Source organism: Vidua macroura, chromosome 2 (genome assembly GCF_024509145.1).
Source record: "Vidua macroura isolate BioBank_ID:100142 chromosome 2, ASM2450914v1, whole genome shotgun sequence".
Classification (NCBI taxonomy): Eukaryota; Metazoa; Chordata; class Aves; order Passeriformes; family Viduidae; genus Vidua; species Vidua macroura.
The window spans coordinates 29,498,990-29,601,742 of NC_071572.1; the positions used below are offsets into that span (position 1 = coordinate 29,498,990).

Here is a 102,753-nt window from a genome sequence, read left to right on the forward strand (position 1 = left end):
CTTTGTTTTCCATGGAAAATTCTCCTCTTTTACATTAATAGAGTAACTAAATTCCCTACTAAATACAGTGTATTTATTGGTTAATTCTTCTTGGGACTAGCTTTTCTTGACTTTGTTCAATGTTTTGTAAAATTAAAGATTAGTCTTATGATATTTAGATCAGGTGTCAAATCTATTTCAAATCTCATAAAGATATCCTTTCCTGATACAAAATCTCACCGTGGACTGAACATAAGAAGACAAAATTAGTCCTTTTCAAGACAGAATTATCAAAGATCAATGCCTATCAAAGAGCTTTACTTGGAGGAATAAAGAAAGAGGCCAAATTTCAAGATAACGCAGTCAGTGAGACTGGAGTGCTTGAAGCTGCTGGAATTTTTTTAAGTCATTCACAAATGCTATATCTACCCTTGACAGGTCATTTCATTCTATTTAGCACTTTTTATTCTCTGTGGTTTATAAGCTCTTAAGCAAATGTAAGAGGGAGGAAAAGCTAACGTGTCTGATAATACACTATATCAGGCTGACAACCTAACTGAATTTCCCCTGTGGTGCTAGCAAAATGCTGTTCCAAAAAGTAATAATACATACAAAAAAAAAAAAAAAAAAAAAAAAAAAGAGAGAGAAAAAGGGGGAAAAGGATCATAGAGATCATGCCGTCACATTTAATTTCAGAGAACAAAACCTGAAGCTGATTTCTCTTTAGATCAGTTGTATACCAGTTGGAACATGGGTGCCTAGCACTGCAACAGAGTAATATGATCTGAGCTTTAAATAGCTGCCAAATAACCATGTGGTGGCTGGCAGCATTAAACGTGTTGCAACGAGAATGATCTGTTTCAAAGTAAAGCCACATAACAGAGGATTAGTCAATCTGATGTGGTATAGAAGAGGAGGGGGGAACGTTTTTCATTATCCTTCTGGGTTTCTTTCTGGTTTAAACGTCTTCCAACTCAAAGATGCAGTAATTTAAGCTCTTTCTCTTAACTGGTTTAAAACCTGAACCATGTCCAGGTCATTTCAGATAACATCTCCTAAGGTACCTGGGTACAAGGTGGGGAGTAACAGTGTGACAAATGTGAAGTAACACCACTGAGACTGTTCCCTTGATTTAACCTAGTACAGAGTGGCTGCCTCTCAGTGTGAAAGGCACCTTCCCTGCACAGAGCCGCTCTCCACCTCCCACCCCCCCACCCCACTACCATCCCCCCACCTCCCTAGTTTGGACCAAATGCATTCTTGCCAGATTTTAGGAACAGATAAGGAACAGATCTACGGCAAGTAACATGGGGTGATTTGTACTGCAAGCCTTTTCCTTATCCTCACAGCAAAATGTCGAGCCTTGCAGCACTCCATGAGACCCTTCTGGGCTCTGGGACACAGGAGAAAATCAGGTCCAGTTTGGAGATGTCTACTACAGGATTTGCTGCCAGCCTTCCATTCCTTCTTACCTTCAAGTCAAATGGCTCCCCTGACCACTACTGCAAATATGTCTCCTGAGTAGATAAGGTACATAAAGACCGGAAAGACAGACCAGTTTTGGTCTTAAACTGGTAATGTGAGTGTGAGACACAGAGGGAAAAGCGGTGCTGTAAGTACTTGCGATTCTTCATCCCTTCTGTCACTTTTGATTATAGACGACTGACTTCTGTTTTCAATTTCTGTGTCTCCCCCAACTTCAGCTGCATCAGTTCAGACTTACTGTAAGTTAACAGCAGAATTTCATGTGAACATACTTTATCTAGCCTTCACTGCCTGGGAATCACACTGCCAAAAGGACAAATAAGAACAGGAGAGCCAGAGGAGAGCCAGCTGCTGCATCAGAAGGTAAATAGCTCATTTAAGATGTCCAATATGACTTCTTAAAAGATAATAAGCACAACATACTTCACAGCCAGGATTTTGCAGGAATGAAGACAGCTATAGACACTACCTACAACTGTTTTAGTAGCAGTTTACTAGCACACTACAGAGTACAGTCTCAGCAGCAGCAGATAGGCACCCTGCAGAGAAATAAAGCAGACCTTTTTTTGCATTTCCTCAGAGGAGAACACTGTTTTACCTCATTAATGTAAATGCCAATAAACAGCCACAAATTTCATGAAGGTCAGCTCCGGCAAAACCCACAGCAGCCATCCAAATGAGTAAAAAGAATAAATGGGGGAAATCCTTTTCTGACTGGTCTTGTCCGCAGCTGCCTTTGCCACATCGCATTGGTGCATCCTCCAGGGATCAAGAACAGCTGCACAGAGGTCTGGCAGATGGCATAAACAGAGGGACACTCACCTGTCTTTTTCTCCCTCCTTTCTCATCTCCTTCTCCTTATTTTCACACTGCCTCCTTTGTGGGCAGTCATAATCCTTCCCATGTTTGCACTGGACAAATGGATGATTTACAGATTGAAAGTAATCAGAAAATGCTTCTTATTTACTCTTCTTCCTCACTCTTCCAAACACATTTCTTAAAAAATAAATCTCTTTTCTTCCAATATGATCACAGGCTATTAAGCCAGCTAGGAAATTATTAAGGAAAAAAAAAAAAAAAAAAAAAAAAAACAAACTCCCAAACTCCTTTGGATTTGTGAAGAACACAGTTCTTTGACCAATTTCACAGAATATTTTGATTAGCGTACTTAATCCTCTTTACAATATTTTGTTCAGCTCTCATGAAAATCCCTGCATCCCTGCCAAGGATTTTCTAGACAAAAGCATATCTGGAAGAATGCCATAAAACAAGTCTCCTTAGCTGGCCTATCTTCCCCAAGTTCTTACAAACCCATTCCCCTGCACATAACTCTTTAATGAAATCAGAAGAACAAGAGTTAAACTGTACTTTTAGGCAATATCCATCCATAAATGCCTCCCCACCACCCATAACACCATTCCTTGGTCTGCAGCAACTACTTATTACATATCATGTGCTTACCTACATACATTTTTTGGAGGGAGCAAACAAACCCCAGCATTGCAGAAGGAACCTGACTTTCAGTTCTGCCACTAAGAGGGAATCCAATTAAAGCAAATTGATAGAGCAACAGACTGCTGCCAAAGTATCAGTTTGAGTGAAAAATTTAAGAGGACTCAAGAATTTTCTACTGGTATTGGAAAGGCTTCCAGACATTTCCAAGGGAATCCTCAAAAACACCTTGGATCTTGACAGCCACAGTCTGACCCAAAGGGTTGCCTCCAAGAGAGGATGTCTTGCACACAAAAGTGTAACTAATTTAGCTGCATGATGGAGAGAGTTCTGAAGATGCACATGGGCTGAATTAAGGGTGCCACGGGAGCCTTTGGCTCAGTCCTTGCAGAGTTTATTAGTTGCTGCTGCACACATGGTTGGGTTTGCTGGAAGAGGTCCAGCTCTGAGGCACCTCTCAATTCCTCCAGCTTCCAAAAGCTGCAAGAAAGTGGCTCAAGCATATTGCCCCCCCATTAAGCTCTTGTGGAGGAGAAGCAGACAGGGCTTGGGACAAGGTACCTAGTCAATAACTCTTGATTATTGAGTTTACCTTCACAATTACCTGTGAGTATCCTAGACTGTAAAGAGGGCAAATACCAACAGAATGTATTATTTGAGAAACAGTATGCGATTGTGTAATTATGGGCAGGAATATAATACCATATGCACAACGAGCAGGGTTAATTTCAGCATTTCCTGACTAACTAATGGCATTATGGTGCAACCCTAATGTTCTCCGGATGGTTATAATTTATGTGGGGTTCATATATATATATATATATATATATATATATATATATATATATATGCTTATGAATACTTGGTTAAAATTCACCCATCATACTCTCTGACACAGTAATTAAAAACACCATGTTATTTGCCAATAAAAATATTTTTGCGAATTGGTAATTATTCTAAACCTCACAGTCCCAGCTTCCCTACCTCCTACTCCTGTTGTCTTCCTGTTCTATAATGTATAACACTAATCTTGATGAGGGAAAAATAAATAAGTAGCAGGAAAGGCTGGAAAGCTGCCAATCACAAAACCTCCCAAAATGGAATAACATCCAATCTGGCTCACCACATCTTCTCTGTGGGCATTCCTTTCCTGCCTTTTAGCAAAGCTTTCAGTATTCATAACAGCTGTGGAATTAAGCATTATGAACAAGAACAAGCCAACATGCAGCCTTTACTTTTCCCCATCAGCCCCAAACTATTCTGCATTGAGTTACAAAGTGAAAACCAGCACACTCTCAGATGGATTTAATTTCTATTTGGGCCCAATGCCAGACAAAGTTTCCCCATTGTTAAAACTCAACCCCATCTTTTCCATACCATGCATACAGTCTCATCTTTACCCCATCTTCCACACAGATGTGCACGCACACACACACAGAACCAGTCATTCCTACAATGCAGTACCAAATTCATCTCCCTGGCTGTCTTAGCTAGGCTCATTGCTTTCCCTAGCAAGCCTAGTAGGCAAGTAGGATCTGGTCTATAATGCAGATATTTAACATGTGGGAAAATGAAGGCTGCACAAGACACACATTTCCATGTCCTAAATACTGTCTTGATAATAAACCTTTTTTAATAAAAAATTAATTTTACACAACCATGAAAATATTTTTTAGAGGAGCCAGTTGTTCCACTGAAAAATAAAAGGGTTAAAACTTAATTAAAATATTAATGCCATAATTCAAAATACAATTTTGGCATAACTTCAGATAGTGATTCTACTATGGCATTTTGGCTTACAGAATCATCTAACACATGGATATCAGAATACAGAAGTATACAGCTTTCAAATGCATACAGAAAAGAGAAATGGGTAATAGAACAGTTAAGCTTTTACACATTAGTGGCAATTTTCTTCTCTCGTCCTCTTCCTATGGATGCTGCATGAGCAACTGCACTCTATTTTTATAAAGTGCAGACATGTTTGCTGCTATTAAAGCTAAGGCAAGTAGTGGAAAACAGGAGAGGAGCTAGATGGAATTACTGTGTTTGAATGTTTGCCTTCTCCTCTACCTTGTGCCATTCTCTACAAACAGAAGAACAGTGTAAATGCTAAAAGATAAATGAATAAAATGTTGATTTGAGACAATTCATGTTCATATTTTACTTGCAAAAAAAAATTGTCTTTTTCTGTTTGTTAACCTACAAAAATGCTACTAATAGTACAATGTGAAGAACCACATGTGTACTTTCTAAAGAATTAAAAACAACTAGATGGGACTAAAGGTCATTTCTTCCTGTACCGAGTTTTGTGTCCCTTACCCTTAAACAAGTAATAGAAGAACTTCTAGAAGTCTGCCTGCACATTTAAGATTCCCATAATGGTAATAATGTACAAAATTGTGTTCCAGTTTACTCTTGCCACAAAGTTTCGCAAGTATTGCTGTATTCCCTTCAGCAGCGTCTGACTAGTCTGAGTGTAAATAAATGGCACGCCCTACCAACAAGAACAGCATTCCTGCTAATAAAGCAAAAAATACTCCTATAGGAGCCAACATAAACGACCAGCCATAACGTACATAAACAGCAAAGTCTGGGCAATCCATTCTTTTCATGCTGGTGTAGTTTTCCAGATCAGCCATGGCCTGGACCCAGATGACATACATCACGACTACCAGCGAAAACAAGACACCTGGAAAAGAAACACCAGATTTTAACAACAGAGTGTGAGACAGATGCTGGGGGCATTTACTGTAAAAATCCATCAGTGCTTGAGATCCTGTCTGCATGGCACAGTCAGCCACCACTGGATAATTTTTGCCTTTAGCTTCCTCTAACTACCTCCATCTTGCTCTTGATTTGTGCTGAAAGGCATGCTCCCATGACAAAGGTGCTCTTTGTCATGGGACAAAGGTGCTATCTGGTTCTGGTAGGCAGACTTTTTTATGACGAAATTCATGCAGGTATTTACTGTTTTGAATTCGGGGTCAAGGTGGGGGAAGGAGGGGGAATGGAATGGGACAATCTGGGAAAAAAAATGTACTTTTGCTTCCCAAACTCTGGCATTGTTTTTAACAGTCTTATGGATGAGATATAGAAAGAAAGGAATGGGAAATCTTTCTATTATCTTCACCTCTCTGCATTTGCTTCTTTATTCTTATGAAAAGAGCTGTGTTTGGAACACAAAACTTCAGAGTATTCTACTCATTTTGCATGAAAATTCAAATATATTTAATTCAAAATCATCCACCTTTAGAAAACAAGCTCTTCGTAGAGGAACAAAACCCGACAATAATTAAATAATAACTATGAAACAGGTTATTAGTAATAACCTCAGATTGGATACAACAGTTTCCTGAAATTAATCCACCACATAATTCACAGCCTTTTCCCAACCACTCCTCTGAAAGGCCTTTGAATTGTTTATACATGATAGTAATAGGAGCACATGTCCTTACAAACTTTGATAATCTCCTTGTTACTATACACCAGAAGGAGACACAAGAAGTGCTTCCAAAGTATCAGTTGCATTCCTAATATTTCATTTCACGTTAGAGGAATGTGGACACTTGAGAAATGCAAGCCTGCAGAACAGATGCTCCAGAAGAAGATTTGCTGGAGGACCGAGGGCACGAGTCTAAATTTTTTGCATGCTTCAGCCTGTACCCATTTGCTCCCTGAGCTCCAGTTGTCACAGCAGAGTTACAGCAGCAGGACCATCTACTCCAACAATCAAATATTTGAGTGACACCACCCCGTCATGTTTTTATCCCAGAATGTTTACGTGCGTCATTAAAACACAATTCAGTGCACAGTCCTGGGAACGCTTCACTGCCAAACTTGAGGTTACAGGTTGTAAGTCAAAGATACTTGTGGTTTCTTCTCCATCCAGCTAAATACTTGCAATGCAACCTTGAACAAATGTGTTATTTGTGGCAAAACCCACAAGTGCACTTTGGAAGCACCCATGGCCAGGCATTTGCTTCCATATCCACATGTCTTGATAACCTTTGATGGTTACCTTTCCCCATCCCCAACCTGAGATGCTGCCTCACAACCTCTTTTCCCCACCCTTTCTGCCCATTTACCAGGGAGAAGCTGTTGTCTCACTCACTCCCTTGATGCCGGCATGTTAGATGCACCAGCTTAACCTGGTGATCTGGTGATCTTCCTGCTACTGCTTTATGGACAAAATATAGTATATTTACATACATCCTGAACATCTGACAGGTGAGAGCTCATGGCTCAATCTTTATAAACATTATCTTTTGAAGAGCAACAAAAAAACAGCTGAGGCATAATCAAAACATTCCCAAAGGATCTGCAATTTCTAGGAGGCTGAAATAATAGTAGAAAGACTAAATAAAGAAGGAGGCAGACATTTCATGTCTATGAAATACACTTCCAGGATTACATTTTTTGCTAAGGTTCAAATTCCTAACAAAGTTTGAAAAAACCCAACACTCAACTCTAAGAGGCATAAATTCAATCTTGAAAGTATTTTACCTAAGCAAAACTCAATTTTGATGGAATACAGTACTGTGCTTGTATTAAACATAAAACCACTGAAACAATCAGAGAGAAGGATTGCCTTAGGGCCAGACAAGAAGAATAAGAAATTAGATTGAAAACTCCTCAAATATAATTCAAATTGAGCAGAAGATTCCTATAATAGAACATCTAATGATAACAGGTAATGTGGGCAACATAGGAAAATTAGAACAAAACAGAGCTAGTAACTTTTGATTTAAAAAGTAGGAAAATTCAGGGGCAAATTCATAAATGGAGTTATTAGATATCTGGATTTTGTTCAAGGTTTCAAAATCTGAACAAAAATATTATAGACTAAGATTTGGAAAGATACATTAATAATCTGGAAAAATCCACAAGGACATTGGAATTTACCTCTTCAACTGGCTGTGTCTATGCATTTCAAACTAGTCCTCTATTTAATCTCTACATTGGGGAAAACGTAGTCCAAAACAATAATAATTACAAAAAGTAGTGATGTATATTCCCTTACTATAGCAGCAGGTAAGTATAACCAGGCCTTGCACATCTGGAAAGCCCTCTGGCATACTGGGTAGAAGCAAAGTTATGTAGAGCAGTTAGTCAAAAACATCTGTCATTAAAACAAAACTGCATCAAAGGTGCTTTAATCTAGAAATGGGCACCCCTTGCTTTTCAGGCACTCTGAAGCAACACCTAGGTGGTTAAACTAGAAACACCATGTAGGTGCAAAATAGAAAGCCAGGGCTGCCAGTGGTAGAACAGCTTCAGGGAATCTATCATCCATCGGGTGTGATTTCACAGCAAGCTGTTACACCTGTGAGTGACGAATTGTCGGGTATGGAAATTTTCAGAAGAAATATAAGTCAAGCAGAGATAAATGTCCTTCCTTAAAAGGGAACAAAAAGAAAGGAAGAGTATGTAAACCCTCTTTGTTAATTAAGGCACTAAAGGAGTATTTAAGGGTTCTCATTACCTGCTAATGGAGACTAATTAATAGGTGTATTACTTAGCATGTTCAATAAATATCTTGAACAATAGAATCAGGCTAAGTAAAAACTGACCATGTCCTGTTGCCACCATCAGTATTTCATTCATTAGCACTCCTTTTGTCTAATTTTCACAGAGTTATGACTTCACAGGAGTTAAGCACTTAGACAGTTTACTGAATGTATATTTATCCTGAGAAATCTGCTCCTGCAGTCTTGCTCTGACAATCTATTGTGAATGTCATGAACTCTCAAAGGCAAGCTCCAAGACAAAATTACTGAGATTGAAAAAAAAAAAATCCACAATTTCTTGAAGCAAATATTTTTAAGAACAGTGTGTGCTATGATATATTTCTACGTTTTTGGCATTTAGACCTGTTTCATAGAGTGCAGGCATCCTTTTGCCTTTGCCTTTTAGCAGATAAAAAATAGAACAGCAGTTGCATGAATCAGTAATGATGAGGGAAATTATTCCTAGAACATGAAATATGTCTGAGAGAGATTAAGACAAATAAATACTTCCCTCCTACTCCTTTTTCTTTCTTTTTTTCCATTTTCCTTTTTTTTTTATAAACACACATGTTTGAAACACAGCTCTGTGCAGTGTGATAAGACACGGACTTCTCTGAGGTCACTCTTTTCTGTCTTTCACATTCATTCTTTTGAATTTCTTTCAAACAAATACTTGTGCATATTGTAGAGGAGAAAGAATACAGAACCTTTAGAAATGTCTGTGAATTCAAGAAGCAGTTTGCTGGCCTTTAGTACTGATTCTTCCCACGTAGAAATGCCTTTCACTTGTCAATGGTGAATGGCTGTTTATGGCATGAATCTTTTACTATGCAGACATGAAGACAACAGGTGCTAGAAAGAATGATGTGAGCTTTTTACTTATGCCTGGAAGTTTAGAACTCTTTATCTCACTTGTGAAAAACTTCTCTGTGTGTGTATATTTTTTTATTAAATGCATTTTTCTGTTCTTGTCCTTATTTCAGATTCTACCACCTACCTTGGCCTCTTGTGACCTTTACTTAAAAATAATGTCTGGCATTCTCTGCTGAAGAACATGCAGAGGATCCCATGCAAAAGTTATGGGAGTAGGTACATGTCTCTGAAAACAGATTTTTTTCCTCATCTAGGATCTCAAATTAAAGTACCATCTTTTTTCACTCTTATGGCAGGAAGCAGCAGTCATACTTCTAATCTTGTTTCTTCACCAGGGTGTGATTCTGTAATGCTCTGTGCACAGCCTGGTATATTGCTTATTGGCATCAGTACAAGAGGAAGTTTTCACCACCACCAGAGAGAAAGAGGCACAAAGTAATTATGGACTTTATTGAAGGCTAAAAGATCATTTTATGGCAGCTTTCCCTTCTTTTCCTATGACCTTCAAAGCAACTATAAGGATTCTTACAGTTTTCAGTATCATAGCTGCACTTGGACCATCCTCTGATGTTGCAGACACGGAGATGAGGCTGCAAAGGCAGGACTCAAGTCACTGACTGTGGTATCATTGATCTGATACTTACTTTTCCCCACAGGTATTGCAGGTGTAGTTCCACCTGTGGCCTCAGGTGGTTAATAAGATTACAAAGTTTTGCTACTCCCAATTAAGGAAAAATGGGTCAGGAAAATGATAGATGGTGTTAATTGTAGTTATAATGGCCACAGAATGGCAAAGGTTAATATCCTAGGAGGAATACAGAAGGTAAGACCCAGAACTTAGAAGAACACGCTTCAATCTGTGCAGAGAACTGGTAGGCAAGATCCCAAGAGACGCTGCCTTGAAGGGCAAAGGTGAAGGGGCCCAGAAGAATCTGATGTTGCTCATTGACAATTTCCTTAAAGTAAAAGAATGGTCCCTTTATGTGTACAAGAATTCAAGCAGGTCTGGCAAAAATTAAAATTAACCTCATACAGAGCTGCATTAGCAAGAACACCGTCATTAGATTTGAAAATACTATTATCACCCTTTATTCAACACTTGTGATATCATATGTGGTAAGCTATGTCCAGTTTGGGGTCCCCATGTGAAAACTGAGATAAACTGATAAACTGAGGTGATGACCACCAAAACATTTAGGAGAATGGAGAACAAGTGGAGGCTAAGCTGGGGATTCTAGAGAAGAATCCAGCCTTCATTTTTCTAAATAGAGTTATAGAAAAGATGGGGATAGATTTTCAGAGACCTACAGACTTGACAGGATGAGATGAAATAGTCACAAACTGCATCAAGGGCAGGTAAAAACAAGGAAAAAAGAAAACGTTTCTCACAATGAAGTTGGTAAAACTGGGACAAGCACCCAAAGATGCTGTGGAACATCAGCTATTAGAGGTTTTAAAAACTTGATTGGATAAGGCTCTGAGCTGCCTGATGTAACTTTGAAGACAATCCTGCTCTAAATGGGATGTCAGACTTGATTGCCACAAGAGGTCCTTTTCAACGTGAATTTATTTGTGTCACTCGGGATCTCTGTTTAGGCTTCTTGAATGGATCCCTCCAAAAGGCAAGTCTATCCACCTTATCACAGAGAAGGTGAGGTGTCCATCTGAGTGTTTCTTACTGTTAACAGTAGAAATGTATGCAGTTGGTTCATACAAAACAGCTTTCAGATGGCTGAACAGTTGGCAAGAATCTCATTCCCAATACCTCCAGCTACTTCCTGAACTCTAAGACATCACAGCAGATCATGCTACAAACTGCGCTCTTCAGTTGAGGGAAAGCTTTTATCTGCTGCTAATTTGTAAGTTAAGGTTGCAGAAGGATAAAGATATGTCCAATAACAGGTATTAAAATTATTTCATCTAACTTATTTTTAAGACATGTCATTAGGAAAATGACTTTTTGTTCTTCCTAAGAAGAACTTCTAACTTCCAAAGAACAGTCATCCTGTCTAACTTCCTTCTCAAAAGACTATTCTCTACAGTATAACACATACTTTATTTTGTGGTAAGATAGCATCCAGGCCCCTTCAAAACAATGTATATAAGTCCCTTTTTTCTTCAAAGCAACCTGCTGGTTTCTGTCTTAAAAGAACTCTAACTTCATTAAATCTAAGTCACATTAATCTAAGTCATATTACACCTTCTGATTTTCCCATTAGGTCTGTGTTTAAGTAGATGCACACCCTGGCTGCATCCTGATCACATGTTTGAGAAGTTATAAATACACACCACTTCTCATCACTCTCCCCTTCCATGCCCTGCTTCGATTTAGCAGGCAGTTAAATGAACAGGCTCTAGTCCTGAAGGAGATAGGCACAGGAAGGGATCAGGGCAGCAGGGACACAGTAGAGCATATCACCCTCTTCTGCATCAGATTCTATCTTATCTTGCTCTCTCTTGAGCAAGCTGAATGGGTCCTATTTTCTCCTGCCACCACTATTTTTTTTTTTTTTTTGACAAATTATAGCAGAATTTCACTAAAGATCTTTGCTTTTCAACAACAGAAATGGTAATAGTAAAAATAACATAGCTTTTTTTTAAAGCCCTGATTGAGAACAGTCCTGAAGTTGAAACATGCTACATACAGAGAGAGTAAAAAAATCAGGATTTCCTTTGAAGAACATTTGCTCTATAGGCACAAAGGGTGAAAGGGGCAAAGACACAGACCCAAGGTCACACACTGGGATAATAAAGCTCACTTAACTTCACATACCTAAAGAAATAGTCTCTCTAGATTCTCTTAGTAAAGGAAAAAGAGGTGTAGGGTTCCTCCATAGCACATTCATCTGATCCAATTAGGCCCCTCTTTCAGTATGAAATGAATCCCCAGCTGGGGGAACTTCTTACATACCTACTGTTTTTACTGCCAATGAATGTTATTGCCTCTTGCAGGCCTCCTAGGGAAGCCAAAGGAGGCTAGCACAGGCTTGGGGATCTAACTTTCCCCACCTAAATGAGGGCAGATGAACTGACCCAGAGTGGAGAACACAAGCATTGCTTTGCACCTCTGCTAGTCAGTTCCACATCTTTCAAGTGCCCTTTTCCTCTCAAACAGCTTCTGCTACTTTCTAGTGACAGCTGAGGTTTTTCATGCGTTACAAATGCAGAAAAAGAGCAAAACTCGCATGGGCTCTTGTCCTGCAAATTAGTGACAAAAAGCATTGAAATATCTTAGAATCTCCATCAGCCTATGAATATTTTTCGTATGTCTTTTAAAAGTGTGGAGGAGTAATTCTCAAGAGATAAAATGTAAGTATGCAGGATTTTCTTCAACTGAAATATTATAAAATACTTCCCACACTTCACTGAGAGTCCTTTGGAAGGGAATAATGATCACTAGCTGCATATAAAGAGCTTAGAGGTGCTGCGGGTAAGCAAGGTCAGGGGGTCAGTATGAGAAGCAAAAAGAGAGCCCAGGCCTTGTGGTCCTGACATGGGTGGCTCTGCCCTGTAACACAATATGTTCTCACAGGGCTGCCTCTCACCTGGCTTTTAACCAAGGAGAACAGAGATGGAACACATACTATCATTTACATCCTATATAACTATATCTTACACACCAGTGTGAAATCTTCACAGACTTTTCAAGGTTAAGCAAACAGCGTGCCAGTGAGCTGTCTGTATCAGCTGAATCCTGGGAGGGTGCATCCTCCACTGTACATGTGGCTTATGAGGAAGGAGGGAATTCAGTTATTTGTTATCTTTCATTTGCAGAGGTTTAGAGCTCCTACTTACTCATACATGACTACTATTTTGTTTAGTCCTATGACATCCAAAGCATTTTCCTGTATTGGTCATGTATATGTGTTCTATCTCCCAGCTTCTACAGAGTCTACTGTAATTATCTTTTGCATCACTGATAAAGGACAAAACCCTCTCCTTAGCTAAAGCCCTTGAGAATCCTATAAGCCAACATTCTTAAATATGCATTCTTTTTCTGTTAAAAAAAAAGTAGATTGAAATTGCAGTGTAATTCCATTATTTGTCCTGGATGTGGGGTTTTTTTTAACCTTAACCCAAAAATAGCTTCATGACTAAATAACTGTGCAAAGAACCTGTGTCCAAGACAGGCACTCCACAAGCAAAAGGATAGAAGCATATGCTTTCTCTTTCTTTTAACCATGATTGATATCATTTTTGGTTAAGGAAAATGGAAGAAATAACTCATCTTTTCTGCTCTATAATTGACTGAGCAAACAGTATACCCACCAGCAATGATGAAAAAGCCTCCTCCTGCTTTGTATAGAATGTGACTGGCAAAAGGAGCTGCACAGATGATGAGGAAACTAGCTGCCACAACAGTAAGAACTCCCAGGAGCATAAGAACTGTCCAGAAACCTCGATAAACTAGAGAAAAGGAAAAAGGAAGAAAAAGAATACAATGCTTTTTAGAACTTACCCAAGTTGGCTAGCAAAGATTTTCCTTTCCCCTTCTTTTATCATTTGCCTCATTAACAAATGAAACATTAATTCTATTTTGCATATACATTAGATATCATATGGATCAAAATAGGTCTGATTATCAGTCCTTAACTGATGATCATGGAAAACAGCATGCAAGTTATTGTGAATGAAATCCATCTGCTGAATATTTAGCAATACCTTGAATGATAGCAACCTGACCAAACTGATGCTCTTTAGAAAATGGTACAGCAAAGCTATAGCAGTGATTCCTTGGGATAAATGATTGGACTGACAGGATAGAATTATTTTACCAAAATTGTGTGGAAGAAGCAGAGCTGCAACATCTTAGTGCCCAGACTATATCACCAATAACAATCTGTAAGTTCCTTACAATTTACAGCTGGATAATGCTCCTTATATATAGTCATATTCAGCAGAAAGAAGCTTAAGCTAGGAACAGGGAGAAACTAAGAAAATGCAAACTGTATTTCTGAAAAACATCTAAGTGTCTTAAACCAGCCTATTTCTGCTCTAAAGCTCTTTGTATTTTATTAAATTTAAAATGTGATGTTTCAGAAGCCCGTTAGGCAGTGCCAAGCAGTGCTGAATTAATGGATGCAGCTGGTGATAAATGAGCTGAGAGTTTTGTGACATACTCTGGCCAAAAGAGTCTTTCTAACAATTAGTTTTTAGCTGGTTAATTGCACATCCATTTAACAAAGTCATCATTTTACAAATGCTACAAGAGTGACATAAATTTCTCCCATGAATTTAAAAATTGGTACATTAACACAACCCATTAGTAAAATTATGAGTTGTAAAGATCTCCATCGCCAGATCTGAAAATCTTGAAGCACTGACAATTCAGTCAGTGAAAAACATTTCCACCCAACTGAGGGAAAGCATATAAGCCAGCTGGCAAGTCAGGAAAAGTGTATCACAAAAGAAACTGCCACTTATCATCTGACAGCACCTACTTACTGTTATGGAAAAACACAACCAAGCAACTATTATACTGGTTCACATCCTGAAAGATTCAAATTCATACAGCTTGTTAGAGACAGCTATTCAGTAATAATTCAGGTTTGCTCTCATCTGAAATCTGAAGGTGCACTAGGCATTAGCAGCTCATGTTTCCCACTAATGTATTCCAAAAGTCTATGGTTTTTAACTTGACCAGCTTAACACAAGTTAAAGTATACATCATCAGCCTTGTAAATGTATTAGCTAGATCACACTCACCACATTACATTAGCCACACTTTTTAAATAACACCCTTTTTAATCCAGGCAAACATTCAGAGACATAATTTTCCGCCACACTGATCAGCAGATTTGGGCATAAAAAGGATGAATGTGTCTGAGAGTACCTGGCAGAAGGGTTAAAATTGTGGTTTGGTTCATATCCAAGTCTTCACTTCGCATAAACAAAAAGTTATTGGAATAGTAGGTAAGAAATAAGGCTATGGCTCAGCAAAGCAGTTAATGTGTGTTTTGCTTTAAGTACTATACCTCTTATGGGATTTAGGCACCTATTTAAAGTTAAACACATAGTTAAATGATTCACTTAATGCAAATGGACAATGAATGGAGACCTAGAAAGGTAAATCTCTCAAGTCTTGAGTTTCTGAAGCAATTTCATATTATTTTACTCAAGGGGCTACTTTGATAAGCTTCATTGCAGTCTCCAAGTCCATGGGACATTACTTCCTCATTTAAAGCCTAATACCACTAAATCAATCTATAACCACCCAACTCTTTTACATGGGTGGCCCAAGGTACTTCAAAGTCATACTACATAATAGGACATGTTGGCCAAAATGAACCTTGAAAAAGCTTTCTTGTATATTATTATGGTCAGTCACCTAATTCATGTAGCAGTGTTTCTATTTTCTGAATGGAGGAGGACACGAGATTCTCCAGCATTGCAAAACCAACATCCATTTTCATTATCCACTCTTCATACAGAAAGCTTTAAAGTCCATTTTTCATGAGATTTCATGAGAAAAGCTTGATTTGATGCTCAAATATTCTTAGAAATAGAGTACAAAAGAAGTACAAATGTAACTGATGGAAATTTGTTTCAACCTCTCTGTAACTATAGAAAAGAAAAGCTGTTTCTCTGCTCCAACACTGTAACTATTTTATGCATTATGTGGGAAATAGATTTCACCTAGCTATCCCCCTGACAGAAGCTTCCATTCTATTTCTCCAAAACAGTTATTTACTCTAAAGAATCATAGATAAAGTCTGATTATCCTAATGCTTGTTTAGTAAGCTAATTCAGTCATTAAACATCAATTAAAGAATAGATTGTAGTTGATAGGTACAAAATCTGCTCACAAATCGGTGACTTTTCAAGCAAAATACTACCCCCACTAATCTGCAAGGCAGAAAGTCATTTGGTTCATTTGTGGCACAGGTCTGAGGAAACACCCAATAAGCACTTAGACTTTTACTTTTGTAAGAGAATTTAAAAGCCATAATTTTCCTGCAAATATGGCTTCAGTTATTTTATAATCTGATCATTTTTGTTTAGATCACATTTCCCATCATCTCTGCCTAGATGGGCAAGATCAATTTCTACAGGCTAGTCATTCAAAATTACAGCTCAGCTGTCATTTAGCTTAGCTGTCATCTATAGATGAACACAAAAGAGCTGGTTAAAATTAAATCTTCCTAAGAATGAAATTACTCTTCAAGTCAAAGACTTTGCTGCTCTGAGGCTGAGACACACAATGATATATAAAATGCAACAGAAGATGCTGCTTTAAAGACGATACTTTTCCTTACATCCCATGAAAAGGGCTGACACTGTGATCCAAACAGTCTGTTTCTAGAAATAAGGTTCAGTGAACCCATACAAAGTGTGTCTATACAAAGTGTTCACAGAAGTTTGCACAATTTCAGGTCTCACTGAGGTATTTTATAGGATAGCCCATGTTCTGGTCCAGATGAAAAGGAGTACCCTTGTCTCTTCCAGATACTTCACATATATCTTAGAGTTATCCACCTCAAATACATGCATTATTGCAAGTTTTTCCTACAACAGAAGAAATAAAGTACAAGCACTATTGCAGAGTGCAAAATAAACATATCTGCAGTTTTTAAAATCTTAGATACCATTGCTCTATGTTGCAAGAGTGCTAAACAGGTTTTGTAACTCATCTTGGTAAGCTACCCCTTTGTTGAGTACAACATTTGCCTAGGAAATGACAGGCAGACCTAAAAATAAAAAAAGACTTAGTGGAAAACAGGAGTACACACAGCTGCACCATCAGGCCTGTATAGGAACATTATATTCCTCCAAAATTGCATGACCTGTAGTTTTCCCTCACTACTTGCTTTTCTTTCTAAAGATCCTAATTTAGGTCCTTCCAGAGACTTGCATTATTTGAAAACTAGAAGTATCTGGGTCTGTGCAAGGTCACAAGTTTTGGAGAAATGGGTGAAAATTACCAAAAGCCTTATTTTCTATTATAGTAGATCCCAGCACTGATTACAAACTGAACTTACAGATTCATATTTTAAGATGTTACTGATACATGATATGAAAGAGAAGCAATAATACATTTGAAAATTTACAGAGCTGCGTCACCTACAACACACACTTGTGTAGCAGTCATGGACACATCTGGAGCTCTATAACAGTTAGTCAGGAACAGCCTAGCTAATGTCACAAAGCAACACCCTTCTACTGTTAGAGATGTTAACATCAGCATCATGAAAGCATTCCAAGCATTCCATTTCACTGCCCTTGCTGACTCAAAGTGTTTTTAAAACCCAGCCATCAGTCCGTACAAGTACTGTGGTCTACCATAAAAACCCAGGCTACTTAATCTTAAATTTAATATCAATATGAATTATTAAGCACTATAAGGATGAAAAGCCTTTTGAAACATGTGTTAGTACAATGCCACATAAAAATTTTCAGGGGTAGGAAAATGATTTGGAAAAGTTTCCTTGAACTATCATGGACAGGTTCACAATCAAAAGGGAACATTTCCTGTGATCTGACAGCAGATTGTATTTTAGAATGTGCGGTTTTTTTACATCCCTATTTAATGTAAGAGATATTGAAATGCTTTTAACAAGAGTTTTGCTACACACAGTGCCAATACAGTGAAAGGCAAAGTGCCTGAACTGCTCTCAACCAGGAGCATCTTCTCTGCAGATAAACAAATGTAAGTGAAATACCTATCTCAGCAGCAGCACAGGAGACACACCTAGCCACACAGTAAACCTTGCAAGAAGTTTCTCAGCTTCATTTAGCCTTTACTATCCCTTAGTAATATTTTTTTTTTCAAAAATAACTTTAACAGTAAAACAAATACAATATTCACAAGACGGATACACTTCTTTTTAAAATGCTTCTTATTTTATAGCTGCTAGGGGGACTTCAGAGATCACACTTATAAATGTACTGTATTACAATCTCTCATGGGCAATTATATGACTATTACATAAGCGCATTTTTCTCCCCTAGAAATAGACTACTGCTAACATTTCACATGTACAACTTCGATTTTCAGATTTCATGGCTGATATTTTCCAGATTACTTTAGGTTAATTTCAACCCATTAACAAACCTGCCAATAAATTTGATCTCACCATTTTAGATTTAACAGTTGCTGAATCAGATTTTTACTTCAGTTCTATAAACATTGTGTATTGTCCATTAGGCATTACTTCAAATCCTGGCAATGTGCCCATGCAATAGAAATACCACAGTACTGGACAAAATAAGATACTAATAGTTAGGAAAAAATACTGGCAGCTACAAATCAGAGTATTAAACTAATGTGCCAGTGCTGCCCTATTAAAATACTTCCACTACAGCTTCAAAACGTGTTGGGGTGATTTACAACAGTTAGGGCACTATTGTTATTTCCAAATTAAGTTGAAAAAAATCCCCTCAAAAATAAAAACAAATGAATTAGTGACTAAGTGTTAGATTTTTCACTTCTTACAAAAAATCTCACTATAGCCAATGGGACTATTTCCATGAGTAAGAACTTCGCACATTTTTCAAAAACAGGCTTAGTATTGTCCTATAGTAAAAGAACTTTAGGAAAGTGTGATAGCCCTTTGAACATCAGTGTTAAGTAACCTAATGAATGCATGGATCTAGCTAGCAGTGAATTAATATTAAAAATATTATAGTATTATATTTTCAGAATAGCCTGATGGGGCAACTAATCTGTTTATGATTATGCAATAATATATCTATTTTAAAATATATAGGTTGCTGCTGTGGTATTTCTATTGCATGGTCTAATTTAAATTTTTTTATTCCTAGGTTGTAGTTTATTGCACTTATATATGTGAATCATCATAAAAATGAATCTGCTAGCAACACAATGAGGCGCTAAGTCGACTTAAGAGCTGCACACTATAAAAGTCGTCACTCTAAACCTCTGTACCATCACAGAAAGTCACTACAGTCAGGCTTCATCCGAGTTCATTTAGAACCTGTTTCAGGTTAAGATAAATGATATGGCCTATGAATTTCTTAAAGTACATTAACCATAAATGATGGATCACACAGCTTTTGATGATACCTTACACTACAGCTAGGGGAAGTCCTCCCCACTCTGTTAAGATTATTTAACAAAACCAATGAATGCACAGAAACATTATAACCGTGATTAAAAGATATAGCAAACTTCAATTTCGAAGCAGTGCTACCTAACCCTGTGAAGCTGGTCATGCATCTAGTAATGATTAAAAGGTATCAGATACACTAAAGCATGCATTCAAACCTCCAATATAAGCACCCCATAAGCTTTTCTGTCTTAACATTTCCATCTAAGGCTGTAGTCCTTGACACCAAGAGCTCATAGTCTAGGTTTGTACATCAGAATGGACCCAGCCTTTGGTCTAAAGCTTTGTAAGGCAGACTGAAACACTAAAGCTCCCCTTCTCAATGCTTTAAGATTTTTCGGAACTAAACACAAACACAAACCCAACATACAAAAGATGTAAATAAACTAAGAGAGGATAGGTGAGCCTGTTTTGAATTCTAGCCTAGAAAAGCTCTGAGCCAAATTCCTACTAAAACCAAAGGAATTATGTCAACAGAGAACTTGGTCCAGACACTGCACTCAAAAGGCACCACAGATTTCATGTTCCTCAAGCTTATCTTTGCCTGAGCTTTTCTAGCTGGATGGTGACACGGCACTCCAACAAACCACACTTGTAGCTCCACACAAGTGACTGCACAAGGGGCTAAAATTAAATGCAAATTCTTCTGCTAAGATCCAAATGTCTCTTAAGCCAAATAGTATGCAAAAAATCACATGCCTTTACTTGTTCAGCAACTAACAGTGCTCTGAACAGAAAGAGATTTTTAGAAAATGTGTTGTATACATTTGATTTTTCTAAGGAAGTTTAAAGCTCTTTATTCAGTTGTTTCTTTTTCTATGAAAGAGCAAATGAACGTGACAGAAAAATTCTTGTTATCTTGTTATTTTGTTAAAATAGAACTTGATTGACTCACTAAAAATACAATGATAAACCTGGGGAGGAGAGTTGGGCTTTTTATCATCCCCAAAAGAGAATATGTCGAGAAAGCTATGTGCCATAAAAATGGTAATATTTTATCAAGAAACAGTAGCAGAACCAACAAAGGGGACAATAACCTCAAATTTTTGGTAGTGCCCTTTTATTCTATGCTTTGCTGATGCAAAGTATTAGATGCAGACAACTGGATATACAAATCATAAATGAAATCTTGTTCTTCCTGAAAACAAACTGGAGCCTTTTGCCACTGGCTTTATAGAGAACCACTTCCTGCACTGGGAGTCAAGAAGAGGATAACCTTCTAGCACTTCTTAATTTAGCAACTGCAGTTGAAGCAAGGTTTTTAAAACCTGTTTGCCAAATATCACAGGCAGGATTGTCAAATTAGACTAAAGGAGAAACAAGTTTTGAACTAACAGAAGAGATGATGACATAACCTTCTTCATAAAAAGTTGTGAAAGACTCTTGAACAATCATAACTGTTCTAATAAATAACTCAGCTTGGATGCTGAAAATGAAATGTAGGCATAAAAACCCCCAAACCATCTTCAGTTTTAATGAGCTCGAAAGCAATCCAACTGTATCTATTTATATAGCAGGAATGGCTCTGAATATACTCTACCTGGGCCAGCATCTATAGTACAGTTCTGCCTACTTTTAATCTCCTAATATGAAATATAGATAGGAAAATTATATTTGAGCAGTGGTCCTTTTGGCAAACATTAACTAAAATTAATTAAACTTTTGATGATATTCCTTCTCCTTTTCTTTTTCTTTGTTTGTCCACTTCTGTGTAATCATGCAATATAATTTGAGGAACCTTTGTGAAAGTATGAGTGAACAGTGGAATACAAACTCTGTCTAGGCTATTAGGAGCTGATGACTCTGTCACTTTCAAATGGAAAGATAAACTGTTCTAGATGTGCTGTGAAGTTACAGATTAGGTCTCTGAATGGTGAGGTCTGAATTCTTCCTGGACAAACAGTTCATAATTTCTAAAGATTAACAGAACCATTATAATTCTAGTTTATTTTTTTTCATGTCTACAGCATAAAAATTGGATTCTAAAGACACTTCAAGGTTAGCAAAAGCATAATTACAGCTTCAGGACAGGAAGGGATCACTTAAGTCCCTTAGACAGCAAGTTCAGAGACATGTAGCATGCACACATCACAGGTTGTTTAAAAAGTCATGTGAAATAGGTATCAGAAGTTATTTACTTTACATATGTTTGCTTAAAGCTCTATGATTAAATTTTCCTGATAGTTTTAAGTCATTCCTCATTGTTGTAAAGACAGGGCTTTCTAGGCACTATTCAAACATAAAGTTTTCTATTAATGTTTATCTTTCACAAGTATCTAAACATATACTTATATGTATCTCTGTTACAGTACAAGAGTTTCTCAGTGAAGTATATCTGAGTCAGTTAAATAAACTCAGATAGCATCAAGGCTCTGCTCCTCCTTCCTCATAAAGTAAAAATGCAGTAGATTTCCATATATGTTTATTCATTTAACAAAAACAAAAACCAAAAAAATATCAAAACAAAACAAACAAAAAATTCCAACCGAAACCAGTTTTATTGAAATACATGACAAGAAGTACTCGTTTAATGCATTCAGCCTAAGGAAGATAATTACTATGTTGGAGGAAAAAAAAGCACTAAAAAGGAAATGTCTTTTTTTTTTCCCAGAAATTACATCCATTCTGCCATCATCCTTAAAGCTAATCATTATTTATGTGTTTTGTTAAACAGTGGCTTAAATATGCATGTTGTAAAATTATGAGAAGTATGAAATACCAAAATTCTGTTAATTAAACTGTGTAGAGCGATAAGGCTGTTTTATTTTGAAGCATTCAAATTGTTTTCTTGAAACCATGGGCATTGTATTCATTTGCACCAAACAATACTTACTGATTGCAGAGTCATAGGAGGTGGAGTTGTGTTCATCTCGGAGAAGAGGAAATGGGGACAGGTAAGCATGCGTACAATTCTTAGAAGGCGACTGGTTGGCTAAAAATGAAAGAAAGCTAAAGATTAATATTTTACTGCCTTAACAATAATGTGTGTCTGTTCTTCAAATGAGCAAACTGAGCTTCATAGGTCAAGATTTCAGGTCCTTTCCTAGGCAACAGCTTACAGAATTTGGTTTTGGTAAGAGATACAAGCCTTGTTATCCAAACAAGAATATTCCTTAAAGAGCAATACAGATTTGTACTCTGGCACAATAAACGAGCCCTGCTGAAAGCACACTGCGATTTATATGTGATGCATATAAATGCATGCATATGTACCTTTCTCATTTGGGGGTTAACTATGTTCTTCTCATTATTACATGTGCAGAAAAAAAACAACCAAACAAACAAAATCCAAGCAATTACTTTTTCTTTTGTGAAAGAACAATGAAAATATCAAGCATCTTCAGAAAGTTTACAATGGCCACAAGTAAGAGTCTAGTCTATAGAATGAATATCCTCCAGAAAAGGGTAATTTCACCCTTTATACTAAATACTTCTAAAAATATCAACATCTTCCTGGCAAAAGACAAAAGCTGACTGTAACTTAAACACCATCTAAGTTTCAGATTCCTGACCACATAATTTTCCAGATAAATAATGAGGGGAAATTAACTACAGTAAATATTACATTTTCCACCCAAGACAAAGCAATATATTTAGCAAAATATGGGCTATTCAAGTCAAACTTGTATGATGGCACCTGCTTTTCACAAGGATTATGAAAATCTCGAAATAAGGTGAGGGAGCTCCCTACCTCAGAGGGAGTGTCAAAGACTGAAGAAGAAGTTTTGCTTGACTTCTAATTGGGAGATTTTGGTTGTAAAATACTATCTGATCTTGTAATTCTATCTATCTTAGAATCCTGGATGTAGTGAAAGAAAGCAACAGGTCATCTGTGAATATAAAAAAGAAACTTTTCTGGAGATTATGTGTCCTACACCATTTTCACTGTGGAGTTCCCATTCCCTTCTTAACCCACTTGTAGTCAGTTAAGAACAGATGGAGAAACTCCCCAAGCAAAAATTCATGGACCAGGCTAACCACTAAGCTCTTTTTTCCCTACTTAACAGAATTAAAGCAACTGTTTAACAGTAAGTGGTAAAAGACTTTGTAGCTAAGAATGGACTCAGGTTAACAGGGCATCCATAACAATCACAGTGTAATCTGATCGCTAAACTTGGATCATTTTGTCCTGGGGTCTCCTATAGATTACAAAAGCACGTGTCAAGAATTTATTTTAGGGTAGCTGAAGAACCTGATCCCCAAAGAAGCCATATGAAATCTAATGATTCATAAGACAGAAGGAAAAACAAAAAACACACCAAACCCAAAAAATTTTGAAAACAAACTACTGTAGATAATGTAAAAGGAAAAAATTACTTACTATACCAAAAATTCCACATGCTGCCATTATTATCTCCTACATTTCCACTAAACCAGCACCTCCAGAAGAAACCTTCATGATGGAAAGTGGCCTTCTCTCCCTACAGAGGAAGGAAAAAAAAAAGCCATTACCATACAATTTTTTAACTGTTGAAAGAATTAAGTTCAATTAGATGTTTAGTAGAAAACACCACCATCATAATGACACACAACCTGTATGAATTTAGGTCAGCTATAGCATTTATAAACAGTCATTCTTCTTTTGAAAGAATATCATATTGCAAAAGCAGTATCACAAAATAGAAATTCATTTTAGAGCTGATTACAAATGATTATAAGAGGTTTTGAAGCAAGCTTGTAAGTCTCCAGAAGGTCAAAATGAGTATATTCAAAAGTATATACAGAATTAAATTCTTAGAAAATAAACAAAATTTGTATTTTCAAAAGTTTATATAGAAGTAAATTCTTAGAAAATAAACACATTCAAGAATTCTATGTATATAATTCTCATTATAAATAAAAAGTTCATACTAACCCAAGCACCTTCAGGTGCTTGTGAACAAGTTCCTATTTCTGTAGCAAGAAGCCAATAATCAGTTCCAAATGCCACCAAAAAAAGCAAAACCCCCAGAGCTGCAAAGAAGCCTCCAAAAAATATCCCCACACTCAGTTTCATTATTGAAGTTCTTAGAAAAAAAAAAAAAAAAAAAAAAAACCTTAATAACTTAAAAGGTTAGCAATAAAATAAATTTAAAATAAATTATTGTGAAAGTAACTAAAATACTGTTTGGAGAATACAGCTCATATGTAAAGAAGCTTCTCTTCACTTTCTGCCTGTGCCCTTCTTCCCAATGCCCTGTGAGTCGACTTGTGTCTCCAAATTTGTGTTCCATGTGGCTGACTCAAGTCTGACAGATGAAAAGGGCCTTCTATTTTAGGACACTGATGGCAGAGCTTTGCTCTGTTTCGCTGTCTGGGCGAGGCCAGTCAGAAATAGCTGACCTTCCCCTAACTAATCAGGGATTGACTTGAAATATTATTGCAGCTGGTGCATCAACACCAGTGGAGATGGAGTTGCAATGGATCTGTCGATCTACGTGAGCAGCGTTACAGAGCACGCAGTACTAGCAAAGACTTCCAAAGTTCAGGCCTGGTGGTGAATGTTTCCTTAGCTGCTAGCAGGAAAAGAAACACCAACAAAGAAGTTACTATAAGTCATATTACTAAAAGAAGGCTGAGTATTTTTTAATAGAATTTTAAAATATGGTAGCCAAAATGGAGAGATGCCTCTGAAAAAATCCTATATAATAAAAATAAAGTAATCTTTAAAAATTTACATCCTATCTTTAAAGTAATAACTTTAGCAACACTAAACACAAAAACAGCTAAATGCTTTATTTATTTAGATGCATCTTTTTTCATAGATCAAAACTTTATGCAGTTAAAAATTCCTTCAAGCACCTGATAAAAAACTTCAATCTTTTTAAAACAAGAAGTCACTTTCCCAAGAACATGCTTTGGCCATTTTGGAAAGTGATGAAGTAAAACATTTAAATTACAAGGCTTTTTCAACAACTTCATTTTATGCCAAGCAGGCCTTCCCATTAATCTCTCATGACTTACAGGGAATGCTCCTATAGAAATGTATAGAGTTTCTATAACATGCACCAGATCTTAGAGTCCTTACCCAATAAAATTTCATTGGAATTATTTATCACCAGAGTAGAATTTTCCATTGATATTGCATACTGGAAGTGCTGGGCTCAAGAGAAGAATTAAGCCAGTTTATTCCAGAAAACACTTGCCACAACATTTTATGGCAATAGACTTAGGACTCCAGAGGGACTCCTACTTTCAATATGCCTGTATTGGTTTGGACAGTGCATCAGCATGCTTGAGGACAGCAAGGAAAACACTGTTTCTACCACCTCCCTTCATTTCTACACAGATGAACTGGTGTTGTGTCCTCAGTGGTTTTATACCACTACACAATCTGCCCAACATCATATTCACATTTGTTATTAATCATATTTTATTCAAACCTGATACAATACTAATTTCATACACAAGCACATCTAATATTTTGTGGCCTTTTTGTACTTCAGGGTTTCAGTGTATGCAGAGCAGCAAATGAATATTCAAACAGACTCTTTTTGTCATATTTGCTTTTCCCAACAGCCACTGATGCAGTTCATTTTGATACAGCAGAAGAGAAGCGTTTGGAAACCTAATTTTGAAAAGTGATGTTTTATTGCTCATTATTAAAGAAAACAAAAAATCAGGAAAAATAAGAACACATAGGATGTGCTATAAAATAAAATAAAAATGATTACTTGCAATTTGGAATAATACTTCAACTTTTAGTCAGCCCTGAAGTGGTCAGGCAGATGGATTAGATAATTGCTGTAGGTCCCTTCCAGCAAATATTCTATTCTGTTCAATTCTATTTTAATGTGTCTTAAAAAAAAACCCAAAAAAAGTAGGATTCAGTTCAGCACTAACATGCCCAAATTTAAACAATTTCATACAAGCTAAATGTCTTTCCATCATAATCAATAGTGATCACACTCAGTGGAGCCAGAGAGCAGTTCATTACAACCTAGATTAGATTCAAGGGCTCTGCTCAGGCACTTGGGCAGACACCTAGCTCTAGACAGTTCCTGAGTATCCTGCTGGCTCTCAGATGGCATGCCAGAAGGGTTTATTTCCCTCTCTGTTTTAAAATACCTGCTAGCCCCACACGGGATCTTATGTGCCCCCTCTCCCCATGGATGACACCAGGACCCAACATGATGGTGATGAATCACATCTGGAAAGAGCGATGTGGTGGCCTTACTGTCATCTCCCACAGTCGGGTACTCCAGGATGTCTAAGGCATCTACATTGGGCAGGCAGGTACCACAAGGGACTTAAAGGAAGCTGACACCTTTCTTGAGTGCCAACTACAGGCCAGGTTGACACCACCTGTGCCATCCAGGCTACCTCTGAAGCCAGGTTCCATTAGATTGTCAGACCATCCTGGAAGCACCACTGAGTGTTTTAGCCAGACCTTGATCAACTCAAGATCCCTATTTCACATGGAGATGTTTGAATGCAAAGGTCTTCATCTGCAACTGAATCCTACTCAGTGAACTGGAGTTCCCAACCATTTTGCTGGTGTATGGGTGGCCTTAGAAAGCATTGACCCAAAGTTCAAGAATTTCATACAGTGAAATTCAAAGATATAGATAGTCACAGCACAAACAAAATCCATTTTACAAAGATCTTAATGATATCTATTAAAAATTAATTCTAATGCACTGTTTAACACTATGCCACTTAGCTCATCCTAAATAATGGGAGGTCTTATAATGTCACAACAGTGAACTTTTCCAACATTAAACAAGAAGTAAAAAGAGAACTCTAGACCCCTGTCTCAGCCACTGAACCACAATTAATAAAACAAACTACCAAAAAATATCAAATGGCTAGTTCCAGTCATGTTGCACCTACCTGCCCTCAGGACAGAAATATGTCAGTGACTCTGTGAGCTTGTTTCTGCATGAGAGCAACTTACTCTTGTGAGTAGCTTCACTGAAATCAGTTTGCATGGAAAGTTTCACTGAATTCAAATGACAGCTGAATTACTGCCTGTGCAGTGCAAGTATTTATTTTTAATATACTGTACATGCACTCTGGTCTCAGTTTAGCATGTTCATCCTGAGAGGATCTAATTTAATTATTCTCTTTTATATTTATGGCACATTCTCTGGCAGTGTTATCTTCCAAATACTCTAACATCACCAGAATTATGCCTGTCTATGTCAAGAATGAAGCAGAAGCCATGTTAAGACTTGTTATGTCAGCTTAAAAATTCATGTTATCCACCACTTGAATACTCAAAGAAAGTCTCAGGGCCTTTTTCTTTAATTAAATTAAATTCTGAAGGTTCCTCAATAGAAGAGAGAAAATTTCAAGGGAGAGAAAACAGGGCCAAGCTTATCAAGGCAAAAAAATCATTATTTTCTATCTTAAACGAAGTAATTCTCCAACTCCTTTCAAAACTCCTAAATTTCTGCAGAAATACTGTCATTTTAAACCAAAATTACTTAGCCAAATTTATCCCTACTATAATGACAATGAAGTAATTAAAACAGCTTTACTATTCAATCAATTCAACTAATTAAGCCCAACATTCATGGATTTTGTTGACTCATAGCGTGAAGATTGAAGGACCCACATAATGGATGGATTCCAGTCTCATTTAAAAAAGCTGCAAAAGTTTTTTTATTTCTGTTTTTTCACCACATAGATAGGGCTAAACTAAGTCCTGAATCTGCATATTTTATTTATGCATATAATAGCTCCAGCTTCAACATAGTATATGAGCCCCTCCTTGTATTTAAAAATAGAAAAGAAAAAAAAATTAAAAAAAAAAACAATAGCAGGCTGTTTCCCTTTTCCCTTTCCCATCTGAAGGGTAAAAAAAGATATTTATGGGAAGGGGATGTTGTTTATTTACTTGTTTATGTTTCTGTGTGATTGAGTAAGTGTCGGGTGCGTCTGTTTGGAATTGGCAGGCAGCTCCTTATCTGTGCTGGCAGATATGCCCATGATCTAAAAACAGCCTTTTAGAACTGGCTGCATGTCTCACTACATACCAAGAAACAATTTCAGCAACTGCCTCAGAGCTGAGTCCTTCTGAGACCTCAATGCTCATTTACTGTTCTGAACACTAATGGGAGTTTCTCACCCACTGATTCTGATCCTCATCCTGTCCATCTTCCCCAGCTAGGCAGATGTTACCTATTGCACTGACATGATCACTTGCCAGCACAGTACTAGGCAGACAAACAGCCAGACACCTTACACAGCATACCCTGCACACCCCTTGTCCATGAAATTTGTGGCTGAAGTTCGTCTTTAAGCTGGTCACTTCAGGTTTCCTCTACAGTCATACATCACTTTTACAGTACAGTCTGTCTGACCATTTTTTGGATGACCACCTCAATGTGCAAGCAACCATGCCCTAAAAGTACAATTATTTTGGGTGGTTGTTGGTTTGTTCATGACCAAGAGAGAGTCTGGAATAACTAGTTTGAGATATGACCACTTTATTCTTAATACTACAGTAAATCAGACCACAAGTCCCACAGTCACAGAGTGACTGAGGTTGGAAGGGACCTCTAGAGGGCATCTTGTCTAACCTCCCTGCTTAAGCAGGACCACCTAGAACTGACTGCCCAGGACCATGTCCAGGAGGTTTTTCAATATTTCTGACATTGGATACTCCAGAACCTCCTTGTGTGACCAAACATCTGCCAATGTTTGGTCACCTTCACAATAAAAAGTGTTTCCTGATGTTCAAAGCAACTCTCCTGTGTCTCAGCTTGTCCCCACTGTCTCTGGTCCTGTCAATGGGCACCACTGAAAAGAGCCTGGCTCCATCAGGTTTTTATATAAAACTCTTTCTGAGCCTTCTCTTCTCTAGGCAGAACAGTCCCAATTTTCTCAGCTTTTCCTCATAGGAGAGGATGCTCTGGTCCCTTTATCAACTTAGTTGTCCATCATTTGACTCCCTCCAGAGTGTTCATGCATCTCCTGCACTGCGAAGCCCAGAACTGGACACAGCACTCCCAGTGTGTACCATCTACCTTCTTTGCAGCAAGGTTACATGGCTGGGTCATGTAAAACCTGAGTGGAGATTGTAGAAATGTGCTGAAGTCCCCCACAAAAGGAGAAAATCAAGCTATTCTGAACAGAGGTATCACTGAGTCTTTCATTCAGCATGAGCTACAATAAGGTTACAGAGATGACAGTAAGAACAAAAGAGACATAAGCAGCCCATATGTCAGCAAAAGCTTCAACAGGAATTCTAATAAACCAACAAGAAAAATCCTCTTTATGAGGCATTACTTTTACACATCTCTGTGTACCCAGGACCCACTGTTAGCCACCTGCAGGAACACGACAGACTTGTAATCACTCTGATGTACCCAGGGTGTACATCCCATTTGGACCCTGCCTTATACACTCTCTGTGTTCAGGACTTTGACACTACAAAGCATTATAGATTTATTCAGCCACAGAAAGGAAGATAAAACTTTAGTATGACTGAGTGGATCACTCTGTTTCATATATCCCATTCTATATTATATCTTGCATTATATCTACATTAGATAAAAGAGGTTAAAAAGGCAAAGCATAATTTCTTTTTTAATTGTGTCATAACACTGATGTGATGTGTGATGAATCCATGTCCCTGCAAATTGGGCACAATAACTAGAATCATCAGAAGTACAAGAATGTGCATCTGAGTTCCTTTATCACATCACCATTGTGAGTGCTCTGAATTTTTCATACATTTAAAGGAAAGCCAGGCCAATGCCAGTAGTGTTCCCCGCAACACTTGTCATGACACATCGCATGTGCAATTTTCACAGAAAAGAAAGAGTTGCCTAATTCTAGCAGGTATTCCAGGAAGCTTCCTATGAAAGTAGTTATGCATAAGTAGTCCGAAATTAAAAGTTGGAGTCTTCTTCATAATTTTTGTTACATGTGTCCTTCCACAGCAGGATGCTATTATGAATCTCACTCTGAGGCTGTAACAACTTCCATTTATTGCACAGACACTTTCTGATATATATATTTTTGGATTTATTCAGGAAGCCTGAGGAACTAGTCTTTAGGTCTTTCTGTGCCCTTACAGCTTCTACAGAGCCACTGACCTTAAAATAAATAATGAAATAAATTAGAGTACTCTTTGAAGGAGTGAAGGATTGGTGGGGGGGTGGGGGGGTCCAGCACAGAGAGCGGAGGATGATGTGTGTAATGTAAGAGTACTCCAATACACCAGAAAAGAGACTGAGACCAACAGGAGTCATCCTGGCCACCTTCTACTCCAGAGAAGGATCAATAGTATCTAAACCATTCCCGATGTATTGATTTTATCTGTATTAATTGAAAGAAACACAAAAAGCCATGTGGCCTTAGTTATGCTGCCATGAAAAACTTCAGAAGGGAAGAAGTAGACCCAATGCCTGAAATAATTCCTTCCTTTAACAAGCTGTTTTATAAATGCTTTCTAAGTCTCTCTGACATACCAATGTGATTCATTTACAGCTTTGAGGGTGGCATCAATTAAAAGGTTTCTTTCCACATTCCTTATATTTGCAGATCTTTTCAAACAGATTACACTTTAAATGTCTTCAAGATTAACAGCAGATTCCAAACTCAAGTTCATTTACAAGTTCCTCTTAAAATGTTCTAGACCACTGGATTGTAACTTTTTTCTACTTCGTTCAATTTGTATATGAAAAGTTGAAATTACTGTTGAAGTTACCATAATGATCTGAAGCGGTAAGCTAGAATGAAATAAGTCATTGTTAGATTCACTAAACTTGATGACAAATTGCACATTGAGGGTCTTGACCTTACCTATTTGTAATGCAAGAATTCAAGAATATATTCCATTTACTGGAATAAATCAGTGTAGTTCTCTTAGACCTGTCTCACAGAAGGATTTTACAAACTTTATTTAAGAATTTATAAGGTTTAAAATTTTCTCCACTATTGAAGCAATGCGAGGATCTTTTTTAAAAAAAATTATTGGATTCCAGATGACTTCCATCAATGCTTTCACTATGTCACTATATCACTTGGAGCACACACAGACACTGAGTTGGCTGAGGAAGAGCAGCTGCAGATTGCCTCAACCCCTTGCTTGGCAGGTGACACAAAATATTTACAGTAGATGTTTTCACTAAAAGGCTGAAGATTCCTCACCCCTTCCCCTCATGAGCAAACTGAATCTCAGACATTCTCCACAGACTAGTTCTCCTCCCATTCATAATGTGAGGCAAGAATAGCCATACAAGGCTGCAGATAATCTGATCTCTGGCAGCCCAACGCTAGAAGAAATGCTCCTTCTGCCATTAAACTCTCTCTCCTTTTTTTTTTTTATCATGGGGTTTTTTTTATGTCATGGTTTGACATGGAGGTGAATTTTCTCAGGAAGTTGGTAGTCAGACCGGTCAGTGGTCGGGGTTGGATATTGGCATTTGGACTGACCACTAAAGGCATGGACACGCCTCTGAGAACATGGGGTTAAAAGCAAGAACTCCCAAGGGAACTCTCTCTTTGGTTCCAGTCGTTGGAGAGTGCAGACCTCCCCTGCCCAGCCACGGGCTGGGTGGGGAAGGGGAAGCCATGCGGCCTGAGGGAGGTAGGCCCAGGGGGGCTGAAGGACTGGAACCGGGCGGGCCCCCTGCTGACAGAAGGGTGGAGAGAAACGGAGATGCCTTTGTTCCCCCCACCACAGAGGGAAGAGACAGAGAGCCTGACAGCACCTGGAATTTGCTGGCAGAGGAGAAGGAGAAGGGGGGGGAAGGTGCCCAGCCGTGGGAGATGGAGTGGAGTTCTGGGCAGAGATTTCACCTGTCCCAGGAGTCTGAACTTTTAACCCTTTTCTAGGAAATGAAGGCTTTGTAAAATATTACTCCTCCTCGATTTGAAGTAGAAGAGAGCCAATCTGGGATCTGAGATGTTGGAAGAGGAAATTTTTTGGTGGGAGGAGATGATGGAGTGGCTTGTGACTGGACTTTTCTTGTTAGCCATAGACTGAACCAAATTCTCAAGCAACAGAGACTGCATTTTTAGGGGGATGCAATGGTGAGCCAAGAGACCTGCTTCAGCAACTAGCTACATGGAAGTGGAGTGAACAGAAAAAGTTGAGGAGGGTGTAGTGATGCCCTCTGTCTTCAGGAAGAAGATGATCTCTGTTCTTGAGACCCTCGGCCCCAGGGGAGGAAGAAAATGGGGGGGACTGTGGTCCCAAAATGAGAAGCTGAACTGTTGTTTCTTTTGGTCCTTGGCAAAGCATCCTTAAAGAAGCCCTATGAGCAGTCTGTCCATGCACGGTGGTGAGAGCACTGTGACATGGAAAGGAGATCGTCACACTGGCAGATTTTCTCCGGGCGGTTGCTGGCAATTGTGTTTCCCGGGGGGGGGGGGGCGGGGGGAGGTGTCTAGGGGGTGTCTATGGTGCAAGAGAGACTCCTCTCTCCCTTGATGGACTGAGTATTGATTATCTGAAGGGTGGCAACTTGATCAGGAATCCCGGGTGGTGTCTCACTGTGGTTTGTTGGAAATTGGGTGGGGGGAGGAGGAGTGTTTTGGAGGGTTTTCATTCTGGATTTAGTGTGTGTGTCTTTTATAGTAGTAGTAGTTTAATAAAGTTTCCCTTTGTTATTAGGTTTGGGCCTGCTAAGTTCTGTTCCTGATCGCATCTCACAGCCTTTATTTGGGAAGGTGTATTTTCATGGGGGTGCTGGCATTGCGTCAGTGTCAAACCGTGACGCCCTCTCTATGCAAATTTTGTCTTCAATTAGGACAGCAGACCTAGACACAATGTTGCATTAGTATACAAACAAAAACTGATGCATACGTAATAAAGCTTTCCTGGTTTTTTACTTCTGGTTCCTCTACTTCTTATCAAAAAGATGAGCACTTTTTGGGGGGCAACAAAATAACAATAAAAAAACTTACAGTTGCTGGATGAGTACTATGACTACCAAGTTCATCTTATAATCACTGTCACAACAGAGAGGTGCACCTCATGCTTTGTTTCTAGCATGATGCACTTCACACTTACATTACTTACATATAATGGAAACAGAGTACATTGTGTAGTGACAGTAGTCTGCATATTCTTCCTGGTTCTACCATTATCCATAAAATCAATAATTTTCATTCAATTGCTACTATCAGGTCACAGGAAAAAAAGATAGAAATAAGAGGATCATCTAGGCATTTCTGAACATACATGCTTCTGGCCACTTCTGAGCATCTATTGTGTACCTGTTTTTAAGAACTATCCAGTAACAAGTCAAACACCTTAAAGTAGTGTAAGTGTACTATATTGATAATATCATTTAATCAACCAACTATGTCATTCTGCTCCCAAATATATTAGACTCAGTCTGTTTTCCTTAGGACCCTGATAAATGGTCTTCATTGTATTTCATTCCTTTAATTGCTAGTCAATTTCCTTATCCAGTTTCCAAACATAAAACCACTTTATTTGAGAACATTCATCTTAAGATTTCTGTATTTGAGAGCCTTTATCTTAAATTTTGTAATTGCAATTACAGAATATGAGTAGGAACCTTGAGGCAGCTGAAATCATCTGCCTTCAGTTTAAAAGTAAGAGATATTTGTCCATTACTATATATTAATGCCTTTTTCTTATATATTATGTAAATTATGTAAGAATGTAAGATGCACAATTCTTTAACAATATGATCAAGTTTGCCAGGAAAAAAGCAGTAAGAGATCTGTTAAAGGAAAAGACACCTATGTGTTCTCTAAATGCTTGGGGTTTTTCCCATGAACAGTTTGCATTGATGTCATAAAGTTTGGTTATTCTCTGCTTTACAAGTCATTGTGCATGGAGATAGCTTGAAATAACACACAAAACCTAAGGGTTTTCATTGCCAGGGAATTCAGTATTCCTGCCTGCAATACCTTGTCCCTATCATATTTGATCATTCTGGTCTTCAGAACCTGAGAAAAATACAGAATTGCTAACTGGTTTCAGAGACTTATGGCAGAGACTAACACATAAAACCTTAAAAATTTCATCTGGGCTCAGTGTTTGCACAGACGTCAATGTCCCTTAGACCCCAGGAAAAGTTCCTAAACCCTTGCAACATCCTTTAATCATCCACCTCTTTAATACTTTCTTCTAATAAATTTTCAGGCACTTTCCATTTCTTCTATCAGTTAAAATGACCAATGATAGAATTAGCGCAATATTGAGCAGACAATGTAGCAGCAATTCCCAGGATGCTCTAATATTTCAGCATCTTGTCACCATTTTGTCGATTTCAGAGAAACTGTGTGCAACTCATCTCTGTTAGTGTTGTACCCAGAATTTTAAAAACCTCACTGAGAGAATTTGTTATTCAAAGGGGCCTCAAAGAAATAAATTAATAGGATATATTGGTTAACAAAAACATCACAGGCACCAGGATATTAAACAACTGAGTTATTCTTGTCTGAACTCTGATAACATCTTTGTCCCTATACAGATACTAAGTTTTGCCTTGGTTTCTTATAAATAAGCTACATATCTAGAAATATGTCTTTCTTTACACTTTTGGTATTTTGGGGGTTTTCTAGCTTAATTTTTAATAATCATAGGAAAACCACATTCCCCTCTCCTTTCCTTTTTTGTGACCTAAATCTATAAAAGATCCTCAACCCTGTGATATTTATTTCTTCTGAAAACATGAAGATAGAACTGAAGTTATGCTATTGTCAGTTATTGAATGATCTTCCTCAAACTTTACAACTCATGCTAACTTTTAAAATGTAAGAATCATCAACGTTTTACAAAAGTTTCTTCTTACTGATAATTAAAAACAAGTCAAAGCATCTCCTGTTGCCTTGTGCATTTTTTAAAGTGTTTAAAACTGCAGCAATTTTACTGATCCCTGGCCAAGCAACTATATAAAAGAGCGAACCTCTGACTCCAACATAAAGATGGGTGATCACATTTTGCATGTGACAATTATTTCCACCAGTGCTTCTGAGTTTATGAAGCTTCACTGGTTTGGATGCAAATGCATTATAACATACTAGTCATCAACAATTCCAGCCATCCCTGACTTTTAACAAAAACACAGCACAGCAGTGAATGTGCTAAGCAGAAAGAGGGAGGCCCTTCTTCCTTGGCTCAGTGCCACCATCATAAGCCACGTAACAAGGCAGGAAAACATTTTGCTGCCAGAAACACTTGATGCAGGCTCCGGGCCAAGCCCGAGATGGCCGAGGAACAGCAGCAGCGCTGGGACACGGCCGCTTTCCACATGGATAGGTAGGATCGGAGATGCAAGGGCCAAAAAGCCATCTTTCTACAGCACCCACAAAAACTGTGCAGGGGATTCATTACCATGCTCCTATGGCACATTTGTTTCCAAAGCCCCTCGGCTCCACCTGGCTCTTCCTGCCTTCCCCAGAGCCTCAAGCCCCGAGGGGACGGGTTGCAACATTTTTCCCGTACAAACACGCAAGAGGCAGGAAGGGCAAAGTCCAACAGAGGTGTGTGTGGGATCCCGACGGCTCCCGAGGCCGGCAGGGAGCCTTGCTCTTCCTCGGCTTCGTCCAAAAAAGAGGACACACGACGGACACCGTGCCAAACGAAACAACCCCGAGACTCGCCCCCGCCGCCGGTGCCGCCGGTGCCGCCGCCTCTCCGTTTCCGCCGCGCCGCGGGCACTGCGCAGGCCCGGCGCCGCCGCCCGCATGGAGGAGGAGGATGAGGGTGGCGGCGGCCGGGTGGCCACGGCGAGCCCGGCCGCGTCCGCCCGCTTCGTGCGGTGCCTCTACGTGGTGGGATTCCTGGTAAGCGGCGGCCATGGGGCCCGCCCCCGCGGCCTGCGGCGGGCGGCCGCGCCCGGAACGGGAATCGGCTCCTTTGCAGGCCAAGGCTGCTGGGTTCCGGGGTGCATCGCTGCAGCGGCTCCTTGGGAGCGCCAGTGCTCGTAGCGCTGGTGGCGTGCAGCTGCTGGGCTGCTTTACCCGTGCAAACAGCCACGCAGTTCGACATACAGGTCGGATTTTTATCCTGTGAATGCCATGGAATAGCTTAGCCCCCGACAAGCTCTGAGTCTTGCCTTGATGCTAATAATAGAGCTGCTTCCTGTTTTCTTGAAATACCCATGGTTCCTGTAAATTTACCAAAAAAACCCCTAAAAATATGTATCTCTAAAATTTTTTTTAAAAAGTTCCTGATTGAAAGAACAGACATTTAAACGTTCGTATTCCGTAGTGATTCCTGAGCCTCAGGAAAGTGCTGTTTAATTAATTTAAGATTAAAAGCGACAATTTGGAAGATGAATACAAAATAAGTATGAGTTTGCACTGTGAAATGTCAAGATAGCTGCCTTACCTACTTTTAGGTTGGGCAATAGAAACGATCCAGTTGGTTTGTGTCCTGGAGCAAATATCCCAGAGAAATTTGCTCCTTTTGACTGCCTTTAAACACTCCAGCCCTGAAATAGCTTATTGACACTGAGCTGGAGCACACAAAAAAATCAACCAAGTGAGTGTCCTTTTAGAGGATGCGATGACATGAACTTTCTGTAGCCAGACAAATAAATACAGCCTATCTGTCACTCCACAGAAGGAATTACACGGTGGAATGAGATGTAACTACCCATCAAAGGATAGTAGTTAATGGGTCTTGCTCTACCTGCATGCCTGTGACAGTCCAGTACTGCTGGGCTACAGTCTGAGACTTGTACTTCTTAATGTCTCCATTGATGACCTGGATGAGGTCACTGAACCTTTCTTCAGGTTCACAGATGACTCCTAAGATTGTATTACTGAAGATATTTGAAAGTGGTGTGCTCTGTTTGTTCATGCTAATATATTTAATGATTCTAACCTTGTAAGCTTCAGTTTCAACCATCAAAAAATAATTAGTGACAGACTGTGAGAATTCACTTAGTGACCCACATTGTTAATCAGTCTTTGAGGTAGTCTGAGTTTTCAGTTCAAGCAGTCAGTGATGAAAGGTAATCGTGCTCCAGTAGATCTCCAAGGGACACTGGATGCTGTGCCAGATTGTAGTGGTACTGAAAGAACTACTGGGTCAAAGTGGTGAGCTTAACAAAAGGTAATAAAGCAAAAGGGACGAGTAGGAGATCCTTGTACTTCTCAGGATGGGCAGTGTCCTTTACCCTCTTCTTACAAAATGTTTTTCAATTATGCTTTGCCTTTATTATTTTTTTTCAAGTTTCTGCCTTGTCACATTTCTTAAGCTATACACAAAGGCAGTCTATTAGTAGGTTTAGATCTATTGTAGCTTCTTCCCCATTGTAGTTGGGTGAAAGTACCATTTTTCAAAATATACTTTTGTATATTGTTTTGTATACTTTTTGTTCTTTGCACAAATAAAAAGTATGTTTAGGTGATAGAAATAAGACCGCTTTGAATTTAAAGCGCTGATATGAAGTGCTTTTCTTGTTAAACAGGTAAAGTTTAATATATTTAAAGGAATATTTAATGTTTAAATAAATATCTTCAGAAGGATTGCATCTAGAGTGGGGGAAGAGAATTGATGTTTTCATAGGTTTAACTCCTCTGTGAGGCAATCCTTTATCTTTCAGTTTATGTGTCTTGTCATATGAAAAGAATTCTTTTAACCTCGTGTTGATATGGAGATAATTTACTTTTTTAAAATATATTTTTCTAATGTTGACTGTTATTAAGCCAGGTTGCTATTGTCTTTGTGAAAGTTACTAAAACTTTTCCCGCCTTCTTTTCAGGATATATTTGGGGTGAGCATGGTGGTTCCTTTAATGAATCTTCATATCAAATCTCTAGGAGCAAGTCATACAGTTGCTGGAATCATAGGTAAGTTGCAGTACTTGATTTATGAAAGAGTAAGATAAAGCCTGGATTTTGCCTTACTGCAAATTGGACATTGGAACACAATTCTTCCTTGCTAATGGTATAATAAAAAATAAAGATGATTTCCACATGAAACTATAAGAGCAGCCATACTGTGTTAGACCCAGAGACCTGTCCAGACTTTTGCATTGACAGTAGCCAAAAGCGCATGCTTGGGAAAGAGCACAGTTAGAAAGAACAAGGATGTCTTGCAGTAGCATTTGTACAGCTACTCTCCAGCATCCAAGAATTCACAGCTTAGCAATTTAGGGAGCCAGAGGTGTTGCTTGTAGTTTTATTGTTATTTACACTTTGCAGATGGTACTTCAGCAGGTGGTTCTCCAAAGCTTTCCAATGTCCATGACTTTTCCCAATTTGATTAAAATCCTTACAGCTGTCTTGGCAAAATATTTATTCACTTTTAGGAGTGTTTACAAATAAATTCTCAAGATTTGGAATTTTATTTTAAAGTATTTAGTGCTAAGGTAAGTTCTGTGGCTTTAAAGAACCTTTTATGGTATTGTTTATGGTTTGGAGTGATACAGTATTTACTTTATTCCCAGACATGGGAGCTGTTACTCTGTTTTATTAATTTTCTTTCTTATTTAACACTTTGTATGAAATAATTCTGCTTCTACACTGAGTTGACTATTATTTTAAGCAGCAACTAGTCAGAAATATGTTTTCATTTCAACAGTCTGCTTTGATTTTTAACATTATAAAAAAATAGGTTTGAGGTGTATTCTTATAAATGAAAGCATCTAGCAGATGTTTCTCTGTGTTTCTCTTTGCTCCTTCTCCTCTGTCACTAAATGCTGCTAAACTCCTAGCCTCCAAAATGAGAAAGTAGGATCCGTGTTTGCTTCGGGGCTTCTGTGATGCCTTGTAATAGACTAAAGCACCAAGCAGAAAGTCCTTTCCATTAGGGAAATTCTCTCCTGATTCTGAGAAAGCAGTTACAAATGCCAAGATTGGTTTTGTTTAATACACCATACAAAGCAACATCATTTTACCTTACATAGTTTTACAACTTTTCAGCGCTTTTTTCTTTTTATTTTGTCATTCCCTGAAACTATTTCCTTTATTAAATGCTGAACTCCACCCTTGGTTTATCCTGCTCCCTCTTCTCATTCTTCTAGTATACTATTCCCATGATTTCCCATTTTTCATAATTTATAATTTTGTGCACTTTTCATTAAAAAAAATGCTTAATTTTTAACACTGGTATTTTGTTTGTTTTAGGATCTCTCTATGGTGTAATGCAGCTATTTTCCAGCACTTTTGTGGTGAGTTCTAACACTGCATTCCAGAGCATATTGGTATTTCTATGGACTGTAGGGGGGGAAAGGGTGGGGTTAATAATAGCATTTCTTGACATTTTGAAAATGCATAAAGTGTTCATACAAGCATTTTGGTTGGAGGAACCAATTTTCAGTTTGCATGAAAAATGGCAGTTTTGTTTATGGGGAATTGCCAGGTTTTTTCAGGCCATAACAGAATGTAGTTTTTAGACAAAAACTAGAATACAGATTTGGGCTCAGATACATTGCTGAGCAGGTCACAGTTACACAGGGTTATCTCCTCTAGAGTTGGTGCTAGTGGAACAGTTTCCTTCAGTGCAGTAGCCTATCCAGAAAGCAGTCTCATGAGTCAGTTTTTCATAGCCTGTGGTCTAGTTTGCTTTCCCTGCTTAATAAGCAGTGTCTTGTAACTCACCGTATGGTCTAAATTAATCGTTGCATCTTTGCTATTTGTTTGGTTTTGTTTTCTATTAGCTATTGTTTTTTTATATCCTAATATTACCCTGGTACTAGTTTTCTAGTTTTGAAGAGAACAGATTATGAGAATGTCTCATAAAAGAACTGTTTCAGGGTTTGTTATGCAGGACACCTGGAATAATTTCCATCTGTAATTTTGTGGCATTTTCTTGGAAGTGCAAGACAATTGTCTGATTTCTTAAAAACTATTTCCTCTTGTGAATCCAGCTGATTTAAAAGCATGATAAATGCAAGTTTTCTGTTTGCCCTCTGCAAACTACTTCTTGAGTCTGTGTTCAGATGACAAACTCTTCATGGCCAAGATCATTGCTTTTAGGATGTTCAAGAAGTGTCTTAATACATAGCAGCCTGAGTGATGCAAGCAGATATTTGTGGTTGATTATGGTAAGATTTTTAGAAGGCTTCTACTGGTAATATTTTGTGGTATTTATTGCAGGACTGTCTTTTTTAAAGGGTGTTATTTTTTTTATTCAAAAGTTCTGTATACACAACATTAAATGGAATCATAATTTTGGCAGATAGCCTGCCAGCAGGACAGAGCTCTCCTTGTGACTTCAAATTTTGAGCACTTAAGAATGTTGTGTATCAAGCTTATTAGGCTTTCATTGACAGTCCTTTGATGTCTTGTCTCAATTGAATTTAGAAGTACTTATTGATCACTGCACATAGCTTAGTGTTATAAAAAGCTAATCTTTCTTTCCTGCTTTGTGAAAGGGCTGCTGGAGTGATATAGTAGGAAGACAGTATTCCCTGCTTGCCTGTATTCTTCTCAGTGCACTGGGTTACTTCCTTCTTGGAAATTCCACCACAGTGTTCCTGTTTGCTATTTCTAGAGTCCCTGTAGGTGAGTAAACGCTTGGCATTTTGCAGTTTAAATTCCCTGTAGTCTCGGGTCGAGAATTACTACGGGAGAAATGGTATATGGATAGCCACATAGCATCATCACCCAGTAGCACCAACTGAACTTTAATATTGGAAAAGTCTCTACAAATCAAGAATTCTCTTTTTTTTTTTTTTCCTGAAAATAATTTGAAATGTTGAGGCCTAACCCACCAGGCATCTAAAGCCCACAAAGCTGCTTACTCCAGCACTGAAGAATTTGTGATTAATGGAATTTTAAAAATATAAATCATACAAATTTGGACCATTGTTACTTGAGATAGATTCTGTCTTTTTTTTTGGACTGATAGATACATGTTTATTGATTTGTTTATATTTTGTTGCAGGTATTTTCAAACACACACTTTCCATCTCTAAAGCCCTGCTGTCTGACCTGGTTTCAGAGAGGGATCGCCCTTTAGTAATGGGGCGCTTCAATGCAGCCTCCAGTGTGGGCTTCATTGTGGGACCTGTTGTTGGTGGCTACCTTGCAGAGTTCAAAGGTGGCTTTTACCAAACGTCCTTCATCTGTGCCTCTATCTTCCTTCTGAATGGTGGTAAGTTGCATGTCACATTTTGCATCTTGGGTGCCTTCATTCCTCATTTTGTCCTTTTAAGCTATATGTAATACCTTGAATTCACAGTGTATTTATCATCTATGGCATAATCATTTTGTAACAATACTACTGTTTGAGTTTGAACTTGTGTGGAAGGGTGGGAATTTTGAAACAGTTGTCCTCCAGGTGCTTCTCCTTTGTTCTGCCTGTCTCCTTTACATTCAGACACAAATGGGAGTTTTTGATGTGCCCAAAGATGAAGACTAGAAATCAGAATTAGATGTGTTTATATCATGTGAGTGTGGCATTTCAGTGCTTTTCTTTCTTGCTTTCACTGCATTTAAATTTGAACTAATACTGTGAATAACACTAGACTTAATATTTACAATTTTTTTAAGGACAAGTATTGCTGAAGTATTTTTTAAAATTGTTACAATCAAACAAATGTCTTCCATGTAAACTTGATGCAATTGAATGAAATCAACTCATTTCTTCATCTCTATAGGTCTTGTCTGGTTGTTACCCTGGAGTGAAGAAAACACTAGCAATAGGGACCATTACCAAGACAAAGAAACAAACAGTTTCTCAGCAAAATCAAATCATGACCATCACTTGAAATCAGCAACTAGTAGAGCTGTGACAAACAGTAGTTTTTTCCAGTCTCCATGGATCCAAGTTGCAACAGTGCTGAAGAAAATTAAAGGAATTGCGTGCTCTAATTTGTGGGATGTATTTTTAGTGCGGTTCCTGATGTCTGTTGCTATACTGCTGTACTATAGTAATTTTACTCTGGCCTTGGAGGAGAGATTTGGGGTGAAACGCTTGTTTGCTGGATACCTAATGAGCTATAGCAGTGCGCTTGGAGTCCTGGCTGGTTGTCTGCTCGGCCCAATAACAAGACTCTATCGGCACAACACTTACAGACTTTTGTTGCACTCCAGCACTGTTACCTGCACGTTGATTCTCCTGTATGTGTCAGCACCGAGCATATGGATGGTCATTTTGTCCTCCACGTTCTTGGCCTTCTCCACTACTATAGGCCGTACCTGTATCATTGATCTGGAACTGACCGTTGGTGGGAACGAGGCCAGCGGGACACTCCTAGGTGTTGGACAGTCGGTGACATCAGTGGGACGTATTATTGCCCCACTCCTTTCTGGAGTTGCTCAGGAGTTCAGTCCTTGTGGCCCTCCAAGTCTAGCTGTGGGACTAGCACTAGTTGCTATTGTGATAATGAATGCAAACAAACAAAAATACCGTAATCATGGAAGTGTGAAGTTAAAAAACCAGTAGTCACAATTTTGGATTGCACAGATGTATCTTCACCTGCCAGGCTTGTAAAATAATTACATGATTTTTAAAGAAAGCACATTATGTTCCCATGGAAGCAAGTATATATATGTATTTCTGCTGCAGGGATGTTAAGTCTAGACAGATGTTATTCTAACAGGTACCACCAGGACATTTCTAAGAGGGGCAGATGTTGCTGTATTGTGCTGACTGTGATTTTTTAAATAGATTTTTAACCTTTTTGGAAGGGAAAAAAATGTCGGGAAATGCACAAATCCTGCTTGTAGCTCATTTTTGAAACAGTGTTTAGATTGAAAGATTGTTTAAAAATGGTGAATCAAAGGTGAATTTTTGTTACTTAATCAGAAGGAGAATTTGCAATATGTTTGGCCTTAATTTCTTATTTTGTGGTCTGTTTCCTTTTCTCTGTTATGACAGTAGCTTATATAACAGGATATTTGCTTATGTGATTTTTGTGTAGCATGTTTTGTCCAGAAAATTTTCAGCAGACCATGGTTAGGCACTTCGGAGTAATCATGCAACCCCTGCTGACTCCTGGTCTTTCCCAAGTAACAGAATTGGGAATATGCTAATTTAATGTACTAGAAGATCTAATCTTAGAATAATACAAGGCCATTCAGACTGAAACTGAGGCTGAATTCAAATTTTATTGAAATTTGAACTGGTGGCTTCTGTTTAGTTATAACTTCTACTGAGGAACTTTGTCAAAATTTCTTTATTTATATTTCCTGTGCAATTTTTCTACCTTCATTTTAAGAACAAATTTCCTTCTTAATTCTCTCAAATGACTAAAGGTGTGAGCATCTAGCAGTAGTTCATGGATCTGGATTAATGCATCCTGTCTCATCTCAGGCATAAGTGACATTTCAGTAACAAGAGAAAAGGGTTTTGTTGGTAGTCCTCATTTGTGTGCATGGCTTAACTGAAGAGGTGTTAGTCTCAGAGCTGTACAGAGTTGTAGCACTCCTGTGCTATTTACTGTTCAAGGTCATTACTTGCCAGTCACCATTGTTTGTATTTCATATGAAATATGGAAAAAATGTATTTTGCTCAGATAATGTTCTCTATGATCTTCATTATATGACTTGATGAAAATACAAAGTCAACTATGTAAGTGTTTGGTTGGGGGGTTTTTATGCAATTGAGTTATCTCCTTGAACACATCAGTGCAAACACCCTTCCTGCTTCAGGTCAATCATGGATAGTGCTTGTATTTTTTATTTTCATTTTCTTCTTTACCTTTTTCCACTGCCTACTAACATGCAAATATTTTCTGAAACCCTAGTGATTCCAGTGGCAGCACCATAGGAATTCATATATGGAACTCTGAATTGTTTTATTTATAGACATAATCAGTGTCTTATTCCTACTGTGATTCCATATACCTATACTCATTTCGTATTACATATACTCAGAGTTCCTTATTACAGTAATATGTGTTTCATTTCCCCCTAGGAACTTGAGGCATTTTCAAGTATCTTATCTTCTCTTGCCTTTCTTTGTAGGTGCCCAAAACAGAGCATTCTGTTTTGCATCTCTAGCAAGGGGTTAAGGAAAAGAGTTGAAAAAATCCTTCAAAAATTAATATATATGGATGATTTAGTAATTTTCCCAATACTTGTTGATTATATGACTTAACATTTACCCTTCTAAATTGCTGCACTGATTTAATTTGACTTCTGTGTACATCTATCCTAATACATATCCTACTGAATATAGGTTATAAGAAGCCTCACAGTTGAGAAATCTGTGGAAGTCTGTGGTCTTGGGGACTCGTTGCAACACATTTTACAGAAGTTTTTTACTTGTAGGCCAAAATTATTCCTGAAGTGCCAAAGAAACATTTCTTTTCTGTACAGGTACAGAAGAATTGCGCTATTTTTTTTTTTTTAAGGACTAGAAATAAAATGAAGTGACATTCCATATGCATCATTATGTCACTGTGATTTTTTTTCCCCATCTTCCTCTGCTGAAGCTACAGCACAAAATAGAAGTGTTCAAGTCAATGTGAAGTGTGGATGCTTTATTTTTTTTCCTCAAGCTGTGGTTAAAATCATTTAAATCTGTCTACATCTCTCATAAAGGGCACAGGAACCAAGGATTCAACCAATAAGTGGCTTGGCAGTGAATGAAAAATAAGAAATAAAATAAAATGGAGAACTCTGCAATTTTGAGATGAAGTCCTTAAAGCTACTGTTCCTTGTGACTGGAGAACATATTTGCACCCCTTGTGTTGCCTCTAAGTTGCCATAACCATGCAAGTTCAGAGAGTGAAGATTCAATGTCATTCCTGCAGATACAGAGATGTGATTCCCCGTTTTAAGTTAGGAAGGAGCAGTTGCAGCTAATTTTGACTCCAGTCTAGTGGGCAAACTACTGAATTACTCAACTGTTTCTTGAATCCAGTTGTAGTATCTTCTGTAGAAGACTGTAACAAACCAGATCTGAATATGGACTAAAGGAAAACAGTTTCTGCCAGCAAACCACTGCAAATTAAGATTTTTCTCTTGTTTGCTGTTACTTTATTTTGGGTCAGTTTTCTTAGGCCTGTAGGAAGAGTTGGGTTTTGGTTTGGTTTCTTGGGTTTTTTTGGTATTTGCCCTTTCCTTTGGTAAGTTAAGTGACTTTCCTGACAATTTTGATCAGCTCATGTTGAAGAGGCTTGTGTATACATACTTATTTTGTTGCTTTTAAATGATGAAGCAAAGGTAAGATTTTTTTTTTTTCCCTGTTGGGGTAGGCTGTGTACTTTTGAGATCCTTAAAAGTGATCCTTTATAAACATACCAGTTTGGGGGGGTTTGAGCCTGGCTGGACACCAGGTACCCACCAAAGCCACTCCCCTCTGGAACTGGACAGGGAAGAGGAGAGAAAATATAACAAAAGATTCCTGATTTAAGGTCAAGGAGAGCTTATTCACTGATTACTGTCATGAGAAAATTAGACTCAACTTGGGGAGATAATTGAATTTATTACCAATCAAAATCAGAGCAGAATAATGAGAAGTAAAATAAATCTTAAAAACACCTTCCTGCCACTCCTCCCTCCTTCCTCTGCTCTACCTCCTCCTCTACTGCAGCGCAGGGAGACGAGGAGTGAGATGGTTGGTTCAGCGCGCGTTGTTTCTGATGCTGCTCAGAGAGAAGAGTCCTTCCCCTGCTCCAGCATGGCATCCCTCCCACAGGAGATAGTCTTCCACAGACTTCCACAATGTGAGTCCTTCCCACAGGCTGCAGTTCTTCACTAACCACTCCAGCGTGGGTCCCTTTACCACAGGGTGCAGTCCTTCAGGAACGGACTGCTCCAGTGCGAGTTCCCCATGGAGTCACAAGTCCTGCCAGCAAACCTGCTCTACTGTGGGCTCCTCTCTCTATGGGTCCACAGGTCCTACCAGAAGCCTGCTCCTGTGTGGGCTTCCCAAGAGGTCACAGCCTCTTTTGGACATCCACCTGTTGTGACATGAGGGTCCTTCCTAGGCTGCAGGTGGTATCTGCTCCCTGTGGTCCTCCATGAGCTGCAGGGGCACAGCTGCCTTACCGTGGTCTTCAGTACAAGCTGCAGGGGAACCTCTGCTCCAGAGCCTGGAGCACTTCTTCCCCTCCTGCACTGACCTTGGTGTCTGTAGGGTTGTTTCTGTCACTCGTCTCTTCTCTGGCCACAACTGCTTCTACAAAATAACTTCTTTTTTTCTTTTTTAATATGTTGTTAGACACTCATTGTCTTGTCCTTGGCCAGTGGTGGGTCTGCCTTGGAGCCAGCTGGCATTGGCTCAATCAGACAAAGGGAAAGCTGTTGGCTGCTTCTCAGAGAAGCCACCACTATATCACCCCTGCTACCAAAACCTTGCCATGCAAACCCAATAAACTTCTGTAAACTTCCATTTCTTGTAATTTTCTTTCTTCTGAATTTACTCATTGCAGCACCATCACAGAGGTCAGTACCATTCTCATCTTCTGAGAACAAGTTGATTATTGAGCAGATAATGCAGCAACAAAATAGGAGTAGTGCTGTTTATGACCTGGCTTGCTCATTACTTCAGGTTCTGTGTAGTGCCATTACATTCTTGCTGCTGGGAACCTCTGTGGGTGCTGCCAGTGCCAATCTGGTTATGGGTGTTGTAGGATACTTTTGGGCAAATGATCCTTTATAGCTTGGTACTTTGGCATTTGACAACCCAAGACTTGCCAGTGCTGTTATTGCTACAATCTTGAAGAGCTTGATCATGAATCTTGTAATTGTGTACTGGAACCTGAACTTCAAGAATCGAATGATTGTGAATGGAGGTCAGACTGCTTTTAGAAATGAAAGAATATACAGCTTATTTTAAAGGGAAGTATTGAAAAACTTCTGGTTTAATTTACAAAGAGAAATTAATTCAAATTTTTAATTATTTTAAATCTCAGCACCAAGAAACTATTTTTTGAGATGTGCTACACAGTAAGAACCAGTCTTCCATTCTGTCAAATATCTAATAAATAGGAGGTCTCAGAGAGGAAAAATGAAGTAAGCTGAAGTATTTAAAATTTCTTTTCCTTTTTGGAAAAAGGCAAATTTTTGTGACAAAAAAATTACTTTTTGAAACAAAACCTGTGGCAAATTAGGGTGCCATGTTTTTGCACATTAACAAGGATATTTTTATTGGACCAGACCTCTTGTGGTACAAAAAGCATTCCAGCATCCAATTTCAAAATCTTTCATCTTTTCCTCAGGGGCTGGGGGATGTTGACAGAACTTGGACAATTTTGGAAATGGCAACCAGCTAAAGCATTTCTTGGAGCATCAGCTGCTGTCTGGAATTGGTGGGCTTGGCAGCTCTTGAAAAAGTTGGTGCAGGGTGCAGTGTGTTTGCTTCCAGAGAGCCCAAGATACCCTTCATAACAGCAGGCATGTTATTTTGGCAAAAATTTTAACTTTGTTTTTCCATGTGATTTCTATGTGGCTTTAGTACAGAAGGATATTCTCTAATTTTTAAATTGTTATGCAGCAAGGTTTTCTTTTGTTGAACTGGTTTCAGTGGAATTTGCATTATACTTTAGAACAAAGTAGGACAGCCCTTAAAATTTTAGCTCTTTCAGCAATTTTTTTTTTTTTCAAGTATCTGCCTAAAAAGGTAACTGAGTGTCTATCTCCTCTAGGCCTTGTTATACCTACTTTCTTATTCTATTTTAATTTATGGGCCTCTCAGGAGCTGAAGGGGAAATCCTGAAAACCCTAATTCAGAGTGGAACTGTGTTTTCCCGCTGTCACTAAAACTGGACTTTCTTCATCAAAAATGCTTTAAAATGTCTATACTGCAGAGTGTACTGGGGAGTCCATCTGGAAACAAAAATATTTGTATGTGGCTTTGGCAAGTTTGCCAGTCGCTGCTGAAGATCCAGTTTCCTTGAAAAAGCAAGAAATGTTGTCCTCAGTCAATACATGACTTTCCCCATCAGATGGTGCTCGAGGACAGATTTACCGGGCAGCTCATTCTCCAGCAGACAAACTGATACAATATGATGTCTCCTCTGCAGGCTCAAAAAAAGTGCTCATGGGTTTTTCCTTTGCAGGAAAGAAAAAAAAAAAAAAAAAAAAAAAAAAAGGCAAAGGTAAACCGCTGACCCAAACCGAGTAAGAGTGGAATGATAAGGACTAACTGGAACAACACCTGTGCCACCTGCTGCTGTATTTGCTACTGAAAAGGAGAGTACCCAGAAATCAGTTCCCAGACATAGCAAGGGTCTGATTCAGCAGTAGTGGAAAAGAGCCTGAAAAGGGTGGGAAGAGCAGAAGTGAAGAAGGCAGAGGGTACTCACAAAGACACAGTCCCAGAAGATTTGCAGTTCTACTTCACAGTGTGACCATGCTGGAGATGTGCCTTGATGCTTGTATTCTGTGGATTTCAAGCGCTTTGGAAAGGTACAAACATGCTATCATGTTTTGAAGCACTAAGAGCTTAAGACCGTATTTCATAAAAATGACCTTCAATTTGATGTGCTTGTAGTATGGGGCACCACTTCAAGCACAAATAATGTGAGCGTGCCCTGCATTAATGGGCAACCAGCATAACAGTAAGGTTCCTGAAACCTGCATTCATTATTTAAAATTGTGCCATAAAAAATAACAACTGTTTGGAAAAAAAAATGAAAGGCAGCTCTCCCCAGATAGAAGCCAAGTGCTTGGTCATTACCAGCACACAAACAAGAAAACTCCACGGAGAGTAAACTAAATGTTGATGTGCAACGTTTCACATTTATTGATTTGGTCAGTTTTCAGATTGGCCTGATATAAAACAGCTAATTTATACATTCTGATCTGTAAGAAGGATGTTGTGTCAAAACTGAAATCAAAACTCAAGGCTTTTTTCTTATTCAAACATGATCCAAATAATGCAGTGACATAGCATTCCCTGACAATTTTACAGATTAAAGTACTTTCCTGTTGAAAGACAAATTTAAATTTGTTTTTAAAACTTTCTGGCTTTGCTTGAACCCAAGTTTATTTCCAAACAGGCGATGACCATTAGAGGACAGCTAAGTATTGATTTCACAATAATCATTTGTTGAGAAAAGCCATGAACACTTGACTGAGGATTTTAGGGTTCACAGAGCCATTCCTCTGCAGCTTAGACTTTGCATTTGCCACACAGCAGAATTTTCCATAGCTTGAACAGAGGGAAAAGACTAAAGGACCTACGGAAAGAGTTTGGGAAGGTTTGATATTTCAAATACATACATGAAATAAGTATTTTGGAAATGCTGTTAGAAGGAAAGTCTTACCATCCCCATTTATCAACCCCCACCCATGAACATTTGAAAGAAATCTACTTTGTGGTTTTAAAGGAAACTCTGATTTTTAATAGTTCTTTCAAAACAAGCTTAAATAAAAAAATTAATCTTATTGCCCACAGATTTAGAAATGTGCTAATGAAAGAGAAAAGTTATGATTTCACAGTGTACATTCTTCAATGAAAGTTATCAATTTTGTAACAAGTAGAAAGAAAATTATTTCTGCATTGTATTGAAATGTATATCTGTGCTAAAGCAAGCTCAGTACTTAGATTAAGTGGGACAGAAAGTGCAAATTCCTGAGAGCTACAGTTACGTATCATTTATTTTAATGCTTCCCATATGCCCTCAAATGGCAGCCATCGATTCTAAGATCAAGAAGTCCATGTTATTAAGGTGCACAGTGACTTCAGCTGATTCCAGGGCCCCACTGTGCTACTTTTCTGTAAAAACAAATTAGATGGAACATTTTTGTTCCTTGGAGTGCATAGCTCAGACAAAGAAAAGATTACCTTTCCCCTCTTACAGATGAGGAAACAAAAAGTAAAACAAATTAACCAGGGTCACAAGCATGAGCTTTCTTGAGTCTTAGTGGTCCCTGACTCAAACAGGAGACTGCTCGCTTTGTCTACGTGCAGTGCTCTACAACTATTCTACTGCTGTGTTTGCATTACATTGCAACCAAGTAACTAAGGTGCAAAAAAGCAATTTTGATTCAAAACATGATTTATCCACTTGAAGTGTTCTGGTTTCAGGCCTTCTGGTATCCTGCTAAGTGCTCTCAGTTCTTGCTGACATAAGTGAAAGCCAAGGTAATTCAGTTTTTCTTTGGTGATCCTTAGTACCTTTCAAAGGTAACATATTGCCAAAAATTCAAAAAGTAAAAATTCAAGCTATTCAGGTCTTTGTTGCAAGTTCTTTTTATAAGCCTTATTTGCAATTCTCCTACAGCTTGTTTCTTCTCTTCTTCCTCTTCTTCTGCATCAGAGGTCTTTGAGCAAACTAGGCTTCAGGAATATATTTATTCTTCTTTAGAAGTCTATATGACAGGTGCATTGTGCAATTTTCAGTGGCATTCATGTTGAAGCTCTGGTTAAAACAAGTATTATTGATTATAAATAAAATCTGAAATTATACACAAGTTTGGGGGTATTTTTTAAGAATCTATTCATCACTCGACTTTCAACAATGACTTCAATGGAAAATTGGGTATTGAACCTTCGTGACTTGGTTCCATGAGAGATGATGCAATAAGGCACATTTCCATACTATTTTAAAAGTGGAAATAATGTAATTAAATTAAAGCATTGCCATAAGTTATTTGTAAAAGATATATATATATATATATTTTGTATCTCTAATTTTGCAATTGCTGCAGTATTCCTTTCACTTAGTTAATGGAGTTGACTTAACTCAAATGGAAGTGGTTAGACCCAGATTGAGGCTTGTTTTGTTATTTTAATGGATCCCATAGTCTGATCAGATCATTTAGAATCCTAATTCAATATGTCCATGGTTTATTATCAATAGTCCTCCTTTGGCTATGTTCAGTACAGCTGGTTCTCAGGCTTATTTCTCTGCCTGTCCCCTTGCGATGCCTGCCTAACTAACCGTGGTGGTGGCATAGGTCTTGCTGACCCATGCTCTGCAGTCAAATCTTCCCTGCTCAAAGTGCCAAATCTTGGTCTCGTCAGCAGTGGCTGCCTGAACCCAATGGATGGCTGAGGCAAGGTGCTTGGGTCCTGCTGCTCTCCCCGTCCGTCCTGGTTCCCGTCAACTTCGTTCTTCCACTCCACCCTAAACTCAGGTAGCGGCCTCTGTTGTCTCAGTCTCTGGTCTCTCAAGATTTTCCCTGCTCTGGGCCTTAGATTGAGCACTGTGGTAGCAGCATCCAACTCAGAGTCACTGCTGTCACCCACTGTTAATTGAAAACAAAAGTATAGTTTTAGGTGTAGAATATAACTGTTTCAGGAATATTTGAGTAGCAGCACACTGAGCCCTTGCAGCCATAGAATAAAGTTTCCCCATATTTTTCTATATTCAGTGCTTTTTGATTAGACCCAGTAACAGCCTCTTAACTCTGCCAAAATAGGGGATAAATTTGACTTAAAAACATCCCTACCCTCAAAAGTGTGATTTTTAGAAAGGCCTCACACAGCTGCTCCTTGATTGCCAAGTGCTCCCTTGATTGAAGTGACATTTCCCCAGTTCTGGGAAATTTCCAGTTCTCTGGTCAGGAAAAAACTGCCTCTCTCTGAACTTAGGGTTTAGTCCCTGCTTACATCCAAGCAGGATACCAAAATTAGATTTCTCAGCCCCATATCTTATGAAATCTAAACTGAGAGGCGTTTCCAGAGCACAACATGTACAGGGGCTATAGAAACTTGACTTTGGAAAAGGAGCATTAACACTCTTACCAGGCAAAGGATCTCTCAAGGTCAATGTACAGATGGGTGGAAATATCCCATCCTTAATAAGGGCAAATGTAACATGAAACAGAATCAACAGGGCAAATCTTATAGGCTGCAAGTGCTGCAGACTCTTCCTCCCACTCACAGCAGGGTAGAATATGCTCTAGGGAAAGGTGGCATAATTGTTTAGGGAATGCCCTTAAATGATCATTGCTAGGTGAACCAAGCTGGAGATTGTCTGGATGTGCACATGTGCATATATTTTTCCCCAGCAGACTTCTTTAAAAAGAATTAACATCTTCATCTAAACTTGCACACTTGAGTCATTTGGTAATAATTTTAACAATAGTTTATTAATGCCTCAGGTCTGTTCTTAGAATTAAATCAGATATGATGTTTTAAATATATCAAAATAAACAACTGTGCAACTGTGCAATGTCATAAGAACAAATTAGATTAGTAATCATGTTATTTCTTTTAAAAAGGTGAGGAAGGGGTCAACAAAATATATCACCATGTAATTGTCCATTCACCCAGATAATTATATATCAAGGGAGGTCTTCATCAGACTGTGTTTTCAGGCTTTTTCCCTTCTAAGTATGTCAAATAATATATTTTTTGACAATTGAATAATCTGGAGGCATATTTTCTCTTTAATTCTAGGTGACAGTAGGTGACCTCTGCAGACTAACTACAGAATAAAAGGCATCCTACACTCAGGACAGCAAAGATATCATTATTAAGAGACAAGAACACAGTTATTTATTGTTAAATTTATTGTTAAATTAATTTGGAATAGTGGAAAACAAATTGGGGGTGGAGATCAGGAAATTTTAGCAACTCTGCACAAATTTCTTCTTCCCAGCAAAAGATCCTTATGACAGCTTGTCATGAAAGAAAATGCTCCTGAGTATGATATAAGCATGGTAATGAAACCAGGAACAATCAAAAGTAATATATAGAATTGGGCAAAGTTTTCACATCAAATATTTGTGCTCCAACAGATTTTTAGGGGTTTTTTTTGTTTTGTTTTGGTTTGGGTTTTTTTTGTTAGAACTCAAGAACTACAATATAAAATATTTGTGAGTTTAGGCAGGGGGAAAAAGTTAACAATTTGGTTGTAAACCACAGCATTTTCAGTTCTTCATGAGAACAATAAACTAGATCTAATGTCCTCATTACCCTCTCTAGTTTGGTTCTGAGAGCAGTGTCCTCTAGCCTGACCCCAGAGAGAAAAGAACCAAATAGGCTCATAATCCAGGAAGGATATCTGGATTATGGAATAAAGATGAGGAGAATGAGCCATGGCAGTGTTCCTGGTGCAGAAGTGCAGCAGGCAGCTGCTTGCTGACATGAGGAGGTGTGCTGGGCAGACTATGCCAGTATGGGATAGGAAGTGAGAAAGCCCCACAAAGCTCTGCTGTCCAGGGCATTTCTCTATGTTCACATTTTTGCTTTAGGACACACTGCTTTAAATGCTCTAATTTGCTTATTTCTCTACATCATCCATGGAAAAACCTTCCTTCTATGTAAGCAAAACAACTGCAGCACAGTAAGAGAAAAGCAGAAAAATTCCATTACCTCTGGAAGATGTTTTATTTCTAACTCGTAGTTTCTCCGGGAGTTTGGTGTTTTTAGGAAGTGAAAGGAATCTTTTTGTATTTGCTGCAGCCTGCATGAAAAGAAAACCAAAACATTTTAAGTCACTGCAGCCTAGTGTACCTGCATAATGCATATTAAGATACACAGCCTGCGGCTTGAACAGGTTTCTGTTGCTAAAGGGCTGGAGAGTAGTTTTGAATTAGGTAATATGTGATCTTTTACTACACACTCAGTGCTGATTGCTGGCTGAAATCTATGCTAACTAAGGTAAAGACTGAATAATCTCAAGCAGTTTAATCAAATGAAAGCCTAGTGATACGCCCTCTGAGATCAGAGTTAATAAATGTATGGTCTCTAACCTCAACCTTGCCTGCACAGACTTTCCAAAGGAAGGCAAATTCCACAAGCATGGCACTTCATGCAGCTTAAAACTTGTTTAAAACTTTTTATTAGTCAGCTGCAAAAATCTGGGTGAGACTGAAGCTTGAGCTCAAGAACTAATCTGCATTCTGATTCTGCAAGCGCTTTACACATATAAATGACTTTATACAGTTGACTAGTCACACTGAAGTTGATGAGGAAGTTAGGCATCAGCATGATCATTTACCAGTTCAGGGCATAATATCCTTGTTTTCCCAAGACTAAGATTTAAAGGCTCTGGGAACAGACCACACTTCATACTTCTAGAACATGAGAGGTACTTTCCAGGACAAGTTGCTTTTTATTAAATTCAAAAGTTTCTCAAGGACATCCTTTCTTACATTTGCTACAAAGATTTTTAAAATCTTTGCATTCTACCAGCTCTCTTCTGCTAATACCATTACTTGTGGCAGACCTAAAGGGAACCTGAAAGGAAATTTATTTTCCCTTAGAGATTCTTCCTCTTTGGATTTTTATTCTTTTCCTCTTTCTCCTCTTCGCTCTGTGAAAGATTTATCCAAGGATAATTATTCTTAAAATTATAGCCGGTGTGTTTTAAAAGGTTATCAGACATCCTTTTTCTTTCCCTGCCCCAAAAGTCCTGCTCAGTCCCCTCACTATTCCACATAGTAAATCATTTAATTGTATGAAAAAGATAACATATGTAACTGTGGTTGAGAAGAAAAGAAAATCATTCAGGAACAGTCTTATTGTCATAATTAACACCATAGTAGCATAATGGTGTGAGTATCATAAATTAACACCATAATGATCATCTATGAGACATTATCATCCTTTTGGAGACATTATTCCAGCCTTAACTACTGAAGGACAACTGTGTCAATGAAGACAGCAGTCACTAAGTATTCCTGTAACATGAAAATACACAGAATGGCTAATTTCCTTGATACCTGATATAACCCAAAAGATCAGTATCCCTGCCTAATTAGTGTGTTCCATTCCAATATGGTTGGAAGTTTACAACTGCAGGATTGCCTCAGAGAGCCAAATATTATCTTGCCACAGCAATCCTTGTAAGTGGAACCAGTTTTCCTAACCAGTGTCAAAATCTGAAGGCCTGACTAAAGAACATACAATATTTTTCAAGTGAAGAGCTTGCTCTGACTGATGTGGTCAAAAGTCCTCTCCTATATTTTGGAGCTTATTGTAAGTAGTTTTTCTATCTTAAAGTATTTTTTAACCTTTAATCATCCACACTTCATCAAAACACTGATAGAGAATACTGATCATACCTACATTGTGTACAGAGCCTGCTTCTCTGAGGTAAAATTATGGCAGCAGATCCCATTCCCATATCACATTCTACATGACTGAAGCTTTGCTGAGGGTGTCAATACAAATTAAGGGGCTCATGTGTGCAACTCAAGGTGTAAATGTGATATTACATGTGCAGTTGTCTTCCAAATTCAGGATTTTTTCCTGCATGTCAGAAGATTGTTTTTGCTGCATGACAGTTAGCTACAAACAGCTGCTTTCAATAACAATTAAAATTTTAAAAAACCAAACAAACAGACAAAAAAAACCACAAAAAACCATCACAAAATGCAAGTACCGGTCTTTCCCTTGACAGGCTGTTTGTTTTCCTCAGGCTCTCCCGAAGGCTGTGCCGGCGACGGATCAGAATTTCTTTGGCCTGCTTCTCACTTGCATCTGCAGCCAGGCTATGTCGGTTGTAGGACATTGTCTGAAATGGAAAAGTTGTGATCACAGCCTGGAAAGCATGATGTCAAATGTGTTGGACTATATGAACAGGGAAAAACAGGCTTTTTGCTTTAATAAGCATCATAAATCCTTGTGAACAAGATCGTATTGCAGATGATTAAGAACAAGAACAATAATTATGACGGGAATGTTTTTATTCATCTGCTTCACAATCACCTGGGTTTTTTTTATTGGTTTTGGTCATTTTTTTTAACCTGCTGATATTTATAATGAAAAGCAAAATGGAAGAAGCTGGCTTGATACCGTGTTTACCCCCACACTGTCGTAGCTTCGTCAGTATGTCAGTAGAGGACACATATTTGAATGTGATGAGTCCCCTAGAGGGAAGTCATTTTAACCTCCAGCAAGCTGAAGCTTGCTCAATTTTTGAATGTTTTCCAAGGGCTCAGGCATTCAAACTTCTTAGCCACAGGAGGACAAAGTGAAATGTCCTTTTGCTTTTATTTCACTATTTTTCCAGTTCATCATCTCTGCTCTTAATACAAACAGCTTTATAACTGGAGGCAAATAGGAAATCTAATCCCATATCATGAAGTGACCAATATACTGACACAAGTAGACAATGTTGGGTTGAATTGGCATCTATGATCCTACTTTAATACTGTGGTTGCATCAGAGGTAATAAGACAAAAACATTAAGCCTTATCAATAGTATAAGATCAAGTAAGTATTTACACAAAGGAATGTGAATATGCTACTGTACATATGACAGGATACGGATTCAAGGCAACAGAGGTAAATAAGAGCATTATTTGTTATTATATGATAGAGCAGATGTACTAGCTCAAAGATGTGTTAAGAAGATAATCAGTATATTACAAGAGTAGTGGGATATTTATGTAGGCAAAAGTTCATCCTTACTCGGTGTCGTATTTGGTAGAGATTCTTTGTTAATATTTCTCGCATGTTTTCCATTTCAGTGGGAGAAAGGGGCTTTATCTTTCCTTCATGATAGTCACTGTGGAAGAATGAAAAAAAGGAAAATAGGGGAGAGGGAGAGATAGAGAATATTTTTAATTTTATGGTCAGGAATGACATTTGAATTATTTCCTTTGTTAGAGGTGGAAACAACATTTCAAAACAACCAAGTAATAGGTGAAAATTTAACATGTAGAAATGAAATCTTGATTTCATTTGAATCTGTGGTAAGACACAAAATGTGATAAAAATTACAATAATTTGTCCCCCGTATTTAGGTACTATTCAAAATGCCCCTCAGGCTTCCCTTGTAGCTATTCTCAGCAGGCAGGCAGGCAGGCACGTGTTCAAGTCTACCTCCGCTCTACACGGCAGATGGATGTTCCAGTGAGCAGCTGTCCCAGTAAAATGACACACGCCGGAAGAACACAGCACTTCACCTGAAGCTACAGGCAAAAGGCTCTTGTTTCACATCCTCTTACTGCTCTGGTGACATTAGGACACAAAGTATCCTAAGTGAAAGTGATTATCCTGCCTACAGCCCTGGCTGTGAAATAAATTATGTGACCCAGCTGAGATGCTTGGCCGTGCTGGCATCACTTGCTTACCTGAGAGACACCGATGATGGCACCTTGCTTATCATTCCACTCTCTGCCATCTCAATGGCATGCTTGATCTCTAGCTTCTTGTATAAAGAAACAATGCTGGATTTGGGCTGGTTCTCACGGATTAGAAGTCTTCGCAGGTATTTATTGTCGAACTTTTTAAACCTGTACATGAGGCAAACCAGCCCAACAAGTTAATTTCTACTGTGCATAGTTAAGGAAAGCCAATATATTGCAGTTAATGAAATTTTAAAGGACTTTATTGTCTGGGAATGTGTCTGTTCTTGTTAACAACCTAATGCTGAGTAACCTAAGAAAGGGTCAATTTCAACTTTACTTCAGATAGATAGTCTTAATAGGTTAAATAGGTTAAAATGTTAATGGGCAGTCTCCCTAGAAGCAACTTTAAACTTTTAGGTATTCTGTTATTAAAAAATATTATTTTTAATTCTCTGTTTTCATCAAGACAAAGAGAACATTAAATATTTACTGTAATAACAAATAAAAGGCCAAAATTTGCATCAACTGCTTTTTCTTTGAAATTTTAGCCTGCTTTTGTAAAACTTTAGAAGTTGTTCCTTTCTCTAAAGCAACTGCACCCTCTTGGATGCTTAGTGAAAAAATATTTATTACAGCTGGTGTTGATTTTTTTTGTCAAAAATATTTTGCCCTCCAGACATTCTGAAATTATTCTTGAATTTGGGTGTGAAGTTCATGAAGAGGTGGGACTCTCCTTTACTCTGCAATCTTTTCATTTAAGATCTCACATAGACTGGAGGAGAACCAGGCTAAGAAAAGTTGTACCCATGTCACACATCTGTCAGGAAAGTGTCCTCACTGTGTCACCCCCAAGTCATTTGGAGAGGGCTCTCCTCAGCCATTCCTGCTGGTGCTATTCTCTCTTTATATAAAACACTTAAATTCTTCTTGGAGCAGAGACTAGAGGTGGTGAGCAGTGCCCATGCTTTGGGTCTAAAGAATTTGAATGTAAAAGGAATTAGATCCAACCTAATGATAATGATGGTTCAGCAGATAAAGTAAAAATATGAATTATTCAGGTACTGCCAGGGGTAATCTTCTTAACTGATACTAAGTCTTAAGGAATACCATCAAGAGCTGTGGAGCTGCCTGCCATTAGAATCTCTCATGTGTCTCATGCCAGCTGCTGCCTTGATCTTTCTAGAGGAAATCCACCAGCTTTTGTATGTTTACCATCAAATAGGAAACTAACCCATCACTTAACTGCCCTGAGAAATACAGCTTGCAGGAGGACAGCTGGGTGGGGAAAAAGGCTCAGCAGACATACAAGAAATGCTCTGCAACAGTCAGAATCATGCACCCTCAGAAGGTACCATCCTTCACCCTGGGATCAGAGGGCTGCCTTTCTTCCCAGCTGGAGATTCTGTTCTACTTGCTTGTGGTTTAGTAAAAGACATTGTTTTGCTACTTTCCCTTTGAAACCCACATGTTCTAAAAACAACCATATGCTTTCAAGAATAAATGCTGAAAATGAAACTTGATGCCCAACAGCCTTTGTTTTTTGCTGCAGAGCCATTTCAGCCTCTGCTGTATAACAAAGTTTCAAATGCCATTCTTACTTATCTCTCCAAAAGTTGTGACCCCAGTGTCCACACACATCTTCAATTCCAGTCTTCACGTGGTCAAAGAACTAAAGGAAAACATTGGTTCATTACATAAACTTACAGACATCACTTGCCTTGTCCTTAGACCTTATTAGTTTTCAACTTACTTTAAAACAGAAACATCTAGTCACAACTCAGGACAATGCTTCAGTCCTACCAAAAGCAGTCCAAAGCAAGCTCAAAGACAGAATCTGTTTCTTTCCCCCTGAATCCTCTTTAGCTCACAGCCACAAAGGACAGAAGTCAGTTGCTAATTTCCTCAATGTCAATCTTGTTCAGCTGTTGCCTGAAACTAAAGCTTTTTCCCATATTTTCACTTACTTGAAATTCCCTAACCACTTGCTGCTATGCCTGGAACCTCCCCAGGCCTGACAGTGAGGCAAGTATGACTTTGTGGAGAAGAGAATCTCAGTGGACAGAAGCTCCCTACATCAGCACCAGCCCCTCAGGATGCACAGACAGAACTGAGAGCCAGCAGTAGGTCTTGAGATCCTATTTTAGGAATTTGTATCATCTTAAAGCATCCTGTCCATCTAATATTAGTAACACACTCTTCCTGAGTCTATTATCAATTAGGAAAAACTGAATCAGTTCAGCTAAGGTCTCACTTGATCCCAGAGGCAGCATGCTTGCTTTTAATTCAGGAACCATCATAGGGGTCTCTCAGTCTCAGGGAAAAACCCTGGTAGACATGTCCAAAGGATTAGCTCTAAAAAGACAGACTTTTAGATGCCTGGGTTGGCTTCTTTCCCAAATGTGGCCCTTACTATTCCTCCCTTTTGAAATTTCAAACCACTTGCCTCGGGTATGCTGCAAGGACAAATACGTTCAAGAAGATGCATGGCTAATAATCTGCAACAATTGGAGACACATGCACCAAACATATATCCATAAAAAGGCTGATGATGTAAGAGTTTAGTAAGTTTAAGAGTGCATTTAAGAGAAGTTTGCATTTGTTTAATTGGATTAAATCAAATACAGTATAATGTAATTAAATAAAGCCAAAGGTTTCCTGATGTAGCCGAATTATAAAATAACATGTATCTCATGTGTGAAATAAACTACAGAAAGTTAATTTACTTCTAGATCTAAATAATTAAGAAAGTGAGAGATTCCAAAATAAGGATACGTAACAATAATTTCTGTAATTGCCAAAAGTTAAATATAAGCCTTACAATTATTGTGCTTGTAACAGCTATCAAAAAGAAATCTAGTACACCCTCTCCATAATACTGATGCTGAATGCTTGTCTGTCTGAACATGACTAGGAATTTCATCTATACAAGGGTTTCACCTATGATACTGAAGTTGCAACATACCCTGTTATAAATCTCTTCACTGACAGCAGGCTGCTTTTTATTTGACCTTTTGACATCAAGAAACTCCACAAGTGGGCGAATTGTTATTCCCTGTGAAGAAAAATAGAACACAATAATTATAAAAGTGAATTAATTCTTTTGATTAGCAGGTTTTACACTTAGCTATGAAGTCCTTGTCAGTCCAGACTCCATAAATGCAACAGGAGGAAGAAAGGGGCACCCTAGAACTGAGAGCTCCAAGAGGGTCAACCTAACAGAACCCATCAGAAATACATCACTTATCCCATACATAATTATTTTAAACTTTTTCTTTCCGTTTTGTCATGTGTTAGAAAAACATGAATTTAAAAAAATGATTCCCTGTAATTTCAAAATGAACATGTAAAGTCCTCTTTTCTAGTACTTACGTCCAAAATAGGTATTCAAAGATATGTAAACAGTACTATTATGGATATCTAAGATCATGAAACTATGTTTTTTTGTAAATATGTATCCTTGCCTGGCCATTCTCAGAGAAAGAACAAAAAGTTCTGGCTATCCCCTGAATGATATAATGGTTTTCAACAAGTATTTGTGAAAGAATTAAGATAATTTGTTTACTTGTACAGACACACTGGCACAAGGGAGAGGAATGAATCTCCTGTGGTGTTAAGCTCAGTCCCTACTATCCCAGACACCCAGGTCACATTTCTTTTCATAAATGAATCAAGCTTTATTTTAAAAGTAGTTAGGTTTCTGTGCCCCATTGCTCATAATGGAACACTCATCTTGAACCTTATTGTTCTGATAATTAGAAAGCTGCTTCTTAATTGCATCATGGTCACTGTGTAGCACTTTGTTCTTGTGCCAACATTTGTCTTTTTAGTTTAAACAATGTTCACTCCCTCATATAAACAGTAATTATAGTCCCTCTTCTCCTTCATCTTGCTAAGGCCAAGGCATCCTGGTCTCCTTTCACATGACAGGCTTACCAGTCCCCTGATCACTCCAGAACATGCCACTGTGCTCTAATGGAAATACCTGTCTCAGTGTGTCCTAAGATCAGATTTGCCTTTCTTCTGTCCCCACTCTATCGTTGACTTAAAATCTACCTCATTGCCAACTAGTACACCTGTATCTTTTTTCCCTTCCTATTTTTTTCCAAATCAAAGGTTCCCATTTCACAAGAGAAATTCCAAGTAAGAAAGTCCTTGCAAGAACATTTTTGAGCATTATTGAACATTACTGTTCAGTTTAATTCTGTTCCTTTCATATTGGCCCTCAGTTCTTTCTACAGGATATTCTATCTCACTGTCACCCTGAGAACACTTTTCAAAATCTATCATCAAGAAACATCAGCAACAAAAACTCCTACATCTATGTGCCATGGTCAGTTAACAAGAGTATTAACTTATCCTTGAGGAATTCCTTTAATAATACCCCATCAGCCTGTTATCTGGCCAGGGTGGTTGAACAGTCGAGCAGGTGCCCAGAGAGGCTGGGGTATCTCCATCCATCAATCTATTCAGAACTCAGCTTGACATGGCCCTGAGGAACATCATCCAGCTTGGGGGTTGCCTTGCTTTGAGCACAGGGTTGGACGAGAGACCCTCAGAGATCCTTTCTGACCCAAAGGACAATTAGCTTCTATTTCCATTTAAAGGAGGAACTGTAAGCTCCTTCCTCATTCATCTTATAGTCATCCTAATATCAATCTAACCCTCAGTTTAATGAGTAGTTACACTAGCAATCTCCTTGTAGCCCCCTCCCCAAAGATTTTACAATAGTCCAATTAAATGAGATTACTCTAGAAAATAAATTGCGTTATGAAAGAATGATACCAGGTTTTTCTTTGATAAATCATGTTGCATCTCATAGCACACTCCATTTATCTCCGTATTTTAAATGATTCTGTCCTTCAAAATTAGTTTTCACAGCTAAAGTCAACTGACTGACCTCCACCTTGCCCCTTTGCCCAAGCATAGGGAGCACAGATACTTGCTTCCCACAGCACCTTTTTCCATGTAAACGGCAGAGTAACAAAATTCTATATTTTTTCCCACAGATCTGAAATTTCATTAATAGCCACTCACATCTCTCTCACTGCTCTGGATATTGACCGGTCTGATATGTTTATCTGATGGGCTTGGCCTCCTCTACATTTTGCAGGTTTCAGTCTCTTGCTCACCCTTGACCAGGCCTCCATGGCCTGGTGGTCATCAGAGACAAGTTCTTCATGTCCTAACACACACCTGGTGCTTTTTTAGGGCTGTCCAGCTGGTTTGCAACATCACTTCCTAACACCCCAACTCCAGTTCATCTGCCTGGGCCCTCAGTGTCTTTAGCTCATTGTGCACTATGTCCAACACTGAACTTCTGAGTAAACACACGAATTTAAGCATGCTAGAAAAAGGAATTAGTGCTGAAGCTGTGCCCAGATTATCTTTTATCTCTGCTCCAACCTCACTAGTCTTAAATACTTAGTACTACTTACATGTTAGCATAAGTATTTAATATCTGGCATACTTTTGCTACCTGCCTGTGGCATGCATAGCATTTTTTCTACTATGACTATGGCAAGTACCTTCAGGTATGTTCCTTCCAGTAAGTTAGAACATTTCATTTTCTACCTATTAGAGGTACTTATTTACAACCTGTCTGAGAAAGAATCAGTTCAGGAGAAGAAAGGTACTACCTGAATGAAAACCGTAAAGAATATCACCACGATAACAGCAGTGATGAACAATTTCTTCCTGGGAAACACAGCAGGAGGAAGCAGAAATACAAGTGAAAAACAAATTGCTCCTCGGAGACCTCCATAGGCGATAATAAATTGGTCCTTAAAAGTGAGAGGTATTGTCCGGAACACATTAATGATCTGAGTCAGAACAAAAACACCTGAGGGAAAAAACAGAAATACAGAGAGGAAGGGAAAAAAGGGAACTTCAGAAGTAGCCCATGATGCTAATATTTATTTTAAAACACTTCCATTTGCTTCTAACCTTTTATTTGCTTCTTCAATATATATTATTGAAAAAATGAAACATTACTTAGCAGCTTGAAATACCACAATATTAAATTAAAAAGCCTTGGGAACATAATTTTGAACATACTTAGTGAGCTAAACACATCAAGTCAGCTGGATTTAGGACCTGAAGCAGCTAATAGATCTCCCCAAGACAGCTACCTGCTAGACTACACCTCTAAACCAGCAATAATTCTCCGTGTCAGCATAGACCAAGACTCCTAATTGCTTTTTCATTGCATTCGAGGTGATTTTGTCCCCTCCATCAATCTGTGCTTTGAACCCTGCAAACTCCTGTTTGCTCTATTTTACTCAGACAGGAAGGATGTGGGACTAGGGATGGGGGGACAAGACGCCAGTGCATGCTGGTGTACCTTGGGAAAAAGGTTCCAGGGACGTGGCAGATTGGAGTAAAAGTATAAAGGCACGTGAAGGGAGCAAGCACGGGGGCAAGAGCTGGGTAGCAATCAGGGTGTTTGACTACTTTTCAGCATATTGATTCAACATATTGATTGTGGGGTTGCAGGTGCAGTAGGAAAGTAGTCCAGGTTTTTGCTCTGGAAGGAGACTTGGGAGCTGGATTAGAACATGATGCACCTTTACACATGCAGGGACTGAAGCATTAGAGATGAAGCTAGGGAGAGGAGCAGATTTAAGACCTACCAGCCTGCCCTGCACTTAGCTCTCTCAGTAAAAGGAAAAGAGCTAGTACTGTAAATTCAGGAGGGATCAGTTTCTTACAGGAGTTTTTCTTTACACTTCAATTACAGCATTTCCTGGTTTGATACTATTTATGTCAATGACTGTGAAAATCCCAAAGCTAGTAAACATAAATTAAAAACAAAGGAAAAATCCCACAAACAAACAAACAACCCCCCCCCAACCTTTTTAATTCCTGAATTACTGCTAATTCTTTTTACCACAATTTGCTTATTTGTAAATAAATGTTTACTTAAATACATGTATTGTGATTAACAAGAGGACTGCCTCTCATTTTAGGTGAGCAGGATCAGGGCAAAACTGATTTTAGGTTTAGGGAAAGGTGGAAGCTGACCCTGCGATATAGGGTATGTTACTAATACAAAAACCATTCTACAAACTGATGGGTCTCTGTCTAAGTTCAGGCACTTTCTACTTGACAAGAGATAAAACATTTCACTTGCAAATAATACTAACCCATAGTCTGAGACTTGCTTACCCAGTGCCCTCCAGATTAAACAGAAGAGGAGGGTGAAGCTTACAAAGGCCCAGTTCCACTCATGGTTCTTCCCAACAGTAGACACACCCATGAAGATGAAGATTAAAGTCTCACTGACACTGCTCAGCATCTTCATGAAATATTTTATCGTTGTGTAGGATTTCTGAGAAACATTTTCCTCCACATATTTATTCATGGTCATGGCACAAGCTGTAATCCTGAAAGGCAAATATTACCCCATATTTCATTGGCTTTTTTTTTTTTTTTTAGCCTCTCGTATCTACATAATATTATTCATTTTCCATAGTTCTCTTTAAAATGCAAAGCATAACTTATTTCATAACCAATCTCAAATTTACAGGCTTGGTGAACCTACAATTTGGGCATGATTTTTTTTCTGGAATGGGAAGTTTTCTGAGAAGACATCAGTGTATGGAGAGTTTTTTCACATACTAAATGCACATAATCTGTGCAGGAGTCACTCAAACTCTGTTTTGAAAGGGGCAGAGATGAGGAAAGGCAGGAACAGCCTTGGAAAACAGGAGTTGCTGCATCTCTTGCTGCTAAGGGACATCAGACAGGGTGGAAACTGCATATCCTGGGGCAGGGCAGGACTTCCCTCCTTCCCTACCAGCAGCTGTCCAACCTCAATGGCAGTGACAGTAGCCAGCTCCTCTTTCCAAGCAAAGTAAGCAGCAAGGCTACAGCCAGTTTGTCATCCTTCACCAGTTTAGACCTGCTCTGCCTGCACATAGGGCTGAATAGGAGAAAAACACCACCAGAAATCACATTGGTGCTGCTGCACATTTAAAGTATTTACAAATAAATGAAATGGGCATCTCAGCTGATACATGATAGAAAAGAAAGGGCTTACTGTAAATGCATCTACAAATCTATTTTCTGTGTTAGCAAACAGAGTTTGCTAATCCTTAGGAAAAGCAAAGAATGACATTACTGGTTGTACATCACTTGCTCAGTATGGCTGTCCACAGTACAGGGATGGCTAAGGACCACTCAGCTACGCATTTACAAGTTTAAGGGTAGTTAGCAGAGCTGGCTGGAGGATAACTCCAAGGTGGTGTCTCAGTGTAGTCTGAGCTGACTAATAATTATCAGGGAGGACAACTAAGGCAAGATACATTGTGAAACAGCTGTCATTCCTGGTTCTGCTGTCTAGGGCAACAACATCTGCTCTGATTTCCCAGAGAAAAACATTATCCACATCCATGTATGGGTTCTCAGTCAAACCCATAAAAGTTTGTGCTAAAATGTTCTAGCACACTAAATCTAAACAAAGAAAGAGAGATGTATTTACATTGTCTTTCTGAATACAGCCAACTTGTCTACGGTTATTTATTTCAGGTTTTCAGATATAAGTATTTGCTAACATAGGGGCTATTTCTTCATGCTGAAATCTCTACACTTCTGTTTCTCTCATGGGGAGGAGGGCAAGTTTGCTAGCATCTCTGAAAATTTCTCTTGAAATGTCCCAAGTCTTGTGGAGATTTCACTGCAGAAACTCTTCTGCTAAGCATGTCCTGCCTCTAAGCCAAAATCCCCATCTCTGAACCACTCTGAACCAAACATCCTTGAATGTGAATGTAAATGGAAAGGCAGACTGGGACAGAGCTCAGAAAAACCTCACTGACAATATGAACACACATGCCTGGGTTCTATATTCTAAATAAGGGATTTAAATTTTTTTTGCAAAGCAAGAGGAATCCCAGAAGCAGCAGTAACTTCAAAAGGACTTCCATACAGTGAACTTTCTTTGCATTTTGCAAGAGGAAGTCTGTAGCAGCAGCTCAGGTTGTAGTCACTGGCAGACTCTGAACACATTTCCCTTGATTAATTGGTTTTGTCCAGAAGTTTCATTCTCTTACATGGAGCCACATCTACATCCCCAAAGTGGCTGGGCAACAATGCTTCTGAAGGACAAGTCTGGGAAGGCATGTGGATACTGGGAGAGGACACAGTGTACTCTGTTGACCTCTCCCAAGCAGCAGAGACCCTGAATATACATTGAAGTGAAGAAAACCCAAGGTAGAGGATGTGATATGGGGACAGATGCAGTCTGATGGGGCAGATAATGGCTTACAAATACAGGCATTACAGTGCACCTAACCTGGCCTTCACCCTGCATTTTTATCCTATACTTGGTGATGGAGAAGGATCTAGTCAGCACAAAATAAAATGTCCAATGACATGCAAAGACTAGCTCCAACCCTAAGCAAACTCCATGTCTGAGAAGGAAGAAAGCCTCACTAAGACTATCTCAGACCCCCATCTATATTTAGTACTGATATAATTGTCAGCCCTCTCCTCATTGTCAGCTGATTTCACCGCAGTCCTGAACAGAAAGACCCCATGTGGTCCACAGGTAGCATGCTGCCTGGGAAGCAGAGCTCATCCTGACTACACAGGGTCCACTGTGAAAGATACAGTGTAGATTTCATAAGCATGCAAGCTTTCTCCCTGAAACACTCAGTAGTTAAGGTAGCATTTCTAGTTTGAGCACCTGGTTAAGATAACAGAGGTCCTGAATTTTTTGCCAATATTGACTAACTGATGATGCTTTTCACATCTTTCCTCCTTGTTCTGATCTTACAGTTGCCCAGACTGAGGACTTACAACAGATCCCACATCATGTGCCTGAGCAAGAAAGTGGAAGAGGACACACATGGATTTTGTCCTGACAAGAAGCAGCAGCTTGGTCAGGACATGCGTTCAAGCCCAGAAGCTGTCAAACACTCCCAGGTTCCTCAGTTTGTACACAGTTCTGATGATCAACCACAAAAGTACATGCACAAATCTTCTCAAATCCACTTAACACTTTGACCCGCCAAAAGTCTCATACTCAGTGGCAAATCTGCTCTTCACTGCACTGACACAGCTACAAAGATCTCAGGCCATGCCATGGGTTGTGACAGCTCTCCTGTGTGTACACTGCTTATCTGCACAAGTGTAACAAGTCTGCTGCAGCCCGGCTACTCCAGCCGATGGCACTCAGTGGACATGGCAAGTGCAGGGGCAGCAAATGCAAAAGAGCAAGAAGGCAGTGGGTGGGCTGGAAAACAGCCATTGCTAGGCCCACAGTCATTTCAGAGTCCAAAAGCAGCAGCTCAGTGCCCTGAAGCATTAGGACTGTCAGGTCTGCATCAAAGGCACAACAAAACACACAGTACTATTTATTACCTTCTTAAAATAAATAGTTTTCATTATTATAGTAATATAGGAAAGCCCTGCAGCATGGGGAGCAGGACATGGTTTGTTTTTGGAACCTGAGGTAATGGAGACACTGTAAGTGGATGTCTGATAAGAATCTGTCACCAGATTAATCAGAATCCTTGCAAGCTGTAACTTAAGACACCTACCATGCTTACCCACTAGAATTTAAAGGGACAACACTCTTTATTTTCAATCACATTTTGCATTCATTCAATTAGTGTCAAGCAATTGAGGAGTTGGTTCAATGCTACAAGAAATAGAGCTGCACATGATTTATTACTCTTCAGATAAGAAATATTCCACACCTAATCGCTGCTCACTTGGAATCAGGTATCTCTTTAGAGTATTTATTTACATAAGAAAAAAAATGTTGAAGTCTCCTTCATTTGAAAATTGTGTGGGTATATAGTGTTAAAATTTAATATAAAATCAATGTCTTATGCAAGGTTTTACATACATTATTATAATAAGTTCTTCACAAATTAAATTTTTACTGTCACAATAATCAAAGCCAAAGCTTATATGTGTTTTATTTTACATTTCTTACCCACATACATTAATTCTGGCTTCAAATTCTGTGACCTGAGTAGTTGCCTTGGTCAAGAAGGGGAAGGGAAAAGCACTTCATTGCAATTAACCTGCAACATTCTGTACTTCTGAAGAATAAAAGTCTTACTGTATAAACAGTACAGTTTCTGTCAGGACTGCAATAAACTAGGCCACTGGGTTCAATCCTCAAGTTTCCTTGACCTACTAAATTTACAGTAGTTTCAATGTTTGCTCCTTTCAGCCTGCTAATTCATTGTTGCAAAAGAAAAAAAAAGAAAAAAAAAAAAAAAAAAAAGAAAAAAACCAACAAAACCTATATTAAAAATTCTGCTGCTTCACAGCCTTCATGAGAAATTAGTAAGCAGAAAATGCAGCATGGAAGCAAGTGAGCAAGTGAATAAAGTTCAGATTCGGATTTGTGTGTTTTACATCTGTGATCCTCATGCATGCCCAGCTCTAGTTACAGTAGAAACTCTTTCTTCTCCTTCTGAAGAGGATTTTCTCACTGCAGCTCACAGGGACATGGCTCAGTCCCTTCACTGTTTCAGCCAGGTAACCTGGTGCAGGGGTTATACACGGACATTTCAAGAATCATTTATCCTTAGAATGAGTACACAAACTTATCAGAAGAGGGACAAGTGCCTTTCATTCCCTTCTATTCCTCAGCCAGTGAATTCCTGCTTGCCCAGGAATGAGGCAATCTGTCTAAGTATCTTATTTATTTGGTAACACTGTACGTTCCTGCTCATGTCCTTCCCCTGAAGTATGGTACAGCATGTAACCACAAGGTCTCACTGAGTATCTTTATAAACCTGGTTATGAAAGAAGTGGGAATCAGTAGTTTAACAGACTCGTGTGGATATGGGTGAAAAAGGGGAGACCAGGCAATTATTCCTCAGAGGCTGAACTGTAAATGGCCACAGAAGCAAGCAGTAAATAATCTCGGTTGTAAGGGACATTCCAAGGTCATTTGCTCCAACTACCTGCTCAAAGAGGGCTGACTTTTAAATCAGACCCAAGCAATCCTTACATGAGTCAGTTGCTGCAAAAAGTGACAGGGAACTCTGGTTAACACTGGTGTGTGTTTTTGCACTGCGACACAGAGCAAATTACTTTCTGCAGTTCAAAGGCAAAAGAAATGTGACAAGAACAGGGCAGGTTTACTCCAAGGGGATGCAGAGATTGGCTGTCATCAGCACTGCTGGGAGGGGACAAGCTTTATGGCTTTATGGCTTACAGCAGCTGAGACCCTACATGGCAGCAGAGAGCCCTTCTGTCTCAGCTGGGATGTTACAGCTGTACACAGTTCTGTCAGCTATTATAAAGCATGCTTAGAGACAAAAACAGACAGAACATTTTAAAGATAACTCATTTTCTACTGTGCTGTTTGAGGGTGAAAATACTTTGTGTTTCCTCTTCTGTTCTGCACCCATTCAGGGGCCACTGCACAAACGAAAATGAACAGGTTGTTAGTGCAGTGGGAAGCACTGGGGTGCTGGTGGCAGGCACTGGCATGTGGTGGGTCCCCTGACCCACCAGCAGATCCACCACACCCTATCCATTGTGTCCTGGATGCAGCAGGTCCAAATCAGTATTTTCATAAACACTGCCTCAATTTTTTCCGTGTACAGTTTAGCCACATGTTTTTGGTTTAGAAACCCTTTAAGTATTTGATCATAGGATGTCAAGGACATTTGGCTTAAGAGGTGGAGGAAACTAGAAACCACACAAATGCTATGAATAGAAGCTATGGAAAGAGATGGCACATTTATGAACTCGGTCAAAGTGGATGCATATGTTGCTTTATTTAGGCTCATATCAGAGAAAGAAACCCATGTAATCTTTAGCTCTTTACTTACATTAAAGTTCCAACCCTTGTTGTTTCATGGTATATTCCTATTTTTATACTACTGAAATCATCACCCATAAGTTTCCTTGTAAATTGCTTCCCAGCCCCAGAAAACCTTATACTGGCATGCCTATGATAGTAAACCTTTCTTCACTTGCCTAAAAGATAATAATCACGTGAGGTATTATTGAGTATTAGTGACACTCAGCAGTAATATCTGAGCTTACAAAAAAAACTCTGCTCCTCATGCCTGAATGACTCGTATTTGCCACTAGAAAAACAAAAAGTCTTTAAACAAAGTTGACTTTAAAAATATTACTTGGAACCAGAGCAAAACATTTAATTATATCAAATGTCATAAAGGCTCTTTTTAATGTTGAAGACCTTACAGTGAAAACAGAGTGAAGAGAGAGGCTGTGCTCTTTTTTTACTGAAGACAAGGAGTGGAAAACCAGAAGTGAAAATATTTCTATCTGTTGGAAGTGGGAAGAAAAATATTATTTTATACATCATGATGTATACAGAGAACATTGTAACACACAGGCACATGTATCAAGATACTAAGCAATAGGATTATATTACCATTGGACTGCAAACTTTACATTCACCCAATCCTTATTGTGCCTGTAATCCAGCAGAAGTTTGCCTTAATGATATATACTTTGTCTTCATTGAATGGTATTTACTGGCTGCTCACATGACTAACTGTTAAACACAGTTTCACAATATATTGGCATCGAAAGTGAAGGCAGCTCATGAAGTTCCCTGCTACCACTGCCACTCCCTCCTTGCCACCATTGCCCCTACATCATCATGGGCCACTCCACACCCATGCCCTTATGACTAGTTGAAGGGTCACACTAGGACACAGGTCACCAAAGTGACCTGGGTTAAAAAATAAGCCCACTGAAAATACAAGCGAATATTTTTAACTTGGAACATTTCAAAGACACAGCTTATGATGTGATGCCATGAGCAGTTTTAGTGACACAGCTGGTGTGGTGGCAAGCTGAGAGAATGGGGCGGAAGCGGGAGGGAAAAGGCCGGAAATCCTCAAGCCAGCAACTCTGCCATGCACTGTGGAGCAATGCCACATGGCAAGCTTTGCAAAAGCTGATCCTCTCTCCAATTTCCTTTGGCATTCTTACTTGGATGATATGATTACTAAAGTTTGGAGTACTTACGCCATGATGCCCGAGAGATGAAACATTTCGGCTGTTATGTATGACAAGTAACTGTACAGGAAGACAAAGAGTGGCTCAATCACTCGGATTTTATGGGTGAAACGGGTGGTAAAGGCTGCTACAAATCCCAAAAGGATTCCAATCAATACTCCACCGATCCCCACTATAAAGAAGTTAGCAATCCCAGCGAATATGTCAATAACCTTAATTGTGCGCATCTGGCAGAAAGACTTGAACAAATTGTACAGGACCTATGAGGAAAAAGAAAGCACATTATCTTTTTGAACTATTCTTAATTTCCTTTCATGTCATTATGCTCCTATGCTTAAATGTTGATCTTTGAATTTCTCTATCTACCTTGAATTTGCTTTTTGGATACGCTGTTATTTATATCTGGCATATTATTTGTCATCCATATACACCAGAGAGATACAAAAGACAGATAATTACTCCCACTTTTGCAAATGGGACAGATTTCTTAACCCGTGCTGCTCTGGGGGCCAGTAGCATAAATCTAGCTAATTCTTCTTTAAAATAATTTATTTACAGAGCTCCTAACGTACATTTCAGATTTTCCCCAGACTAAAAGAAATAAAACAGAAGGAGAAAAAAAGAACTAGTCTCATAACCAATGAAAAATCAGGTTATTTTCAAATCTGTTTGATCTACATGACACTGAGAGGTAGAGTACTGAACTAGACCACAGATTCATCTAAACTGCTGGGGTAGGAGGGGATTGTAGAGGCAGCTGGGGATTGACAGTGACCACCTCAAGGAGTAAAAGAAACATGGTATTTATTAAGTCAGCGCTCTTTCTCAAAATTCTTGACCATTAGGAATCCAGTGGTTTAAAGACTGTTCAAAATATTGAGCATTTCTAGAGATCTGGATTTTGCTGCCATTAAAAACCTGTTGCCATGTGTTTGCCCAGTTTAATTTTCAAAGCATTTTTAACCATCCTCAAAAACAAACTAGGTCAATGGGATTATTATATTTTCTTAGCCAGAGACCCTTTTTGTTTTATACAGGAAACAGAACAATCTAAAGGCCACATTTCTCTAATATTCAGTGTTTTAGTTTCTCCAAAACAGAAACCAACAGAATCAGTTACTCTTAAAGAAACTTTAAAGGGTTGTCCCATCTGCAGAACCACTTGAGAGATTTAACCATTCCCTGGTGTTGCATGTATGCTCCCAGCCTTGCAGTACCAGGGTGGCTACACTGTCCCTTGTACAGAGCTAACTTTGGTCACAGGCACCTGTTCCTATCACAGTGGGTTCACAGACTAAACCAGTGTGGACCAGTCATCTTAGACAGCTTGCAGGAGTTAAATCTCTGCTTTCTTTCTAGACTTCTTAGTACACCTAACAGGTTTCTCTATCAGGAATGCTATTTGAGATCACAATGTTTTATCAGTACTTGCATTGTGCCAACAAAGTAGGTGTTTGAGTAGTGGCTGTGGAAGGATTTTTCATGTTTGCAGTCTTGTTCTCTCTCACAGGACAGAACATAAGCTATTCGGACCTTCTTAGTCAAAACTGGGTAAGTCTTACAGAACTAAAAGTTTAATGCAAAGACGTGGCTTATTATGGGTCCTTTGGGCTAAGTGAAAGGAAAGAAATGAAACAGAAAAGAGAAAATATATTCCAGAGCAAGCATGAAAATAGAAGGTTAAATCAAACCTAGAATGGTCACCAGCAATTTCATTACAAAGCAGCAAATACAATAAGAGCAGGATCATGAACTATTTATTAGATAACAATGATGCTCTCAGGATGAGTCCACTTGGGAGAAGTGTCCTTTTTCATCTGCACAAACCCTTTGCGCAGACTGCCAGCCTTTTTTCCCCATTCCTTGTTACTATGTACTGTGCACGACAGGAAAGCAATGTCATAGTTTTTCCACCTGTTTTGAATTGCAGACCTTATGGATTTGCATGGAGAGAAGTATACCAGAATTAAACCTAGGAGTGCCTTTGCTGCTCACTTTACAAGGACCTCTCATTCCACACACTCCCAGGACTCCATTAATCACAGACTGAAGAATACTGTTGACTTGTGTTGTGTGCAAAGAGTTTCTCTGAGTCACTCATTGAAACTTGGGACAATCCCAGAGTTCTGTTTTTCTCTAAGACACCTACAGAATTGGACCTCGCAGAATATTCTCTTGTACAGATTAGAGAAGATGAATATTTTATTTAATTGGAGTTTTAAATAGTATTTTTTATATTTTAGAAACTAATTATATAAATATATACAAGGCTAGTCTCTAAAGAGAACTGCAAGGTCCTTGTAAAGAAACAGAGAATTTTGATCTATCCAAGCCTTTCCATAATGTCACTTTACAGCAAAGTATTCACCCTGCAAATAGAATGGAGTCTGCTACTCCACATGGAGACATCCTCATAAATCTCAAGTCTAATGCCATAAATTATTTGAAAGAAGAAAAGCAATTTTCTCCTTTGTACCTCAGCCATGGTTAAAGCAGCAGCTACAACTATGGAACGTCATAAACAGTATTTTAACCTCATTCCTATTAGTTTTTATTTACACTGTTGCAAATGAGATCAAAATCAGATTCACTTCCTTTTTACTCTACAGCAGTTCAGTTTTACTGAGATTTCTCTAAACTTCCAGGTGCATCAAACACCAATTCCAGTCACATTTTTAATGCATCTGGTATGAGAACAGGGGGGCTTTTCATTTACTCAATAGCCTTCAGCTGAGCTCACTGAAGGTCACACCAAGCAATATTAGTCACTGATCACTTTTTAATCTTGTCTCAGAGTATCTCTGAAACACTAATTGCTTATTTTCATCAGTTCTCAGTTATTAAGTTTTTAATTCTAAAATTGCTTTAGAGCACTATAAAATAATGTTGTCAGCAGATGCAGAGTACAAAGTACTGCTGTAATGTTTTCTAACATGGAAATAATATTATTATAATGACACTGACTCCTTCTTTCTGATTTTAAGTCCAAAATTGGAGTTTAAACTGCTAACACTCAGCTGTGATCTTATAATTTATTATCACCTTGCTCGTTATGTCTGACTCAAGTTTCTTGGTAAAGCACCAACTCTGATCAAGAATCCAATTGTCAAACAATGTCCTCTGCCAAATTCAAGTTCCAAAATTCCACCAGTGGGGGAAAAAGAACATTCAAATGCACAGACATATCACAAAAAGTATTATGCATGGAAGACAACCTGAAAAATGCAGCTTCTGAGAAAACACACCTTTCTTTGTATACAAAATGAAGGTGTGGGAGCATGTTCTCTGGAAAGGAAAGCCTGGATGACACAGCTATTCTAATAAAAACACATTTAATAAAGCCACTGTGTTTTGCATAGCCCCTTGTTTTTTGATATTGCAGTGGCCATAGGCCATAGGAATTAGACAGCTCCCATGGATGGCCAACCTGCATTCAATTCCCTTCTTACTTCCTCCCCACATCCCACTGCAGTCCCCTGCCAGGACAGGTGGGACTCAAGGGCTCTAGAAGATGAAAGCTGAAAGGTTCTGAGCTCTGCTGGATGCTGGTCTTGTCAGCTCCCCATAGAACAGGGACAGAGGAAGGGAGAGTACAAAGCACCACCTCCTCCAAGCACAGGGCTGAGTAGCCTGGCAAGGGCTGCTCCAGCAGCATCTGCTGTGGGCAGGGAAGGTAAGGTCCTCTAAGGGCAGCCCCAGGAATCTGTGCGACGGCCTGGGTCACATTTTAGGTATAATCACATGATTGCAGGTGTGCAAAAACATAACAAGGAACCATTAGCAGACCAATTCTGTGCATGTGGAAACAACTTGATCTCTGTCCAAGTGCTACCTTTAAGCGATAGGAAGTAAGACCAAAGGTACTCTACATGCCTTTCACTCCTTCATAAATATATGTAAGGCGAGTGCATTACTGGACTGTCCCTACTGACTCCTCAGATTATCCTTCCTCTGTTAGGGCATCTGGGAGGCAGGCCATAAGGAAACCTCCAGAGAAGGCAATAATGATGCCTACAGGAAAGCTACACATTAAGTTGCCATGCCAGCCCCTATAAAAATGGTGGTTTAGAGAAATTTGCCTTTTGGAAATAACACATATGAATGTGCCAGTGATCAGGATGCAGAGTTTTCCTAGCAAAACATGCTGTATTAACTGCTGCCCCGGTGCCTGACTTTGTCATTGAGAAAAGTGATTTTGGTTGGAAAAATCCACCAAACAACATGCTTTAAATAAGCAGATCCTTTTCCTCCAGGAAAAAAAAAAAATGTATGAATAGACATCCATCGCACAAGTGGCCACTAGAGTGACTAGAGACAGACCCAGCCACGGCTGAACTGCTAAACCTTTTGAAACTCAGTATGTACACCCATTTATTTATAGGACTGGCTTAAACTACCAGTTTAGCATTGGCAGGCAGTTCTAATTGTAAGCTATTGAGAAAAGCTAGGTTTTAAGGTAAGCCTGTAAGAGGAGATGTGATTCAGCTGACTGGATAGCAACAGATTCAGGTAAAGCATGCAGTGTAAGTGAAAAAATAATATAGTATTCCCACAGACACACAAGAATTTATCAATATCAAGGCTCAGAACAAATTATGACATATACCTGTGTTAAGCAGGTGAGGGAAAGTCCATGAAAAGGGAAAAACACGTAAGGCAAAGTCCAAGAAAAGGGGAAAACAGGACAATTTTGCATAGAATGGGACTGGAATAAGAAGCCAGGGACAGAAACAGGAAAGTGCAGACCCAATTAATGAATCTTTCTGATCCTTCCAGCATATGACAAACTGTACTTCTATGTTTCAGAAAACAGAAAGCATGCTAGGACATGGTTGGCACAGGCAGGAATAAATGGGAGTAATGCCTCAGACAGTGTCATCAGGTACAAATGAGGGACACTGAGAGGGATAATGGAATTTGCAGATTGCTGTCCTCAGGTCAGCACCACAACCCCAATTCAGCTAGTTAATGATTAGAAATTACTGCCTCCAGGTGGCTGTCTTATCTCATCTGTAGCCTGGGATACGTGTATTGGTGGTTTCAAGGCAGTTCCAAGTGGATGGGCATATGCAAGAAGTTAACCAGCAAGGTCCTGTGCCATCTCCATAATTTGCCATCCTCCCCATTAACACACTGGGACACCCCACACTGGCCTTTTCCCTTTCCTGTCCAGCAACATTTCTGCAGGTGAGGAAAACCTACAGTTTCAGATTACAGAAGTAACAGAATTGCAAAGATATAGAAACTAGAGTGATCAGTAGTAAAATCCCTACAGTAAATATGCTACCATTACTCTCAAGCAGTAAGATTACTGTGATTTCTAAATCTAAAGTTTAAAGAATTAGACACACTAGCACTCCTTGACTTCCATCTAGTAGCAAATTGTAATAACCAGATACAAAGAGATACAACAGAGTGGCATGTAAACAATCATTCATCATTTTTATCAATTAATCATTTATCAAGTAACTTACCACAGTTATAGCATCATTCAGCAAAGACTCTCCAAACACCAGGATATAAAGCTGCTCATTGACATGGATATTTTCAAAGACGGCTAGCACCGCCACAGGATCCACAGCTGAAATGAGGCTGCCAAAGAGCAAATTCTGCAGCAAAGTGATGTCAGTCAAACCAAATGCACTGATCTGGCAAATTCCATACAGGGAAATTCCAATGCCGATGGCATTCCAGAGTGTGCCCACCACAGCATACCAGAATATGGTACCAAAGTTCTCAAAGAACAGACGAGTTGGCATAAAATATCCAGCGTCGAGTACAATAGGTGGTAACAGATACAAGAAAAACACATCACTGTTCATTACAGGTGGGGACTTCTCCTCTGCTCCAAAAATAATCCCACCAAGAAGCAATCCAACCAGAATAAGGAGACAGCTTTCAGGTACTATTGAGGGCAACTTGTGATAGAGATGAAAGCCTTCAAAGGAAATTCAAACACAAGAAAGGGAAATGGTTACTCGTACAGAATCCATAAGATTATTCTGGATTCTGTTCTTGTCATTTCTATACTAAACAAACAGCAATTGTAGGGTAATTTCATTTTAATTGCAAAGACTGAACTGGACATCCACAATGGGTCAAGGCAAATATGCTGGCTACATAGTTAATTCAATTGATTTGGTGGAGAGACAAATTAATAGCTAGACATTCCACTTAACAGCTAGGCTGGATGGAGCAACTGTGTGCAAGGGTTCTCTCTGTGAAACTGTGGGTTTTTTTGTTTTTTTTTAAATGTGGAATCCTCCAGAAATGCAACCCAAACACTTCTCTGGGGTAAATTACATCTAGATAGAGGAAAACAAAATCATACTAACCACTGCTTTCTCTCTGGACAGCTTCACAAAGGAGTTTAAAGAGTGCTTTAATTTCATTTTTACTCTTAGAGTCTCAAAGCCAGTGAGGAGAACTAGCACATGACCTCTACCCAGTCACCCATGATCACTTCCCCTACCACCAGAAGGAAGCATTTAGAGATACAATTATTATTTTTAGTGAGGCCTCCAAATTAATTTCACAAGAATCAACATATTTTCCATAAAGTTACAGTAGGTTGTATCCTGTATTACTACGTTCATTCTTCTGTATCATATGAATTGTACTAGAGTCAGGATTCTCTCATAAAAATCTGTGCAAAGTACTGAAGAAATTAATTTTAAAAGGTTCTGAATGAGGACTTAGGGGTTGAATATTACTTAGCCTTCTAAAACTCTCAAAGCCATGCAGTTTTGATTTAAAGATTCCAATTACTTGTAGAGGTTGGCTGTTGTAAGGATAATTCTCAGAAGGAATGGGAAAAGTTTTGAAGGAACTTACTCTGGTCAATCTAATGGAATGATCAACCTTATGCACCAAGGTCACATTCCAGGTCCCAGCAATGCCAATCTTTTCCGAACTCCTCCTTATCTATATTTGGCCCACATAATTATATAGAAATTGATCCACACCCACAAGATCCCACAATCCCTGCCTAACTAAAAAGCATTTAAATTATTTTAAATGAGAGCTGCACAGAAACATTGGGTGTGGTAATAACGGGCGTCTATTTCAGTAAAACTATTTCAGTAAAAATCACACCTGTAGTCGAAACAGTTAAATTACCACAAACTTGGTATAGTTTACAACCAGTTTCCCAGTTTCAGGGTTATGTATCTTGTAACACCTATTTTGTTAACTCTCCTTTCACCATGGATTTTTTTCCAGTTAAAAGAAAGCCTGAACTTATAATTAGGAAAAACAAATGGTTAAGAAGGAGCAAGAGGAAAGTTGTTTTAGTCTATGGACTTTTTACTTATATATTCTGTAACTATTAAAGCTATTTTTAAAAGCAAGCAGCTCAAGCTGCAGTTTTTTTCCTTTTTGAATGAACACAGACTGCTTTAAATAATTAGAAACACAGCCTATGTGACTCATTAGAAGGACTGCCAAATTCATTGCCATTCTTCAAAACCAGAATCACCAATGTCCTATATTAGCAGAACAGGTAATGATCCTGGATAAATCAAGAATTTGCAGTTGGAGGCTTGACTCTTCACCTTTCAGCTGCTTACATATAAACATTTTATAATTCATCTTGGTTTCTGCAGTGGCAGAAATACAATTCCAATACAATGATCAGGAAGTTTCCCCTGAGTAAGTAGGTTTTGCCAAAAGTTTTTTTTAAACTCTTCAAAAGTAAATTTTAAATCATTTCCTGAATAAAAATTCAAGAGAAAGGAAATTTTGTAACTGCAGCTTTTGACAAAAACAAAAAAAAATACCAACCAGTTGTAATACAATGGCAATGAAATGTCTACTGTGAATAAAAAAAATTAAAATCTTTTCTTTCCTTCTTTACAAATCAATCTGGAAAGTTCATAGCCTCAGAGATTTGGGATTCCACCCCATTCTTAAAGATAAAAGAAAGCCTCCCACTAAGTTAAATATGCTATTTATTAATGTCAACAGCATCAAAACTCCTGGAAGACTTTCTGCCTACATGAAAAGTATTCAAGGGTGATTAGGGACAGGCTGTGGTTCTTGATTTGAAGGTAGAGAGCTAGAATTTAGAGTCATGTGCATGTCAAGTCAATAGCAGATGCCTTGCCCAACGAGGGACATTTTCCCTGCTCTGATGGATTCACAGCCATAGGGTCAGGATCACCCTGGGAGCAGATCCCCTGCAGTACAGGAATACTCAGACTTTCATGCTGAATGCAAGACTACAGCTACTTTCTTCTCCTCTGACCCTGTCCTTGGGCTTCAGGTTACGCAGTGACTCAGTTTCAACAGCATGGAAGATGTTTATTGAGTAAGCATCCTCCATATATCATGGCAAAAATGGCAGTAGGATACTTATCTGAAGTCAAGTTCAGTATGTTTCAAGATAAAAGTCCTTAGAATCCCAGTTTCCTTCTTTTTTGGAGTGAATTCCAGTGCTTTCTGATGCTGGAAATGCCACTGAGTACCTCTGAACAGCTTAAACCTTCTTTCAGGAGAGCAGGTTTGGAAGGGTATCAACTCAATTGCCAGAAGAAACACTTCTCATTGTGCATTTGTGATTGAATATAGAAATAACGGGAATGTGGATCTGTTACACAGTATTTTGTAGGTTTAGTAGCATAAAAATTAAGCAAAACTGGGGACCATGTAAACTAGTCTCACTGGTTAGAGACTCCAGTATACTCAGGTCCCATCTAATATACTCATGGAGTCCATCAGCATGTAAGTAAAACACCTCTGGTATCAATACACAAAACAAGAAATAAGTAGAGGTAGTCATAAGATAATTCAATTCAAGGCAGTTTATTAGATTTTGAATTGTGATCATATCCTATACAGGAATAAAAAGCACCATGTCCTTCTGAAAATGTACCTTGTCAAAACATTTAAGTTCTGCTTGACAACCACTTTCTTATGCTGCCTCTCATGCTCCCTCTAAACCAAGCTTACAGTGACATGATCACAGGCAGGATCAGACAAACCTTTCAGGTAAATTCCCTATAAAAATTAGCAAATGCTGGAACATTTCAGCCAGCTCTGGAGAAACTGCACTTCTGTGAAAACATATTTGCTAAAATATTCATAACCAGGTGCTGCAGTTGAGTATTCTTTGGGATCTTTCACACACTGAGAGAGCTGTTATTACACAGGACCCTATCTACTGAGCTCCTCACAGCTGAAAAGACCTTAGAGATCTGTTCATAAAGGTTTGATACTCGGCAGTGCCAAGTATAAGCATTCGGTGCCTAGCCCCAGAAAGGAATTTGTGATGCCAGATTAAGCACCGAAGTTTCCTGGGCAGTGCGGGAGTCTCGAGGTGGATTTCACCCTGCCTGGCATGGCAGGGGCAAGATGCCTGTGCTGCCCAGCGGGAAATGATGAAGAGAGGAATGCTTCAGAGAGCCTCCTCTCTTAGAAGGCCCCTCTTAGGGCTGCAGGCAGTGAGATGGGTTTGGAAACCCATCTCCATCCTTTTGAATCAAGCCACATGGCTCATTCCTAGTAACCAGCATGGCAAAGCATCATTTAGGTATCTTGGTCATTCAAAACTGCCTATCTGGGCTACCTTCAATAGAAAAGAAGGCATAAACCAGTGAAAATTTGATGTGGAATGTGACTTAGGAGCAATGGGATCCTGACCTGGGAAGGTTTACCTGATGCGCTCACTGGATAAGGAAGCACAGACAGAGCTCCAGGAGCAAGAACTGGATGTTCCTAATTCCAGTCCTGGAGTCAGGGCGCCTGCAGATAGGTGTGGTGAAGCTGAGCACTGCCACACCTAGGGCCACTCCTGGATCTGGCCCTCATTGCTCCGCGCACACGCACTGACAACAGCATGCCCTAGATTAGCCACACTTGCTTTCATATGGTGTAACTGAAAGGATTTTAAAATTATATGTGTTTTTCTTCACCTATGCTGTTTGCTTGCTTATTTACTAGAATCAGACTGGAAAATTAGGGCAGTCAGGCAACTTTTTTTCTTTTTTAAATTTTAGATGCCTATGCACTAGCAAAATACCATGATAGTCAGAATGTATAGTTTTACAATAGTTATATATTATTGTGTCTGTATGTGTACTTACATGTTTCAAATGGCTTCCCTTTTAATAAACACCTTTAATAAAACAGAAACTTTTTCAATAGTTTTAGCTTATACAAGAGTTTTTGCTTTATCTAAACTCAGAAGCCAGAGCAATTTTAAGTAAACAGATGAAATTCTCTACCAAACTTCCTATTTCCTGGTTATTACAGTTTACAAAAATTTGAGTGTATCATATTTGAACTGTGTCCTGATTCTGCCAACACCTAAATGCATACTTAAGACTAAGCATGCACCTTTAATGCATTAAGACATGTGCATCAGGATGCATGCCTGCTTAATGGCTGCATCACATTATTTCTGCAGCAAGTAATGGTAGCACACCAAGTTACTTGGGTCAAGGATGAGGCCCCCAACTACAATGCTAGACATGGCAGGAGGTGAGTACAAATTTTTGTTTTTCCAGAATCCTAATTACCTGATCACTAACCAAATTGTGACATAGTGCATTTAAATGTCACAAGCAGAGGTTAAAAGTTTTAACTTTGATAAAAATGTTTTATCAGAATGACTCTGATGGTATTTTTATGATAATTTGCACTGCAAAGTCAGAGTTCTGAATGAAACAACTGTAGTGTGGGTAAACTTACTTATTTTGTTCCCAGAACTTTATTCTTTACATTATCTTCTAGGTAAGAAGATACAAAGTTCACAGTTCATAGAGATTGACTGGATTTTAAATAGCTATCTAGCACACCATTACCTGACATTCTTTAGATTATTATGCTGTACTCATTTCTCTGTTTGGGACATAGAAGCTAACTAAAAACACGACATATAAGCTGCACAAAACTCAGTGAAACTATGCAATGCAAATGTTTTCCACATGAGGGAAGAGGTGGCCTTCCTTACTCTTACAGAACTACCTTTTATATTTTTCTCGGGACATAAGTGAATGGTGGAAAGGCAGAGAGTAAGGAGGAGGCATACTCTACCCTCATAAATACTTGCTTTTCATCGATCCGTTGTTCTGCTTGAGACTGTCATTTTACCCGGCGTTATTTTAAGAAAAAGAAGGCCGTGCTCAAATGACAGCAGAGCGATCAAGAAAAAGTCAGTCATGCACCGGGTGAACTCCGGGTTTCGCGGTCCTCGTAGCCCGGGGTTTACCCGTCTCTTTTCTCCTCCGCACCTTTCCTAACTGAGAGGACCCCGACTTCTTCCAGCCAAATCCCACCCGGGCATCCCGCTCCGCAGAGCAGCATCAGTCTCCCTCCGTCCGCCCCGCGCCCCCCGCGCCGGGCGCGGACCGGCCCCGGGAGCGGCGGCCCGGCCAGGTACAGGCACGGAGGGAGGGTCGCCCACGGCCCCGCTCACCGATCTTGGCGAGGGACGCCAGCAGGATCCAGAGCGTGATCTCGAAAGGGATTTGCACGTGGGGGTAGTCCAGGGTGAAGACGTGGAGCCGCGTCTCCTCGAAAGCGGTGCCGCTGGGGCTCGGAGGGGTGCCGGTGCCCATCGCCGCGGCGCCGAGCAGCTGCCCTTCCGAGGTGGCCCGCGCCTCCGCCGCGCCGGCCGCCAGCGCCGCCAGCACCGGCAGCAGCGCGGGCACCGGCAGCAGAGGCGCGGCGGGGCGCGGGGGGCCGCGGCCGCCCATGGCGTCCCCGCTGCGCTGCCCTACAGCCCCGCGCCGGCCGCCGCCACCATCCCCGCGCCGCGGGCACCTGCCGCCGCCGCGGCCCCCGCCGGCCCCGCCTCCTCCCCGGTGACTGGGCGAGTCCCGGCCGGCGCCGCCAGCTGCCCGCGGCGCTCCGCTTCCCCGGGCCGCCCCCGGGGCCGCCCCCGCGGGGCCAAGCCGCGGGGCGGCCCTGCCGTAGCCGCCCCCGCCGCCCACGGGTCCGGCCGGCCGCCGGCGGGGCAGCGCCCGGGCGGGACCCCGCTCCTGTGTCCCAGGTCCCAGCCGCCGCCAGGCGCTGCGGCGTGAGCGGGCGCTCGGGGACCCCGGGAGCAGCTCCTGCCCCTCCAGCACCTGCGGGGATGAACGGGGCTGCACAGGTGTAGGCAGAGCCGGGGGGTGTTCCTTTAACAGAATATATGTATGGAGTCATATAAATACGTACATAATTATATAAACTAATCTAAAGCGTTAACACGCTCTATATGGATACGCCTGTGGATACATATATAGTCTTTAAATACATGTATCTAAAAGCAATTTAGGGACTTTATGTGTATGCATGTACATCTGTACACGTACGTGTAAATGTGTGTGTGTGTATATATATGCATATGAATGTTTATATATCTATTAAAGTAATGTTTACATATGTATGTGTGTATAAGCATATGTATTTTGCCATTCCCAAATGCAGAAAAGGTGCCTCTACCATATATATGAAAGATAGCATTCTGTTCAGAATTGCTAATTAGAACTCTGTTAATTTGGAGAGTTAAAAGAATTCACACTGTATACATATATGTATGTAGGTTCATATATATATATGTATATGCCTGATATAAAATATAGGTATTTTATAGGTATTTTATATTCTATTATCTATAATTAGTATATTATATATTTAATATCTAAAATAACATATAGTATATTGTCTATATGTTTCCACTTCTCACACATGTGATAGGCACAATCAGATTTCTGTTAATTAAGAGATATAAATTCTATTAATTCAGGCAGTTAAAATTACACACTGTATAAGCATATATGATTGCTCATACATATATTCTCATATATGTGTATATAAATATATGACTGATAATATATTTATGTGTGTGTCAGTGTGTTGTAAATATTGAACATGTGATTGGCAAAATCCTGTTTCTAAAGGCTCTGCGATCTGATTCCATCAGATACTGCTGAGCACCAGGTTTCTGCATTTCCTGAAAGAAGGGAATCTCACCTGTGATTTACTCTGACTTCACCACTTATGAGTAAGACAGTATTCCAAAACTCAAACTCATAAAATCTTTAGAGCACACCATTCTGCATGCCTCTATAGCAAAGCATGTCTTTCTTGGCTTCCAATAAAACTAAAGCAGGAAGTAGGAGTTATTTTTTCCACAAATTTATCAGTGGCTACTGTTTCTGTAGGGTGTTTAAGTTCAGAGTCAATTAGCTGAGTATCTGTAATTGGCACTTACCTTTCAGAACGTGAAAAAAGGGCACTAAGCCTGTGGTTTTAATTACAAATTTTAAGACATGATATTAATAAAAAAAATGTTCTTTATTTATGTACAATTCAGTCAGGAAAACATGTTTTGATATCAAACCAGTATGTACACCAGCTAACTCTCTAGCTTGATGCAATATCTTCGTATCTTCTTTTATTTTTTTATTATATTCTCTACTATAAGATAAACACATAAATATTGCCAATTCTGAGGACATTTCCTTTATATGAAAAATGAATAAAAGAAGAAAATGCTCTTTCATTTTTAAATCTCCTTGTCCCAGTCAGACCATCCATAAGAAGAGAAGTCTAGCCCTCAGGTGAAGGTGATAACACTATTTATTATAAATAATAAATTTAATTCAGTCTAAAATTACAAGATCTGTAATGGTACTCGCATGTCTCATTTTATGACCTTTTCTGCAGATGAAGAAAAGCTTTCTGCAAAAATACATTTATGAAAGCATCAATACCTGCTCTCCTAGGATCCTTTCTACTTATCTACCTGCAGGATGCTGAACTGAGACTTTTCTTCAGTGCTGTCAAGTATTGGCAAGACCAAGCTGTCCCATCGACCCTTTTCTCTTAATATCACTTCATAATTCTGATCTATGCTGGAATTCATAACCCTATCCAATAACACAGCCAAAATACACGGTAGAGCAGGGAACTGAGCCACTGCAACAGCCTTGCAGGTGCACCAGCTGCCAGACCAATGTTTGGAAATTTGTGAACGGCCTGAGGAATTTCACTTTTCCATAAGAGGGGAAGGAAGACTATGAGTGGGAAAAGACTGAGTCATACAAAAGTGGAGGAAAGTCCCTTCTCATGGGAAATGTTCCTCGTTGCTGCCCTGCTCATTACAGGCAGTGAGGGATGACAGAACACGGCTGCTGCATGCTGGCAGAGACAGAGAGATGCTTCAGCACCCAGGTCATGTGCCTTTAGTCACAAAGTTTCACTCACACACAGGAAAATGGACCTTTCCTTGGGGCATTATCCAGATATTTGCCATTATTTGTCCTCTTACTCTCCTCAATTCCAAAAATAAAAGGGTGTAGACAGCAGAAATCCTTCTAGGTCTCACACTGCTGTGGATCTGGTTAATAGGCTAACTTTCTTTTTATATGAAGAAAATGAGAAGTTGGTAAATGGGAATAAGAAAATTGAGGGAAAGATGTCATTAATCTTGAGCCTGGAGACTTACATGCCAGTAATGAAAAGGGAAATAACGCATTGACAAGACCCCAAAACACTGAGACAATAAAGAAAATGGGAATGGAGATTAATTATTAGAGATTATAGTCCATTATTAAACCAAAGTAATATATTTTATGGATGGATTGTATAAATGAGAATATCCACCTTTTGAACAGGAATTGCCTTTACAGAATAGGACAGTGCTGCAGGGGAGTGGACCCTATTTGACTTTGGACCTAGCTGAAATGTTTGCAGTGAAGCTCAGCATGGTATGAGATACTGAAGCGCTTGTGAAGATTCTGTCAATATTTTGACACATGCTGCTTTTCATTGCCACCAGCCCTGGTCCCACAGGTGCTGAGGGTTTCACCACGGGTGGAAGGTCTTTGAATCCAGGCAGAGCTTTGCCTAAGACAGCAGAATGGAGTATGATATTACTGTTACCTCTGCCTCACCTAGGTAGGCTGTATGAGTCAGCAGCACCAGCTTCACTTCCCTCCGCTGCCCTTCGCACTGTGCCCAGCCTTGCAGGTTCTCCTGAAACCATGACTGGGGACCTCTCCATACAGAGAAAAATATCCCTGAGCTTCAGTGCTGCCCAAGGAGGGAAGGGAGGGGGTTCGGGGAGAGCTATAGAGGAGATGTGAAGGTGTGTTCCTGGCGCCACGGTGTCTCGTCATGGCTCTGCGCCTGACAGCTCAATGCATCTGCTTCCACTTCAGAACAATTTTCTGTCAGGTCGCTGCGCACCATTTCAGTGATAGCACAAACAGAAAGCACGTACGCCGCACTTGCCTGATTCCAGCTGATCCATAGAGGACCTTCCTGCAGTGCCCCCAGCGCCGCCTCGCTGCCCGCGCTGTGCTGTGCCATCTGCACCCGGTGTGCTTTCATCTCTTTAATTCTGCTCACAGGCATTGTCTGTTTTACCAGATACAGTGCTAACAGCATTTCACGTGACAAAGTGCATGTTATTTCATACATCAAGATGCTAACTCACATGATTCAGTTTGTTTACCTTCTAATCCTTTTATTGATTATTACTGGAAATGGCTACCAGAGCAAGGGACTGCCCAGGGTACCCACAGGGTGCTGTTTGGGAAAGGGACGCGTTGGCAGGTACACTGCACAAGTTTGCAGTAACTTGAGTGGTTCATGCAGGTATTAGGACAGTTTAGTTTTACTTTTGTTGAAGTAGGCACTGGGACTTTCTCATTGTAAGCATGGCTTTGAGTTAGGGGGTTGTATGTTGTCTGTGTTTATTAATCCGGCTTTATCTTTTTAGTAGGAAAGATCAGTCTATTGCTATTATAAAAACTTTGCTTTCACGATGAAAAGCAAAATAAGTAATTTGAAAAAAATGAGAATTTTCACTGCATCATAAATTTAGCTCTGTATTTTAGGGATACCCTAAAAATTATGAAGTCATATTTTCATACTTGATGTTCTGACCTGTCTTGGTCATTATAGAAGCATTCTGGAATGCTAATGTGACTATTTTAGTAACTGCATCCCTTACAAGAAATGTTATAGGCCTTCTATTGTAAATATGATCAAAAATCAAAATGGTTGGAGGGAAAATCATAAACATCGCAATAAATATCTCTCCATAATTTTCATTGCTGTTCTAGTTTGACAGACAATTTCAGCAGATAAGAAAATAAAAAAGTTATATTCTATTGCTGATGTTTTATTTTGATGGAAATTAGCCCTGTGTGGAGAAGCTTACTCTTTTCCCTGACACAGTCCATATAGCAGTATTGTAAAATCTGTGCTCCTTGTTCAGAAGAAAAATATAAATTTCACCTCTTCCTAGTAAGTTCTCCAAATCAGCCAAAGACTTTTTCCAGTTTTCCCCAAAAGCATTTTCCCCCAGCACACAGGAGACAAACACAGACCCCCTTTCTGAAATACATTCGTGTGTTACTAAAAGAAATTTGTAAAAAAAAATCTAGTATTTCCATTAGAAGAAGGAAGGAAGTTTCTGGGCTATATCAGGCAAAGAGATGGCTTGTCTTGACATCTGCAGCTGTATGGGGAATCACAATTACACAAGGAAAGCCTGTGCCCGTAGTGCATGCAACCATGATGTTCCTGGAGTTAAGTAAAAACATACACCAAAGAGGGGACAGATTTTTTTTTTTTTTTACTTGTTTAGAAGCAGCCTAATTGAAGATTTAAGGATTATAAAATACAAACATGCTTGACTGAGAGTGGTTTTATCTGGGAGTGGGGGCTGGTCACTCACCTATATGCATTATGTTAACAATCATATCTCAAAACCTATTCCATTAGAGGTTAGACTCTTTTTATAAGGGCTGTGTCATCAGGGCCTTGACTGAATAACTCTGTCTCTAAATCCATTAATTAGTGAATTAATACCTCAACTATCAAATTATTTATTATCTGAAATCAACAGTCCATTGAGGATGTTTTTTTCCATAGACCTTTCCAGGACTGCTTAGCAACCATCCCCGTAAGTCAGGTCCACCAGAGGCATTATACCTTGCTCATGTGGGCACTTTAATGGCAGCAATTTAGCTCTGCAGGTCTGAACTTTGGTTAGCCATTTTAAGGCCCTTGCTCTGTTAGCAGTTGTGTCTGCACAACTTGTTTGATTTAATTGGAAAGAGTTGAGAAAGGGGACAGGTATCATCAGCCACCTAATATTCCAGGACCCCAGGAATGGTAGAAGCAGCAGATTGCCTGGCTATTGATGCAGAACATGAGGGAAGGAACATAACTATTTTTTTAACCTTCAAAAGCAGCCCCATAAATGAAGTGCTGAATTCAGAGTGATGAGCTCTGCTTTTCTGGGGTTTCCTTAGGCCACACTCAGCATTAGCCACAGCACCAGTCACAGTTATTCCAGCGTGAAGCCCTGAGGGAGCAACATGTTGCTGCTTCTGTGGATTACAGGCAACCACCTCCCCAAAGCCAGGACTAATCTGGATATTAGAGTAATTGCACCCATGTGAACACTCTCCTAAAGACTTTTCCTAAGCTTTCCCCAGTCAGCAGGTGTGTACACAGCACTCTGCTCACCATGAGTAAGCACCTCCAGCAGATTCAGCCAGGAAGCTCTGGAGAGCCTTTTGTACCTCACACTAAATAACAGAGAGGTTTCAGCAGCACTGCAGGGCATCAGAATTAAATATCATCCCAAAGAACAAAAAAGGGACCTGTCATAAACTATTACAGGAGGGCTAAGTGATGCTTCTAACTCCAGAGGAACATATATAACCCAGGAAGACTAATAACCCATGAAGTTAATTTCTGCTATTGCTTCGAAGTGCCATTCTGTTCACAAGACAGGCAAAATCAAGAGGATTTGCCCAGAGAGAGGTTGTACTGTTTTTCCTTTTATTACTTCTGTTTCGGGTGATCTGTATATCACTGAAGAATTACATTCTTGGGCACATTTGCTGAAAATCTAGAATTCAACATGACCGGCTGGTCTCCTTCTTCGAAGTCTTAGAACAATCTAATTGCTTAATAGCTAAGCAACATGTTTAATGTTTAAACAGTAAATCCCCTCTTTAGCTCACTCTGCACCAGGACACTTAGTCATTGAATGATTTCTGAGGCTGTGTCCCCATGCTGGCTGTCAAAAGTAGCCACTGTTCTCAAACTTAGCACCTGTCACTGCCATGAATACAGAAATACTAATTTAAATGTTTAACTTCGGGGGCAAAAAAAGTTAATGACTAAAAGAACACTTCCAGTTTTAGCCTTACAATGCCATCAACAACAATGAGAATTTTCCTTTGAAAGCAGTGTTTGGTAGTTATGACAGATATGATAAACATATTTCTTAACTCTTTCCTTTGGGTTTGTTGAAATTGGAGGGTGAAGCGATTCCTTTAGTGCTGTAACCCATATTTACAACTCTGACAACCTTTGAAGCATAGAGGTGTAGACTCTGTTTGCAAAGGGCAAGGTAAAGACTGACCCAGTCCTGCTAAGCTACGTTTCCGACTCACTCTTTGCCACTAGATTAATGGCACAAGTGTGTTGAACAAGTGTGACTTTCAAAAATGCTGAGGAGATGTGGATTTTTTCCCTGAAAAAGTTTCATTTTAAAATAAATGCTACAATGTTCCCAAGCACTTCTGAAGCATGCAAAAAATGTGTCCAGGCTGTGCTCAGTCTTGTAGGAAACCAATCACCACTTTATTCTCAGTTAAGCACAGCCTAACCTCTGCTTCCCCTTTCACCAACAATGAGCTGGTTTGAGTAGGTATAGTAGGTCACATTTAGGCCCTTGATAAGGATGTTTCTAAGAAGTCTCATCTTAAGCAGGAGTCTAGAAATGTCTTCTGGGATGCCTACGGAATGCCATCCTGTAGCAGTGATGAAGGTCAGTTGGTAACAGCAGCTGGAACAGCATTAGTGTGTGGTGTAGGGAGCTGTTCATCTCATGGCTCCCTTCTCATCTGTACCTTGTTTCTGACACCGTCTTGTTTCTCCTCCTTATCCCAAGAACCCACCTGCAATATACAAATAAATGCACCCAGTGCTTCCTCCAGTCATCACTAGCTACAAGGAGCCATTCTTTAGCAAAGGCATAAAAATCTACCTTAGATTCTCTACAAACCTCAAAGCTGACTCTCTCTTGAGTGATGCTGTATGTATCCCACTGAAGCCAGGGAAGTGCTCCTGACAGCTGAAGTTGCCTCAGTACAAAGAAGGTGTTTTGCAATTTGAATTGCACTGAAAGGTAGTTTGTGAATTGCTGCAGTAGTCTGCCAATGAATTAAGTGTCTGTACACTAATACTGTGAATGCAGGACTTAAATAGTAAGCATTTGTTATCTAGAAAAAAAAAATTAACCTAGAATAGGTGGTAATTTTTATAGACTGTATATAACTTTTCTGTTAGAATTCAGAAAGCTGCATTTCAAGAGTTGATTAATTCTTCTTTTCACTGGCTTGTGTTTTGTTTATCTCTATTCTGTTTTCCATTACTTATTTCTCTTTATCCAGCCTACCCACTGAAGTCAATTAGCCATTGCTTGCATCTTTTATGTCACTATATTTTCACTGCAGAAGGTTCATAAACCCTTGCAGAATCTGTAAGTGCTTATCTCAGCTGCTTGGCTCTATCACCAGTAGGCAGCTGGCATGAACATAGGTTTTCTACTTGACTTGGTGGAGTTTGGCTTTGAATTTAACACAGAATGTTATGTGTAGTTTGTTTTCAATAAAAGTTAGTCCAGTTCATTGTTCCTATGATTCATGTGTAAAAATAAATCTTCTTCACCTCTTCACATAATCCTGTCCTTGGGAAAGTTAGCATAAAACAATCAGGCAAGAAATTAAGGAAAATTATTCATTCATTGAAGAAGACATATCATGGGAAAATCCACCCTTCCCACTGCTTCTTGAAGAGGAGGTGTATTTGGTAGAATAGCCAGTGAGGCTGTGAGAGTTAGAAGAAAGCCTCTGATTTGAAGACACCCTAAATTTAGAGTCAAAAGGACTACCGCTGTTAAATTCTGCCTCTGCACTCCAGAGAAAAAGGGTACAACATTCAGCTGCACAAGAAACCCTCCCCAGCCTGCAGCCTGGATTTTAGCACTTCTGAAGTGGAATAGCATCAGTGTGTGGGGTTAAGAGAGCAAAGCTGCAGTGCTTAGAGCGTGCAGCAGCCAGGCATCAATTTTTTTTTTTTCCTAGAAAGAGCCTTCTTATTATTTCAAAGGTGGTATTATTGAACCCTATGACTCATTTAACATTCCAAAAGAGTATCAAGAAATAGGTACAACATTTTCATTATTTTCATTATAGGGTTTTCCAAATGAAAAAAAAGAAAAGTAATAGCAAAAATTGCTGATATTATAAAACTTCTCAAAGAATTTATATGGCATATTAAACTGGGGAGATGCATACAGGAGCTTTCAGGAATGGAAAATGTAGACACTCCTTTGGAAAGCTTTGAGAAGAGCGGAAATTTCTGTTAACAAACTAATGGTTGTTCACTGGTATAGAAACAAATAGGATACACTGGCTTAATGAGGAAGATGTCAGATTTTCTTTGTCTCAGTGAAATTATTTCAGTTAACTTTCTCAGCATTTGACCAACTTTTAAAATGCAAGATATACATAACATACCACTGAAAAGCATTTCCAGTATTGACAATCCTTTGGTAAACACAGTATCACTGGCTCCCATACCCTCTTCATCTATCTCTACCCTGGTTTTGATTATATTCAAGTGCTAATAGTTTAGCAGAGAACAAATTTACAGCCTCTTCAATGACTAACAGACAGCCTCTTCCTTTTATATATATTTAGTATCAATATCAATACATTTACACACACACATGCACATATATATGCATATGATTTTATTTATATTTTGTATATCTTCCATTTAATTAGCTCTAATAAGCAGTCTTATGTTTGAAATTATTTTTCCCTTTTTCCATTATTGCAAAAATGCAAATAAAATCTGCTCCTGTATTTATAAATCATTTCAGCTAGGCATCGATATTTAAATGTTAAAGTTCTCAACTTAACTGCAAGCATTTAAAAGTCATAAAAAAGCAGTAGGATTTGATCCCACAATTACATATGGGCATCTAAATGTGAACATACTTTTTAATCAGAGAAAAGGCTGCACAGGGAAAAAAAAAACAGCAAGCAAACAAACTAAAGAACCCAACAAACAAAAACTACACCTTGAGGAAAGCCAGCCTAAGTACCCTAGCAGAAAAGTGTGGAGGAGTGGTAAAGTGTGTCCAATGCCAACAACAAACAAATCTACTCACAGAAGCCATGTTAGGATAGCACTACTTTATTGAGAAGATTGTATCCATTTCCTTGTAATTTAACCTGCCTCTGATTACTTTCTTATGCAACAGTCTCTCTTGGAACATTGCGTCATGGAAAAAAAGAAAGGTGGAGCAGTTATACTCATAGTCATTAACTACCAGTATTTTTTTTAACTCCTCCTGCATGACACTCCATTTATACCTTCTGAGGAAGGAACACCCTGCCAAAATATGGCAGAATGAGCAAAATTTCTAACATAATTTGCAATAAGGTTTATCACCTCTTGATACATAGAAATAAGTAAATCCCCTTTTCCTTTTGCAGGTGCCTTGGGAAATGCCAGTTCTGAGGAGGGAAGCAGAGTCTGTATATCTGTCCTGTGCAATTAACCTCTGCTTGTCCTGTGGTGAAGTAAAGTTGTCACATAAGCAGTTTGGTTCTCCTCTCAGCTAGACCAGCATGTTGGTGCCAGTCCTATAATGGCAGCAAACACCATCCTGCAGTGTTTGAAATAAAACAGAGAAGTTGTTTAACAGAAAAACCTTAGAGAGGAAAGAGGAATCTGTCTGACCTGTGTTTTCTACTGCAGAAATCAAATACCTTGAAACTTGAAGCTGTATGAAGTCCAATAGTGAAGAGCTAACAAATCTTTGATCCTGCATGCAGTCCAGTCCCAGCAGCAGGATTCCCAGACTGGCTCAGTACCACACACTTGTGAGCAGATGCAATCTTAAGGCAAAATAGATGGGCTTGGAGCTCATGATACAGCTGCTCTTATTCTAGATATTGCTTTTTTAGAGCCCACGCAAGTATCTTGGCACAGAACTAAATTAAAAGGTATCAGAATGTTTTTTAACAACTGCTGTCAAGTTCAGCCCTAGCATCACATAAAATGTGCTCAAATGCTGGTCTAAAAAAGACCAAAATCTCTTAAACCTGCTTCAAATCCTCAGAAAAATGTAATCATAATTTTATTTTAGGGTGCCCTCATCTGTCCTGTACCAATGGCACCTTGGGATCTATTTAGGGCTCCTGGAAAGCAGCAGGCACTTCAAAAAGGCCTGCTTGTTGCTACCCAGACCCATCAATCACTGCCTGCAGATGCTGCCTCCTAGAGCTGAGCACAAAAGACACCCCACCTTGATAAGCTGGGAACACATCTGAAGCCAAATGTGGTGGATTCAAATCCCACATTTGCCCACAGCTACTATTAAAATATCACAGGCTGGCCTAGGCAGGGTGCCTCCTTCTTCATGGCTCATTGGCTGTACCTCTTTTCCTGATTACAGTGCTGGGATGGAATATGAGTTTTGACCCTTGCTAAGAAACTTGTAGGTGTGTGCATTCTCCAAGTATTTTCCAATTTACTACTCACTAGAGGGGAGTCATGGATGAGGGTTTGGAGTAATGACCTCCAGAGGTCCCATCTCAACCATTCTGTGGTTCTGTGATGATAAGGGATTTTACCTATCACCTTTGTAGTGGTTGCATCTCTGGGAGGATTAGATGAAGCCTTCTCTCCTGGGTTTGAGACTCAGAATTCTCTCACCTGTATCACACTAAAATAGGATGAACAGAGAGATACAAATTGCCAAAATCACAAGGGTCAAAAGAATGGCAGGCTCAGATGCAGTTTTTGGAAATGGACATAATTGTTATGATTCAGAGCTGGCACTGAGCAGAGAAGTTGGCTTCCAACTCAGAAGGTCACTCAAATTCTGGGTTTGAACTGTCCAGTTTACCCTGAGAAATCATGCCCGAATGCTTCTGTGTAAGGCCAAAACCAGAAAGTATGTAAGTCTCCTCACTGTAGAAAATCAAGCAATTGACCAAACCAGCAATTACTGCAGGATCCAGATAATTTCTACATACAGAGAGGAGAAGTTTGGGGCTGTTTGAAGAGAAGATCCTGCTTTTTTGAACTCAGTTGCAAGAAAAATCCAAATCCAAATATGATTTCACCCTACATTATGCTATTGCCAGTGTGGAGATTTTTTGGTTATAGATAAGGATCAGCCAGGGTTTATTGCGAAGTTTTTGTAGTAAGCCTGTAGCAGCAATTAAAGTTCCAAAACAGTTTTCACATACTAGTAATTTAAAGAAAAGTACATCTCTGAAGATGTAATTTTCCATTTTTAATCTCTATCCAAAGATATTCATTAACTTTGAGCAAATTCCTGTCAAACAGTTATAATTGTATGAAAAAGATACTTTTGCAGATATAAAAAAAGATGACTGCTGCCTTTTTCCTTTCTCTTCTATAAGATAAGCCAAGAGAGATGACCTCTAAAGACTGGTACATAAATAACAGCTCAGGAACTTGTTTATAGATGCACTATAAAATTAAACTGGAAAAGAACTAAATTATAAATCCTGAATGCTGGGTAATAAGAATGCACAGTTGAAAGCAGCAATGAGATATTTTGATTCCTTTCAAGTCACAACCTGCTTCCTAAAATGATATCTGAGGTCACAAAGCTAATACATGTGGAAATGGAGCTCAGTTTTAGTTTAGATGTCAGAACGTAGGTGATTTCAGCCTCAAAAGTTGTAGCTATGTACAATATTACAAGAGTTCATTTTATAATTATGTCAAGCAATGTAAAAATTTCATCCCACAAGGTAGGATAACAATTAGAAGAAAAAAATTATTCTTTATACAGAATGGTTCTATGTACTATTTTAACATAGAATTTATTTTATTAATATGTCAACTCTTCCAGGAATAGTCCTTTCTTGGTTTATATTTAGCATGGTGAGTGGGAATTTGGTGACCTTTTTAGAGGTCTGTGTAGGATGATAATATATTGAGGAAAATAAATCTTTGATCTAATTTACCACCCACCTATACCTCATATCCTGACCACTGTGAATAAAAATTTGCCAGACTCATGCAGAGACAATATCCAGACATAATTTCCCAGCAGTCAATGAAGATCTTCACCAGGATAATTAATTATATATAGAAGACACATCAATACTTCCTTCATTCCTGGCAGCATGTACTTCTCAAAGAGGCAGCTATAAATATTTGTCTTTACTCTGAAATTTGTATAAAGATACCATAATATTTATGGCCTCTATAACATATGCAAACTGGGATAGGTTTTAATTCTTTACACTTTGTGTATCTTGATATTCTTAGACTGACAGACCAAGTACACAATTAATATCTAGTCAATGATATCCTATTATAGTGCACTGATCTATTATTTTGGGGGTTATATTTATCTATATCAAAATAAGATATTTCGTTACATAGATTTTCTAGTATTAAAAAAAAAAAAAAAAAAAAACAGGATGAGCTTGGTATTTTTCCCTCCTTACACTTGTAGAGAAATAATTCTCTACAAATCGTGAATGAGAATACCGTAGTAGATTCTATTAAAAAGTCATTAGCAATATCCATTTGTGTCTTGTGAGAAGAATGATTTAGGCACAGCAGTGGTTCTGGAAAGTATACTAAAAAAAAAGAAAAAAAAACTTCTCAGGCTCTGGTGGAGGCATTATCAAACTGAAATACCTGAACTGGGAAGAAGTCATTCTTGGTGATCATGGTCAGACCTACCATAACACCTGACACTGAAGAAAACCAATACTAATTTCTGTCACTGTGGCTCCTGGAAAAGACAAGCAGTGTAGGTACCAATTGTTTACTGGGCAGTTTGGAAACAAAATAACTTCAAGAGCACAAAGCCCTGATCCTCATTTATGCCTCTGTTTAATACTGATTAGTCCTTGGCAAAGGACCAAGTCTGAAAAAATTGAGGACATACTACTCCTATTTCCACAAAGTACTTAGCTCTTAATGGGAGCTTTCTTATTGATTTCAATAACTTTATTCATTTGGGATGAATCCTTAAATGCTTGGCTCTAATGAGACTCCTCCAAACCTTGAAGTTAAGCATTAAGATCCAGATCCTTGTGGGTATTTACGTGTTTAATTATTTTCCTGTATCAGAACTAGCCCATAAAGACACATTCCAAATTCTTGGTCATAAAGGCATGACAGTTCCTAGATATTTCTTTCTGCCACAGGCAGCCTGCCAACTGGAAAGCTTCTTTGCCTCAGAACTTCAAGAATACCGTGTGTCAGTCTGGCATGGAGAACTGGTCACTAAATTAAGATCACGTAATACACAGAGGCATAACGTTTTCTTTTGGTGATATAAACTCCTGGAATGCACTGTAGCACTGCAAAAGCCCCACACCTCCCTTCTGCGTTATGCCCTCTGCCTTTATGCCTATGGTTTTTAATCCCACACACACACACCAAAAAAAAAAAAAATCACTGGACAGATTTTCTAAAAATAATTTTTAAAAGGCAACTACTTTGATAGGGTTTCTGACTTCAGTGGGTGTTAAGTGTGCATGCCAATCTTTCTCATATTCAGCCTGAAAGTTGTTTCTTCTCAGCACAGTTTGGTTTTTTTGTTCTACTGTTTTACAGCAGAGGATTTGAATGTGTTGCCTTTCCTTTTTGTCTCTTTAAACACACTGCTTAATTCCATCAACAGAGGTCACTGCAGCTCCTTTCCTCTTTGATGAAAGTGTTCCTCTTCCAGCAGATAAAGCATAATTAATGCTGTCATCTAGCAGAAGTTTATTTTATCCATTATTTTAGAGACAGAAAAATTACTACAGGAAAATTTGCACATAGTGGAAGGCTAAAGTCCAACAAATAAAAACAAACTAAAACAAAACCCCATCAATAACAACAAAAATAATAAGATGAGCTCATTTGAGCTTTGAAACGTAACCTAATTCATGAAAACTTGTTTAAATGAAGTTTTGAGCTTAGTCACTACATCAAGCTTTCTTTACATTACCTAGGAACAAGATATGTAAATCTGATCTTGGCATCAGCTGTTCTATCTGCTCTGCAGTTCTTGGTAAATCGGTATCAGGCATTTCTACACTATGGAAAATAAGAAAAAAGCTCCTTTAAATTGCTAGGACTTTTGTCAGCAGTCATCACTTTCATTTGAATCTTTCTGCATACTTATGAAAATGATGAAGAATGATTTTGGAATATTTATTATTAAGTGGAATTCAAGCCAAAGGGTCCATCTGAGGCTGCAGTAATGTGAGCCTTGCAATTTTCTATTGCTAAAACCATTACAGCTGACAGAGCCAAATACACTTGCAGACAGAGAGTCTTTTAAAAATGAGAATATGGGAGTTGCACACAGTGAGACACTGTTAAAGATATATATGTGTATATATATATATGTGTGTTTGTGTTTATATCTGTGCATATGTGCTCTACTGTACATGTAGGAATAACTTAACTTATTGAGGAAGAAAAGAAGATTTGTCTCGAAGATAAAGCAACCATAATGCCTTTCTTTGAAAGGACACTTCTCTTTCATAAGTGCCGAAAGGATCAGGTCAGTGGAATACTAATTCAGGCACAGTGAGCTGCATTCATGTGCTCAGCACTAAGGTGTCTGCACATGGGGTAGGTGTCTAAGCAATCATTGGAGTCAGTGGAGACAGAGCTGTTTATCAGGTCACTGCAAGGTAGCCATCCACATGTTCTGTCGATTCATGCCCTTAATGCCACTGGCTGCCTTGAGCAGATCCCCACCAATTTCAGCCCCAGAGGTTCTGTCCAGCTGCCCTAAAGGTGCTCCAAGGTGCCTCTCTAAGCTCTGGCTGCTGATCCAGGGAGCAAAGAGCTTCTGTGGTTCCTCTACCAAATGTGGCCAGAGATGGTTTGCGACATCTGTATATGCCTTAGCCCTGAGTGTCCTTAGCTCTAAGAGATTTGTTCTAGTTCTAACATCTGTGCTAAATATCTCCAGCTTCCCATCCCCATCAGACCAAAATGGAAGAGGAGCAGCTTCCAAGAGTTCCTGTTCGATTGTCCAAGAAAAAAGTGTGTTTGCCAAGATATTCACTTCCTACCATGTCACCAGCTTTTGGAACTAAGAAAAACATGCAGAACATATACAGTTTTTTGAAAGGAATAACAGTGAATGTACAAGGGAAAAATGAGTGGAAAATTATTTTTTTACATTACATATATTTTGTACATATATCTTAAGTTTGGCAAAAATTTATGACATGTTTTAGAACACTGGGTGATTGTAAGCAGCAAGTCCTGATGTCTGGCTTGAAGCAGAGCACAAACAATTTCTGTATGAATTGTTTCCTTTTTTTGTGGTGTGAGATGAATGAAAAGCTTCAGCCTGTTCTTTTGTTCCTTTCTGTAGGTTTCAGTCATCTGAAAACCAAAGAGAAGTAAAGGTAGACTTAGGGTCAAGGAACCCAAGTCAATGTCTCCAAGTCAACCCAGGTCAATGTCTCTTTTTTTTTTTTTTTTTTTTTTTATTTTAACCCCTTATCACTGGTGATGATTCATTAGAGCAAAGAGCAAATAAAGACTGTAAATTAATACCTGGCACAGGTGCCAGCAGTTTAACTTCAAGCATCTTTTATGATATTTTTATATTTAGCAGAATAGGTTGCTGATGAGAAAGCATTGAGCAGCTGTCTCATAATCTGACCTGTGTTTGCACATGTGAAAGGGATGTTGCAGATGACTAATACCTGTGCCCATGGCCCACTGTGGCTATTCTTGACAGATCCTTCTTTTTTTCTATGTTTCTCCCACAAGGATGGCAGAAAAATAAGTAAAGTATGATGTTCAGTTTGAGTGTCTGCTCCTGACCAGCCGGTCACTGTTGGTGTGGCTGCAATCTGCCCTGCCAAAGAAAACTCTGAAAATCAGAACTTGACATTGTTTCCTTTAGTCCATGCCGCTTTTCTGATGATTGAAAGGTAGTCAAATTTTTTAAGGATTTAATATTATTAATATTATTACTAAACATTATTATGCTTAATAAGGATGGGTGGACTAGAAATAAACAAGAATCAATATTAACTTTTGAAATGTAACACCCATGAAACCAAAGAAGGAAAGAAAAAGGAGTTTCACTTGTGGTTAACACTGAGACAGATTCTCAAAATGAAATTAACTAGGCAACTTAGCTCAATAGACTTCCAGTCATTTTAACTGATTCTGAATATTACTCATAAACCTAACATCTCTAATTTTAAGATTCTTAAGTATAGTGAGTTTGGCAAAACAATAAATATAATTGTCTTATCTAAAAAGCAAACAAAATATAAAGATAAGGTAATCTATTTTTCCACTCTCAGTGTTTGTGTTTTATGCATATATGTAAATAGAAAATTTTAAAAAGAGTACATATGAAAAAGGAAACTTGAAAATATTTGTTGCTATTTGATAGCCACCCACAGGCTTTTAAATAGTAATTTCCACTCATATATGGCAATAAAATGTGAGTTTTTGGGATCTAAGTTTTTGGGCTGCAGGAAAAATCTTAAAAGTATTAGTTCTCAAAACTGACACACCAGCAAGAAAATAAGGAACATTTCATATTTTTTTTAATCTTCTGTTACTTATAAGTTGTGTTTTGCAGCCACAGCAATTTGATGGTTTCCCCTACAGATATCACTGGTCCTCTTTCTTTGACTCTCTCGTAAATATGAATTTTATTCTTCTCACATTAAACATGATCGCTATAAGCCTCTCCAGCCTTAAATTCTCACCTACTTTCCTGAATTGCATATAGCTTCCCTTTGCTGCTCTGAACACATCTGAACTTTTGCCATTTAAGCCAGTGTACCTCCTTGGCACACGCACAGCACTAAATCAGCCCACCTAGAACTCCCGCCAGGACATTTGCTCTTTTCCATCTGTTGCAGCTTCTGCTGTAACCAGCAGGTTTCCCCATGGGTGCTGTACAGATGCAGCCCTGACTGCTCAGGAGTGGGCACCACTGTCCCTTGAAGAGAGACCACAGCAATGCCTTCTTCCAGTGCACCCTGTTAACTTGTCTTTCTGGAGGTCACAACTTGCATCTCCTTGCACAAGCTGCTATCTTGTCCTGATTGCTGGCGCTCCCCTTGCTGCTCCATCCTTCTTGCTAAGTTCTCTAAGGGAGAGATTCTTCTTTTACTACACATTCTTACTCACCAGGAATATTAATTGAAAAGCGATAGCTGCAGCAAGAGCAACAAGATCTAACAGTTAATTACACTGTGCAATGAATATGAAAGTACTGCCAGCTCCTCACAACATATCACTGACCTCAGTAAATCTCTCTCCCTTTTTCTGCAATATTCTGTTTGAACATTGTTGCTTCTGCTACTAAAATACGTTCTCATTATAACTGTTCTTGTCTTATTTTTCTCATTGATGAACACGTTCTGTTCAGGTGTGAGCTGGTTTAGGCTGGGATAGAGTGAATTTTCTCCAGGGTAGCTCATCTAGGCCTGTATTTTGGATTTGTGCTGGAAACAGTGTTGATAACAGGATGTTTTTGTTATTGCTGAGCTGTGCTTACACAGAGTTCTGTGTACACTGAACACAGACCTGTTCTGCCTCTCACCCCACCCCACCAATGAACAGGCTGGGGATGCTAAGACAGCTGACCAGGTGACCAAAGGAATATCCCACACTATGTGGTGTCATGGTCAGCAGTAAAGCTGGGCAAATAGGAAGGAAGGGGAGCACAGTCAGAGTGATGGTGTTTGCCTTCACAAGTCACTGTTATGTGGATGGGAACCTGGTTTTCCTGGAGATGTCTGAACCCCTGTCCATTGGAAGTGGTGAATTAATTTTTTGTTTTGTTTTGCTTTTGTGTGAGTGACTTTTGCTTTTGTGTGTATGACTTTTGCTTTACTTACTAAACTGTCTTTATCTCAACCCACAAGGCTTTCCACCAGTTCTCTCCCCCATCCCACCACAGGGGAATGAATGAGTGACTGCATGGGGCTGAGTTGCAAGCTGGGCTTAAACCACCTCATTACCACATTATCTCCTGTTTTCTCTACTGTGAAAGGTAAAGGCTATTCATTATTATTCCTTCCTGAAACTCACCTGTCCTGTCAAGGAAATAGTCTTAATTTTCTGAGCTCTTATTTCCTCTCTGGATTTTGAATAATATTCTTCATCTTCTGGGCATGTGTTTCCTGTGCCAGTTTACCTTAAATCAGTGTGGAATTTAAATTCTTGAGTAAATAGCACTCTACCAGCATTAAAAAAAAAAGATCTTGAATTAGCTTACCTTTGTAAATTACCAGCACAAGGTTCCTGGATGTGACCCAGGTTCAAGAGCTTAAGAATGCCCACACACTGGATTTAAATTCATGCCCTAAACCATTTCAGCTTACTTTATGGTGAGGCCTGAAAGCTTATAGACATGGATTAAGTTACTTGTAATAGGATATTGCTGTAGTTATTGCGAAGTAAAATATAAGTAATGTGTTTCTTTCAGAAGAACTTTTTTGTCCACAAGTAAGAAATAACTATGAAAAAAGAATAAAATGTGCAACATTATGTTTTGGAACGTATTTTATATAGGCATCTGCAGCATTGCTTCTTGGCTGATGACCAGCAAAGCCATTAACAGCAACTAATGGCACAGAAGGAAATTTTCTTCCAGTACTATTTACTAATTGCTAGGAAAGAAAACTAAAAATAGACTTTACAAGTTTAGGAGCTAGACAGCAAAATCTGAGAGCACTCTATTAACTTCTAGCTTTTCTACAGCTTTACACTCTCTGAAGTTCTGGGTCACTGATTTCATCAATGAGAAGATTAGGAATGAAGCAAAGGAGGGAGATTTGACTCCGTCTATTCACTAATTCTCTTAGTATTTTATTATTTTTATCTAGTCCTAATATAAACCCATAATTAGAAACTGAATGTTTTGCTCCCTTCTGATGGGTAATTATACAATGCTCTACAACTTCTACAATATTTAAGGAATTTAGGACTCAATTTTGAGCATATCTGTCAAACATACACTGGCCAAAATGCACAGAGTCCTCTTTTTCATGATGTATGTCTGATCCCTTCCCACGCCATTCCTGACATCCCATTAATCCTTGTCCCACAGACTTTGCCCAGTTCCCCCGGACAATTCGTTGAGTAAATCTCCTTAAAGAAGAAATGCTGAATTTGCAGCTCACAGTAATTCCTCCATTAAAGCTGTGTCTCGTGAGCCTCCCTTGGAAGATGAGACACTATCCCTTCTTCATTTTTCCTCCAGATTTCCATTCTCTCTGTCCCCAAGGACTGCCAGCAGTTCATATCACCCACCAGCCAGTTTCAGAGATCCTAATCCTCCACAGCTCTGTGATGCAGAAGCAGGTTTCACACCTCTGTTGCCCTACTCCATTCACCTCTGTGGCCTAAGACCAAATCATATGGGTACTAATTTTGCCCTCAATTAAATATCATGTGGTAATCGTGAGGCTCACAGTGTAATTTAAGACCTGAGTTTGTATAATAACGCTTTACCTTAATATCCTGTTTTAATTTAGATTTATGATATGTCAATATAACTTGCTGTAGGACTGAGATCTGGTACAAAGCTTTTGTTTAAAAACTTTGTGGAGCACTTCCTCCTTTGATGGAGCTGGGTTTATTTGTTG

The 102,753-nt window shown here is 39.0% G+C and overlaps 3 protein-coding genes and 1 long non-coding RNA gene across 5 annotated transcripts; 2 read left to right on the top strand and 2 right to left on the bottom strand.

Annotated features, from left to right (window-relative positions):
• Positions 1-4,522: 4,522 nt before the first annotated feature.
• TMEM182 (transmembrane protein 182) lies at positions 4,523-35,693 on the bottom strand. Of its 2 annotated transcripts, none has more exons than XM_053970582.1 (5): positions 35,619-35,693; positions 23,688-23,787; positions 22,200-22,298; positions 13,569-13,706; positions 4,523-5,608 (listed from the first exon to the last, which is right to left on the bottom strand). In XM_053970582.1, the coding sequence occupies exons 1-5, from the start codon at positions 35,634-35,636 to the stop codon at positions 5,385-5,387; spliced, it is 579 nt and encodes a 192-aa protein (XP_053826557.1). In that variant the 5' UTR covers positions 35,637-35,693; the 3' UTR covers positions 4,523-5,384. The 2 variants fall into 2 exon arrangements, with proteins under 2 accessions (XP_053826557.1, XP_053826556.1); XM_053970581.1 differs by lacking the exon at positions 35,619-35,693 and adding an exon at positions 24,222-24,362.
• On the top strand, positions 17,533-25,977 carry LOC128803521 (uncharacterized). Its single transcript, XR_008435740.1, has 3 exons — positions 17,533-17,946; positions 22,209-22,260; positions 25,865-25,977. It is a non-coding gene; the product is annotated as an uncharacterized LOC128803521 (long non-coding RNA).
• Positions 35,624-44,576, top strand: MFSD9 (major facilitator superfamily domain containing 9). Its single transcript, XM_053970579.1, is given in 7 exon segments — positions 35,624-35,792; positions 35,795-36,070; positions 37,999-38,086; positions 39,365-39,408; positions 40,615-40,744; positions 41,127-41,336; positions 41,842-44,576. Coding segments are annotated over 7 exon segments (1,701 nt in total). The 5' UTR covers positions 35,624-35,627; the 3' UTR covers positions 42,630-44,576.
• Positions 44,577-48,829: 4,253 nt separating this feature from the next.
• Positions 48,830-82,773, bottom strand: SLC9A2 (solute carrier family 9 member A2). Its single transcript, XM_053971305.1, has 12 exons — positions 82,494-82,773; positions 76,552-77,015; positions 71,087-71,337; positions 64,277-64,494; positions 62,749-62,951; positions 60,075-60,164; positions 58,711-58,781; positions 57,116-57,277; positions 56,451-56,547; positions 55,420-55,551; positions 53,406-53,496; positions 48,830-51,331 (listed from the first exon to the last, which is right to left on the bottom strand). Exons 1-12 carry the CDS (start codon positions 82,771-82,773, stop codon positions 50,961-50,963), a joined length of 2,430 nt encoding a protein of 809 aa, XP_053827280.1. The 3' UTR covers positions 48,830-50,960.
• Between the last annotated feature and the right edge of the window lie 19,980 nt (positions 82,774-102,753).

Bases quoted from the DNA above. Each gene is read 5' to 3' on its own strand.
- TMEM182 (XM_053970581.1), bottom strand. From the start codon at position 24,362: ATGAAACTGAGTGTGGGGATATTTTTTGGAGGCTTCTTTGCAGCTCTG. The intron at 23,788-24,221 runs GTTAGTATGAAC...CTTCCTCTGTAG, and splicing joins AAGCACCTGAAGGTGCTTGG to GGAGAGAAGGCCACTTTCCA. The intron at 13,707-22,199 runs GTAAGTATTGTT...CCTTTTCTCTAG, and splicing joins CTCCTATGACTCTGCAATCA to TTTATCGAGGTTTCTGGACA.
- SLC9A2 (XM_053971305.1), bottom strand. From the start codon at position 82,773: ATGGGCGGCCGCGGCCCCCCGCGCCCCGCCGCGCCTCTGCTGCCGGTG. The intron at 77,016-82,493 runs GTGAGCGGGGCC...TTTCCTTTGAAG, and splicing joins GGCGTCCCTCGCCAAGATCG to GCTTTCATCTCTATCACAAG. The intron at 56,548-57,115 runs GTAAGCAAGTGA...ATTCTTCCACAG, and splicing joins CCATCATCGGTGTCTCTCAG to TGACTATCATGAAGGAAAGA.